Consider the following 144,179-nt stretch of genomic DNA (forward strand, 5'->3'; position numbering starts at 1 on the left):
ATAGAAAAAGTACAAGTGGAGGTGCATTTTTTCTTAGAAAGAGTTTGGTTTCTTGAACAAGAAAAAAACAAAATTGTACATCTCAATCTACATCAGAGGCAGGGTATGTTGCTATAGCAGTAAACTGTTCTAATATTGTTTGGTTTAAATAGTTGTTGGAAGGCATGAAGATGGAAATCAAAGAACCAGTTGTTATGTTTTGTGATAATACAAGTGCAATCAACATATCTAAGAATCCAGTGATGCATTCCAAAACCAGGTACATTGCATTAAAATATCATTTTGTCAGAGAATTGGTGCAAGATAAGGAGATCAAATTGGAATATGTTCATACAAAGGAACAAATTGCTGACATATTCACAAAACTATTAACTAAGGATGCATTTTTGTATCTAAGAGGTAAGTTAGGGGTCACTCCCCTATCTAAAGTTCACTAAAATGAAGTTTTAGTTATGCATCAACTCATACCAGGTTGAAGATCTATCAGTTGATGTAGCATAACCAGGAAATATTGCATATGAATTAGTACTAAAGGTACACTGAAATTCATTTGAGTTGAGTTGTCTTTGGCATGTGCTATCAAAGAGAGAGAGTTTTACTATCATATCTCTCTGAAATTTGTTTAAGATAAAGAGTTTGCAATGTAATTCCTTCATAGAGAGAGATTACTATAAGAGGGAGAGTTCTCAATCTTAGAGGGAGAACTATTATGACATGTTGTGTTGCCATCAATGCCAAAGAGGGAGATTGTTGGATACAATTGTTAATTGTGTATTGTCTTTGATGTTACACAAATGTCATATCAGCCATCAAATAGAGTCTATCAAGCTCAGACGGTCAGCAAAGCAATTTATAGTGTCTACCGAGCATTCTTGAACATTACACAAAAAGTTCGCTCTTACCGAACTCACTCAGGCATCAAATAATTTTTCTAGCAGAAAGTTAGTGTTAAGTGAGCTCCCAAAGTTAACAAAGGGAAAGTCAATAACTATCAAGTTCACTTGATCATCGAAGAGAAAGTTATCTTTTACCAAGCTCACTCGGTAAGTGAAGGAAGGTTAGTGTTTACCAAGTTAACTCGATCTTCAAAGGAAGTTGCAAGGTTTGCAGTGTTTATCGAGATTCACTTGGTTAACACTAAGGAAACCATTCTGAAGTAGTGGTCATTGAGCTGGGTCGGGTAGTGAAGAACTTTATGGTTCTAAAGAATCAAGTTTAATTATTTTAGGCAATGTTTGTAACTGACTGATTTAATGTTTCTTCAGTTGTTGTAACTTGTAATTGAGCTGACTTGACAATTTGTAAGGTATATATGAAAGGTCAAGTTGTGAATTCATGAGATGCAAGAGTTTGGATGCATAAGAGTGCGAATGTATGGATATGGAATGAGTGAATATTGAACATATGAACAAATGTTGAAGAACGATTAGATATGCTTATGGAGCTGCAAAGTTGTATTCGATCAGTGAGGATCTAGTGAAGCAGAACAAAGATCTGTATTCAGCAAAGATAAGTTGCATATATTTTAGATCACTTCATCGTTACTTTCTAATCATTGTAACAGTGATTCAAAATCTCTTAACAGAGTTGGTTTAACAACCATTTTGTAAATTCTCTAACAAGGTGACAATTTAGTTTAATTGTTCTAAAGACCTCTGACAAGGCCACTTCTAATAGGGTGATTAAATCCTCTAATAAGGTCACACCTAATAGTGCATTTTGTAACTTTTAATAGGGTTGGCTCCTAATAGTCTCACCTCAGAAGAGTGAAAATTGGTAACTAGTTACTTGGTGGTTTTTCCCAAAATTGGGTTTCCATGTTAAATCTGGTGTTTCTTGTGTTCATGTTATTTCTTTATGCATGCATGTTAATCACTTTAAATGCTTAATAAGTTAAAAGAACATCTATCAAGTTTCAACATTTTTTTGTGTGGTTACCGAGTATTAGCAGCAACTATATTTTAAGACATCTAAGAATTTGTGGATTTATTTTTTTCGTAACTGATTCACCCCTCCCCTCTCAGTTACTCCATCTCTATTTCCAACAGGTACTCCTAGTGTACTTACACATTGAATGAATATGATATTGTCATTTTTATCATACTCTTTTGGTCTACTATTGTGCTTATTTTTGACTTCCTTGGTCTTGGATGAATTTTTCCCTAAGAAAAAATCTTACACTTTTATACCATAACCAACTTTCTTCTACTTGAAAAATGAAACATAAAATTTCACTAACATCTAGGCAGAATAAGTTACATTTGTTTGGTTACCAGACTCAACTAGATTTCCTTTTCTATCTAGTAGCTTGGCCTTCCCATTCATGAATTCTACCTTGAATCCAATGATATTCAACTATGCCACACTCACTAGATTATGTTTCAATCCTTAAACCCAATAAGCATTATCACATCTAAGTTCATTGGTTAGAGAAATACAATCATTTCCTTTTATGCAACATGGTTCATTATTTCCAAATCTTACACTTCCACCATCATAGTGTTCCATATGTTCAAACTTTGTTTTATCATCAGTCATATGATGAGAACAACCACTATGAATAATCGATGTATCATTTTTTATAACATAAGAAATACATGTCATTTTATCTTCTTCATCATCAAATTCATTTTTTACAACAATATAGATAATTTCATCATTATCACTACTATCTGAATCTTTAGCTATGAAATAATATTTCTTACCTTTTTCCTTATAGTCCTTCTAGACTTTGAATTTCTTCTTTCCTTTATACTTGTTGTTCTTTTTTTCATTTTTTTCTTCTCTGTTTGACATCTTGCAATAGTGTGACCAAATTTATCACAAGAAAAGTTGATTAGAGGAATTTTACTTTTGTATTTTCCTTTGCCTTTGGGATATCTCCTTGCAAGAAGTGCTTCAATGGTTTCAAGATCAGTGTTAGAACTCTCTTCCTCTCCACTTTTGGATTTTTTTTCTTTAGAATTTGCAACTTTCTTCTTGAGTGACAACTTGGCTTCAAATGTAAACTCAAGATTGCTAGAACTATGAACATACTTATCATGGTTATCTAGCTCAAATGATGTCAATCTTTCCACTAGTGAACCTAAGATTATCTTATTATTTGGATCATATCTCATTTCTTGAGTATACTCTAATTGCATAGATAGGAAGAAGGGTTCTAAGTACCTTGCTGACCACTATCACATTATCAATTTTCCCTCTAGAGGCTTTGATTGCACTGACACTAGCTTTGATTCTCTCAACATATTTTACAATATTTTTATCCTCTCTCTTCTTCATCTAATCAATCTGACCTCTGAGTATTTTTACCTTGGCTTTTCTCACATTATCATCACCTCCATAGATATCTTTCAATTTGGTCCACATCTCATGAGTAGTAGCACATCCTTTGATCTCATCAAATTCAACATAGTTAAGAGTTAATGCAACGTCAGTCATCATAATATTATGATTTTTCATTTTAGAAATCTCTTCCATAGGCATTTTTCTAGTAGGAGCTTTATACTAAGAATTCAAATATTTTAGACCTAAGTCACTGATGGTTGCCAGATGTAGCTTCATTAGTTCCCGCCATGCCTCAAACTTATCTTTTTTTAACTTGGGAATCTTCTCCTATAAGACATCCTGATCTTTAGCTTAGGTCCTTGAAACCTTCTCTACAAGTACCAAAAGTTGTAATACCAATTGTGTAATGAAACTTGCAACAAAGAATATACTCATTTCCACATAACTCATAATAGATCTAAAACAAATATGTAATTAAAATCCACATGCAAGAGAGTAGACCACATACCCACAAAAAATTGTGACACAAAATATACCCTGGGAAACTCTCATTGAGAGAGAAAACCCCAACCTCCAAAAGCATCCATCACCATGTATTATTTAGCAAAAAATTCCATTAGAATAGAACCATGGAAGCCTTCGATGCCATAGCCACAACCACGCAATCCATATGAAGAAGCATGAATCCACACATCCCATGCCATGCTTCCAACTTTCACAACTACTCCCTTGGCTAACCTGTAAAGCCTTGTCCCACTGAAATGTTTCCTTTTTTTCTTCCTTGTTCTCATACAACAATTACCCTTGTGGTTGCTTATATAGTAGCAAGTCCCACAAAACCACCAAGTGGTCTTACATAAACCATGTCCTAAAATCATGTGCTACCTAACCCCTTGACCCCATATTCAATATTAGAATTTTAATTCTTTTTCCCAGAATTAAATAATAACACAAAATATTATCACAATATTATAGTACAACTCATCAAGTCTATCCCATGTGAATCTTTACATGTTGCATGCCCATCTAGGTGCAAAATTACATAATAAAATAAAATAATACAATATAATAGTATTATGCAATGTGTGCAACACCCATTATCTCAACAATCTTCCACTTGTTGTATACATTGCATAGGGTCAATCTATAGCCACATAATGACCAAGGGAACAATCCCTCCAAGCACATCCACCATCATGGATCAAAGTATATCATGCACTCTATCCTAGTACCTACAAAAATATCAAAGTGCCCAGCATCTCAAACATGAATGATCTCACTTCTTATTATGCCACTACCATCAGACATACATAGAAGTCATCCAAAGAGAAAGCCACCCAACTTGTGACATTAGAAGATCATAAAATCCTGTACCAACTAAAAATGCCAAGAAGAAAATCTCGATCCAAAGGTAATCAGATGTACCTATAATTGTCAAAGTATCCATAGCTGAAATAGCACCCACAACAAGTGCCAAACCCATCCAACTATCCATACCTCTTGATGAAGGTATACTCTGTTACCACTTGATGAAGAGCCACAGCATCCTTACCAACTCATAACAATAAATTTAACAATGTGGAGACAAAGAGAGATAAAATTCTTCCCAAGAAATTTTATTAAACTTTAAAATCCTTACAACAACCACAAGATGATATCATAGATATGAATTCTTCAAAAATAAGTTTACAAATTCTTCAACATAAGAGAAATCCCAAATAAGACTCTTCACACCAAGAGCTTCACCAAGAACTGCTACTTGAAGAGCTACACCTTTAGAGATTTCACACCTTGAAGCCTTCACACCTTCCAGCTTGATTATAAATGCTCATATGCATTGCTTAAATAGGCACTTACCACCTAATGCATGATTTATCCACAACCTTCTAGAATTCTACCTACACAATATCCACAACCTTCTAAGATTCCACCTATAAAATATCCACAACCTTCTAAAATTCCACCAACACACCTCGATAAATTGAATGACAACCATTTTTATTTTATTTTTCTATTACGCCACCTATGCACCTCAAAAATAGAAATTCCCTTAATTTTCTTTCTTTCTTTTCTCCTTTTTCCCTTTTTTGTTATTTTAAAAAAGATATTATTTCTCCTCTAATTTCATCACTTTCTCTCTCCTCCACATATTCTTTTTTGAAAAAATATATTTTATTTTTTCCATGCAAGATGTTCCTGCATCAGACTCCCCCAGTAGATAGAAAAGTGTGTCCCAAACTTGGATGTCAAAAAGAAAGATATACAACAATCTTCATCTTCACCAAAGGCTTCCACCTCAACAAGGATAAGAAAACCACCATGCAAATCCTCCACATCTACATTACTCTATCAAACATCAGAATCTCAACCATCCAATCAGTATGCTCACCCCCAGGAACAAACTGAACATAATGCTTTAACAAAAAACCCTCATCCAGATCAACAACTAGTAAATCCACACCAACAATAAAAAAACTCCATGTCAACAGCATTATGTAACTTCTCAAGATATGTCAAACTCACAACACCAATAGTCTCATTGCTCACAACAAGATGCTCTACAATACACAAGTCACTGCGAACAACAACTAGATCATCCATGACCAAGTGCTCTGCAATCTCCATGTTAGACTCAACCAACTAATCATGAAAACTAATCTCCATCCCAACATCAACAAGGTTAGGAATATCCTCAGCAACAACCTCTATTTTCTCTACAGGTTCTGTATCAGGCTCCACAGACTGATCAACAAAACCAACGTCTTCCACCTCAACCTTGTGATGCCATCTTCTCTCTCAAAAATCCTTAACTTGATTAGACAAGCTAGCTTCAAGACGAGTAGATATTTTAGAAAAATTCTTCTCCACTATATCATGGAGTTTTGCAATCATCTCAAGATCCAATCCTCTCAGAGCCATCTTCCAAGATCTTTGTAAACCCTTTGCAACAAATCCTTTCCACACTCCTTATGACAACCTTGAATTATTTGTAGGTTAGATCGCAAACTACCACCTCTCACGAAAAATCAAGAACCACATCACAAGTCTAGGACAACAGATCTGCAATCCATAAGTTCTCTACGATCATGCCATAACAAGTTTAGTCTTCTATCTTTGCATCCATCGATCAATCTGCATGTCCTCCTAAGGTCCTAGTGCAAATTACCTCAGCTTCAATGATCTATCTACATGCTTAGGAACTTCTACTTTGATACCTCTTGATGAAGAGCCACACCACCATTACCAACTCATAACCAAAAATGCAACAATATGGAGACAAAGAGAGATAAAATGCTTCCCAAAATTTTTTATTAAACTTGAAAATCCTTACAAAAACCACAAGATGATATCATAGATATGAATTTTTCAGAAAGAAGTTTACAAATTCTTCAACATAAGAGAAATCCCAAATAAGAGTCTTCACACCAAGAGCTTCACCAAGAACTTTTACTTGAAGAGCTACACATTTAGAGCTTTCACACCTTCTAGCTTGATTAGAAATGTTCATATGCATTGCTTAAATAGGCACTTACCACCTAATGCATGATTTATCCACAACCTTCTAGAATTCTACCTACACAATATCCACAACCTTCTAAGATTCCACCTACACAATATCCACAACCTTCTAGAATTCCACGAACACACCTTGATAAATGGAATGACAACCAATTTTGTTTTCTATTACGCCACCTATGCACCTCAAAAATAGAAATTTCCCTCCCTCTTTTTTTCTTTTTTTTTTTTTCTCATTTTTCCCTTTTTTGTTATTATTATCTTTATTATTATTTATCCTCTAATTTCATCACTTTCTCTCTCCTCGGCAATTTTTTTTTTTAATAAATATTTTAATTTTTCTATGAAAGATGCTCTTGCATCACCTATAAAGGTATAAAAAGTAAATCTTGTATTATCAACATATCCAATCTATAACCCACAATCACAAGCCTCAAGAGCTATACCTATCATATATATACTAAGAAGCTCCCACTACAAAAGATAATGTCAAATCCATAACCAATCCACACACAACATCTCAAAGAAGTGAATAGATGTAGTATCAAGGACATCCACAATACATAAACCAATAACCTACGAGAATAACTCTCACAACCAATCTGCAATGCTCTCCTAAGTTCTCCATAACCAACAAAGGGAAGAGATAAAGAAATAACCATGTCATCTCTCACATGACATACATGAACAAAAACTAGTGATCACAATATCTAACCAATCTCAAATCCAATATAAGTGAAACCAAACATCTAGGAAGATAACCAAGACCAAAGAGAAAATATACAAATCATAACGTATATCATGTCCTTGTAGACATACCTCTAGATGTAAAATGTGCAAGTATGATCTCCTCCATAAAACCTCAAGAAGAAGCCTCAAAAACACCCAAACCATACCACATAACTAATCATGGATGTAAGCCTCTAACAAGAAGATCAAAATCATAAACCATTCCTAGTCCAAGGAATATGCCCAATATAAAACCATCTTCCAAACTCAACCAACATAACAACATATACAAATGGAGATAACCAATGCTAAACCATCCCTCAAATGAACCCTCCAAAACTAGCTCATGTACTATAGCTCAAGATCTATATCCATGAAAGACAAGCATAAACATAATGCACCTGAGAGAAACAATGAGCTATACCTCTCAAGAAGAAAACCACTGAGTAGACCAAGAGTGGGTAATGAGGATGCTTATCAAGATAACCAAGTCTCAAACCAAGAGTAATCTAAGAAAAACCTCCTCTGAAGTTCATATCAAGTGAATGCTCCTCAGACTCCATGCTAAAACCAAATAACTATCCCAACAAATACTTCTCTAATCTAAAAGAAATCAACATCACTACTATCTCTAAGTATCCATGAGTACCTATAACCAATCAATCCATGCCAACTCCAAATACAACATAGCAATATCATGAAGTATCTAGCTTATGATTAATGTACTCAATACCAAGAAACTAAACCAAGATCATTATCAAAGTTCCAACCATGGCTTCAAAAACATAAACATGACAACATGATCTAACCATTTCAACCAAAGAGATAACATACTCCATATGGACATACTATAATATGTCAATTCTCTAAACATGTATCAAGAGTGTATTATTACATAATAATGAAATCATCATAACACCAAGGATAACATGCCAAATGAAAGCTCATAAACCACACATTTACCAAGAACCTCATTAGTCTGAAAGATGCAACCATCTACATATACCATGAATAAAATAATCTTCACATACTGTTGGGACTAAAAATTGCATGGTCAATTTTCAGTCACATATTGAAAATTTTGAAGAATCAATGCCCTAAAGTGCCTTATCCATGTGTACTTGGTTGTTAGCTTGAGGTCTAGATGGTGTTTGAGTGACTTTACACTTTTCATTTGATATATGCATGTGATCCACAATATTATTTTTCCATCTTGAATCATTCTGTGAAGACCCATTTTCAGTTAGTGTCGAAACTTGCAATTATGCTCAAGTGTCAAATAGTGACCAAAGGCCCAATTTGCATTTGAATATCTTTTACTCAAGAATGTGTCATGACCCACCACTTTGGGAGTTCTTAGTTTCCATACCAAAGAACCTACATTCCAAGTTTCAAGTTGTTTTGAGTCTATTTGACTAGGTTTTGAACCCCTCAAAGTTGATCATTTACTGTTCAGTGCATGTGTAGTTCACAATTTTGGGAAGCCCTATTTGACCAATCATATTTTTGACCCAGTTGACCCAAATGAAGAAATTATTTTTGCATTGTTTTCTAGGGGTCAAACACTTCATATTTTGCAATTTTGAGATCATGAAAAATCCATTTGATCAGTTTGCTAACATGATTAAAAACCTCGTTTACATTGTTTTGTTACAGCTAAGGTATCTAATTGATCCGTACCCCTATTTGGAACATTATAACTTTGATCCTGTGATTGGTGAGCCTAAATATATTGTACCATTGTGTTGTGTCCTAAAAATCCTCAAAGTATGCTAGTTCTTAAGTCATGAAAAATCCATTTGCATACTTTCATATGTCTGTCCATTTGCCAAAAATTACTTTTTGACACATTTCCCAATTAAAATTTTCAAGTACCTATTTTTGTAAATTTGCCAAATATGTCCTAGGATTCTTCATGAGCCCAAACAATAGAATTATATTCTCCTGATGGAAAAGAACCTATATCCTAGTTTCTAGAACCTCAAGTGATCAATAACTTAGTTTATAATGCCAAACCCGAGCCTAGTTTATGTTTTTTTAACATTGTTTACCTATAGGATATTTGAAGTATGGATGTTCAGAAATTAAAATATTTTGATTGGGATTTTTTCATGGGTTAAGAATTTGCAGTATGATAGAGTGTGTATGAATGAACACTCATGCCAATTTTTGTGGCCTGTTTACTTGATTGAATCAGTTTTTAAGGCCAGCTGGCAGGCCTCTTGACACAAATTTCACAGTTTGCAATAAGGGGTTAAAAAATATATTTTATTTGATTATTTAGTGATTGATTCTTATTTTAGTTAGTTTAGTATGGTTAGTGGATTGATTTGTAATAATACAAATGAGAGGGACTCAAATATTGTGGTTTGGAAATTTAGCATGAGTGCATTTAGAATAGCCAGCATTCTAAATGGATAGAGGGTTTTAATTAAAATTGATGAGCAATGGATTTGATAAAAATACCAGCATAAATGGAAGGCATGAGCAGCATGTTGGACATAAGTGTAAAGTCTCTAGCATACGTGCAGGCAAAGGAAACCTCAAGAAAATAAATCAAACTAAGTAGAAGAAGCCATCCACATGATGAGGCAAGGCATGGTGACAATAGGAAAAGCCCATATAATTTTTTTTTTCTTTCTGTTTGTCTATACTATTTCACACAAGTAAAGTCCATGCTCACTACAGTTTGAGCTTGGTTGAATGTCAAATAAAGTGGCAAAATTAAAGCAAGGGCAGAGCCTCACATGTAGAGACTTAGTGCAAAATAGAAAAGATTATGTTGAAGAGGGGTCTCTTAACCCACTCAGCCACTAAGTTTGAAGTAGAGGCAACGACATAAGAAGAATATTTGCCAGTCAAATGAAGAAGCCATAGTGAAAACAAGAGAGGGAGTTTGTGCAAACAAAATAATGTGGGAGAAGAGAAGAGATTTTTAATTCATCAATGCTTGAAGAGGTAGACATTACAATCAGTGCTAAACTCCCATGTTTGAAGAGGAAAAATGCATAAAGAAGAATAATGATGCAACTGGGAATAAAGCAAAAAATAGTCTAAAACATATATCCCACATTGGCTAGGGAGTGAAAATTTTTTATCTTTAAATACTATTCTTTAGACCATGCATTATGTATTAAAGAGAAGAGGCTTTTCAAAGCCATGTGATGTATGGCGGATTTCATGGGTCCCAGTCAACCAAAAAAAAACAATAAATTTTGAAATAAATATGCCTCAGAAAGAGGTGACATCAACACTATGAAGGAAATATACCCCCAAAAGAGGCGACATTAGCACTATGAAGACACCGAAAAGTTTGAAAATTTAGCTAGTTGCTATCTCGCTAGCTAGAAAATCTTAAGTTTTTCAGCTAGCAACATAGAAAATCACCAAAAACCTCAACAATTCGGCGAAAATCAAATACAACGTGGGTCTCTCCTAGATACATCTGGATATGGAGTAGTGAATCAGATAGTGCCAAGTGGCAGCTAGCTAGATGGCTCAGTAATGATGTGGTGATCAAATTTTTGAAGTGTACTAGATCGTGCAACATGGCAGATCTGATGATTCTAACTATGTCACTAAGGAAAAGTTGCACACCAATTAATCGAGCGACATAGCAAGTATGATCTAGCATCCAGATGGCCTGATGATGTGGTGGTGGGCAGGACCAATAATATGTTGGCACATGGAAAGATGGTCAAACTAACTTCGACCTAGATTGAAAGGGAAACAAAAACTTCAAAGGTTCTAAATAAAATTTATTTTATTCTTCTTGAGAGGTCTTTGAGAGGTTTGATGTGCAAGAAAAATTTAAATGAAATTTAATTTATCATATAGTTTAAACTATAGGATAAAATTAAATTTTTGCAATTTTAAAAATGCAAAGCCAAGAGATAGAGGTATAAACTTTAGAGGGTCATAACCTAGGCATTTTTAAACCGAAATGGGGGCTCCAATATACCACCAGAACCAAGAGAATCTAAATTTTCCAAATATGAAGTTGTTTTGCACACAAGTATTCACTAGTTTGCACTATAAGACAATTTGTAAAATCCAAGGCATTCTCAGCACAATGGGAAAAATTCATCAAGGGGCATCAGAATTGGTTATAGGGTAGTTATGAAGAGTATTTGAAGCCTGAATGTGGTAAAAATAAGCTAGAAAAGATTATTTTGCATTCTAAAGGCCATATTCAACTAATTTTTTAACTTTTACTAGGAGTTCACTTTAGCATCAAGAGTCAGTTATGATGTTGAATAAAAATATCTAAGATTCTTTGTGCCTTGTAGAGGCCAAATGATAGTTTTTGATGTGTAGTTACAGAGAGAAGGGAGAGAGAGGCTTTTTCATCTTCTTGGGAAGGAATTCTGAAGAGACACATGTCAATTGCAAATTTAATACAAGAATTGCTTCCTTTCTATTGGTGCTTTCTTCTTCTCTTTTGTGAGGGTTGGAAAATATTGGAAAGTCTTTGGAATGAAAACATTTAGTAGGGCTGGCCTTGGAATTGATGAATTTTGAATGGAAGACTTGGGATGTGCTAGTTCTAGACCATGGAGCTTTGCTTTGGCTATGATACCCCCTTCCCATCCCATCAACTTCTCATTCCTACCATTTCCTCTCTTGTATGACAACATTTGTTCATTGAATAGTCTAGTTTAATAGGTTCTTTGTGAGTTAATGTCATGCATTTTTATGTATTAATTCAATGAAATCAATATAAGGAACAACATGTGTTTAGTTTTAGTTTAAATCTTGTCTCCTTTCTCAGTTGAGCTGTGATGTTTTATGGTCTTTGACAGAGAGCTTAGATCATAGTTGCAGTCCCTTTAAGGCTGTATGTTGCTTCATTGTTGCTTGTAATTCAATGACTTATGTAAGTGCTTCAGAGATTCAATAGGGTTGCAAGTTTACCAAGGAGGATATTAGGAAAGAATGAGATTTAAATTGAACATTGATATCCAATTTACGAGGTAAATGGATAGATCTAGAGTCTTGGCATGAGAATTGTATTCTAGATATCCAAAGTGCATGAGGGAGATTCATGAATTGCCTAATGGATCTAAGGCACTGATCTGTTATAGGATCATAAGTTTTTCCTTCATACCTAGTTTTCATCCACTTTCCCCACTCACATAAAATCAAAATCAAATTCAAATCATCTTTACAATTTTATGTTGAAGAGCTAGAATAGTTTAATCCTCACTCAGCTTATGCATTTCATAGATTTCAAGAGCTATTGTAGATCTTTGTTATTGCATAAGTCATTAGGAGATATATGGGGTTCCATCTATAGTAATTAGGTTCATGTTTATGTTTAATTTGCACTGGTACCATTCATCAAAACCTCAAGGTCCACCCACCTAGGTCTTGCAGAGCTTGAAGTGAAGAAGGGTCATGCCTTATCGTTGGCCCAGTGTCTGAAATGACATGTTAAAGATGGGAGTTAGCTACCTCTAGATGTGTCATATTCTCATTGAGATAATTTAAAACCCTGTAGCATTTTCAAACACCAATACATACAATGAAGAACTCTCTACACACCATGAAGATAACCGAGAACCCCATGAGTCCTCAAGATCTAACCATCTTTACATACCATGAAGATAACAAGTGCACTATGCAAATGTCAAAGACACTTCTGTGGCAACAAGATCTAAGACAAACCTCCAACATCTGCAAACACTCAATAAGTATATCAATGCCAAAAACTCCCACTCAACTATTGCATCAAGTAACCCATGGCATCATAAAATCCATCTCCTATATGAAGATCCTTTAGGTCTACACTCACATAACCAAAGTGTCAATACCAAATGAAACCAAGATCTCTAAATCAAGAAAATACAAACCAAACTAGGAACTAATCTTGCACTATCAAAAGCTCCCACTAAACCATGTATGCAAGTTATTCATGACATCATGATGAAAAAGCCATCCTCTAACCATGAGAATCAATCAAGGCATCAAACCATCAAAGAACTCAAAGTGCACATCATGAGCTCCTCAAAAGAAACCAAATAACCATAATCCTTAATCAAGAAGATATACCACCATAACCAAATCAAGAATCCAAATGAATGAATATCAAGGATGCACCTATTTCCAATCATATCATGCCAAAATACATAGCAACATGATTACATCCCTGAAATAAGCATTTGACTATCAATATGTCCAACCTATCAGCATAAAATAGTCAACCACAATTCTCTGCCATAATTGTACCTAGTAACAACATCTCATCCCTTCTCCATGAAAAAAATTAGCAAATCATGTGACTTAGGGCATAGACAACCCAAATCCAAGTCACTAATCTAAATATGCATCAATAGTGAAAGATCAATGGGAAAAGAAAACCCATAGCCAAGCTATAAATGGAACCTATAAGTATAGACCTCTTACAACATTGCACAACTTGTAGACTAAACAAGTCATCATACAGATCCAAACCAAACATTGATAACAATATCATCATGAGACCAATCTGAAATATGAACTAAGTATACAATGACATCAAATCTTAAATCTCCAAACATACAATGTCATAAACTCACAATGCTACCATAATCAATATATATCATAAACTATTGAGATTAATATATCACCATATAAACCATGTCAAACCTATATAAAATCTAAACCAATGTGTAGAGCTCTCCAAGATCTTTCTATTGACTACTCAAAGTCCAAAATCTGACTCTGTATGGCCAAGTTATGTCCTAATATATGCTAAAAATAAATAACATCTAACTTTTAGGCTCTTAAAACCTTAAAAAATATCAAAATCATAGAAGCAAACCTATACGAAATTGTAGTGCTCTAAATTAGCTTTCAAATGTATAAGAAGTCTAAAATTCAATATCCTAAGAGAAAGTTATGACCATTTTACTAAGACAATCTTTTTACCATTTTCACTATAATTTTTTTTTGTCATGAAAATTTTTACTGGATTAAATTTGACAGCCATCATAGGCTAAAACTAAAAAAGCATTTCATTTCCTCTAAACATGGCAAACTAGGGCATATTATATATCAAAATTTATGGAAACATCAACCCAAATTCAATGGTGAGGTTTCTTTTTACCTAAGAGGTCATTTCTGCAAGCTCCCCCTAGAACCCTCATTTAAATGGAACATCCAAAAAATTATTTTGTTGAACAATTTCACATGGCCAAACTCTACCAACATCCCATCATAAAAATATGTTAGAAGTAATAGTTCACCAATATAACTGGGGGGCGGGGGGGGTGAATCAGTTGTTTACCAATCTTAAAATATTCTTACTTTATCAACCAAATTAAATAGCCATCATAAAGAAACGTGCATACACACACACACACACACTAGCTATGTTGATCAGGGAAACCTTTAATCAGAGGGAAAACCCTAGTGGGAGTGATGCCAACAAAATAATGTACTAGTCTGAATATTCCTTTCTTAAAGGATAGACCCTGTTAGGAGTCTGTTACAATGCTTAGTACAAAGAGTCTTTGTTAGGAGACTTTGAATCCTTGTTAGGAGATTCCAACCCTGTTAGGAGTTGAAGAAGTAGCTGAACTCACTATCCAAATAGCTTTAGGATCATATCAAAGAACCCATTGTCCAATTTATTTCGATACTATTCCTTTTAGAATAATAGATCTAGAACAATCTCTTTTCTCTTTCTTTGTCCACTACATCAGACTCCTTCACCTTCAAATATGCAAATAGATCTAGAACTTATTAGTAACCCTTAAGGTCACTTATACACATTAGCAAATTACTCTACTCTTCTACTTCACAATTTGCAATTCTTCTCTACTTCATAATCATAATTCATATATTTGGAACTTGGAAAACACCTTTCCTTTATACCATACTCAATTATTAATCTTTAGGGTTGGATTCATACACTTAACATTCATTTGAGTTAGCTCCATATTTTAATTAAATGAAATGCACATTTAATTAATACTATCGGCTCATAGTTGTTTCCAAACTTTCACACGTATGACTTCCATACCTATGCACTTGCTGACATCATTAGTTATCAATGTACTCCCTTTAGTTAACTGTGCAACCCTTTATTCCAAACACAATGTGTTATATTGATCATAAAATAGAAACCATTTTCCTAATACTTAGTTTTCTTGTGGTTCTCAGTAAATCATCAATATCTTTCATAAGCTATCGATTTAGGTTCTGTGCACATGATCACATGTCAAATACATGTTGTAGAATATGTTGTTGATTGCACATGGTTAGATACATAATGCAATATCCTCAATGCATAGATCTTAGTCTGCTACTCTGTCTATCTTACTATGTTGTCATTAATGACAGACAAAGTCATAATACTATTTTACGATAGCATCAACATTCATGCTAAAAATCTCCCCCTTTCGCATTGATTGCAACATAGATGAAAAAAATTTATTTCCAAGAATACCAATGAGTTTCCTTCATCAATAAAATCTTCCTTCATGTAAGTCCTTCAACACTACTCCTCCATAGTGCAAGTTCTCTTTTTTCATATTACTTTCTCTCATTTTATAATGTTTTTCATATCACTCCCTCCCTCATTAACATCAATGTCAAAGGTAAAAATTGAACACATAACAACCTATTAGCACAAACACAAGCTAGTCTTTTGATTTACAATATTTTCATATAACTGAATAACACAAGTATCTAAAGATACTATTGTATACTAATTACCAAGAGTCCTTGACTAACTTTGTTCATCACAGATACTCCCCCATTTAGGAATCATCAGCATTTAGTCCAACCTAAAAATGGTGATGTGTAACCTGGACTGATGCACTTCTACATCTTCTATTCTGAGCTAGGTAGGGCATAACCCCAAGCATACCTCTCAAGTATTCAAATGTGTCCTTTGTAAGGCTTTTTGTGAAAATATCTACAATATTTTCCTTAGTGTTGATGTATTACAATCTAATTTCTTTCTCTGCAACTTTTTCTTTTAGTACATGATATTTAATATATTATAAGACTACATTATTTATTAATACACATGTTTAAAATAAATAAATAAATGAAGTTTAATTTATTTAATATAATAATGGAATTGAATTTTAACAAATTTTCAATAAATTATATATATAGTTGTATAGAAAGTTATTCTTAAAATGTTGGTTCATATCAATTAATTAAATATTCATAATCAAATTATAAATTAGCATATATTAAAATTGGCATCATAGTTTAGATTAGATACATTTTATAAATATGAATTCAAATATTTTGTGGTTTTGGTTAGCCCTTGTCTAGAAAATTGATGTTCTTGGAATTCAATGAGGGAAATAATTTTGATCCATGGAGGAGAATACCTTGAATGCTTGATAAAAAGTCTATATCTTGAATTCTTGGATGGTTTCCTTAAAATCGTAAACTTGACTACTTGACAATTGATGTGGATGCATTTGAGCATATGTCATAGTTAAAAATAAGGAGAACTAGGGTGTTTTTATATGTTTAACACTATGTTGTAGTTTAGTCCTGGGAAGAAAAACCAGACATTTGTAAATCCAATAATATTATTAAATAAGCATTCAATTTAAAATTCAGCCCAAACCTTGGGGTATAGAGTGCCTAGAAATGTCATATATCCACCAATCATTACTTGTTTAAACCATGGATCTCAATTAACTAGGAGTTACCATATTTTTGAAGAATTTGATCAATACAAATCCACAAAGCCCTTAAACACCTACATGTAAAAAACCTATCATAGAAGAAAAAGATGAGAGGAGGCAAGGGTTTTGCTTTGAAAATTATGGAAATGTATTCTCAAAAATGAAAGAGATAAAAACAATTACAAGAGATCAATCCTTATAAAAGGATATCAAAACCCAAAAGGGTAACCTAAAAAGTTACAAAGGTTAACCTAAGAGGGAAAAGCTATTTAATAATTACTAGTTAATTATCAAATAGAGATGTAGAAGGTTCATAAAGTAAAATCTTAAGAAGGGAATAAAGTGAATTTAATAAATGAAATTAAATTTAGGCTTTACTCTAACACCCCTTAAGATGAGCAACAATGAAGCTACAAACAATGTAGAAAGAGTAAGGAAACTACAACGCAATGCTGAAAGAAAACATGGGTCCTAGAAACAAGGCTTAATGAGGGACCTAATAACAACTAAATCTCTATGAAACAAAGAAATAGACAAAAACTAGTGGGAAAAAATCTACTCCAAAAAGAGATATCAATAAAAGGAAGGAAGGAAGGATTCATCACTAGGACCCCCCAAGGACAACTTCCTTCACCCCAAGCATAGAATGTAGCCAAAGATATTGCGGGGATGCAAAAGGTTTAGTGAAGATGTTTGCAACCTACATAGCAGTAGGAATGTACTCCAAGCTCAAGGTGCCATCCTAAATGAGATGCCTAAGGAAGTTCATGTGAAGCTTAATGTGCTTGGTTTGTTGATGCTCAACTAGGTTGCGTGAAATGTGTATAACACTTTGATTGTCACAACACAGAAAGGTGAGACTAGTAGGAGAAAATCCAAATTCTATGATCAACTATCAAGAGCCACAAAACCTCCTAACTAGCCAATATAGCTTTCCTGTATGCTGACTCTCTAGATGATAATGCATGAGCATGCTGCTTCTTGCAAGACCATGTGATAGGACTAGGACCAAGACAAAATCTAAAACCAAAAGGAGACTTGTGATCATCAACATTACTAGCCCAATCTGAATCTATGAAAGAAATAATGTAAGGATCTCTTGATGTATATAGAATGCCATAATATGTTGCACCTCTAATATACATCAAGATACATTTGGATGCTTTCAAATGACTCTCACAAGGATCATGGGAGAATCAAGAGACAAGTCCAACCATAAAGGAAATATCAAGAGGTGTGTGTGTGTGTGTGTGTGTGTGTGTGTGTGTGTGTGTGTTTGTGTGTAATACAAAAAACTACTAACAAGATGGCTATATAGAGTGGAATCCACTATAGGAGTAGAGCAAGTGGTAGATAAAACAACACCTTACTAAAAAGGTATGGGGGAAGGCTTGCAGTCAAGCATGCCAAATCTCTGAAGCATATCAAAAGCATACTTCTACTGGAGAATGGCTATCTCATCGAAAGACTAAACAACCCGTAGGCCCAAAAATAGTGCAAAAGTGCAAGATCTATCATCACAAATTGCTCTCTCAATGCTTGTTGAACACCTTGTATCATGGAGATTGAGCTTCCTGTGATGATGTGGTCATTAACATAAAACACAAGTATCAATAAGTCAGCTCCATGATGTTGAATGTAAACTATAGGGTTGAAATGACACTAAATGAACTATGAAGGAAGCAAGAAGGAATCCCTCTTCTCATACTAAGCCCTAGAGGCCTATTTGAGATCATATAAAGACCTTTGAATTTGGCATATCAATGAAGAGTCCTACACAAAATAATGAGGCTACTCCATATAGATCTCCTCATGAAGGTCTCCATGCAGAAAAAAACTCTTCACATCCATCTAAAAAATTGTCCATCCTTGTAAAGATACTAGAGAGAGTACAAGGTGAATATAATTCATCTTGGAAATAGGGGAAAAGGTCTCAGTGTAATCAATACCCTCAACCTATGAAAAACTCTTTACAACAAGAAATGCCTTGTGTAGACACCTAAATTTGATTACACCACTAGGTAATCTTATTTAGTCATCTACTAGGATATTATTGACTAAATTTTTGTTCTTTAATTAATTAATCAGCATCCCCTAGTCAATTAATATATATAATTAACTACAGCCCAGGTGATAAAATCAAATGATAATCCAAAATCAATTTATCAATTAAAACCCCGTTCTTCTATTAAATTAAATAAATCTTCAAATCTATTTAATTTAAACCTACATCCCCCATTCATTAAATTATCCAAACACCTAAAACATTCCTAAACCCAACCTTTACCCCTAATCCAACCCATTCACCCATACTAACCTCACTTAGCCAGCTAATTAACCAATCCCATCAAATCTAAGCCACTTGCCCCCTAACCCCCTTTCTAAACCAAGTCTAATCTCCCTCCTAATCATGTAAACAAGTTTAAGCAAGGATTAATACTTGCTAACCCAAGCCAAAGTCAAAAAGTCTCCCTTATCCTCTTCCATCCCCATCTAAGAGCATTTGTGGCTCTTACATGTTGTTAATGCCTCTCACATGCCATTAAAGCCACTTACATCTCTTTTCCACACTCTTGCTCCCTCACTACTCCCTCTGACCAACTATTATCCCATCCTCTCATACTCATCCTCCTTGTGACAAGTGTCACACCCTGATTGGCTATAAACAAGCTTAATCCATGTGCTCTCCTTTCAAGGCATCCTATCCCTCCCTCACCATTCTTCCATCCTTGCATTCTGACTCTCCATCTCACTACCCCTTACCTTAGAAATAAAGGCCTCTCCTCTCAAAAATAGAATCCACTTTTATGAAAAATTATACTCCCCCATTAACCACTATATAATAGTCATTTTACACCATAACCATGCTAAATTCCATCCTCACCTCCATAGTTGAATCTTCCATCCACCCTCATACTTGATAAAAACCCATCCATTGGAAGCTTTAGCATACTACGAGAATACATCCTCTATCCATCAGGGACATAGCTTCATCATCATAGGTTATACCCAAGGAGCTTACCATTCTTGATTTTCTTTCCTTTTTTTGATAAGCTCATCCTATCACAAGTGTTAACTTATTTAGTTTTTTGAATGTTTTATTAGTTAGGATTCATTTTATTATACTACTAAATTAGGTGATACATTTTGGAATGCCTAGTGGGACTCTGCATTTAGGTCACTATAATCACACTTTTGCTTACTAATCTTTGAACTAACCAAATAGACATTTTGTTTTTGTTTATGTATGGAGGTGGTCTTCTAAAAAATTTTGTAGGCACCAATGTCCCTTGGCAAGAATCACACTTCTGGCCATAAAATCAAATTCTAGTTTAACCAACATTTTAGCACCCTTTGTTTGCATTCTCGCATCCACAAAATCATGATCCCATAGCTGCAAGATCATGATCCTAAACCCATGAGAACATAGACCTACAAAGGAAAGATCACTCTTTGCCCCAAACCCTGCCATTAAAAAACACTCCCACCATTCCTACTAACCATATTCCCATGGGAACACTATTTTTTACTAGCAAGATCACTGTAAAAGACTTGTGGAAATGCTTGAGCTATTTAGTCAACATTATACCCCACTTTTCCCCCCTTTGTTGAAATTACTGATAAATCTGTCAGTGGGAATGTGTCCCCATAAACCCATAGGATCACCATATTGTGGGATTTATTTGTTACTTTCTTCTTGGGGCTCATTTTTCCACAGTTTCACTAATTCTTTGCACTTCAATCATGCCATCTTTTAGTTGTGTTTCCATGTTGTAGGATCACAGTTTAAACCTGTGGATTCAGTAGATTGACCAACCTATATATATATATATATATATATATATATATATATATATATAAAATTCTGGGTATGTATTGGGAAGGAATGCTAACAATTTTTTGTAGGTTTTCTAAAATGCTTGCTAGAAAATCCATGTTTAAATGCTTAAAAATGAACAATTCTCTCTTTTTCACGGAATGCATGTCTAAACTTAGAACATGTTTTGGAATGTTTGGATAGTTTAATTAAACAATCCACTCTTGAATATAAAATACTAAAAACTAAACTAATGTGATAAACGCTTCAATAAGTTGAAATAGAACATTAAGTGAAAATATTTCCATTTTAGGGCTCAAAATAAATTCATCAAATCTTCAATGTCTAGAGGGTAAAATCATTCTTGTTCTCTTCTTTTAAAACCTTTCTTGATCAATTTACTTTTTCTGAAGTGATTTCCTTTGTTGACCATCACTGTGAACTTGGAAATGAATAAATTGAATGCTAAAACCATGTGTTTCTTCAAAAACTAGTTTGTTGGAATACACTAAGGCATCCAAAAAGAAATAAATGAAGTGCCTTGCATGTTTTGGGATTGTTCCCTCTAGCACATCTTTGTCTTCTCTATTTTTTGCAACTTAAAACATTAGTACATGATGCATGTACCAAAAAAATTTAGCAAGATCATCCACAACAACCTAGGAGTGCTTCTTGCGAGCTCATCAACCTCCTGGGAGTGCATCCCCTTTGGTGAGAAATTCAAACTAGTAAAAAATTGTCTATTATATAAATGAAGGGAAATGTAAACTTTCTTGCTCTATCACCCAAGTTTGGTTGGTGTGATTTTAGGGGTAGCCTAAGGTGGGAAAACTTTCCCATTATTTTAGCCTTAAGTGGGTTGCATATGTAACAATTGTTTGATTAGACTCCACAAACCTATTTACAACCCTATTTTAGTCATCATGATTTTATCCATGGTATGTTAATTCACAGTGCAAGGGAAATAGAATCTCCCAAGATCACTCACCATTATGCTCCCCTGGTAGAGGCATAAGGCTACTTGGGTTTCATCTTCAAGGGTCATTGTTCTCGTAGAAGGGGAACTTCTATTTGTCATGCCTTGAAGATTCTTTGATGTGTATCATTTTTCAATTGAATCTTGTATCAACTCACCTCATCGATTAGAAGGACATATTGACTAGAATCAGGAGGCATCAAGTTATGGGCCATTTAATAGCATATTGCAACCAAAATTTTACCTTAGGGATAAAGAGTGTGTTTGAATTATCTTAATTTTGTAAAAGACCCATGAAAAGCATTTGTAAAAGCTTACATAGTTTCTATGGTTACTATAAAATCCTTTTGTAAAAGAGATCATTTGTTTTTCTTTCTCAAAGTCACTTTTTCCTTTGAGAAATTGTTTTCTCATAACCCATCGCATTAGAAAAGTCCTACCATCCTTATCTCAAAAACAATTGTTAGCAAGTCAATTCACAACAACTTTAGTTTCATTGGTTCAAATTTACCTTTTTCAAAACTATCCTTGTTATCTCAAGAATAGTCATTAAAAAACTCCAGTTATAAACAAACTTCTCTCTCCTTTTGTCCAAAGTTATCTTTTTTAGAATACCATTGTTACATATCTTACTTGACCAAGAACTTTCTTTCTGAACAAAACCTTTGTCATTAAAGTAGGTCATCCTTAACCTTGTTCAAAAGAATTGTTAGCAAGTTGATTTGCAATAATCCTAAGCCTAGTTTGACCCACTTTACTACTTACCTCCTAAAGAAACACCAAAACCTCTTTTCCCCTTTCACATAAAAACACTATTATCTTAAAAACCTAGTTGTTCCTCAGACTATTTTATGTTTTCAATCCAAGGTTAAAAGGTATACTTAATGTAGTCACTGCCTATAAAATCCCAAAATTGTGAGCAAATCTCCTAGAGTTATGTCATGTCAAGCCAAAAGAAGACCAAATTTAAAAAGGCTAAACTTCCACAAATACAAGTTTACAAGGAAATAGAAGTAGAACACAAGAAGCATACCCCCAACCCAAGGATCACTAAACTAGACCAAGTTGAGATAGATGGTGTGAACATTGCACTAAAAAATAAGTAGGATTACACAATTCAAAATGTAACTCTCCAATGAGGTGTCAACCATAGCCTTATCGATAACTCTAGTGTTACTTACTCTGATTAGGTCCTTTTTCCACACACACTTATGCACTTATCTACTCATGGGCTTAGTCTTTCACATAGATCCATCATCCCATTTAAGCATTTGATAGAATCATCTCCTTCCCCTTTTGTCATCAAACCTAGATTTATAGGAATCCTCTAAATTTATCATCAATAAACCCTAGTATCTCGTATTAGTTACTCCACATTTAGAAACATTTAGCATTACTTCATTAAGCATTGTTTCCCTAAAGAAGTCTCCACCCATCTCACCATTATAGTTATTCTCAAACTAAGAATTGTTTAGGATAAACTATCATTTGTGTCCCACATCATATTAAGAAAAAGGTTGGGCTACACACTTGATCCCCATTTGTCTTCTAAAAGGTCACAAGGCTACCTTAGGTTTTGATATCACCACCACATGCTCAAGCTTACACTTAAGGGAAACACAATCTCCTTCACTTAGTACAATATCATTTAGGCTTCCTAGATATCACTAAAAAAAATTAGACACATCCTCCTTTTCATATTAGGCAATCCCTCCATTCTAGTCACACGTAGATATATCATCTTTTCACATACACTTATAATCATCCTTTGCATTCCATCCTTAAGAAAATAAAAAATTCATGCCACCTACCACACATTTTAGTATGAATAAATGGAAAGAGAAGGACATGGATCTTAGTCTTAGTAGTAGAACAACTCAAAATCAACCACACCTCATTGTTTCAACAACACTAGTAGATCGACCACCACACACTCCCAAGAAAATAGTTTCTTCAATAGATATTGATGATTTCACTAACCAATCTAGACACAAAACCATTGTTAATACCATCATAGATTGAAATAGGGATACCATCATGGAAAGCTTCTTAAGAGTTAAGGTTGGTTCTTTTAATTTTTGACAACCACCACCTCCCAACATTATAGATCCTACACATCCTTTATTTGGATGGAAACTACAATCCTTAGGGTCATTTTTTCCTCATGATCCTTTCTTTTCACCAAACAACATGTACCAACCAACATAAGCAGAACTAGTAGACCCAAATATACCCTCAACCTAGGTCACTATTCCCATTCCAAAAAATACTCAACCCTTAGTTCACAAAACATCTGAACCAACCACAAGTGTATCATATACATTTGCTTCCACCATCCCTATCCCTACTTCACAATATACTCCCTTTTCACTTAGTAACACTATATTTTCCCTTCCATCTCAAAACACATCCAATCCATTTACTAGTACCATAAACATCCTGTTGGTGTTTTATTATGATGTTAACAGTGCTAAAACTACTAGGCGACAAAAGGCTTAATACCTAGATATCAGTACATACACAACCTAAAGAATAGCCAGTTCTCATTATCACTTGCATATGCAAAGTACTAGGACCCAACTCCAACAAAACCTTAGACAGTTTTTTACTCTTTTGGCTTTGTAAAAACCAGGGCGGGTGTACCCGGGGATGGTTCAAAGATGGAACAATTGTATGAGAATTATTCTTAGTTTCATTTTGATTCTCATCTCTAAATCCTCAAACATATACGTAAATCTTACCGAATTGATAAACACATCCCTTGAACAGATATGGCCAAGAAATCTTCTATAGCTCTGCAGATGTTTCCAACAGCAATGGCTAAATGAAGCTAAAACAATCTATGCAGGCAAGTGCTGGCCAACTTTGAATATCTTACAGGAAATATAAATATAAATTAGTTTTATGATGTACTTTGAAAAAGCCAGTCATAATATACTTCTCTTTTGGTTGAAATACTTTCGATCAGTGCCTAATCCATTGGGGATTCAGAGTCAAGTAAATTCTTAGATCTAATTTGTTGCTTTGCAACAAATTTTCATCAGCAATTCTTACCAAAATTTATCATTCAAAATTCCTTATTAACACCCAAGCAACCTCATCACATTCATCAGAGCCTTTATTTAATCCATTGAATTAACAGCAATAACAAATGGATGTACAACCTTACTATATTGCAATCAATTGCATAAGCTTTTACTCACACAACATCAAGGTAGCTAAGTATTTAAAAGGAGACAAAATTCAAAAAAGAACAGATAGGGGGACAGTTCATAATTTGTATTCATTTCCTTTGAAAATGGTATATCCTTTACAATAGACCCAGAAAGACCTTCAGAGAAGAAGCACAGTTCTTTCTACATTCATCTATATCTCAGAAATTTTGACAGAAAAGTATACTATAAATTTCCTTCCCAAAATGTTTGGACCAAAAACAGAACTAAGCACAATACTTAGTAAAAACCAAATTCGGACCCTTCTTTAGCCTTGGGATCTCACTTAAATAATGTGCGATGCAACAAGCTTCAGGCTAAAGAAGGTGACAGGTGTCCTTCTTTAGAAAAACAAAAACAAGAATAATAGAAAGGTTAATTACAACAACAATTCTTGGCGGGTCCCTTTCTGTTATGCTTCTTGGTTGTTATGATCTGATCTCACAATCATTCTTCATCTTCAGAGTACATACCCATAAGGTCTGTAAGTGATGTATCATCTTCTGTTACATGCAAACTCACTTTAACCTGGGGATTTTCTATATCATCATTGCTAATTACAAAAGTAACTATTACTCTTACATCTTCTTCATCATCATCTCCTGACATCTGCTCACTAAACTGATTTTTTCATTTGTTAAAAGTATCATCATCTGGCCAATCAAAACTTAGGGTTTCTCTTTGTATCTTTATTAAAGAATTGGCATTTTCCTCTAAATGATCGAATTATTTTCTCATATCAGCGTAATATAATTGTATTTTTACCAGCTCCTCATTTGTCTTTTCCCAAAACCAATGGCCAGTATCACTGATGATGTTTGTTATTCTATTATCGAATAATTCATCCATTTCCTTTTTCCATTTTTCTTTTTCCTTTACTGTATCAACAGATTCTAAAGCACAAGGAAATAGGGTGAATTTTTCAGCAAGATATTTTGAAAAACAGAGTATCAATTTTCTCTGTAAAGAATCTCTTTTATTCTCAAAATTATCTAATTGATTCAATAAATCAAAAATCTTTTCAACCTGATGATAAGGCATTTGGACTGTAGATATACAAATAATTGTAACATCATTGTTTCTCTGTCTCCATTTCTGTGCAAGAGAATCTAGTCCATCCTTTTCTTTATTTAACTCATCCATGAGGGTTACAATCCTTGTCAACTGATCATAAAAAGTTGACCATTGTATTTTATCCCTCAAATATGTCACACCCTGCCTCCATTTCTCTTCCTGCTGATTTCTAAATTCTATCTGCCACTCATGTAATTTGGTTTTTTCTGCTTCAAATTACTCTGCAGAATAGAATTGGGGTCTTTTAGGGGTGTCAGGTATCTCAATAATAGGGGTTAATCCCACAGATGACTGTGGGGGATATGCAATTCTCAGTGTACTGGATTCTCCTACTTTCCTCTTTCCAAGTACCTTTTCTAATTGAGATACCCTATTTTCTAACTCAATTCTCCTTTTTACCTCTTGGTTATAGGCATCCACCACTATTTCATATTTATTATGCATATCAATCATTTCCCTCTCTTCTCTTTCCACAGTAGCCAAGGCAAATTTAGAATAATCCACATTCATGTGGGCTGCCTGTACATTTGAAGTATCAGCAATTCTCCTTACAATGATACTCCCTGTTAATCCTGAATCATCAGGCTGTGATGAAGTAGTTCTGGATCCTCTTCTCAGGGACCACATAACAAGGGCAGCTTGATCATTGCTGAATGTTGTACCCAAGAATTCCTCTTTATTTGGATCCTGGAGTCCTAAATTATTTGAAACAGAATTAAAAATTAATGCGTCAGCAATGTCCCAATTGGGCAATAATAAAACATTAGCATTTTTTACCATCTGTCTTCCCTCATCAAGGGTTATATTTTGGAACTCTTGCACCATTTGTTCCTTTATTAGATTTTGAATGGAGGTCTCATCCATTTCTGGATGTTCTGTTTTCATATTCTTACACCTTTGCTCAAAAATGTGCATGTTTACCCTCCACGCAAACTGATGGAAAACCCTAGATCTTACAAAATTGTTATCAGATAAAAAATGCTGACTGGCTTGTTCCAAAATAGGGTCCAATTCCCTTCCTCTGAAATCTGCTATAGTTAATTCAAAACTTGGCACAAGGGGTTCCTGGGGGTACCCTTCATCAATTTCTGCTTGTGTAACAAAAATTTCTCCTTGTGACCCCATTTGTTCGAATTTCTCATTAGTGAGTTGTTCTTCCTCAATTCTTATTGGGGTTTGAGAAGGTGAGTAACTTTCATCAGGGGATTCTTCCTCCCTTATTATTCTTCTTCTTTTGGGAGAAGGTTCAGGGGGTCTTTCTTCTAGGACAGTGCTGGTGGATTCAACTATCTGTTTTTCTTTATGTACAACGGGCACTTGCTGTCGAACAATAGTATATCCTATCTTCTTTCGTACCACCAGTGGACCTATTCCAATGTTGGGGGTGAAACCCAATTTTCTCATAATTTCTCTGGCTTTATCTGGAAAAGAATTAATAAAATGCTGCTTTTTCTCATTCATTACTTCCATTATCTCAGAGAAAGTACTCATGAGCTTATGTATTTTATCTGCATTGGTTGCAGCATTACTAAGAGGACTGAAATCTTTGTCAAAACAATTAATGAATTCCAAAACTTTTGAATAGACTCTCCATTTTTCTTTCTTTATTTCTTGCTCATGGAGAGAGTATTCATTTCTTATTATATCTTCAGGAAAATAGAATTCATGCTGAACTGGACGAAGCTTGATTCTAAATCTAAGGGCAGAGTTAAAGAAACCTTCTGTATCACAAAAATGAGAGTGAGACACTGCCATCTTATATTGATCCAAAATTTTATGGAGAAAGACCCACCCTTCTTTAGTTATCACAAATTGGTGGGCTATAGTACAAGTAGGAAAAATTGATCCTGTCCCCCTTTTGTGGAAATAGGCCTCCTCCACTCCTCCCAACTACCACAAAAATTCAGCTATCCCTACCTTTAAAGGTACCTGATAGGGTAACACATGGGGTGTTCCTTTGAATCCATAGACCCTGATGACAGTTGAGACTGAATATGGGATAATATCTCCCCAATTATGTGAAACTTTTAGATTATGGTTTTTGTCCATAGGCCTAACAAGGTGCATTAATGCCTTAGGGATTCTGGGATTATCACTCAATATGAGGCACCTTAATTTGGAGGCAAAGTGCCTATCAAATCTAACGAAGCTAGCATTTTATGCTTCCCAGGTCATGTCTGCACTCCATAATTGGACTGGCAGTGCCTCCCCTTCTTGTTCTCTATTTAAAACCATTTCTTTACCAAAATAAGTGGCCCCTTTAAAAAGAAACATATGCATCAATAAGGAATACTGACCCCAAACCTTTTCCACCTTGCCCTGTGCAATCCCCACCAATCCCTGGTGAATCTCATTTGCCAAGTAAGATGCAAAATCAAAAATTATTTCCACACCAAAAGAGGAGATTTGGGTGATCATATACATGAAGCTCACCGGAATAAAATCTTCTTCGCCCTCTCCGAAGACTCTGCACAGGGTCCTATATATCTCCACTGCCCTGGCATTAAAGCATGATTTCTTGAATGGCTCTTTAGAAGATGATGTTATGGTTGGGAGGCCTCCAATCCGGCCTATGTGGGCTTTCAGTGCACCCTGTCTAACTACATCCCTCTTGGATATATATTCTTTTTCTAAATCTATCAAATTAATGGGCACATGATACATGGTGAGGGGTCCTAGACTGAAAACCTTCCTAATCTCCTTGGGACTGATGGTAACTAAAGCCTCACCATCCATTCTTCTCACTACCTTAGTGGCTTGGTCATAGTTTTTTGCTATAGCTTCAAGCAAGTCAAAATCCATAAACACGCTGGGGACAACAAGCTTCCCAAGATCAAAATTCCATATATTGGCATGAGGGGCATATAACTTCCTTTCCGCAAACCATTTTTTGAATAAACTCAAACCAGTTTGAGAAGTTTGAGCATCCCGGACCCAATTACCCTTATCATACAATCCATCAGCTATCCTTAGCCTAGGGTTCAGTAAGGTTAACCTCTTAACTTGCACCATTTCTACAGTAGATTCAAGAAGTAACTCAAGCAAATCATCATGCACATTTCTATCCAGGTAGTTTATTGCACCTGTAAATCCTTTCTTAGGAGGCATCTTGGGCTATCTTTTTAAAACTTAAAAGCTCACGAAGATGATGGTAGTTTTACTTACTTGAATTCTGTCTCAATTCTCCTCTGTATTCCTACAAATTTTTCGCGAACAGACAACTTGACAAATTTTTTATCAAACCTTGGCACGCTTTTCTTTCAGTAATGACTTCTGCACAAGAATGGCTTCAAATCTTTTCTCGCGTGAAATGAAACTGATGACATCTCTCTGTATTATACTCTGTTTTTCCTCACGGACGAAGCTTTCTTGTCTAATTAATACAGAGAGTGGCACTACATTTTTCATTTAAAACTGCGTCGTTGATCTTCAAAGATCCTACGATCATGCGGTACAAAGAGAACAACTAGGAGTTATATTTGCCATGTAAGTTATTTTACCCAATGAGAACTTGCCACGTACAGAATTCTTTCTTTTGATGGCACTTATATTTAGACCTACTGACGATGGAGAACATGTGTTAGCATGTCGCTACTTCGTTATGCGTAAAGAACAAGCACCTTGCCATGGCAAAGCGGCGACAATCGTTGATCAGATCAAGAAATGATCGAAAGATACGCTATAGGGCTTCTTAAGAAAGAAGGCGGTGGGCCCAACTCGCTATGTCGCTATAATTATCTCCCTTGCAACTCTTCATAGCGAGGTGGCGAGCTCCGTTGATCCACTTCAAGCTGACGTTCAAGATTTCTTGTACATTCAGTCAGATAGGTATTAATGAGAATCGGATCTCTGCATAGTTTGCACATGTCAAAATTTATCATAGTCATCTGTCATTACACATCATCAAAGATCTTGCCGATCTTTTTCCATTTTACGGGGCCTTGCTAACTCACTAACGGTGAAGCACTTGAATTTTCTGATAGCGAGGTAGCGAGCTTCGACACTTAAAAGGATTCTGTCCTGAAAAATGCAAGGGTTACCCAGTAATTACTTCTGTTAATTAAAACTGATTCTGACAACGGTATTTATAACTGGTCATGCCACCTGGTGTAATTATGATACAAGCAAGATGCAATGTCATCATTTTCAGATTTTCACGTGGCCTCGCTACTTCGCTAACGGTGAAGTGTCTGAATTTTCCAATAGCGAGGTGGCAGAACGTCCGAAAAAATCAACATTCTGGCTCTAATGTCAGATACTCTAGTGGGTCCCTATCCTTTTTTTGGATGGTGAATTGGAAAGTGTACCTGCACAATAAAACATTTAACATGCAAATCTCCGATCGCCGCATCTTCACTTTATGGTCCCACCGCTTAAAAAACTCAATACTCGTTATCTTGCTATACTTAATGAGCATGCAACTCTCAATAGCGAGGTAACGCCAACGGTAGATCTAATCGAATCTGACGGTTGGTTCAAATAGGAAGAAAGGTAACCTGGGAGAAAGGAAAAGGAAAATGGCAGCATATTCGTCTCTTTTGAAAATTCAAAATTTTGCCCCTGACAATTTATGAATAGAGATGATATAGGGTTTATATGGCGATTATTTCTTATAGATGGTTTATCCAAAACCCTATGTTTCACTTAGGCATAGAACATTTGACTTTTCTATGATTTAACTGAAAATTTTTACTACAGAAAAAGTCAGACCAATACATCCAACCTACATCTCGATACACTATAGGAATGCCCTCCATTAGGGTTGAATACTTCATCTTCCATCCCACTCAACATCACTATCAATCTATTTTTTGCTAGCCAGTACTTTGGCCTTATTTCCTTTAGGACCTTGGAGTTTTGGTATGACATGAGGGCCTACCACTAGTATCCCTTTGAGCACTACATCCATGTGCATTTCTCAATCACATCCTTCCCTTCCTCCTTAAGTCTATTCATTACCACCCATTACCAAATATGCCACCCTTAGGCAATAGTCGTGCCACCCCTCCATCATAATACCCAATTGTGGACACTCTTCCTCACATCAATCATCTAGCACCTATTAAAACTTAGTTACTTTCTCAAGTATGAGCACAACAAACATATATTGGGAAAGGTATACATTCCCAAAGCATGGTCGAGGTCTTACCTACACTACCATATTTTCAACCACAATCATCACACTAGTAGTATGCCCAAGGATCCTTGCAAAATTATCTAGTAGGGAAACAACCTCACACCTATATTCCCCTAAACAATCTACCTAGTAGATGCAGCAATATGCCCAAACTACATTCCAACAACCCATAACATCCATCCCCATAGTAGTACGACATATTTTTTAGCCACCACCATATGGCATTCAAGGTTTCCCATATTAGCCTTCAACATCTACTACACACCCTACACTAGTGGGACCTGGACTAGGGGTACCTATTTCCCACTTGTAAACTCTAAATGAGAAGAGATGAAAAATGCTCTCAAAGCAATCAAAGATGGGACAATCTCAAAAAATTTCAAATTAAAAAATGATTGCCCATATCTATTTGACAAAACCATCATAATGACACATTTTCCTAAACATTTTGAGATCCCCAAGTTTGATAAATTTAGAGGGAAAAGAGACCCAGTTACACATGTTAAGGAATTCTATATGCATTTCCAAGAATTATCCTATAATGATGTGTTCCTTATGTGACTTTTTCCAAAAAGCTCAAGGGGCCCTTCCCTTGAATGGTTCTTTCATATACCCCAGGGTACCATTAAGACCTTTGGTAATCTTTCCAAGGCCTTTGTAGCTCAATATGCTCATCTAGTCAAGAATGAGTTATCTGTAGTGGACCTAGTGCATATGAAGTAAAAGGAAGGTGAAACCCTTAAAGAATACTTACAACATTGGTAAACTCTCACAACTAGAATCTCATGTATTATCCTCGAATACCGCCTTGTCAATATCTTCATTAACAACACACATCCTAGTCTTCCCCATCACATGGTTATGAATTGTTTAAAAACATATATAGACTATTAAGGAAAAAGGGATGGTACTCAAGCAAGGGCTCATCAATGATAATGTCATCAAAATTTACAAAGAAAACACCCAGGAAAGAGACCCAGGCAATGATAAACCATGCTATTGGAATAAAAATAAGAACATAGTTACTGATGGCATCACTGACACTTGAAATGTTCATGTCATTGTTGAAATAACTAACATTCCCACAATGTTTTATCAACAACAACCTTACCAGCAACAACTACCAATTTATCGGTAGCTACCTATGTAGAACAATCAACACAATATCCAAATACCTAGCCATCATAATCAAACCAATGCTATCATACTTTTGACTAGAACTAAACTATATATTTAGAGACAACCTCATGTATACATCCCATTATGGGAACCCCTTGATACAATATTTGAAAAACTAGCCAAGGATAATCTTATTCAACATCCACAAAAACAACCCTTGGATCTAAATGAGTCTATGAAATCTTATTATAAAGATAACAAGTTTTTCATATTTCACTGTGTCAAAGGATATACCACCCTCAAATGCATGCAACTCAAGGACTATGTTCAAGACCTTATTGATCAAAAATAGATCACAATATAGGCACTAGCCTCACTAAATCCAGGATTACTAATATACCAAAATGCTTTTCCTCCTCAAAACACAAACACGAGAAAAGAACCTACCAACATTCCTATCAATAAAAAACCTAAAAATGTTCAAAACAAACAAGGAGATAACCAAGATAAGTCTAGAACTAGACCTCAACATACTTGGACTATGTAAACCATATCATAAGCATCTCACAAGTTGAGCCCTCTATTAATGTTATAAATATCAAAGGCTCGAACACCTAATGTGTGATTACTACTTGATGAACTCAACTCAATATAACTAGCCCATCTATATCTACACCACCAAGACCACCTCCATTTAGATCACATTCATCTCTATTAGGACCACAATATAATATCTTGGAACACCTTGAAAATATGTTAGCTTAGATTTCCATTCTAGATCCCTTACGAACAAGCCCACCTTATTAGGAGATCCTTGATAGTACTCTCCATGAGTCATGTGTCCCCATTGACATAAATGCCATTGAGTTATGCAACTTGGTCAACCAACTTTCAACATGATATGCTCTATCCTTCAAAGCCTTTAACATCCTAGTAGTTGAACCTGGCCATATACTTCCACTTTTCATAGCTATCATGGTTTCTAACTTTTCGGTCAAGTAGGTCATAATAGATAATGGATTGGCTTTAAACATATGTACCTTAAAATTCATAAAACAAGAAGGATACACTAAGGCAGCTACCCTTAATGAGGTCATTATCATCAAAGCATTTGAGAACTTGGAGTGCACCATTGAAGGAAGAATCTTGCTACCTCTCAAAATCAGCCCAACCACTTAGGAAATAGTTTGTCACATAGTTGATCTTAATCATCCATACAATATCCTCCTTGGCCGACCATGGATTCACACCATGAAATGCATCCCATCCACATATCAACATTGCATCAAGTTTCTACATAATGGCACTAAGGTAACCATTCATGCAGATCCTAAAACCTTTACTTATTGCAATGGGGTTGAAGCTTCATATGCCAACCATTGTCCTAGAATCAAAATTAGCCAGACCATGGCTAGTTCATCTAGCACCTACCACAATCTAGATAGAATTTTAGCTTCTAGCATTTCCATGGTTAATGTCAACTACCAAGGTTGTGGAGAATATAGTCTCATAGATACCTTTACAATTGGTGCTTTACCACTTGATCCGCATACTCAAGGGTGCCTGACACATCAGGGACCAAATATTGATACAACCCCTTAACTTAGACAACTAGGCCCTACCACATTTATTACCAAAGGTATCCTTGATGGAAAGGAAACTATTCCAAACATTAGTACATGGCTATACAAAGAGCCACCTTTGAAAAGTGAAGAAATTCTCAACCACCTTAAAAAAATTTAACCTTGGTCACATTGCCTTGCTATTAAGCAATGGGATTATCAAGGAGGTGGTCTAGGCCATTTGGAGTTAGGCATTAAGTATCTTGTGGAATCATACATAGAAAAGAAAAAGAAAGGCTTAGGCTATAGAATCCTTGTCACTAGGGGCACCACAAAAGAAGGCCATGCCTTCATAGACATCTAGAAGAGTGCTATCAAGGTGAAAATCATTCCTGAGGAAGTAGAAAAGAAAGCATATGATCATATATTCCTTGATGAAATTATCCTAGGAGCTTTTTTACTCTACCAATTATACCTAAACCTTATAGACTTACCACTTTGTCACCCCAAATTCATTGATTGACAACAACCAAGTGTTGTCCATGTTGATGAATTCTCTATGAAGCACATGCTCTTTAGATTCATGGAGGCAAAAAGATCACTTAAACAACCTCCACCACCATTAGCATATGTCTACAAACTAGATCTAATAGGTTACTTTGCGGAGGAGGAAATCTCTAGTTGTAAAATTGGACTAGGAAATAAAACAAAATATAAGAAAAGCAAAGCAAAACCATCCTCTAGTGAAAAGTCCTCTGGAGCAAGATTGAATGATCCAAAAAATGAAAAGAAAATAAAGGATGCATCCAATGGTGAAAACCTCTTAGAGGCACTCAAGGATGGAGATTTCATCCTCCCCCCACAAGATCATAGGCTTGACATATCATCAGTTTTGATAGAGGAAACTAGATTGGTCAATATTAGTCTAATTGAGGTACCACATCACATATATTACAAAATCTCTACCACTTGAGCAAGTAGAGCTTCTTATCAATGTCCTCCATAAAAAAATTGGTCACTTTGCATGGTCTTATCAAGACATTCTAGGGTTGGACCCCAAGCTCGTGGTACACTATTTGGCCATGGATCCAAAGAATAAACTTGTCAATCAAAAGCTCTAAAAGATGCATCCAAAAGTTTCTTTACTGGTTAAGGTGAACTTATAAAAATTTCTACAGGAAAAGATCATTCACCCTATTGACTATTTAGAATGGATCTCCAACATGGTACCTATCACAAAGCCTTCTAGTGATATTAGGATTTGCATAGACTTAAGAGATCTCAATAAGGGTTGTTCGAAGGATGATTTCCCATTACCAAACATAGACATGATTGTTAATCTCACTACAGGCAATGAGCTCTTATCACTTATGGATGGTTTCTCTAGATATAATAAAATTCATATAGAGGAGGAAGACCAACATAAAACTAACATTTACCACTCCTTTAGAGGCATTTTGTTATAAAATGATGCCATTCAGTTTAAAGAATGCTAGGGCAACATATCAGCACACTATGATAGTCATCTTCCATGACCTAATCCATAAAAATCTAGGATTACATGGATGATATTTTAGTCAAATCTCTTGAAGCCCTTGATTACTTATCTCATCTCATGATCAATCATAAGAAATGCATCTTCGATGTTACCTCAGGCAAGCTCTTGGGATTCATTGTATCATGATGTGGTATTGAGATTGATCCTAAAAAGGTGAAGTCCATCATGGATATGGCTCCTCCTAAGACCTCAAGTAGCTTCACTCTTTTCAAGGGAAACTGCAATCAGTCAAATGATTCATCTCTCAACTCGTTGATAAGTGCCAACTATTCAAGCATCTACTAAAAAAGGATTAGGATTTTAGATGAGACCTCATTTGCCAATGTAACTTTGAACTAATCAGTAGTACTTGTCTAACCCACCTATATTGGTTCCTCTAGTTGCAGACCATCCACTCATCTTATACATGATAACTACCCCAATAACACTAAGTTCTCTTCTCACAAAAATTGATGATATAGGAAAATAAAGGACTATTTACTACATCATCAGTAATCTAATCGAGTATGAGATTAATTACACACCAATGGAAAGAGCTTTCTTAGTTGTGGTATTTTCCACTCATAATTTGCACCATTATATGTTAAGCCACAATTTTCAACTAATATCCAAAACTGATCCATTAAAGTATATGTTGTCATGCATAGTACTCACAAGGCACTTAGCTAAATGGGTCATTCTTCTTAATGAATTCAATATCCAATATGTTAACCAAAAGGCTATCAAAGACCAAGCTATAACAAATCACTTAGCTGATGACCCTTTGGTTGCAGATCACCCACTCATAATGGAATTCTTAGACAAACACCTCTACTTAATAAAAGAAAAATTGACCTTGAAGTTATACTTTGATGGACCATACACATCCCATGGTTCCGAAGCTGGCATACTCTTGGTCACATCTCAAGGAGATTACATTCCTAAATCTTTTAAACTATAGTTCTAGTGTTGCAAAAACATCTTAGAGTATGAGGCCCTCATTGTCGAGCTCAAAATATCAGTTGAGTGGAACATCGCAGAGCTGCAGGTCTTTAGAGATTCACAATTAATCATCAAATAGGTCCTAGATGAGTATCATACCAAAAATAAAAAGTCGTAGCCTTACAAGGAGTTGGTAGATTAGTTGAAGGAACATTTTACTTAGATTTAGTTCATACAAATATCTAGATTGCAAAACAAGGCTACAGATGCCATGGCCACTATTGGCTCACTTTTGGAGATCCCTTGGGAGGCTATGGAGTATGAATTCTTAATAGAGTAGCTGAATGAGCCTACATACGAGAATGATAAATCCACACTAGTATGCATCTTGGTTGGTTCTCAATCCCCATGGTACCATGAAATACAAACTTGCGTATAAAATGGTATCATATCTCCCCATCTCATGCAACCCAAATGCAAAAACCTTATTCATAGGGAATCTTGTTATACTATCATAGCTCAAACCCTATATTTTCATGGCTATCATGATCCTCTCTCTCAATGTTCAAACTTAAATGAGGCTATAATGGCCCTTAAAGAGATGCACACTAGACTTTGTGGTTCTCACACAAGTGAGAAACTTCTAGTGAGATGGATATTATTGGCCTACTCTAGAGCATTATGCATTCAAATTTGTAGAAAGGTATCTACCCTCTAAACTACATTCTAATCTAATATAAGCCCCAGCTCATGATCTTCAACCTATTGCACCACCATGGCCATTTACATGTTTGGGGTTTGACCTTGTTGGTGTTATAGTAGCTCTCTCTTTAAAAGGACACAAGTGGATAATCATTGGCACTAATTACTTGACTAAGTGGGTAGAGGCAGTCCCTCTTGTTACTACCATAGGAGTTCAAGTATTCAAATTTATCCTCTATCATATCATATGTCGCTTCATCATCCTAGCTACCTTTTTTATTAACCATAGAAGTAAATCTAAAAATCTTAATATGGAGGAATTATTCACTTCCCTTCATATCCATCACTTTTTTTCTAGCCCATGCTTCCCCAAAGGTAATGGTCAGGTGGAGGCAACTATTAAATCCCTACTCAAAATCCTAAAGAAATTTGTCAATGATTCTAGTAGTCATTAGCATTTACAAATTAAGCCTGACCTATAGGCCTACTACACCTTATTTGATACATCCATAGGCACAACCCCATACTCCTTGGTCTATGGTACTGAAGTAGTATTACTTGTTTAGGTTGAACTCCCATCCCTATGCATTTCTTTGCAAGGCTAGATATTAGATGAGGACTGCCAAATGGCTAGACTTCCCCAATTAGATTTACTTGATGAGAAAAGGCAATAGGCCTATGACCACCTAATGGTCTACCAAAATCACCTTAGGTGCAACTTCAATAGGAAGTTCCATCCACAATAATTCAAGAAGGAGACATGGTCCTCAAGGAAAACATGAAAGTCCAAATAGATTGAGGAAAGAAAGGAAAGTTTGAGCCCACATGGCATGGTCCTTATGTGGTCACAACCTCTTTGGGTTTAGGGACATATCAACTATCCACACTTGAAGGAGAAGTCTTGAATGATCCCACCAACATCATTCACCTCAAGAAATTAGATCCCTAAAAATCTTCAATGTATCTTGCTCCCTCAAAAATGCAAAAATGGAAGAGAAAAGAAATAAAAAAATAGTAAAGAAAAATAAGCGTCCAATGGTGAAAAATTGACAATTCAAGCACCTTGGATAGGTACCCTGGTGAAAACCTAGAAACTAGGCTTGAGGTGTGCTTAGCCTTTTAATTATCCATCAATGACCTAAATTTTGTCCATCAGCCCTTTACACCTCATTTCTCATATTCTCATTTTTCAAAGTGTTCTAAGAATTTCATCCTCTCACTCTACCACATCACAACATTTATTTTTAGTGTCCATTGGTTTCAAAAGCCTACATAGATTGTGTATTCTACCATGGTTAGCATATCTGTCCTATCCTTGTACCCTACCATATGTATCATCTTAGATGTATTTTATCCTTGTACCTTACCATATGTATCATATCAAATGTATTTTATCCTTGTACCCTACCACATGTATCATATTAGATATATTTTATCCTTTTACCCTACTATATGTATCATCTCAGATGTATTTTATCCTTGTACCCTATCATGTGTATTATATTAGGTTTATTTTATCCTTTGTATTGTGTTTATGTATCATATCCCTATAACAACAACAATATTCTATGTATCATATTCTTGTAACAACAGTAGTAGTCTATGTACCATACCCTTGTAACAAAAACAAACTTTATGAACCATACCCATTTAATAATAGACATAATGAATTGGTGCTATCTTCATATCCTGAGCTTTTCCCTATCATACAGACACCCACTACTATTTTCTATCATAGGTAACTGAGTCACTTATCCATTGTATAGTCCTTCTTGTACATTTTTTGAGTCTTATAGCAAAACATTATCTATAGAAAGGTATCGTTGGCAATTTTTTGTCATTATCCCCAACATATTGTCATTAGGTTCTTACAAGATGCATCCTTCCTCATACTTAACCTTGGCCTCTTAGTATCTGATCCTACTGATCTCTATGGTAAAAGGTTACTTCATCATGAATCTCTTCTTTTGATATTGGGTTTCTTGTATATTTTTATTTGAATAGGTCATTTCCAAGTGATATAGTTAATCCCTCCTCACGGTTGCCATGGTCTTCTATATCATGGTGTACTTTGACTAGGGCAACTTGAAAGCATCATTTTGACCAAAGGCTTTTTTTTTCTTGTGAGTCAGTCAGATATCACCTTTGCATATTCCAAACATATTTTCATTCATGATCACATGATGCAGTTGGGAAATATCATTTTCTTGTGGATCATCCAACATCATTTCTATGCTAATTTCTTCAAGATTCATGTGTGATCCTTGCATTCTTGTATGAGTCAATCCTATGTAATATTGTTGAAAAGGCCTTTATGCTATTAATAATATTCCCCAACTTGTAGATCTCCATCTTTAAGATCTTTAATCAAAGTTGCAAAGCTTTCCTTTCTAGAGAACCTTGGCTCTGATACCAATTGAGTGGGGGAGGGGGTGTGTGTGTGTGAGGGAGGAAGGTGAATCAATCCTTCAAAACTTTAACCATAAATTCATTCACCAAACATGCATCTCATAATTGTGCATGTAACTTGAAATGGCTAGTTAAACATATTCATCCATCATATGAAAGAAAATACCATTCAACACATGTATGCCACAAGATATTTGGTTACCCAAAAACTCTCCAATGAGAAGGTAAAACTTGGGTGGGGATGACACCCATAAATCTCCACTATTGTAGTCATAAAGTGTATCTAATAAAGGTTACAATTTTTTATCATGAAACATGATCTACCTTGTGAAAGGTCTACCCTATTAAAGGCTTACAAAATTGTTAGATCTTACACTATTAAAGGATTTAAACAGCCTATTAGAAATGTTCCTAGTAAAAGAACTTTAACTTTCAATGAAGTAAGAACCTTGTTAAGACTAATATGTTAAGTGACTTAATTGATTCACCTATTAGAATGTCTCAATAATGATCTCGTGGTTAGCACTTGACTGCTAGATAATATATCACCTCTTTCCTGATGTGTACTTGATCCTCATTAATTAGATTTATCTCTTCTATCCTCTAATTTCTTTCCTCTAGTTTTCCTCTAACTAATTATATAATGTGTCTTAGTTTGCAATACCTTAGTCACCATAACTACTTTGTTTGTGCATGCAAAAATTCTTTCTTTTCTCCTTCTACACTCATAAAATTTTTATGGTTTGTCCTCCTTAGGAAGACCTAGGTCACTTAGGGTTAGGTATGAATCAAAGATTCTAATTCACTCATAATGCCACTTAATCTTTTCCCTTTTTTAATTAGCTAAATATACTACATAGGGATCCTCAATAAAGATTCATCCTTATTATCTAGGATCACAAAAAAATCCTAAAGAAGCTCCAAAATGGTTTACATAGTAATTTGTACCATTACAAACAACTATGTCGAAACTATATTACTTGACACTTGAACTATCTGATGATCAGCATCCATTGCCTCTTCAATGTTGTAAATTTACCTTTAAATGACTTCACATCCATTGATAACTCAATATTTGAATAACTCGATACTTATTATCTTCCCCACACTTGAGTGACTTTACACTTACTAGTTACTCAGCATATACTATATATCTCTTGCTCGGCATAAACTATCTGACAACTTATGCTTGACATACATTACTTGTTTAGTAAGAACTAAGTAAATGACTTAAGTATATAGTCACTCATATGTCAAAACCAATCTAAGATAAATAATGAAGGCATACTCCTAGGATATTCCACTAAGATAAAAGCTTATATGTGTTTGAACTCTAGTACTAACAAAGTTGTACAAAGTGAAAATATGAAAGTTGACTAATATACAAAAAGGGATGAAGTTGACTACAAGAAAAAAATTGAATATTATAGCTTATTCCTACATATTAATGATAGTGCTCTAATAACTCCACCTAAAGAAGAAGAAAAAGTTGCAAATCCTTAGTAGAATGGGAATGCCAATTTGCAATAGTCAATTGCTAGGCAATAGACTCTATGTGCTAAGAAATAGGGAAATGATGCCAAGTCATAGATAGAGCAAGATGAATATTAAGAAGGTAATGTGGAACACATAGAACATGAAAAAAAACCTAAACAAGAGAGGGATAATGAGCTTGAAATAATATTTCAAGATTAACCTATTGAAGAACAAAGAATAAAATAACTTGTATTAGAAAAATATGTAATAATACATCATGTACCTAAAAAAATTATTAGAGATAAAAAAAATGGTGTTATGAGAAGAAAAAGACCTAGAAGTCGGTATACGCAAGATCACTATCAACCAAACTATGCTCTTAAGTGGCAATGAAAAACTAGCAAATCTAAGTTATGTCAACTTGACATGCAACTTGAGAGAGGATAATCTCTAGGAAATTGAATTTAGTTTCTAAACTACTAGGCCTTATCTAAAAAAAATAAAAGTTGGTTCATCAAAATTTTGAATTTTAATGCAATAGTAAAAAAAATATAGGAAAAAAATAAGAAGCAGACGTATGTCTGACCACCTTAATAAAAATAAAATGATAATATGTTTAAATAATATTCTAGATAGAAGAAGTAGACTCATGCCTAGATGTGACACAAAATTTTGTGTATTTTTAATCTAAATAAAGAATTAATTATTAGTTTTCTACTTTAGTATTTTTGAAATAAAAAAATCTCGTGTCTAACCACCTTAACTGATTCAAAACTCTTAATTTTTTCCCTTATAGTAGAAGAAGCATAAAATGTGATGCAACTTTTGGATTTCAAAAATGTTGTACCCTTTAAAAGTTATAGTATTTTTCAAGCTGCGTGTCAATCAACACTTTATATGTAACTTCATTAGAAAATAAGTAATAATTATTTATTAAACTCATAATTTGAAAAACCTTATCAAAAGCTAAGAACATTCTTAAGAAACCCTTTTCATTTTATCAAATTTTGGTGAAAAACATAGTCAGTTACACGTTTGAAGTAAAAAAATACAAGAACATGCCAAAAACACAATTTCAGGATGTTTTTAAAGTTGACCATATATGGTTGGTATCAAAAGATATAGTAGGCCTTATAAAGGTGTTAATTTTTTTCATTTAGGATTAAGATGGGTGGGGAAAAATTGGAATAGATTTTGAAATGCTTTGAGGCATTTCAGGACTATATATTCTTCCGATTGCCACTTTTTAGCATATCATGATCCTACACATACCCTACTAATACATGCTTACTTTGTGAGTTTGAGCCCAAATATGTGAAAGATTCTTTAGAAAATAAGGAATCGATACAAGAAATGAATATAGAAATTGAGTAGATAGAAAAGAATAAAACATGGACCCTAGTGCCTAGACTAAAAGACAAAAATGTTATTGGAACAAAGTGGGTATTCATCAACATGCTGAATGAAAATGGTAAAGTCACAAGGAAAAAGGCTAGATTGGTGTACAAAGGACATCCACACAAAGGTTTTTATTATGGGGAGATATTTTACCTTGTAGCAAGACTAGGAGTTAGAACATTGTTTGCATATTCTACATACAAAGGATTCAAGATATATCAAATGGATGTCAAGTCTACATTTCTAAATGGGATACTTGAGGAAGAAGTATACATCAAATAGCGTGAAGGATTTGGGAATCCTAGCATAAAAATATGGTGTGTAGGCTGTACTAAAATTAAAATTTGGTTTTAAACAAGCCCCTACAACATGGTATGAAATACTACATAGCTATTTGGTTAAAACTGGTTTTGCAATAACAAAAGGTCATAGAAATCTATACTTGAAGATGGCAAGAACAATAAGGTATTGTTATCTAAAATATTTGTTGAGTATATTATATTTGGAGGTAAGAAACTAAATTATGAAAATATTTTGCTCATGAAATGAAGAAGGGATTTGAAATGTCACTATTGGGAGAGACCAAATTATTTTTTGGATTACAAGTATATCAAATGAAGTAAGGTATCTTCATTAATCAGTCCAAATATATCAAGGACATACTAAAATTTTTTGGGATGGTAGATTCAGGACCAGTACATGCACCTATGTCTACTAGAAATAAATTATACAAGAATGATGATTCTACTGATGTAAACCAAACATGAAACAAATCAATGATTGGAAAACTCATTATATTGTTCATAGAATACTTGATATTTTACTAGCAATTGGGATAGTTGCAAGATTTTTAGCAAGTCCTAAAGAAAGCCACATGATGGTAGTGAAAAGGATATTGAGATATATGAAAGAAACATAAGACTATGGATTGTATTATAAGAACAATGATAGGTTTGAACTAAAGGTATTCATTGATTCTTATTGGGAAATAAATGCTTATGATTAAAAGAGCACAAGTGGTGGTACATTCTTTCTAGGAAATAGAAGGATTTCATGGAAAAGCAAGAAACAAAACTACATTTCTCAATCAACTGCTGAAGTTGAGTATGTGGTAGTAGTAATGAATTGTTCAAATATCATATTGATCTATTAAATTTTGAAAGGTATGAAGGAATGGATTTCATACCTAGTGGTTATCTATCATTCTAACCAAATTACTATTTTTATATCAAAGAATCCTATGATGCACACAAAAATGAAGCATTTTTCTATAAAGCATCATTGCTTGAGAGAGTTAGTTCAATAAAAAGAAATGAAATTGGAATATGTGAACACTGAAGATAAAATTTATAATATATTCACTCAATCTTTACTTAAATATTCTCATGAATATCTTAGACATAAACTAGGGGTGATGTTGAAAACACTTTGATACAAGTATAATAAATATGTTTCAATCATTGTTTTGTTATTGATGTCAAAGCTTCTATTTGTTGGTAAGACAACTACTTATATGATTTAAATACTATCACTTATTTGATTGATGAAGATGATTTGATCAAACAATGTAACAATAACACCTAAAGGAAACGTTGAGTTATGATATGAAAAGTAGTACAAGAATCAACTAAGATAGTGATATCATAGTGCATCGATAATCTACTTAAGGTTGCAAAGGCTAGTTACACTAAGAAAGTTCAAAAGAAAAAGTTATATAAAGTTTGTCTACTAATCTTGATTGAATGGATAGTAGGTGTCAAGCAAAGTTAGTTCAAGCCAAGAAGAAAATTAGTTGGAGCCGAGTATTTTAGTTGATGCTAAGTAAAGTTTAGTTGATGCTTAAAACTAGTAAACTTTAATTCATGCTGAGTGAGTTTACATAGGATGTCAAGCAATGTAGTTTATGCCAAGCATCAGAAGAGAGTTAATTTTGAGTGGCAACATTATTAGAAAAATCATGAATTCAATGGATTTAAGCTAAAAAAATTATTTTTTGAGATTGTTTGAACTAGGTGGAAGATATGATTGATGAGCTGGTAGCACATAATTCATGGTAAACCATTTGAGGTGAAATCAAAGAGGATTGAAGGAGACATTTTTAGAAATGAAATGAAATAAGAGGTAGATTCATTGAATCCTACCTAATCTGTCCTAATTCTAAATTGGACAATGGAGAATGAATGATAGATTATCTTGATTCTCTATTTATAGGGATGGCTGATTAGAAGTAAGGGTTGTTATATGTGGGAATCTAAGGAAGACAAGGAGTCAAGGGTATTGCTTCATTCAATGACCTAAGTGAAGAGTGTGTATTGGTAGGTTAAGCAAGAAGGCTTAAGGTTATGGATGTTTGAAGGGTGAACAATTTATCAAAGATGAAGTTTGTGAAAGCCAAGTAGAATGGAGGACTGAAATAGGGATTTTTAATCTCCAAATGGAGTTGTAAGTTTTTAGTAGATCAAGCCTTACTTTTACTCTCTAATAATTGTATCAATCTAGGGTAAATCCTTTATATTAGGGTTGACCTAACAATCATTTGTAAATCCTTTAACTGGCTAACATTCTAAGTGAATGGTATAAATTTTTCTAACAAGGCTCACTCCTAACATCATGATTGAAATCCAAGTGTACATTGTAACCTTCAATAGGGTTGGTCTTTCATAGGGCATCAGTTTAGAAGAGTGAGAAAGTGTAGCACGTTACTTGTGGTTTTTCTCAAATTTGATTTCCACATAAATCATTGTGTCAAATGTGTTATTGAATCCATTATGTTTCATGTTTACATTTTTGCAAATTTATTTGAGAGTAACCTACAAGTTTTAAGTGATTGCATAATCTTATGCATGCATGGATGATGATAAATATTTTATGGGTTTACTAAGCTATGAAAAGTTTTATTTGTAAATCTAGACCTTGGATAACTAATTCACCTCCCACCTCTTAGTTATTCTAAAGAATTTGAACAATTGGTATTAGAGCCATCGTCTTAAGAGGACTAGTTTGAAAGTACAAGAAGCACAAAGATCAAGATGTCAAAAAGAGAAGTACCCAAGCTTAATAGAGATAACTTTCCTACATGGAAAATTTTAACAAATCTACACCTTTGGAGGACTTGGAGATCATGCACAATCTACCAATACTGTCAAGCATGTTGACCTTACTGGAGCCCTAACTACTAACAATCTAAAAAAGACTAAAGAATACAACTAGACAATGTTGGAGATTACCTCTGCCCTAAGCTATGTTGAGTTTAATGATATCAGAAGTCTTCATAGTGCAAAGAAAATGTGGGATGCTTTACACACCATCTATGGAGGAGGCAAGAATGTTCTAAGAGCCAAATCTAAAAGTCTTAGAGGTAAGTTTGATGATATTAGAATGCAAGAAGATGCAAATATTGCTCAATGTTGTTTAAGGATAAAAGATTTTGTTAATGAAACAAGAGGATCTACTAGTACAATAGATGATGATAATGTACTAAGTAAAGTTTTAAGAAAACTACTACCTATATATGTTATTTGAGTTTTTGCAATTCAAGAACTAAGATGTATACCATGGAATGTTCTAACTCTTGAAGGTCTGGTAGGTAGAATCATTGCTTTTGAGCTATCTAACTTTGATAATTACAAAACTAAAAATATTGAATCCACTTTCAAAGCTAAGCTATCATTAAAAGAACCTAATGTGAAGAAGAAAAAGACAAAATATGTGTCTAGTGATAGTAATATAGATGAGGAGGATGTAGATCAACTTGAAGCACTACTGGTAAGGAGATTTCATAGAGGTATAGGAAAGTTTAAAGGTAAAATACGTATCACTCAAGATTGAATTGTAGTGTGTTTGGTCATGTTGTTGCTAGATGTCTAGAGAAGAAGAACTACATAGGTGGTGACAAGTACAAAAGTAGAAAAGATGAAGACAACAAAGATTAAAAACAAAAAGTAAAGAAGTCCTACTACATTGTTGAACATGAAACAAGAGATGAATCTAATGAACATGATGATGAAGCTGTGTATGTTATAATGAAGGATGAATTTGATGCAGATGAAGCACCTACACTTGTCTTGTGTCATCAAGAATCACAGATGGATTAATGATAGTGGGTGTTTACATCACATAACTAGAGATAGAAGAAAGTTCATTGCCTTGAATTGTTATGATGGAAACAATGTAAGATTTGGTAATGATGCAACATGTTTGATAAAAGGAAAAGGTTCTATCAAACTCACAGAATTTTTTTATGTGACAATGCTTACCATGTTGAAGGACTTAACTATAATTTATTGAGTGTGTCACAACTAAATAATTTAGAATGTATAGTTGAGTTTAAAAACAAGATTGCTATGACATATGATACTAATGGAAAACTGATTGGAAAGGGTAATGAACTAGGAGTAATCTATTCTACCTTGATATATAGGATGCTACTTGTCTAGTTATAAAATTTGATGATGTGTGGCTATGGAACAAGAGGTTAGGTCATGTTAATTTTGATAACTTGGTTAGTAAGTAACATGAGAAAAGTTAGAGGTTTTCCTAAGTTGAAGAAGCTTGATAATATAATGTGAAAACAATATTAGTTTGGCAAAATGATAAAGTCAAGTTTTAAGAGTGAAACTCATACCTCTAAAGGAATACTAAATATTGATCATGTTGCCTTGTATGGACCAATTGAAGTACAAAGCTAAAAAGGAGATAAGTTTTGAAAATATTATGATAGGCTAAGTTACTAAGAGGGAGAGGTGAATCAGTAACCAATAAAACTTTATCCTTGATTAGAAATTAATACTTTAATTTGAATTTTGATCTAACTGCATGCATGAGAAAGTGAAAACATGAAAGCATCCACTATCAATGCTCAACATCATCATGTACTCAGTAGATGTAGAAGCTTAGTCAATATTGACTAGTTTCAAGTAGTCTTGAACTTAGTCTACACTAGTTACATGATGAATAATATGAAACTCAACATATAAACTAAATCACTTGATTCTTACTGCATAACTCGATCAACACTATCACTATGAACTCGGTATAAACTAAGTCTCTTGGTTAACACTAAGTAGCTCAGTTAACAATAGACTTGCATCACATCAACTACAAACTTGGTAAGAACTACACAACTTGGTTTGCACTAGTAGACTTGGCATATACTAAGATGCTCAATTTGCACTACTGATCATCACCTTAGTAGTAACTACTCGGTGCAAACTAAAATCTATCCAAGGGAATTAGTAGCAACTATAGAACTCGATAGTGACTAAAATGCTCGGTTAAAACTATTAGCTATACAATATGCTCGATATGAACTTACACTCTGAGTAAGCATATGTCACTAATAAGAAAAAAGACTAGAATGTCAACAATCTCCCAGTTTGGCATTAGTGACAAAAACACTTATCAGTCAAAACTAAATTTAAGAAAGTTCAACATCTTTATCAATTACCTTATGTCTCCAACTCAATATAGTATATTGTTTTCGAGATTTTTCAAATTTGGTTTTGCAAAGGATACTTTTCAATATAGGGTAATGTTCACCCATACATAATATACAATATACTATACATACAATCTCTAATTTTCTTTCAATTTTCTCCCCCTTTCTCTTTTTACATCTTATCCAATCTCGTCTTCTTCATATCTTCTGATATCTTCTCTCCCTTCTTCACATTAATGCCAAATATTTATGCTATATGTATTTACATAGTAATGCCAAAATGCAACAAGAAATCTGAATGTACCTTTAGGATAACCGCCAAAGTCTTGTCCTAATTCTCTTGCAAGACCTTGCATGTGTGCAATGCAACCTACACTTATGCTAACAATTCAATCATGTGGTCTGCAATAGAGAAATTATTTTCATGGATGAGAATTTTTCAATGTGCAATGTGCTTCTACAGTGCATCCATGTTAGGGATAATCATATTTTGAATATCTATCAATGTAGATCTCATTCTTTCTTCTTCTCTGAGTAGTTATGCCTACATATCTATCAGAAATTTGATTTTATTGAGGTGAGTAGAGATAGAACTTGGGTCAAGCTGCAATTTTTGTATAATTGCCTTCAAATCTTCATCAATGTTTGATAACTTATCTTTTATTTCTTTTGTGAAAATTGATGTATCACACAACTTACCAAAAAGCAAAGATACATTAATGCAATAGGTTTCTAGAGAGTATAAATAGTAGATAACTCTACTTGATTCATGGTAATTTTTTGAGCAATAAGTTCTTAAAATTTATTCTCAACTTTCTACAACAATTTATCATGTCCATCCAAATCTTCATTATATTTCTAGATTGCCTTTGCCAATTGATACAAAATTGGTTGTGAAGTATCAACCTTTATGCCTAGAGCCTCTGCTAGAATGTTCTTAGCATCTTCAATAATCTTAAACTCTTTATTTCTTTCTTCTCTTATCCTTTTTTTCTTGGCTTTCTTTTGAAGATGTTCACCAAAATTTTACATCTGATCAAGATTTAGATTTAAGATGTCCCATTTAGGAATGACAATCTCCTCATCAAGATCTATATCATCCTCCTTTTCTTTTCCTTTACCCAAAAATTTTGTGCTCAGTTGAGGCTTGGTCTCAATTGTCCTTGCACTTATTTCTTGCATACTAGGAATGGAAATAATTGTTGAAATAGTAGGACTCACTACAAAAATGGATACTACACTCAATGAAATACTAGTGGTAGGAATACCTATTGTAGCCAAAATTGATGTAGAAGGTAGAAATTGTAGCTTGGTGGATGAAGTGCTTAGCACTTTAGTCAATGATGTGCCAAGCTAGACCAGTGCAAAGATTGACTGAGTACTTGTGCTTGCAGTGTTGGTCAAAATTAATCCTATTGAGGGTATCTCTAGGCTTAATTTTATCAATATTTTTCTTGGAGAATGAGGAAGTGAGGCTATGACCACTAAAACAATCTTAATTGGTTCAATCTCCTTGACATCTTGCACATCTTCCTTAGTAGCCTCCTACTCTTGTTCCTCTTCATCAGCTTTTATTTTCTAATCTTAGGTGTAAGGAAATTCAGGTGCAGAAACAACTTCCTACACTAATCTCTTAAGAGAAGTATGGTGCAAATACTATCAAAATCTTTTCACTTACAGATTCAATATCATGTAAACAATAATATTTTGGCCAAGAAAGAATAAAGAAAATAGATAGTAAAAGAAACACATAACACAAAGATTTTTTGGTGGAAAAAAACCTTTCAGTAAAACAACCCCACCCCTCTAGAACCTGCACAATGTATTATCTTCAACACAAGGTTACAATACACTTGCAATGCAAGTTCAACAGCAACAATAGAAGACTCCAGTAGCAACTCATAGTACCAACAATACACTTTCTCACATACTCCTCTTCGCAACCCTAAAAATGCTTATAACATGCACTTCACTTTTAGGGTTACTCCCAAAGGTAATTGTATTAGGGTTTTACCATTCTCCAAGAAAATAGGAACCCTAAATTTTTTTTTGAGGTGATGCACCAAACCCCACTATTTGGGTAGAGTGTACAGTACTCAAATTTATCAGTTATTTCACCTATCATTGAATCTACCTAACATAGCTCTTACGTGTCATAGGAATCTGTCATAACAGTTTTAGCTATGATCTCTTTATACACAATTCAAGATGCTGACACATCAACATTATTTGGAAGAAATACATTTTACAAAACAAATAATAAGAAAAGGAATTATCCAAGGTTGAGACACCTTATTCCTAACATTAGGTTCATGATTTTTTCATTTGCATTAGTGAGTTGATCAATGAAGTCTACTTGCTAAAGGGATAGGTGCTGAATTTCATTGTTCTTTACTTCTATCTCTTCTCTTATCTTGTTTTTCTCTTCCATGACTTCACATACTCTTACTAACTAAACTTCTTTCTCTTCTTAGTTTTTTTAACTTTCTCTTTAAGATCACTATTCTTTTCCAATAGTTCTTTGATTGCTTCATCAACTTTATTTGAATTTCTTGAATGTATGTCTTCAATTATTTCTTCAATGTAGAGTGGATCAATCATCTGGATTGCAAGATATTTTCTTCTTTTTTAGGGATTGAGAGACTTGATCTTTTGGTTTCTTGAGTTGTTCAATAGCCAATTCCAAATCTAGCTTCTCATTTTCAATAGCCTTGTCAAGTTTCCATTACCTTTGATCCTTTGCTCAAGTTGTTAAACTTTTCATTGAGAACCAAAATGCTCTGATACTAATTGTTGGAAATATTATGATAGACTAAGTTACTGAGAGGGGAGGGGTGAATAAATAACCAATAAAACTTTATCCTTGATTAGAAATTAATCCTTTATGTGAATCATGATCTAATTGCATGCATGAGAAACTAAAAACATGAAAGCATTTATAACACTTTAACACAAGATTTGGTGACCCAAAAACCTGCCAAATAGAAAGTAAAACTTACGTGGAGATTATAACCACAAGCTTTAGTACTATAGTATAAATTTCACCTATTAATGCTTACAATGATCACTTCTGATGATCTACACTATTAGGAGAAATAAGGACTACTAGGTCCACCTTGCAAAATGATTTACAAACAACAATGAAGTATGCACTCAGTAAACAAATTTACAAATTTTTTTTGGGGAGATGCCCCAAACCCCACTATTTGGGTAGAGTGTACAATACAAAAATTTATCAGTTGCCACATGTCTTCACCTGTCATTGAATCTTCCTAACATAGCTCTTATGTGTCATAGGAATCTATCATAACAGTTTCAGGTATGATCTCCTTATACACAATTCAAGATGTGACACATCAACATTGTTTGCAAGAAATACATTTTACAAAACAAATAATAAGAATAGGAATTATCCAAGGTTAAGACACCTTATTCCAAACATTCTCCAACTTGTCAAACACCTTGTAAGAGCAACAAAAACATAACAAAAACTAACCGCTATAGGCCAAAAGGCCTATAGAGTTTGAACACCATCTGAACTTCTCAGTGTCGACTGGTTTTGTTAATGCATCTGCAACATTCTTCATAATATTTTCCTTCTCCAAATTTACCTTTCCATCTTCCACCATATCTCTCAAAAAGTGAAATTGCACATCAATGTACTTCGTTTTGGCATGGAAAGTTGGATTCTTTGCAAGGCAAGTAGCACTCTGACTATGACACCAAATAGTAATCTACTCTGCATCAACACCAACATCAAATAACAATATCTTAAGCCAAATGGATTCCTTACAAGCATGAGTAACAGCCATGTACTTAGCTTCTATACTAGATAAAGAAACCATAGGTTGTCACTTTCTCATCCAACTAATGGCACCACCAAACATAGTGAACACATAAGCACTGGTGGATCTCTTGGGGTCAATATCACCTGCCCAATCTAAATCCACAAACACATGAATACAAACTGAATGCGAAGATCCAAAAGAGTTACCATGATAACATACAAAGTAATCTAATGTACCCCTCAAATATTTGAATACTCACTTCACTGCATCCCAATGTACCCATCTAGGATTAGCCATAAACTGACTCAGGTCTCCTACTACTTGGGCAATGTATGGTCTAGTATAGACCATAGCATACATAAGACTATCAAATACACTGGCATAAGGTACTCTACTCATGTCATCCATCTCACTAGGAGATTTTTGACAATCATCTATAGATAAATTTTTTCCCACAGGAATAGGAACACATATTGGTCTACAATTTGCCATGCTAAACCTATCCAACACAAACTTCACATACTTACACTAACTCAACCAAAGTTTTTTGTTAGACCTCTCTCTATTGACTTCCATACCCAAGATGTACCTAGCTACCCAAAGATCTTTCATCTCAAACTATGCTGACAACTAAGATTTAAAATCAAAAATCATACCCTTACCCTTCCCAAATAGTAGCATATCATCAACATATAATGCAACAATAAGAAGGTGATCATTTTGAACTCTAAAATAAACACAATGATCTGATTCTGATCTTAAAAAACCAATTAAGAACACAAAGGCATCAAACTTAAAGTACCACATCCAAGGAGATTGCTTCAAACCATATAGATATTTCTTTAATCTGCAAACTAAGGATTCTTTACCTTTAACAATGTAGTGCTCAAGATATGAGATATAAATCTCTTCCTCCAAATCACCATGAAGGAAAGTTTTCTTCACATCCATCTATTCTATCTCTAAATCATATGATGTAGCAAGAGATAACAAAAATCTAATGGATGTCAACTATTCAACAAGAGAGAATATTTCACCATAATCTATTCCCTCTACCTGTGAATACCCCTTTGCAACCAATCCAGCTTTGTACCTTTCAACATTGCCATCTGCACAAAATTTCTTCTGGAACACCCATTTACATCCAATAGATTTTCTCCTTTTAGGAAAAGGTACAAGGTCCCAATTATTATTTTTCTCTAATGAAGCCATCTCATCATCCATAGTCTCAATCCAGGAACTTGCATCTCCATGCCCAAAGCCTGTTTCATAGATCTAGGCTCATCAGCGTTAGTAATCAAAGAAAAAGCACAACTTGAATCTAACAAAGAATAACCAAACCTTTCTGGTTTCTTTCTTTCTCTTGTGGATCTCCTCAAGGGGTTGTGGTTGAGATTCTTCTTCCTCTTCTCCTGAACTATTAGAGCTGCTAGAGCTCCCCTCATCATTAGACCCAACATGATCTCTTTGTTTAGTCTTCTCAAGGGTAGAAGGCAACTGAACAACATCTTTTTCCTTTTCATTTTCATCTAGTTGTAGCACAGTAGGAGAAGATGTTAGCTCTATAAAAATAACATTTCTACTATACAACACCTTACTAGTCATAGGATCCCAAAGCTCGTATCCTTTCACACTAGCACTATACTCGATGAAAATACATTTAATAGCTTTATTTTCCAAATTAGGTCTTTTCTCCTTTGGAATGCATAGGCTTCACAACCAAAAACATGAAGATGTCTAATTGAAGGCTTCTTACTAGACCACACTTCCATGGGTGTCTTACCAACAAGGGCTGATGTAGAAGATCTGTTAACCAGATAGTAAGCAATGGCCACACCTTCAGCCCAAAACCTTTGTTCTAAACCAGCTCCACTAAGCATGCTCCTAGACTTCTCCATCAATTTCCTATTCATTCTCTTTGCAACTACATTTTTCTCTAGGGTATAAGGAGTTGTCTTATGCCTCTTGCTACCTTGTTCTTTACATAATTGTTCAAACACTACTGAGCAAAACTCACCACCATTGTCAGTTCTCACACACTTAATCTTCTTACTAGTTTGATTCTCTACAAGGGCTTTAAATTCCTTGAATCAACTAATGGAGTGTGTCTTACTTTTAAGGAAATAAATCCATGTCCTTCTACTGTAATCATCTATGGAAGATACCAAAAATATAGACTTGGAGATTGAAGGAAATTTTATAGGACCAAATACATCAGAATGAATAAGATCCAAAACATCAGAAGATTTGTGAGAACTAGAGTAAAACTGAACACGATTTTGTTTACCATAGACATAGTGTTCATAGATGTCAAACTCAAGATTTCAATCATTTAACCCCTCAATGAGATTTTTATTTTCCAGGATTTTGAGTCCCTTTTCACCAATGTGACCAAATCTCAAATGCCATAACATTGTCTTTTCTATAGGAAGCTTACCTTCCAAAGTGTTTGCATTGCCATCAGAATCAATAACCATAGTATTCTTCACTACTCATTTAGATGGTGAGGATGAACAAGTATTACATAGAGGAATACATGCATCTAGTTGAAATAAGGTACCTCTGCTAGTACCCCTTGCAAGCACTATCAATCCTCTCATCATCTTGCATCCTTCTTTCAAAAAAAACAACTTGCACACCTACATCATTCAGCATACTTATAGATAATAGGTTTTGTACCAAACCTGGAATGTGCATAACTCCATTGATTCCCTTTACTCATCCATCAAGAAATTTGATAGTGACCCTTCCACATCCAACTATCTTTATGTTAGAATCATCACGCAAGTACACCTTTCCACCATCGAACTCTTCATATTTTGAGAACCAATTTCGATGAAAGGTCATGTGAAAAGATGCACCTAAGTCAACCAACCACACATCATCAGATGTATGGGCTGCCAAAGCTATGATGAATGCATCACCATCTTCTTGAGATCTTTCTAAAGCTGAATTTGAACCTTTCTTCTTCTTCTTCAACTCTTTACAATCTTTACAAAAGTGCCCAAGTTTATCACAGTTTCAAAATTTATCCTTGGACTTATTGGAAGTCTTTGACTTCCCATGAGATATGGATCTACCCTTATTGTCAGACTTACTGTCATTTTTCTTCCCTCTTTTTGTGGATCTCTCACGAACAACAAGGGCTTCTTTTTTTAAAATAGAAGCCTTTCTCCACATCTCCTTTGATAGTAGCAAAGACACCACATCATTCATTTTGAAAGTGACTAACATGCTTTCGAGAGCCATCACAAGATGGTCCTATGAATCTACTAAAGAACACAGAAGTGTGTAGCAATGATCCTCCTCCTCTAACCTGACACCAATTGATGTCAACTGTGCAACCAATAGATTAAATGCATTTAAATGATCTATTAAGGATCCACCTTCCTCCATTTGTAGAGAGTACAACTTCTTCCTTAGGAACAACTTGTTCACCAAAGATTTGGCTTGATACATGGCCCCAAGTCTTTCCCACAATCTATATGCGATTTTCTCATCTAGAACATTTAGAAGAATTGCATCGGTTAAATAAAGTCTTATGAGACCCTTAGCTTTACGGTCTTTGATATCCCAATTTGCTTGAGCTATAGTTATTGGTCTTGTAGCATTTTAAGTCACTTCCCATAGGTCACAATCTTCCAACATATCTTCCATCTTGAGTTTCTACAACTCAAAATTAGTGCCATTAAATTTCTCCACCTCCATTCTTCCATATGATGAACTCGCCATCTCAATCTACAAATAAGATTCAAGATGCTCTACACAAGATTCCCACTCAACTTGAGATTATCTCAAAAAAACCTAACCAACAACTAGGATCAAAAGTTGATCAAGCTCTGATACCACTTGTAAGGAAACTCAGGTGTGGAAACAACGTCCTACACTAATTTCTTAAGAGAATTATGGTGCAAATTCTATTAAAATCTTTTCACTTACAGATTCAATATCATGTAAACAACAATATTTCAGCCAAGAAAGCATAAATAAAATAGATAGAAAAAGAAACACATAACACAAATATTTTCCAGTGGGGAAAAACCTTTTGGTAAAACAACCCCACCCTTCCAAAACTTGCACAATGTATTATCTTCAACACAAGGTTACAATATGCTTGCAATGCAAGTTCAAAAGTGACAATAGAAGACTCCATTAGCAACTCATAGTACCAGCAATACACTTTCTCACATACTCCTCTTCACAACCCTAAAAATGCTTATAACATACGCTTCACTTTTAGGGTTACTCCCAAAGGTAATTGTATTAGGGTTTTACCATTCTCTAAGAAAAAAAGATTATCTTCTTATACACAATTCAAGATGCTGAGACATCAACATTATTTACAAGAAATACATTTTACAAAACAAATAATAAGAATAGGAATTATCCAAGGTTGAGACACCTTATTCCTAACATTAGGTTCATGATTTTTTCATTTGCATTAGTGAGTTGATCAATGAAGTCTACTTGCTAAAGGGATAGGTGCTGAATTTCATTGTTCTTTACTTCTATCTCTTCTCTTATCTTGTTTTTCTCTTCCATGACTTCACATAGTCTTACTAACTAAAATTCTTTCTCTCTTCTTAGTTTTTTTACTTCCTCTTAAAGAGAACTATTCTACATCAATAGTTCTTTGATTGCTTCATCAACTTCATTTGAATTTCTCGAATGTATGTCTTCAATTATTTCATCAATGTAGAGTGGATCATTCATCTGAATTGCAACATATTGTCTTCTTTTTAGGGATTGAGAGACTTGATCTTTTGGTTTCTTGAGTTGTTCAATAGCCAATTCCAAATCTAGCTTCTCATTTTCAATAGCCTTGTTAAGTTTGCATTACCTTTGATCCTTTGCTCAAGTTGTTAAACTTTTCATTGAGAACCAAAATGCTCTGATACCAATTGTTGGAAATATTATGATAGACTAAGTTACTGAGAGGGGAGGGGTGAATCAATAAACAATAAAACTTTATCCTTGATTAGAAGTTAATCCTTTATGTGGATCATGATCTAATTCACTGCATGAGAAACTAAAAACATGAAAGCATATATAACACTTTAACTCAAGATTTGGTGACCCAAAAACCTACCAAATAGAAAGTAAAACTTAGGTGGAGATTATACCCACAAGATTTAGTAATATAGTATAAATTTCACCTATTAAGGCTTATAATGATCACTTCTGATCATCTACCCTATTAGGAGAAATAAGAACTGCTAGGTCCACCTTGACAAATGATTTACAAACAACAATGAACTATGCACTTAGTAAACAGATTTACAAAGTTTTTTTAGGGCGATGCCCCACACCCAACTATTTGGGTAGAGTTTACAATACTCAAATTTATCAGTTGCCACATGTCTTCAGCTATCATTGAATCTTCCTAACATAGGTCTTATGTGTCATAGGAATCTGTGATAACAGTTTTAGGTATGATCTTCAAATACACAATTCAAGTTGCGACACATCAACATTGTTTGCAAGAAATACATTTTACAAAACAAATAATAAGAATAGAAATTATCCAAGGTTGAGACACCTTATTCCTAACATTCTCCCACTTGTCGAACACCTTGTAAGAGCAACAACAACATAACAGGAACTAACTGCTATAGGCCAAAAGGCCTATAGACTCTGAACACCATCTGAATTTCTCAGTACCGATTGGTTTTGTTAATGCATATGCAACATTCTTCATAGTATCTGCCTTCTCCAAATTTACCTTTCCATCTTCCACCATATCTCTCACAAAGTGAAACTACACATCAATGTGCTTCATTTTGGCATGGAAAGTTGGATTCTTTGCAAGGCAAATAGCACTCTAACTATCACACCAAATAGTAATCTATTCTGCATCAACACCAATATCAAAAAACAATATCTTAAGCCAAATGGATGCCTTACAAGCATGAGTAACAGCCATGTACTTAGCTTCTATACTAGATAAAGCAACCATAGGTATTCACTTGCTCATCCAACTAATGGCACCACCAAACATAGTGAACACATAAGCACTAGTGGATCTCTTGCGGTCAATATCACCTGCCCAATCTAAATCCACAAACCAATGAATACAAACTGAATGTGGAGATCCAAAAGAGTTACCGTTATAACATATGGAGTAATCTAATGTACCCCTCAAATATTTGAATACTCACTACACTGCATCCCGATGTACCCATCTAGGATTAGCCATAAACTGACTCAAGACTCCTACTACTCGGGCAATGTATGGTCTAGTACAAACCATAGCATACATAAGACTATCAACTACACTGCCATAAGGTACTCTACTCATGTCATCCATCTCACTAGGAGATTTTGGACAATCATCTATAGATAAATTTGTTCCCACAGGAATAGGAACACATAGTGGTCTACAATTTGCCATGCTGAACCTATCCAACACAAAATTCACATACTTAAACTGACTCAACCAAAGTTTTTTGTTAGACCTATCTCTATTGATTTCCATAGCCAAGATGTACCTAGCTGCCCAAAGATCTTTCATCTCAAACTATGCTGACAACTAAGATTTAAAATCAAAAATCATACCCTTACCCTTCCCAAATAGTAACATATCATCAACATATAATGCAACAATAAGAAGGTGATCATTTTGAACTCTGAAATAAACACAATGATCTGATTTTGATCTTACAAAACCAATTGAGAACACAAAGGCATCAAACTTAAGGTACCACATCCAAGGAGATTGCTTCAAACCATATAGAGATTTCTTTAATCTACAAACTAAGGATTCTTTACCTTTAACAATGTAGTGCTCAGGCTATGAGATATAAATCTCTTCCTCCAAATCACCATGAAGGAAAGTTGTCTTCACATCCATCTATTCTATCTCTAAATCATATGATGTAGCAAGAGATAATAGAAATCTAATGGATGTAAAATGTTAAACAAGAGAGAATATTTCACCATAATCTGTTCCCTCTAACTGTGAATACCCCTTTGCAACCAATCTAGGTTTGTACCTTTCAACTTTTCAATCTACACAAAATTTCTTCTTGAACACCCATTTACAGCTAGCAAATTTTCTCCCTTTAGGAAAAGGTACAAGGTACCAAGTTTTTTTTTTCTGTAATGAATCCATGTCATCATCCATAGCCTCAATCTAGGAACTTGTATCTCCATGCCCAAAGCCTCTTTCATAGATCTAGCCTCATCAGTGTTAGTAATCAAAGCAAAAGCACAACTTGAATCTAACAAAGAATAACCAAACCTTTCTGGTTGCTTTCTTTCTCTTGTGGATCTCCTTAAGGGGTTGTGGTTGAGATTCTTCTTCCTCTTCTCCTGAACTATCAGAGCTGCTAGAGCTCCTCTCATCATTAGACCCAATATTGTCTCTCTATTCAGTCTTCTCAGGGGTAGTAGACAACTGAACAACCTCTTTTTCCTTTTACTTTTCATCTAGTTATAGAAAAGTAGGAGAAGATGTTAGCTCTCTAAAAATAACATTTCTACTATACAACACCTTACTAGTCATAATATCCCAAAGCTTGTATCCTTTCACACTAGCACTATACTCGATGAAAATATATTTAATAGCTTTGTTTTTCAAATTAGGTCTTTTCTCCTTTGGACTACATAGGCTTCACAACCAAAAACATGAAGATGTCTAATTGAAGGCTTCTTACTAGACCACACCTCCATGGGTGTCTTACCAATAAGGGCTGATGTAGAAGATCTGTTAACCAGATAGTAACCAGTGGCCATAGCTTCAGCCCAAAACCTTTCTTCTGAACTAGCTCCACTAAGCATACTCCTAGCCTTCTCCATCAATTTCCTATTCATTCTCTTTGCAACTACATTTTTCTCTAGGGTATAAAGAGTTGTCTTATGGCTCTTGATACCTTTTTCTTTACAGAATTGTTCAAACACTATTCAGCAAAACTCACCACCATTTTCAGTTCTCACACACTTAATCTTCTTACTAGTCTGATTCTCTACAAGGGCTTTAAATTCCTTGAATCAACTAAAGATTTGTCTTAATTTTAAGGAAATAAATCCATGTCCTTCTACTATAATGATATATGGAAGATACAAAAAATATAGACTTGGAGATTGAAGGAAATTTTATAGGACCAAATACATCAGAATGAATAAGATCCAAAACATTAGAAGATTTGTGAGAACTAGAGTAAAAATGAACATGATTTTGTTTACCATAGACATAATGTTCACAGAAGTCAAACTCAAGATTGCAATCATTTAACCCCTCAACATGACTTTTATTTTTTAGGGTTTTGAGACCCTTTTCACCAATGTGACCAAATCTCAAATTCCATAACAGTTTCTTTTCTATAGGAAGCTTACCTTCCAAAGTGTTTGCATTGCCATTGGATCCAATAACCATAATATTCTTCACTACTCATTTAGATGGTGAGGGTGATCAAGTATTACATAGAGGAATACATGCATCTATTTTAAATAAGGTACCTCTCCTAGTACCCCTTGCAAGTATTATCAATCCTCTCATCATCTTGCATCCTTCTTTCAAAAAAATCAACTTGCACACCTACATCATTCAGCATACTTATAGATAATAGATTTTGTGCCAAACCTGGAATGTGCATAACTCCATTGATTCCTTTTACTCGTCCATCAGGAAATTTTATAGTGACCCTTCCACATCCAACTATCTTTAGGTGAGAATCATCACCTAAGTACACCTTTCCACTATCAAACTCTTCATATTTTGAGAACCAGTTTTGATGAGAGGTCATGTGAAAAGATGTACCCGAGTCAACCAACCACACATCATCAGATGTATGGGCTGCCAAAGCTATGATGAATGCATCACCATCTTTTTGAGATCTTTCTAAAGCTGAATTTTAACCTTTCTTCTTCTTCTTCAACTCTTTACAATCTTTACGGAAGTGCACAAGTTTATCACAGTTTCAACATTTTGCCTTGGATTGATTGGAAATCTTTGACTTCCCATGAGATTTGGATCTACCCTTATTGTCATTTTTCTTCCCTCTTTCTATGGATCTCTCACGAAAAACAGGGGCTTCTTTTTAAAAAAAAGAAGCCTTGTTCCACATCTCCTCTGATAGCAGCAAAGACACCACATCATCCATTTTTAAAGTGACTAACTTGCTTTCGAGAGCCATCACAAGATGGTCCCATGAATCTGCTAAAGAACACAAAAGTGTGTAGAATTGATCCTCCTCCTCTAACTTGACACCAATTGATGTCAATTGTGCAACCAATAGATTAAATGCATTTAAATGATCCATTAAGGATCCACCTTCCTCCATTTGTAGAGAGTACAACTTCTTCCTTAGGAACAACTTGTTCACCAAAGATTTGGCTTGATACATGGCCCCAAGTCTTCCCCAATAACTATATGCGATTTTCTCATCTAGAACATTTAGAAGAATTGTATCGGTTAAATAAAGTCTTATGAGACCCTTAGCTTTATAGTCTTTGATATCCCAATTTTCTTGAGCTATAGTTGCTGGTCTTGTAGCATTTGAAGTCACTTCCCATAGGTCACAATCTTCCAACATGTCTTCCATCTTGAGTTTCTACAACTCGAAATTAGTGCCATTAAATTTCTCCACCTCCATTCTTCCATATGATGAACTCGCCATCTCAATATACAAATAAGATTTAGGATGCTCTACACAAGACTCCCACTCAACTTGAGATTATCTCAAAAAACCCTACCCAGCAACTAGGATCAAAATTTGATCAGGCTCTGATACCACTTGTAAGGAAACTCAGGTGCAGAAACAACTTCCTACACTAATCTCTTAAGAGAAGTATGGTACAAATCCTATTAAAATATTTTCACTTACAGATTCAATATCATGCAAACAACAATATTTCAGCCAAGAAAGCATAAAGAAAATAGATAGAAAAAAAAACACATAACACAAATATTTTCTAGTGGGGAAAAACCTTTCGGTAAAACAACCCCACTCCTCCAAAACCTGCACAATGTATTATCTTCAACACAAGGTTACAATACACTTGCAATCCAAGTTCAACAGTGACAATAGAAGACTCCAATAGCAACTCACAGTACCAACAATACACTTTCTCACATACTCCTCTTTGCAACTCTAAAAATGCTTATAACATACGCTTCACTTTTAAGGTTACTCCCAAAGGTAATCGTATTAGGGTTTTACCATTCTCCTAGAAAATAGGATTATCTCCTTATACACAATTCATTATGCTGACACATCAACATTATTTGCAAGAAATACATTTTACAAAACAAATAATAAAAATAGGAATTATCCAAGGTTGAGACACCTTATTCCTAACATTAGGTTCATGATTTTTTCATTTGCATTAGTGAGTTGACCAATCAAGTCTACTTGATAAAGGGATAGGTGCTGAATTTCATTGTTCTTTACTTCTATCTCTTCTCTTATCTTGTTTTTCTCTTCCATGACTTCACATAATCTTACTAACTAAACTTCTTTCTCTCCTCTTAGTTTTTTTTACTTGCTCTTAAAGAGCACTATTCTTTTCCAATAGTTCTTTGATTGCTTCATCAACTTCATTTGAATTTCTTGAATGTATGTCTTCAATTATTTATTCGATGTAGAGTGGATCATTCATCTGGATTGCAAGATATTTTCTTCTTTTTAGGGATTGAGAGACTTGATCTTTTGGTTTCTTGAGTTGTTCAATAGCTAATTCCGAATCTAGCTTCTCATTGTCAATAGCCTTGTCAAGCTTGCATTACCTTTGATCCTTTCCTCAAGTTGTTAAACTTTTCATTGAGAACCGAAATGCTTTGATACCAATTGTTGGAAATATTATGATAGAGTAAGTTACTGAGAGGGGAGGGGTAAATCAATAACCAATAAAACTTTATCCTTGATTAGAAATTAATCCTTTATGTGAATCATGATCTAACTACATGCATGAGAAACTGAAAATATGAAAGCATATAGAACACTTTAACACAAGAGTTGGTGACCCAGAAACATTTCAAATAGAATGTAAAACTTAGGTGGGGATGATACCCACAAGCTTTAGTACTATAGTATAAAGTCCACCTATTAAGGCTTACAATGATTACTTCTGATGATCTACCCTATTAGGAGCAATAAGGATTGCTAGGTCCACCTTACAAAATGATTTATGAACATACAATGAAGTAGGAACTCAATAAATAGATTTACAAAAAAATTTAAGGGCGATCTCCAAACCCCACTATTTGGGTAGAGTGTACAATACTCAAATTTATTAGTTTCCACATGTCTTCACCTATCATTGAATCTTCCTAACATAGCTCTTATGTGTCATAGGAATCTGTCATAACCGTTTTAGCTATGATCTCCTTATACACGATTCAAGATGCCGACACATCAACATTATTTGTAAGAAATACATTTTACAAAATGAATAATAAGAATAGGAATTATCCAAGGTTTAGACACCTTATTCCTAACATTCTCCCTCTTTTTGAACACCTTGTAAGAGAAACAACAACATAATAGGAACTAATCGCTATAGGCCAAAAGACCTATAGACTTTGAACACCATCTGAATTTTTCAGTGCCTTGATTAGAAATTAATCCTTTATGTGAATCATGATCTAACTACATGCATGAGAAACTAAAAACATGAAAGCATATAGAACACTTTAACACAAGATTTTGTGACCTAGAAACCTTCTAAATAGAAAGTAAAACTTGGGTGGGGATGATACCCACAATCTTTAGTAGTATACTATAAAGTTCACCTATTAAGGCTTACAATGATCACTTATGATGATCTACCCTATTAGGAGCAATAAGGACTACTAGGTCCACCTTGCAAAAGTATTTACAAACATACAATGAAGTATGTACTCAATAAATAGATTTACATAAGATTGTTAGGTCTACCTTGTTAAAGGATTTGACTGATCAACTTGATAGGATGAAGCAAGAGCTGATGTCTGATCTACAATTTAGTTTTCTAAATGAGATTCCTTTGAGTGTACAAATCACCTTGTTATGATAGATAAATCTTTGCTGCTCCTTATACTATTGTAGCCTTTGTAATTCTCTCTTCTACTCTCTTTTCTAATTACATTACTTCTCTCAATATATTGGATGTGATCAAATACATATATACCAATCCAATTACATAATTACAAAGTCAGCCACAATATAAGTTTACACAAATATTACAAAGTTAGCCAAAGTGTAGAATCTTGAGTTTTGAAGATTGACCTAGTGAAGTTCTGATACTTAGCATCTACTATCAATACTCAGCGTCATCATGCACTCGGTAGATATAGAAGCTAAATCCATACCGATCACTTCCAAGTATTCTTCAACTCAATCTACATTGGTGACTTGACAAATACTATGAAAGTCAACATATAAATTGAATCACTCAATTCTTACTAAATATCTTAGTCAACACTATCACTGTAAGCTTGATATAAACTGAGTCACTTGGTTAATGCTAAGTAGCTTTGGTAACACTGGACTCATATCACATCAACTATGAACTTTTTAAGAACTACACAACTTGATTTACATCAGTAAACTTGGCATATAGTGAAAAATGCTTAGTTTATAGTACTAATCATCACCTTAGTAGTAGCTTCTCAGTGCAAACTGAAATCTATCCATGGGACTTGGTAACAACTATAGAACTCAGTAGCAATTGAAATACTTGGTTAACAATATTAACTATACAATATGTTGAGTATGAACTTACAATCTAACTAAGTGTATGTCACTAATAAAAAAATGACTAGAATGTCAAAAATAAGTACATTATGTTTCTTGTTGATGATTATTCTACATTGATGAAAACTATGTTTTTAAAATAGAAATCTAATGCTTTTCAAATATTTAAGTGGTACTTATCAAAAGTTGAAAAGGAAACATGTAAAAGTCTAAAATGTTTGAGATCTACCACAAGAGGAGAATTTAAATCAAATGAGTTTGAGATGTTTTATATGATAGAGGAATCAAAAGATAGATATATGCTTCTAGAACCCCTCCACAAAATGGAATTACTAAAAGGAGGAATAGGTCTATATATGGACTGTGCTAGGACACTCATGATGGAGAAAAGTATTTCTTTGAAATACTAGAGCAAAGCTATAAGTACTACTATCTATACCTTGAATCATGTACAAGTCAAGAAAGTTACCCATTCAACAAATTTGGAAATATGGTATGGATACTCACCCGATGTAAAATATCTCAATGTATTTGGAATCAAATGCTTTAGTCTCAAAGATTTTAGGAATGGTAAACTAGATGCAGAAAGTGAAGAATGTATATTCCTAGGTTATTTCACAAGAATTAAAGCTTATAAGTGTTTAAATATGAACACTAAAAAAGTTGTGAAAAGTGAAAATGTGAAATTTGATGAATATATAGAACTATATAAGGCTAAACCTATGAAAGAACCCAAAGAATACAAATCATTTGTATACTTTTATGAAGGTATATTTGTTGAAGAAGATGCTACAAATTAATTTACAAACCAACAACATGTTTTAGTGACTACCTAGTCACATACTATAAATTTTGAGTTTTAGTTAGGAACCAAGCTACATTCAGATGCCAAGTTACACAATAAAGTTAAGACACTTTTTTATTTTGAGATTAGTGTACATGAAAGAAATGTTGAACTACTTGAAAAAAATGTATATAGTGACTCAAAAGTTAAAAGGCCAAATGAAGAAACTAGAGCTGAACCAAGATTGTCTAAATATGTCAAGAGACATCATCCTATTGAATAAATCATTAGAGATAAAAATGCTAGACCAATGACAAGGAACACGTTGAGAAATGATACATGTTTTTGTTAGAAATTCTTTAGAATAACTGAGAGGGGGGGTGAATAATTTATTCAAGGTCCAAATGTCCTAATAAAACTTTTTCACCAAGTAAAGTGAGCCGATTAAACTATTCATGCATCCAAGCTTGAACTTTCCTACTTAGCAAGTTATTGATTATCAATATGCAAGAATAAGACATGAAAGATCAATACATAACATAGTGATTAATGTGGAAACCCAATTTGAAAAAAACCATCAGTAACATGCTACTCAATTCTCATTCTTCTAAAGTGATTTCGTATTAAAGGCTACAACACGCTATTAAATGTGACTTGGTTAAAGGACTTAACCACCTTGTTAGAAGTGGACCTAGTTAGAGGAGTTTAGAACATTCACTTGGAATGCCACCTTGTTAAAGGATTTACAAATGGTTATTAAACCAACTTGAATCCATAGGTTTTTACCCTAATTGATATAATTGTTAGAGAGTAACAATAAGGTCTTTTGACCTAATACAACTCACAACTTAACTTGCAGATTTTAGATCTTTGTTCAAGTCATAATATTACTTGGCTTGTAATCTGTTCAGCTCTAATAGCTTGTCCTCCTTTCAATATTTTTCTCCTTGAGTCCTCATGCTCAATGTACTAGTGCAATCTCCTATATGGCCACTTATCAAACCAGAGTCTCAGTGCTTTGTTCTTCATTCTCAATGTCTTCTACTTGATACACTTCAACAAATTCACAACTTGCCACCCCCAATAACTCTTGTTTCTTGGCCTATGACTCCATAAATAGAAGTTTGGAATCCTTTTCCTACTTTTAGTCTTCTTTCTTTTAATTTTAGATCAAATGGATTAGGTAGGAGTCAATGAATCTACCCCATATTTTGTTTCTTCTAGAAACATCATGAAGAATCCTCCTAATTTTTCCAAAAATAGTTCACCTAAAAATCTATGCCTCTAGCTCATCATCCTTATCCTCCATTTGGTTCACAAAATTCAAGGTAACAAACTTGTCAACTTAGATTTGGAAAATATTAGACTTTTCAAATAATGTAGCAACTTGGCACTATTGAAATTCTGGTGCTCAACACATACTGTGTTACTTGGCACCAACTACATTTTTATTGATGCTTGACACCTACTATGGATTCACTTAGCATCCACTAATTTTTTCTAATTCTTGACACCTATTACTTACTCGGCATCTGAACTTGCTTGATTCCTTCTATATCACTTGGCACACACTAGATCTTGCATTTGCTCAACACTTATTGAGAATCTACTTGACATGAACTAGCTTTCTTGGCATCCACTAATGAACTTAGTCAAGCTTTGTAGACAACCTTGTTACAACTTATACTTCTAAAATTTCTAATTGTGGCCAACCTCTGTAGCTTCAAGTGTATTATCAATACATCATTTTACCATTGTCTTAACTGATGCTTTCACTTCATTACAAAACTATTACTCAACCTTTCCCTTAGGTATTTTTGTTACATCTTGTTGATTAAATCCTCTTCATCAATCAACTAAGTGATAGTACTTGGATCTTATAAGCAATTGTCATTCCAGCAATTAGCAGTTTGACATTAGTGACAAAACAATGATGGAAAATATTCTTTATCAACAATCTCCCTCTTTGCAAACAAACTTCCTTCTTCAATAATGATCTTTTCAATAAAATTTCCAATAGTATGTTGAGCATGAAAGAACCTAAAATAGTGAAAGATGCCTTATAAAATGTGGGCTGGAGTAAACCCATGGAAGAAGAGATTGAAGAACTTGAGAAAAACAAGACATGGATTATAGTTCCTAGACTAGAAGGCAAAAATGTGATTGGCACCAATTGGGTATACAAAAATAAGCTAGATAAAAATGGTGAAGTCACAAGGAACAAGGAAAGATTATTTTACAAAAGATATGCACAAGAAGAAGGAATTGACTACAGAGAAACATTTTCCCCTATTGATAGAGTGGAAGGACTAAGAACCCTACTTTCTTATTCTACATAGAAAGATTCCAAATTTTATCAAATGGATCTTAAGATTCATTTCTAAATGTTATATTAGAGGAAGAAGTTTACATAGAATAGCTAGAAGAATTTTTTAATATTAACAATAAAAGCATGGTATGTAGATTACAAAACAATTTATATCATTTTAAGCAAGGACCAAGAGCATTGTATTAGAGACTTCATAATTATCTTATGAAGATTTGATTTTAGAGGAATGATGATAGCAAAAATCTATACTTGAAGATAGAGAAAGGCAAAGCTACTTCGTCATCTAAATTTTTTATTGATGATATCATATTTGGGGGTCAAGATGCTTTATGTAAGGCTTTTGTAAATGAAATGATGCAAGAATTTGAGATGTCTATGTTTCGGGAGATCAAGTTCTTTGTGGATTTGCAAGTACATCAAATGAAATATGGTATATACATCACTCAGTTAAAGTATGTCAATGAGATACTAAAAAGTTTTGGATTGGAGGATTCCAAACTAGTAATTACACCTATGGTGAGAGGACATAAATTGTCAAAGAGTGATGATTCAGCTAAGGTGAATCAAACATTATATAGGTCTATGATTGGTAAATTAAAATATTTAGTACATAGTAGACCTCATATTGCATTATCTATAGGAATAGTTGCAAGATTATTTTCTAATCCTAGGAAGAAACATTTGATGAATGTAGAGAGAACAATGAGATATTTGAAAGGAACCAAGGAATATCATCTATACTACAAGAAAACTAAATTTTTTGAAATAGGACTCTATACTGATGGTGAATGGGCTAGAAATATTGAAGATAAAAAGAGCACGAGTGGAGGAACATTTTTCTTAGGTAAGAGGATGGTTACACAACTAGCAAGACAAAAAATTGCACTTCACAATCTACTAGTAAAGAAAAATATGTTGCTACTACTATAAATTGTAAAAACATTGTATGGATCAAACAACTACTCAAAGGCATGAAGGAAAAGATCATTGAACCAATAATACACTATTGTGATAATACAAGAATTATACTATAAATATATCAAAGAATCATGTGATCCACACAATGACTAAGAACATTGCAATCAAGTATCATTACTTGAGAAAATTAGTTCAAGATAAAGACTATTGAGATCTAATTGAAAAGATCATTGTTGAAAGAGATTATTAAAAGAGGGAGATTGTTAAAGAATACTATGTGTTTCAATCATTGTTTTTTCATGGATGTCAAACTTGCTATTTTTTGGTAAGACAATTGCTTATAAGATTTAAGTACTATAACTTAGTTGATTGATGAAGAGGATTTGATCAATAAGAGGTAACAAAAGCACCTAGAAGAAAGGTTGAGTTATGATTATGTAATGAAGTACAAGGATTAGATAAGAAAATGATGACATGATGTATTGATAATCTACTTAAGGTTACAAAGGCTAGATATACATATAAATTTTAGAAGAATAAGTAACACAAAGTTTGTCTACCAAGCTTGACCAAGTTGATAGCAGGTGCTGAGCAAAGCTAGTGCAAGTCAAGTAGAAAATTAGTTAGAGATGAGTAAAACTTCATTCTAGGGTATGAAAAAATAGCTAATGCCTAGTAAAGTTTAGTTGATGTCAAGTCTCAATAAACTTTAGGAGGTACTAAGTAATTTCACAATAGATGTCGAGCAACGTAGTGTGTGACTAGCATCAGAAGGTTGATAATGCCAAGCTACTGCATTATTTAAAAGATCAAATAATTGATGAGTCTAAGCCAACAAACTTGTTTTCATCGATTTTTTGAACTAGGAGGAAGATAAGGTTGATGAGCTGGTGGCGTAGAATTTGAGGTAAACCATTTTTTTAGGTGAATTCAAATGGATTCTAGGAGAAGTTTACAGAAGAGATATGAGATATAGGGTAGATATATTGTATTCTACCTAATCCATTTGAACCCTAAATTGGATAATGGAAAATCAATGGAAAAATATGTTAATTTCCTATTTATAGGAATGTTTGGTCATGAAGAAAAGTTTTCATGTTCAATAACCTAAGGTAGACAAGGAGTCAAGGGTTTTGCTTCATAAAGTGACCTAAAAGGAAAGTTTGCAATGGCATGTTAAGAAGGAAGGTGTGAGGATATGAATGCTTGAAGGGTGAATAAGCTATCTGAGCTATAAAGTATGAAGGCCAACAAAAATTGAGGACTATATAGAGATCTATAATATGTAAGAGAAATTGTAAGATTTTACAGATCAAAGCTCTACTATTACTATCTAATAATTGTATCAGTCTAGGATAAATCCTCTAGATTAAGGTTGACCTAGTAGTCATTTGTAAATCCTTTAACTGGGTGGCATTCCAAGTGAATTTTCTAAAGTCCTCTAACAAGGCTCAATCCTAATAGGGTAATTGAAATCTTTTAGTAGGGTCACATTCACTACTATGTATCATAACCTTTAATAGGGTTGGCCTTTTATAGGACATCACTTCAAAAGAGTGAAATAGAGTAGCATGTTACTGGTGGTTTTTCCGAAATTAGATTTCCATGTAAATCATTATGTCAAGTGTGTTGATGAATCTATTATATTTCATGCTTTACATTTTTGCAAGTTGATTTGATAGTAATCTACAAGTTTTAATGATTGCGTAATCTTATGGATGCATGCATGAGTATGAATGTTTTATGGGTTCACTAAGTTGTGAAAAGTTTTATTTGTACATCTAGACCTTGGATAACTGATTCATCCCAATCCCCTTAGTTATTCTAAAGTATTCCAAAATAAGAGGTGAAGATGGAATATGCTAACACAAAAGAACAAATTGTTGATATCTTCACAAAAGTATTACCTAAGGATGCTTATGAGTATCTAAGAGGTAAACTAGGGGTGACACACCTATCAAAGGCTATCTAAGAAACAAGAGGATTTCCTTGCATCAAACAAGTTGATTGACATATGTTACACATTGATACAACATATATTACTTTAGGAGCTGTCCAAAGTAATCAAAGAGCTAAAACTACAAATTAATCAAAACCAAGGTGACAAAAGGAGAAACTAAAGATGTTCATATATACATATTAAGATAACAAGTCTTTGGCATTATTTTTAAAGAGGAAGAAATACAAGAGATTCAAAATTATGTGAGAGATAGAAATTGATCAAAATAAAGATATTGACAATGGAATTTGAACAAAGAGGGAGAAATCCTAACACACAACATGAGGGGGAAATTTTGACTACTGAGAAAGAAAGTTTATTTTCTGATTACATCTAGCTAGTAAGAGGAAGACAATGTAGAGGGAGATATAAGAAGTAATTTAGAGGGAGTCATGAGGATGAGTTCATTTCCTATTGATCAAAACAAAATAGAATTTCGTAACTTATTTAGAGGATGAAATTTACTAATAGAGGGAGAGATTTCAATACAAGAAATTATTTCTTTTAGGTATTGTATTGGTTTTATTGTTTAAAGCGAGTTAGTTTCATTGATCTGTTTAGTTATCCATTAGTTCCAAAGAGGGAGATTTTTGAAAATAGATTCATATAGGTATGATAAATATGTTTCAATAATTTCTTTATTACTAATTTCAAATCTACTATTTTTTGGTAAGACAACTACTTATATAATTTAAGTACTATCACTTATTTGATTGATGAAGAGGATTTGATCAAATGATGTAACAATAACACATAGAGGAAAGCTTGACTTATGAGATGAAAAGGAGTACAAGAATTAGCTAAGATAGTGATATTATAGTGAATTGATAATCTAGTTAAGGTTGAAAAGGTTGGTTACACTAAACAAGTTTAGAAGAACAAGTTAAATAAAGTTTGTTTGCCAAGTTGGATAGAATGGATAGTAGCTATCAAGAAAAGTTAGTGCAAGACAAGAAGAAAATTAGTTGGAGCCAAGAAAAAGTCTATTTTAGTGTAAGATGAGTAAAATAGTTGATGCCAAATAAAGTGTAGTTGATGTGCTAAGTGATTTTATAGAGGATCTCGAGAAACACAGTTTGTGCCAAGAATTAAAAGAAAGTTAATGTTGAGTGTCAACATTATTAGAAAGATTGTGAATTTGATGGATCTAAGATTACAAGTTTATTTTCTTCAATTCTGTGAACCAGGTGGAAGATAAGATTGACGAGATCATGGTACAAAATTCATGGTAAACTATTTTAAGGAAAATTGAAAGAGGATTGAAGGAGACATTTCTAGAAATGAAATGGAATGAGGGGTATATTCATTGAATCCTACCTAATCTTTCCTAATCCTAAATTGGATGATGGAGAATGAATAGAGAAATATCTTAATTCTCTATTTATAGGGATGGATTGTTAGAAGAAAGGGTTTTCATATGTGAGAACCTTAGGAAAAAAAGGAGTCTAGTGTATTGCTTCATTTAGTGACCTAAGTGAAGAGTCTACATTGGCAAGTTAAGAAAGAAGACTTAAAGGGTGTGGATGCTTAAAGGGTGAACAAGCTATTAGAGCTAAAGTGTATGAAAGTCAAGATGAATGGAGGAATCAAACAAAGATCTATAATCTACAAATGGAATTGTATGTTGTTATCAAATCAAGCCTTATTTTTACTCTAATAATTCTATCCATCTAGGATAAATCCTTTGGATTAAGGTTGACCTAATGGTCATTTGTAAATCCTTTAAGTAGGTGACATTTCACGTCCTCTAACAAGGCTCTCTCCTAAGAGTGCAATTGAAATCTTTTAACTAGATCAGATTTAACAGTGTGCATTGTAACCTTTAATACAATTGGACTTTGAAAGGGCATCACTTTAGAAGAGTGAGAAACAGTAGCATGTTACTGGTGGTTTTTCCCAAATTTGGTTTCTGCATAAGTCATTATGTCAAATATGTTATTGAATCTATTATGTTTCATTTTTACATTTCGACAAATTTATTTGATAGTACCCTACAAGTTCTAAGTGATTGAATAGTCTTATGGATGCATGCATGATGATAAATGTTTTATGGGTTCACTAAGCTATTTAATAGTTTTATTTGTACATCTGGACCTTGGATAACTAATTCACCCCCTACCCCCGCTTAGTTATTGTAAAGAATTCTAATAGGTGAGTCCCCTAGACAAAGAAACTTAATAAAATGGTGCTATGCATAAGTGTGTTGATTAGACTATCTTACAAATTGATGTAGATAATTATTCTTTAAGAGTTCCCTAAGTTAGTAGTAAGGATGAAGGAAATAATGATGGATCATTCATACAAAGATGATAGATGAAGAATTAAGAATAGACATAAAGATATCTACATGATAAAGATGCAAGAGTTAAAGGTGTTTTTGGCATTGTTGTCAGAGATTGAGATATTAATTAGTCACCATGAAGGAGAAGATGTAATTTAGTTACCTATGATATGATTAGCAAAAGGGATAGATTATTTGATAGGTTATCCATCAAAGAGAAATGTTATTCAAAGAAGATCACAATGAAAGAGGGAGATAGTGAAAGCTATTAGAAGTCAAAAGAGGGAGAAATTAATAAGAGGGAGCTCATAACACTAAGACTTACTTGAGTTGTCAGAGTTACAGATGATAATCAAAATGAAACTAAGGATATTAATGAGGGTTTGATACATTGAGGGTTTTTCTTAATTTACTGTAAATTTTTTATATTATATGATAACTAGAAGTATTCTAGAAGTTTCTATAGGTGTTGTCATCAATGCCAAATAGGTAGATTGTTGGAAACTACAATTGGAACAATTTTTATGTTGTCATTGATGTCAAACATATTGGTGAGATAGTTTTCTATATGATATTAGTGTCATGTCTATTTGATTGACAAAGAGGATTTGAGAATTTTTTTATAAATAAAGAATCTAAATGATAGGTTGAGTTATGAAGAAGAAACTACAAAAGGAGATTTGATTAGTTGGACTTTGACAAGATACTTTGATTGTTTAAATTATATTACAAGTAAAGAAGATAGTAACACTAAATCCTTGAAGGTGTGATAAAAAATAGAACAAATGTGTAGGGTCGACTGAGTAATAGAGAAAAAGGCTAAGGAATTTGAAGTATATGTCAAGTGATGCTAGTGTTGACTGAGTGCCTTAACAAGCCAAGAAGAATTAGTGTTGAGAAAGCATCAGTATTGATTGAGTGATAATATATGTACTAAGAAAGAAATCCAGTAATGACTGATTAGCCCAATGATTATCGAGTGTCAAAACATAGTGTTCGATGAGGAACATCATTTTAACTATTTATAAGAAGTCATAATTTATAGTCAACTAAGTTGATTTCTTGGGATATGGAAAGTATGTTGAAGATAAGGATCAATAATTTGGATGATTTTATTCTTGGAGAGGATTAGGTAAATGACCTAAGGAATGGATTTAAAAAGAAGTTTCTAGAAAATAAGAGAAAAATGAAATGGTAATAAAATTCGTGATATGTGATGAATCAAATCATAAACCCTAAGATCTATAGTTGTGTTTAAGATACAAAAGATCTAAATTAACTATTTAAGGAGGTACACAGGTGAACTTAAAGTGTGTATGAGAGATTTTCTATAGATCTTGAATGTTGGAATAGTTTATTATGTTATTGGTTGGGTAATCTAAGTAGATGGCTAAGAATAATTGAAGAGGAGAGTGATTGCTTGAAGGGTTTATAAGTAAATCATAGATATAGATAACAATGTTGGCCAGATAGTGAATTAGTGCATAAGACCTAAAGAAAGATATGTACATGAAAGCTGAGTTGTACTTGATAGATCAAAACCATGTTGTTACTTTCTAACTATTTTGAATAGTGTTTGAAATTCTTTAATCAAGGTTGACAAAATCGTTATATGTAAATCCTTTGACACGGTGACATTCAAATGGAATTTTCTAGAGTCCTCTAACAAATCCACTCCTAAGAGGTTGATTAAATCATATAAAAAGGTCACACTTAATAGTGTGTTTTGTAACCTTTAATAGGGTTGACACCTAACAAAGCTCACTTTAGAAGAGAAAAAATTTGTGACATGTTGATGGTGGGTTTTCCCAAATTGGGTTTCCAATTTCAATCCTAGGATCAAACTTAAGTGGATGTTACTATGATATTTTATTGATTAATGTTTATATTCTGCATGTCTATTATTTTAGGATAGTGGACAACTAGTTGATGTTACTAAAAGTTAACAGTAGAGACTGAACTATGGAATGATAAGATCCAAAGTTGATTAAGTGTTTTTTTGTTCAATTAGTACATCTAGATGTTGGATAATTGATTTACCCCTCCACCCTCTTTGTTATTCTAAATATTCTAACAAAGGGCTAGTGCAAAATGAATTTAGATGGGGTGAGAAAAGGAAATCTCAGAGCTATTAGCTATGGTGTGATTATTCAAATAAGAATGGACATATAATTAAGGCTATTGGTGATTCTCTTAGATGTCAAACTAATCACTTAGCTAAATCTATTAGTCACCTTCACAATTTAAAGCTAGCTAAGTATTTTAACTATAAACAATTATGGATTGATGATGATTTTATGAATACTCTAAAATGTATGAAGAAAAAGGTTAAGGAATCATATACCATAGATAATATTAGGATAGAGTGTAAAACTAATTTTAATAATTTATATTAAGTGGTTATTATCCATATCTACAAAGAAGCTAATAACATGAAAAATGTAGTCACCAACACAGTTGCTCTCAAATTGAAGCCCATTCTTTAGGATGATAACATAGCTAGATATGAAAATTTAATTTCCAAGATCAATCATGACAAACTGTTATGTAAAGTAGGGTTTTATTTATTTTTTAATTAATGAGAAACAAGACTAGGGATATGTATAGTAATGATAGTAGTACTAATGGAAAGTTATTTTGTCAATTTTAGATATTTTATCATGCTCTAGGGGAAATTTTATTTTTTGTCATTTATCTCAGCCCTTCTTTGAGAAAGGAAAATCTCATTTAGAAAAGAAATTTAGTAGATTATGCCAAGAATTACTAATTGAGATTATGGTAGAAAAAATAGAGGGAGATCTAAAGAAGATAGAAAGATTGAAGAAGAAATTCCCCTACCTATTAAAGGAGAACTTGAAGGTAATAAAATATTTAAATGTTGGACTTGTAATGAATATGATCATTATTCTTTTAAGTTCATTAGAAGAGTAAAGAAATATAGAAGGAATTTCAAGCCTAGTTAGCCTAGAGAATTTCTTTATGAAAATGATGAAGATTTGGAAGCTAGTATGGAAATAGTTTTTAGTGAAAGTGGTGGAATATAACTAATAGCTATTAAGGAGGAAAGTCCTAAAAAAGAAGAAGATAGCAAAGAAAATGCATTATTATCACAAGTGGAAAGGTAGAAATATAATTAGTTATAGATATTGGTTGTCCTCATCATATGCCTAGAGCTATGAAAAATTTCATTGAATTCAATAGTTGTGATGGAGGAATTGTTAAAGTTGGATACAATGTGGACTATCACATAAAATGAATAGGATCTATTATTCTTGATGGGAAAGCTAACACTAATGATGTTTATTTTGTTGATAGTCTAAAACATAATCTTCTAGAGATTGGAAAGCTATTTGACAAGGGAAATCATTTTGACTTGATAGAGAAGACATGCATTATTAAGGATAAAGATGGTAAGATTATTGGTACTAGCACAAGAATAAGAGGTATTGTTTGTCAGTTGAATCCTAGCAAGATTACATGTTTTATTGCTAATGTTGATCATAGTTTGTTATGGCACAAGGGGTTTTGTCACATAGAATTTGGTATTACACTTGTGTTAGAAATAGAGAATACTGAGAGGGGGGAAGGGGGTGAATAAGTACTCTATAAGCTTTAATCAAAAACTAGATATTATTAATTACCATAAAACTTACATATGAAAGAAAACTAATTATACTAAACAATAAACACAACCACAATAAGTGAACTCATAATACCATATTTTTCTAACTAGAGAAACCTTGTCCAATGGAAAACCTTGGTGTGGATGGTACCCACAAAATGATTGACTAATCAAAAGTATTTGGTTAAAGATATTGACCCTATTATGAGTCTATTACATGCATATATTATCTGAGTCCTTCTTAGATGACTTAGGCATTCTTAGAAGCCTCAACTCTTTTAGGAATTTTTATATACAAATACACATTATATGAAAGAAGAGCCAACTATCCAAACATGCAATATTCAATGTAATTCCTTGATACAAAAACCTCTTGCTTGTTGTTGATATCTTCAATATCTAGATATAAAAATTAATTCTCTTCACAAAAATTGCAATCCTTAGATCATACATCACAATTTACATCAATAAATTTTTCATACTCTTCTACAGAAGCACACTTTTCATTTACAAACTTTCCTTTATACATTTGTAATTCTCAAAATATTGTCGAGTCGACCTTCAAGATTTCATAGGCCTTATAAAATATATTATTATAAATTTCTATATTATGGTTAACATCTATGATATCATCCCTACTTAATTAAGTAATTATTTTTAAAAATTCCTTTATCCATAATTAACCATTTATTTTCATACTCTATTCCTATCTATATACTGCCACAATAGGTAAAACTATTATATATTATTTTGTACTAAATGTACTCCATTGTACACTTGAAAACATCATCCTTACACTCTATCCTATCAATACCTAACTATGCACATGCTAATAATTCCTCTATCGACTGCACATATCTAAACTATATCTTCTCTGCTAGATAAACTAACTAATACTTAGAGAAATTTCTAAATATGAATGTCATGTCTTCATCTCTAATGTTTCCCTTCTTTATACTAATGATATATTCCCATAAATGACAGCATTCAATATATACCTTAGAAAAATTTCCATCAATCACACCCTTTAACATTGATGGCAGCATATGGGAAAATTGGCTAAGTCCCATAATGTTTAATAATCAAAACTTTGCAAAAAAAATTCCTTATCATAATTTTCAAAATTCAAAAACTTGTGGATCATTATGCGTAAGAATATTTCCTTATTTATCCTAATTTTAATTTTTAACTCCCCCTTTGACCATAGTTCTATCGGATATATTACTCCCCTTGTCTTATATCTCAATTCTTCTTTACACACATATACCTATTTACAATTTTCCGTATTTCTCCCACTTTGACATCGATGAAAAAGGTATAAAAAACATATATATAGTTCAAAATTTTGATTCTTACCTTTGCATTAGGTAGATATTCATGTCATAAAATCTTGAAAACTTGTATTTAGAATCTTAAACTTCTTCTCCCACGAGTCTTTACTTTCTTCAGATATGTTGAGAAGGATGCAAAGTCCATAGGATGAAATTTCAACTACATTCAAGTCTACATAGATAAATCTCTCAAAAGATATCTTTACATTAAGATATTCCTCTACTTGCCATTCCAAAGATTCTACTTTTAGAGATAGATTTTCTCTAAGAAGCGAAAATTATTTAGCAATTTTTTCTTTATTCATCTCAATAAGACTTATCTCATCATATGTTTTTCTAATCTTTGTGATGCAGAGATAAACTCAATCAAAGAAAAAACAAAAGGAATCAGCACCAGAAAGAGATAGATAATAATATTCCTCTAATTAATTCATCAAATGAATAGTACATACACTTTCTCTCCTATAGATTTCTTCTTCCCATAATTTTATATCCAGAAACTTGCCCTAAACCTAAACCTAATCCTTAAAACTATATTTATACTTGATAAGATAGTCTTGAAAACATTCTAGATTATTACAAAATAGGAAGAATAGCTTACAAAATACTCTAGATCAATATAGAATGAGGAAGATTGACCCACAATGATCTATACAAATCCCAAGAAAAGATCTTATCATAATGACAATATTGGGATCAATTCTTTATCTAAAAAGCATGTGCAAAATATTTTATATGGGTGCTCATGCACCATACTTCCCAAGAAATTTTATCTCAAACCCAATTGAGATGAGCACTTGTAAAGTGGTACCTTGTTGCTTGTTATCTTGTTCAGTCATCCACACAACATCTACATCTAAATAACCTTTGAGTTTTACCAAATACTACTTGGAATCCTTTCCTCTTGTCTGATTTATGACTTTGGTGTCAGGTATCCTTTCTAGCTATGGTGTCTACTTAAATGGTAGACGTTGAATGTCTTCTATTTCCACAATCTATCCTATATCAATTTATTTAATGGGTGCTTTGAACTATGTGAGGTATGCTATGTTGAAGATGGGAGAAATGCCAATCTCAAGTGGCAATTGAACCTCATAAGCATTGGTTCCAAAATTCTTCAATATTTGACAAGGACCTAGTTTCCTCAACATAAGCTTGGTAGATTTACCTTTTGGTAGCCTCTCTTTCTTGAGATTTTTCCATACTAAATCTCCCACTTCAAATTCTAAGTGTCTCCATTTCTAATCTGCATGCTTCTTATACTTGTCAGAGGTTTTTTGGAATTGTGTTTTGACTTGATCATGGATTTATTTTATGGATATAGAAAATTTTTCTCTTTGGGCACTAACTTGTTGTGAACTCATATCTCTAAATTTAAAAATCCCTCTAGGATGAATTCCATACACCACTTAAAATGGTGACTTTCCTATACTTCTATTGATGGAATCATTATATGCAAATTTAGCTTGGGGTAGGATTAAATCCCATTTTGCTACATGTTGTCTTGTGAGTGTTCTTCACAAATATCCCAAAGTTCTATTAACTACCTCTATTTCGCCATCAATTAGAGGGTGGTAGGTTGATAAGAATGATAAATTGGTTCCAATTTTCCTCCATAAAGTTCTCCAAAAATGTCCTACAAACTTCACATCCCTGTCTAAAACTATGTTGAGAGGTAGCCTATGAATCTGTAGTGCCTGCCCCTAGTTTACATTTTTCGAGCTACATTATGATATGATTGCCAAACTCTTTTAGGCCAATTTATGTTTGATGGGTGGTATTATTATTTTAGAGATTATCAGATGATGTTTACACTCAGTTTATTATATGATGAGATTACTTGGTACTCTATATTTCATGCATGTATGATGATTATTCAATGGTTTCAGTTATCAATGATGATTAGTTAGATGGTTCATTATTCCATGTGTTTCTTATGGATACTTACCCCATACTGCATGTGTATGGTGTGCGTGTTGTTTTATTTATGTATGGTGTTTCTGATATGGTTAAGGAAGGGAGTCGTAGTCACCTGCTAGTCGGGATCTACACGATGCACCACTTCCTGCCATTGCCTGTTTAGCTTAGAATATTGTGTTTGTACATGCGCGGATTTTATGCAGGTTGCAGGTACCGGGTATCGACTTCCCTGAATTGTCAGGATGAGCGTACCCTATCGCACTGTCTCAATGGTAAGAGAGGGGAGATAAACTCTTAAGTCCAAATCCTAAACCCTTTAGTCAATTGTCCTAATTGATAATTAGGACAAGTATCTGAGTTAAGTGCCCTCCGAATGCATCAAATGATGTAATTTGGTGATTATAACCCTTCTGTTTGATTTGGTATGTATTTTTCTATGATGGGTTTTCGTATGTTGCTTTATGAGTCCTTGGTGTATTTTCTATTAATTAAGTCTAATTAAAAAGACTAATTAATGATTTAATTTAATAAGGAATTATTATGATATCTTTATATTTAATTAATTAATTAATTAATTAAATAAAAGAATTAAAATTGGAAATTAAAGTTTAAGATATATTTAGAACAGGATAATATTTATTTAATTTAATAATAATATATTTGGAGTTCATTTTTAAATAAATGCTAAATGTTATTGTTATTTAAATTAATTAAATATGTTATCAATTAAGTTCTAAAATAAATTAAAAAGTTGAAAGATATAAATTTATTAAGAATTCTAGATCGCATGATCTAATCATGAGTTAAATATAAGAATTAAATTAAAAGATTAAATTATAAAAATTAATAATGTTATTTTAATTTCTTAAAAGTGCACATAAGATTTAAAGTAATAAATTAATTAAGAATTGAAGTTAAGTGAAATTTTAAATAAAGTTATTTAATCATTCAACTTATTGTGCATGAAAGTTGAATGCAAAAGAATTAGAAAAGATAATAAAAGTTAATTTGAGTTAACTGAGTTGTGCAAAGAGTCTTCTCGGGTAAACGCACAATTAGTGCCCCGAATTGAGGAGAATTTGCTTATCACAACTTTGGGGGTTCATTTTTTTGGGGATACAAATTTGGACGAGAATTTTTGGGAGGAAGACAATTTTTGGAAGCAAATTTCAGAAGGCTGATACGAAGAAAGTCTTGAAGGGGAAGGTTATTGAGAGGAGCGAATTCGCATATAGTTTTCTGGAGGTTGCATAATAGCATCAGGATCAGGTAGGGTCTTGTGTTTTTATCCATTAAATATGCAATTATCCCTTCCTGTCTTCTTCGTGTCTGGGGTTTGTAGATATGAATTCTCTGTGATAAAAGTTTTAAGCTTTCAAATCTTGTGAAGTTATTAATTATTCGTCAATAATTTTTGTATCCATGGAGACTGGATGAATTAATTAGAACCATTGTTTTCTTGATTTAGAAATTAAGATCTAATTTAATAAGGGTTTTGTTTTAATGAATTGAAAAGTTCTGGATAAAAAAAATATAAGAAAAAAAAAAAAAAAATATATATATATATATATATATATATATATATATATATATATATATATATATATATATATATATATATATATATATATATATATATATATATATATATATATATATATATATATATATATATATATATTTATATATTACATATTTACCCCTTTGGAAGAAATTGTTTTTATTAAAAAAAAAAAAAAAAAAAAAAAAAAAATTAATTAAACAAAATTAATTTTTAAAATAAAAACTAATTTTATTTGTATTAGAATAAATTTAATTCAAAAAAAAAAAAATATATTTAAATTTAATAAAGTGGCAGGGGAGGGAATTACCCCGTACCCGCCCCCACTGTCTGCGCAGGCCGACAATACCTGCGTCGCAGGTACTGCGATGGCAGGTACAGAGTACCTGCCACCGCAGGCCCTGCGACCGCAGGCCTGCGGCCAAAGCCGACGGGCTATAAACGTTGGGAATTCGGTTTTTAAAAATTTTTTTTTATATTTTTTTTTAATTATTAAAAAAAATGAATTTTATTTAATTAAAAATTTTAAATAATAAAAATTATAATATATTTAATTTTTATAATATATTAAATTTTTTTAATATTTAATAAATAAATATTAATTGCATTGTTATAGTTGTAAATTGTAATTTATTAATAATTTTGTTTAAATATTAATAAATTAACAATTATTGGTTGGATTAAAATAATTAATTAGATCTAATAAATATTAATTAATTTAATTAAAATTAGTTTAATTAAGTTAATTAATAAGGAATGTTATTTGACTAAATTATAAAATTGGATACTGATTTAATGTAAATTATTATAGAACTGGGTTATTCGAAAAAGGGTAGTTGTGAGAACTTTGTTACTTGAATTCGACATTGAACTAAAACACAAACCTTACCTTAATTTAAATAATATACTTTCAGATCCAATCTCTGAGACTTTGATGTTGACTTTGTACTTTGAATGTTTTGGGGTTGGTTTAGCGTTGACCAGTTCAGGTTGTTACCAGAGGCTCGGGGTTTGTGAATGTGATGTCTTGATGATTTGGTCTCGATCTTTCTTAACCTGACCATGGTAATGTGATGAAGTGCTCTATGACATGATTGTGTTTACTGTTTGTGATTGCTTTCCAGTTCCTTGTGTGAAGCTGAGATGTATGTATTTGAGAATACCTAACTTAACCATTTTTGGGTCTCGATCAATTATATTTGATAACCATTTCTGAGTCTCGATCAGTTATACTTGTATTACTTTCTGGTTGCTCATTAGAGAACCATTGGATTTTGTGACTTATCATTGATGCCTTCAGTTGCTGATAGAGAACTGTCGTGATTACTTGATTACTATTTGATGTTATCTGTTGCTCATGAAGAACTGATGTATTTTGTGGATTATCTTTTTATGATATTTTTAGTTGCTCGCATAGGACTGAGATGGTTTTATTATGATTCTTTGATTTATGAGTTCATGAGCTAGGGTAGGTTATCTATGTGTAGAGTCGGGAAGTGGCTTGCAATGGGGGTCGGAGCCCTAAGAGGCTGCCTTGAGAAACCCATTGTAAGTCGTTTTTAATAAGTGAAAACATTTACACTAAATGAGAGAAAATGAACCTAACAAGATAATTGTATGTTCTCTCCCATGCCATGAGTGCTAGTACAGACTAGGATGGGGTAGAGAGGACGCTTGGTTACGACCTTGCATACCATAGTATGCCTCGTCAGTACGAGAGGATACTAGTGGCCGCAGGATCAGTAGGGACCTGGGATTCCTAAGGGATTGCTCGGGTAACTTCTACATGACTTTTGCGATGACACTTTCCCGCTTGCATATTAGGTTTCCTACGTGTCTTGTGGTACCTCTGGGATTTAGATGTCGGTCTTTTTAGGAACCCTTGAGTTAGCATACTTATAGGATTTCCTGGACTTGGAGAGTATTTATGATTGTAGGTTTTGTTATCCTATTTGGGACTTGAGATTATCTCCTCAGCGCGGTGGGAGTGGACCATTTAGGTTCCACGCGGTCGGGTGGTAGTGCTTTTACTCTTACCATTGAGATCCGTTCCATGGTCACCGTGGCTAGAGATTTCGTGATTGACATTTACTTACACTATGTTCTTGGATTAGTATGATGGATGGTTAGATGTTATGATAGATGTTTTATCATTATGGATGTATGGATGTATCATGTATGGTGAATAGTTTCATATATTTTTACTGTACTTTGTATCATGGATTTGAGGATGTTGTATCTTGATCTTTACATATGTATATTCTTTTAAGCCTTTCATACCCTGTGACATGTACAGTGGATGAATGAGCATTCCGAATTAATTTGCCAAGGAGCATTCGGAACAAATGTATATTATGGACATTGGAGTTTCTGATTATTCTTTTCTATGTATGTGATAGTTGTTAGACTTAGAATTAATTAAATTTAAACGTGACTCAACGTCATGGGATCTTTAAGAAATGTAACTTGCAATGTATGTTTGTCGATGATTACATGTTATTGCTTCCGCTACTATTTGTTTGATGTGTATGTCATACTTTCTTACTTTAAAAAAAAAAAAAAAAATGTTTAGCAAACTTAGTGAAACTTTAGGTTAATTCTTTTGGATCCCTTGGCGGGGCGTTACATCTGGTATCAGAGCCCAAGTTTCTACATTGGGAGCTCTGGGTATATTGGAACGCCACTAGTGTTAACTAGTTGAATAAAAATGCAAACTTTAAACTAAAACTTGAAGCTAGTTGAACTGAAACAGTATATAAACTATTAGTTACCTATTTTATTCATACTTCAACACTCAAAACTTCAAAACTGAAATTATACTTAAACTGAAATTATAGGTAAACTGAAAATTGAAAATATCTTGTTTGCAAAACATGTGTCTTTTATCTATGTATTTCAGTAGTATGTTTCATGGTTATTTTAGCATCTTGTGTCTTGGATATTATTGTAGGATGGTATCTGGGACGAGATCTTCCATTAGGGGCCGTAGCCTTGGTCGTGGCAGAGGTCGTGGACGAGGCAGAGATGTTAGTGTTCATGAGTCTATCCATGAGAGTCCCATTCAGGAAGAGAATAGCGAAGAGCATGTCAGTGAGCATCAGGAAGAGAACCACGATGAGGGACATGCCGACTCTGAGGAGGTTGATCTGAGGCAAATGATGCGAACCCTTATTGATCGCTTACCTCCTGTTCTTGAGCAGGATAGAGCACACCAGGTTGGACATGAGCATAGACGCAAATCTAGGAGTCCTCAAAAGGACCGACATAGATTCATAGTATCTTCTCAGATGAAGGATCTTCAGAGGTCCAAGATCAAACCCTTTAATGGGCAAGGTTCTGGGTATGTAGCTGAGCAGTGGCTTATTGCCCTTGACAGGATTTTTGCTATGCAGGACTTTGACAGTAATGTCAAAGCGAGGTTTTCCATTACCAATCTAGAGTTATTTGGAGCCACCTGGTGGACTATTGAGGAGAAGAAGTTGGGCATTGACATGGGTAGTGTCACTTGGGAGATTTTCTTGGAGAGTTTTCATGAGCGATTCCTACCAGAGGAATGGAAGCAGCATAGAGCAGATGAGTTCCATAACCTGAGACAGTTCACTATGACCGTTGTAGAGTATGAGCGCAAGTTCTATGAGCTCATGCCTTTTTCGGGATTCAGTGACAACCCAGCACAGTTGGCACAACATTTCATTCGAGGCTTGAACAACCGTTTTATTGGGGGTGTTAAGGTATTTGAACCTAAGACCCTCAAGGATGCGGTACATCGAGCTATCCTGGTAGAGCAGAGTGTCAACTTTGGGCAAGGAGGATTTGTGGGAGCACCTACTATAGCAGGACCTAAGGGCAACCACAATTCTGGTGGAATCAGGAAGCCTCCCTTCCCTAGGAGGAATCAGTATTCTCAGCCGCATTCTCATCAGCATTCTCAGCAGCAGCCTCAGCAGCATAAGGGATTTTACCCTCAGGCACAGAATGGTGGCGGTGGATCCAACCCTAGGATCAATCGCAATGCTCAACGTAATAGGCAGAATCAGCAATCTCGGCCTGCACAGAGCAACCAGTCTTTTGCTAGCAGGGGTAGCCACCAGCGGTCGAATGCACCACCTATAGGGAGAGGATCTGGCAGAGGCACGGGATGTTATTCGTGTGGATAGATTGGTCATATTGCAGCATACTGCCCACAGCGAGCATCTCAGTATTTAGGACCCAGGCCAGCAGCATCTGAGCCTACAGTCGGAAATACAGGCGGATCTCATAGAGTATTTGCAGCGGTGGATCACCGTCAGGCAGACCATCAGGGGACAGTAGTTGAGACTACAGGAGCTATCCGAGGTACACCTCTCTCTGTATTATTTGATTCAGTTGCTACAGATTCTTTCATTTCTCCATCTCTAGTTGATAAGTGTAAGCTGGAGTCGGTTAAGCAAGACCATGGTTGGCAAGTGGAACTAGCCTCAGGTGCTAAAGTTTCCACAGATTCAGTAGTTCACAAGTGTGGACTTAGCATAGGAGGGTTTGAGACTTCAGTCGATTTTCGAGTTATTCCTCTTGGCTCCTACGATGTGGTCTTAGGTATGGATTGGCTTGGCTCTCATAGGGCTAGTATTGACTGTAGAAAGAAGACCATTATGTGTCAGGATGACCAAGGGAAGGATGTTGAGATTGTGGGGATACCGAGACCTATATCCCTACGAATGATCTCTGCTATGCAACTTAAGCGAAGCTTTCGTAAGGGGTGTCAGGTATTTTCCGTTTCGGTAAATGAGCTTGATGAGGAAGAATCTACGAGGAAGACCCTAGATCACCCTATTTTACAGGAGTATGTTGATGTCTTTCCAAGTGAGATTCCAGGCATGCCTCCGAAGAGAGACATTGATTTTAGCATTGAGCTCACTCCAGGAGCGGAACCTATTTCTAGAGCTCCTTACCGTATGACCACTCAGGAGCTAAGTGAGTTGCGTTTGCAGTTAGAGGAACTTTTGGCCAAGGGTAGTATTCGACCTAGTGTATCACCATGGGGAGCTCCAGTGCTCTTTGTGAAGAAGAAGGATGGTTCTTTGCGCCTTTGCATTGATTACAGACAGCTGAATAAGGTGACAATAAAGAACAGGTATCCTTTACCAAGGATTGATGATTTATTTGATCAGATCAAGGGAGCTACAGTGTTCTCTAAGATTGATCTTAAGTCAGGATACCACCAACTTCGCATCAAGGAGGCTGATATTCATAAGACCGCCTTCCGAACTTGCTACGGGCATTATGAGTTCACAGTGGTACCCTTTGGGCTGACGAACGCTCCATCAGTTTTCATGTGCTTAATGAATGGGGTGTTCCGTTCCTATCTTGATAGATTTGTTCTTGTGTTCCTCGATGATATTCTGATATATTCTAAGTCCCAAAAGGAACATGAGGAACATTTGAGTTTAGTTTTGCAGTGCTTGAGAGATAATCAACTTTATGCCAATGCGGCAAAGTGTGATTTCTTTCAATTAGAGATACAGTATTTGGGACACGTTATTTTAGGCAAAGGTATCTCTGTAGACCCTGCGAAGATCCAGGAAATAGTAGATTGGCCTGCACCCACTACTGTGTCAGAGATTCGTAGTTTCATGGGTCTAGCTGGGTATTATCGCAGATTTGTTCAAAACTTCTCCAGAATAGCACACCCTATTACCTCCCTTCAGAGGAAAGGAAAGAAGTTTCTTTGGACAGAAAAGTGTGTAGAAGCATTTTAGAAACTCAAAGAACTTCTGACTAGTGCACCGATCTTAGTTGTACCTGATCCAGAAGGTGAGTTCATGGTGTGTACAGATGCTTCCCTCGAGGGTATTGGAGCAGTTCTAATGCAGAATGGTCGAGTGATTGCATATGAGTCACGCAAACTCAAGGATCATGAGTTGAATTATCCTACACATGACCTTGAGTTAGCAGCAGTAGTTCATGCCTTAGTGAGATGGAGACATTTCTTGTTGGGACACAGATTTGAACTACATAGCGATCATCGTAGTCTTCAGTACATATTCACGCAGCCTAATCTGAATGCTAGGCAAAGGCGTTGGATGGAGTTTTTGTGCGAGTATGACTTTGAGGTGAAGTATATCCAGGGGAAGGAGAATGTTGTAGCTGATGCTTTGAGTCGTAGGAAACATGTGATATCATCTATGACTCTTAGTGTCGATTTGAGATGTCAGATACTTCAGGCACTCCCCACTGATTCATGGTATCTGGAGGTGTGCAGTGAGATCAATTCAGGGAGATCCTTGGAGGGTAAGTTTTCAGGCTATGTCCTAGAGTCAGATGGCCTTTTGAGACTTTCAGGAAGGATCTATATGCTGCTACTGGATGAGCTTCGCATATTGATCCTATCAAAGGCCCATCGTGCACCTTACTCGGCACATCCAGGTGTCAAGAAGATGCATGCAGATTTGCGACGTTTATTCTATTGGTCCGGGATGAAGCACGACATTGCTGATTTTGTGGCTAGATGTCTTGAGTGTCAGAGAGTCAAGGCAGAACACCAGCATCCGGCATGACTTTTGCAACCGAATCTCGTTCCTTCATGGAAGTGGGACATCATCTCTATGGATTTCATAGTAGGATTACCTATGACTCTTCGTCGTCATGATGCTATCATGGTCACCGTTGATCGGTTGACCAAGGTGGCACATTTTGCACCAATCAGGTCTTCCTACACTGCAGCTTCAGTGGCTAATGTCTTCATGCGTGACATTGTGAGACTACATGGTATTCCCCGAAAGATCATTTCGGATAGGGATCATGTTTTCACTTCCGCATTTTGGACATCACTACAGCATGATCTTGGAGCGCAGTTGAACTTCAGTTCAGCATATCACCCAGAGACAGATGGGCAGACAGAGAGAGTGAATCAGGTTCTCGAGGATATGTTGAGGATGTACGTGATGGATAGGCAGACCCATTGGGAGGACTATCTCTACCTAGTGGAGTTTGCTTACAACAACGGGTATCACAGTTCTATTGGCATGGCACCTTTCCAAGCCTTATATGGACGCCCTTGTCGTACACCTTTGAGTTGGGATAGCCTTGAGGATCGCATCCTGTTGGGCCCCGAGATGCTTCGTGACATGGAGCAACAGGTGGTGCGTATCCGAGAGCACTTGACAACGGCACAGGATAGGCAGAAGAAGTATGCTGATGCTCATAGGTCAGATAAGCAGTTTGCTATGGGAGAGAAGGTTTTCTTGAGAGTGCGTCCACAGAAGAGTCCGATCCGTTATGGAAAGGGCTCGAAGCTAGCACCTCGCTTTGTGGGACCATTCGATATTCTTGAGAGGATTGGTCCAGTTGCCTATCGTCTTGCTTTACCGCCCAGCCTTGCTCGCATTCACGATGTTTTTCATGTTTCAGTACTTAGACAGTATATTCTTGATGTTGTACATATTCTTGATTGGAATGCTTTACAGGTAGAGGACGGGCAGCTGGCTTTGGAGCCAATACGTATTCTGGAGCAGCGGGAGTTGACCCTCAGGGGTCGAACCATAGAGCAGGTAAGGGTCCAATGGGACCCTACTGATGACTCTTCAGCTACATGGGAGGATGCATCTAGATTACGGGATTTATATCCCTATTTGTTTATAGGCTTCCAGGAGTAAGCCTAAGTCTAGGGGGGGTGGATGTAGTGCCTGCCCCTAGTTTACATTTTTCGAGCTACATTATGATATGATTGCCAAACTCTTTTAGGGCAATTTATGTTTGATGGGTAGTATTATTATTTTAGAGATTATCAGATGATGTTTACACTCATTTTATTATATGATGAGATTACTTGGTACTCTATATTTCATGCATGTATGATGATTATTCAATGGTTTCAGTTATCAATGATGATTAGTTAGATGGTTCATTATTCCATGTGTTTCTTATGGATACTTACCCCATACTGCATGTGTATGGTGTGCGTGTTGTTTTATTTATGTATGGTGTTTCTGATATGGTTAAGGAAGGGAGTCGTAGTCACCTGCTAGTCGGGATCTACACGATGCACCACTTCCTGCCATTGCCTGTTTAGCTTAGAATATTGTGTTTGTACATGCGTAGATTTTATGCAGGTTGCAGGTACCGGGTATCGACTTCCCTGAATTGTCAGGATGAGCGTACCCTATCGCACTATCTCAATGGTAAGAGAGGGGAGATAAACTCTTAAGTCCAAATCCTAAACCCTTTAGTCAATTGTCCTAATTGATAATTAGGACAAGTATCTGAGTTAAGTGCCCTCCGAATGCATCAAATGATGTAATTTGGTGATTATAATCCTTCTGTTTGATTTGGTATGTATTTTTCTATGATGGGTTTTCGTATGTTGCTTTATGAGTCCTTGGTGTATTTTCTATTAATTAAGTCTAATTAAAAAGACTAATTAATGATTTAATTTAGTAAGGAATTATTATGATATCTTTATATTTAATTAATTAATTAATTAAATAAATAAAAGAATTAAAATTGGAAATTAAAGTTTAAGATATATTTAGAACAGGATAATATTTATTTAATTTAATAATAATATATTTGGAGTTCATTTTTAAATAAATGCTAAATATTATTGTTATTTAAATTAATTAAATATGTTATCAATTAAGTTCTAAAATAAATTAAAAAGTTGAAAGATATAAATTTATTAAGAATTCTAGATCGCATGATCTAATCATGAGTTAAATATAAGAATTAAATTAAAAGATTAAATTATAAAAATTAATAATGTTATTTTAATTTCTTAAAAGTGCACATAAGATTTAAAGTAATAAATTAATTAAGAATTGAAGTTAAGTGAAATTTTAAATAAAGTTATTTAATCATTCAACTTATTGTGCATGAAAGTTGAATGCAAAAGAATTAGAAAAGATAATAAAAGTTAATTTGAGTTAACTGAGTTGTGCAAAGAGTCTTCTCGGGTAAACGCACAATTAGTGCCCCGAATTGAGGAGAATTTGCTTATCACAACTTTGGGGGTTCATTTTTTTGGGGATACAAATTTGGACGAGAATTTTTGGGAGGAAGACAATTTTTGGAAGCAAATTTCAGAAGGCTGATACGAAGAAAGTCTTGAAGGGGAAGGTTATTGAGAGGAGCGAATTCGCATACAGTTTTCTGGAGGTTGCATAATAGCATCAGGATCAGGTAGGGTCTTGTGTTTTTATCCATTAAATATGCAATTATCCCTTCCTGTCTTCTTCGTGTCTGGGGTTTGTAGATATGAATTCTCTGTGATAAAAGTTTTAAGCTTTCAAATCTTGTGAAGTTATTAATTATTCGTCAATAATTTTTGTATCCATGGAGACTGGATGAATTAATTAGAACCATTGTTTTCTTGATTTAGAAATTAAGATCTAATTTAATAAGGGTTTTGTTTTAATGAATTGAAAAGTTCTGGATAAAAAAAATATAAGAAAAAAATATATATATATATATATATATATATATATATATATATATTTATATATTACATATTTACCCCTTTGGAAGAAATTGTTTTTATTAAAAAAAAAAAAAAAAAAAAAAAATTAATTAAACAAAATTAATTTTTAAAATAAAAACTAATTTTATTTGTATTAGAATAAATTTAATTCAAAAAAAAAACTATATATTTAAATTTAATAAAGTGTGGGGGAGGGAATTACCCCGTACCCGCCCCCACTGTCGGCGCAGGCCGACAGTACCTGCGTCGCAGGTACTGCGACGGCAGGTACAGAGTACCTACCGCCGCAGGCCCTGCGGCCAAAGCCGACGGGCTATAAACGTTGGGAATTCGGTTTTTAAAAATTTTTTTTTATATATTTTTTTAATTATTAAAAAAAATGAATTTTATTTAATTAAAAATTTTAAATAATAAAAATTATAATATATTTAATTTTTATAATATATTAAATTTTTTTAATATTTAATAAATAAATATTAATTGCATTGTTATAGTTGTAAATTGTAATTTATTAATAATTTTGTTTAAATATTAATAAATTAACAATTATTGGTTGGATTAAAATAATTAATTAGATCTAATAAATATTAATTAATTTAATTAAAATTAGTTTAATTAAGTTAATTAATAAGGAATGTTATTTGACTAAATTATAAAATTGGATACTGATTTAATGTAAATTATTATAGAAATGGGTTATTCGAAAAAGGGTAGTTGTGAAAACTTTGTTACTTGAATTCGACATTGAACTAAAACACAAACCTTACCTTAATTTAAATAATATACTTTCAGATCCAATCTCTGAGACTTTGATGTTGACTTTGTACTTTGAATGTTTTGGGGTTGGTTTAGCGTTGACCAGTTCAGGTTGTTACCAGAGGCTCGGGGTTTGTGAATGTGATGTCTTGATGATTTGGTCTCGATCTTTCTTAACCTGACCATGGTAATGTGATGAAGTGCTCTATGACATGATTGTGTTTACTGTTTGTGATTGCTTTCCAGTTCCTTGTGTGAAGCTGAGATGTATGTATTTGAGAATACCTAACTTAACCATTTTTGGGTCTCGATCAATTATATTTGATAACCATTTCTGAGTCTCGATCAGTTATACTTGTATTACTTTCTGGTTGCTCATTAGAGAACCATTGGATTTTGTGACTTATCATTGATGCCTTCAGTTGCTGATAGAGAACTGTCGTGATTACTTGATTACTATTTGATGTTATCTGTTGCTCATGAAGAACTGATATATTTTGTGGATTATCTTTTTATGATATTTTCAGTTGCTCGCATAGGACTGAGATGGTTTTATTATGATTCTTTGATTTATGAGTTCATGAGCTAGGGTAGGTTATCTATGTGTAGAGTCGGGAAGTGGCTTGCAATGGGGGTCGGAGCCCTAAGAGGCTGCCTTGAGAAACCCATTGTAAGTCATTTTTAATAAGTGAAAACATTTACACTAAATGAGAGAAAATGAACCTAACAAGATAATTGTATGTTCTCTCCCATGCCATGAGTGCTAGTATAGACTAGGATGGGGTAGAGAGGACGCTAAGGTTACGACCTTGCATACCATAGTATGCCTCGTCAGTACAAGAGGATACTAGTGGCCGCAGGATCAGTAGGGACCTGGGATTCCTAAGGGATTGCTCGGGTAACTTCTACATGACTTTTGCGATGACACTTTCCCGCTTGCATATTAGGTTTCCTACGTGTCTTGTGGTACCTCTGGGATTTAGATGTCGGTCTTTTTAGGAACCCTTGAGTTAGCATACTTATAGGATTTCCTGGACTTGGAGAGTATTTATGATTGTAGGTTTTGTTATCCTATTTGGGACTTGAGATTATCTCCTCAGCGCGGTGGGAGTGGACCATTTAGGTTCCACGCGGTCGGGTGGTAGTGCTTTTACTCTTACCATTGAGATCCGTTCCGTGGTCACCGTGGCTAGAGATTTCGTGATTGACATTTACCTACACTATGTTCTTGGATTAGTATGATGGATGGTTAGATGTTATGATAGATGTTTTATCATTATGGATGTATGGATGTATCATGTATGGTGAATAGTTTCATATATTTTTACTGTACTTTGTATCATGGATTTGAGGATGTTGTATCTTGATCTTTACATATGTATATTCTTTTAAGCCTTTCATACCCTGTGACATGTACAGTGGATGAATGAGCATTCCGAATTAATTTGCCAAGGAGCATTCGGAACAAATGTATATTATGGACATTGGAGTTTCTGATTATTCTTTTCTATGTATGTGATAGTTGTTAGACTTAGAATTAATTAAATTTAAACGTGACTCAACGTCATGGGATCTTTAAGAAATGTAACTTGCAATGTATGTTTGTCGATGATTACATGTTATTGCTTCCGCTACTATTTGTTTGATGTGTATGTCATACTTTCTTACTTAAAAAAAAAAAAAAAAAATGTTTAGCAAACTTAGTAAAACTTTAGGTTAATTCTTTTGGATCCCTTGGCGGGGCGTTACAGAATCCTTATGACTTCCTTGAAAAAGAGATCTGCTATATGAGAGGCATCATAGATCAACCTACATGGTAAGAAGTGAGACATTTTGATGAACCTATCTACTACAAAAAAACACTATCATGACCCTTTTGTGTCCATGGCAGCCCCATTACAAATCGATTTTATGCTTTCCCAGGGTTTAGATGGTATTGGCAAAGGTTGATAAAGCCTTGCATTTGTAGTCCTTCCTTTGGCCCTTTGACAAATCATACATGTTTTCAAAAAGTTTCTAATATCAATTTAAAGTTTAGGCCAATAGTAGTATCTTCTAACCAATTCTAAGGTTTTATCCAAACCAAAATGTCCACCCATTGTTCCACTATGGTTCTCTTTGATAATGTTTGTCCTCATAGAGCACCTAGGTACACATAGTTGTCCTCCTTTGAAAAAAAGTCTATCTTGTACCAAAAAATTAGGAAAATAAGCATGGTATCTTTCACCAAACTTCATACATACCTTGTAGATGTCACCAAAATCTGGATCTACTACATACATATCCTTGAGTGCTTCAATTCCCACACTTTCTAGTTGTATCTGGTAGACAATTAGATTCCTTCTACTAAGAGCATCAATAACCTTGTTTTATATGCCCTTCTTATGCTTGATAGTGAAGGTATAGGTTTGTAAATACTCCACCCACTTCATGTGCCTATGACTTAATTTGTCTTGGCTATTCAAAAAACTAAGTGCTTAGTTATTGGTATACATAACAAACTCCTTTGGCAACAAGTAGTGTCTCCACCTTTTGAGAGCTTGAACCAATGCATACATTTCTAGGTCATATGAAGAGTAGCTCTACTTTGCTTCATTAAATTTTTCACTTGAGAAAGCCACTAGTTTTCCTTCTTGACTAAGAATTGCCCCTATAGCAACCTTGCTAGTATCACATTCTACTTGGAAAACTTTGTTAAAATTAGGCAAAGAAAGAGTTGTCTTAGCACTAACCTTTTTCTTAAGAAATTCAAAAGCTACATTTGTTGATTGAATCCATGCAAACTTACATTTTCTTCCTCCTTTAATAGTTTCTAACATTGGGGCACATATACAACTGAAATTTCTTATGAATTTCCTATAAAATGTAGCAAGACCATGAAAGCTCCTAACATCTCCAATTGTTCTTGGGGGTAGTCAGGATAGTATAGCACTTACCTTATCTTTATCCATCTTCAAGCTACCTTGGGAGATCACAAAACCAAGTTATGTCAGCTCCTCTTGTATAAAGAAACACTTTTCCAAATTTATTGCCAATATCTCTTCATGAAGTCTTCTCAAAACCATGCCAATGTGCTCTAGGTGTTCTTCCTTTGTCTTTCTGAAAATTAATATGTCATCTAAATATACTATGATGAACTTACCATTGAAGTCTTTGAGTATTTCATTCATAAGTCTCATGAAGGTACTAGGAGCATTAGATATTCCAAATGGCATTACCTTCCATTCATATAGTCCATCATTGGTTTTGAATGCTATCTTCCACTCATCTCTAGCTCTTATCCTTATTTGATGGCACCCACTTTTTAAGTTAATTTTGGAGAAATACTTTGCACCTCCCAAACAATCAAGTAAATTTTCAATTCTTGGCATTGGAAACCTATATCTAATTGTAATCTTATTAATGGCTATAGAATCAATATACAACCTCTATGTTCCTTCCTTCTTGGGTGCCAAAATAGTAGGTATAGCACATGGGCTTAAGATTTTCATAATCAAGCAAGAATCAAGTAACTCCTTTTCTTTTCTAGAAATCTCCTCATTTTGTTGAGGTGTCATCTTGTATGTAGCCTTATTTGGTAAAGTAGCTCCAGGAATGAAATCAATACAATGACTAATGTCTCATATAGGTGGTAAAGACTTTGGCATATCTTCTAAAATCAAACATTCATACTTATCCAAAAGTTCTTTCACTTCATTAGGAATTGCCTTCTTTGTTTTAGCCTCTTTTCTATCATTTATAATGGGTTCTTGTGGTTGTGAGTTAGGCATCAAAAGAAAACAAGGCTTAGGTTCATCCTTCATGTCTTGTAAGAATTCCTTTTTATCAACCATCATAATTTTTGCTTCCCTCTCTTTATTTTCTTCCACTTCTTCATGATTAGAAAATGGAATCAATCTAATCACTTTTCCATCCTTCTTTATGGTTTGTATATTGAGTTTTCCATCATATTGTGCATGTAAATCATATTACCAGGGCTTACCAAATAATAGGTGGCATGAATGCATGTCAACTATATCACACAAAATTATATCCTTATACTTTCCAATTTGAAAATCAACCCATGCTTGCTCATTTACAAGAGTTTGTTGACCCTTTGTTAGCCATGAAACCTTATAAGGAAAAGGAAGAGGTATCCGTCTAAGTTTTAACTTCTAAACTATTTCAAGAGAAACTAAATTCTCAGTAGATCTTGATTCAATAATCACTTTACATACCTTACCTCTAGATTTGCAAATAGTCCTAAAGATACTTTTCCTTTGTGGTGGTTCCATGGTAGTAGGCACTTTCAAAAGTGTACTTTTCATCATTAAAATTTCTCCTCTTTCAAGTACACTATCTAAGTCAACCATCTCCTTCTCTTAGTATTCATTGTACCAAATGTTTTCTTCTTTCGCCTTGTGAACTTGAACTTTTTATATTCTAACACTTGGATGCATAATGTTCCTCCTTATTGCAATTGAAACAAATAATTGGACTTGCCCTTCTACCACCAAATCCACCTCTTGAACTGCCTCTTCTACCTCTAAAGTTACCTTTGAAATTTCCTTCACTTTGACTATTTTCTTTCCTTATCTCCTTATGATCTTCATGGTTTTTTCCTCTTCCTTGGAAACTTGATCTTCCCCTTTGCTTTCTTCCTCTTCCTCTACTATTTTGTTCTAGCCTTCTTTTCAATTTGTCTTCCACCTTCAATGCTAGTTGATAAAACTTCTATACTATATCAAGACATAATAAATCAAGTTCTTCTTGAATATTCAACCTCAATCCATTGAGATATCTAGCAACTTTTACACTTTCACATTCATTGTGCTTTGCCCTTAGGCTTAATTTTTGGAATTCTTTTTTACAGGCAATGACATCTAGCTCCTTTTATCTTAAACTTTGTCTCTTTTGATGAAGTTGGACTTCATAATCCTCAGGTAAGTACATTTCTCTCCCCTTGGCACACATCCTTTCCTATGAAGTTATCATGTTTTTACCTACTTTGGCCCTTTCTCCTTGAGTGAAATTCCATCAAGTGAGGACTGGTCCCTTCAACTTTGACTTGGCAATTTTTACTTTGTCCTTTTCTGATATATTTTCACATTCCAAATGGCTATTCAAGGATTCTATCCAATCCAAAATAGCATCAACATCTATCTTTCCTAATAAGATTGGTAGGTTACCTTTAGCATCCTTCTTACCAACTCTTTTAAGGGCTTCTATGAAGTATCTTTGGTCTATAGGTAAGTTAACCATCTCTTGCTTAGTGGTATTCTCTTCTTCCCCTTCTTGCTCTTTCCCTAAGGAAATCTTTGCTATCTTTTCCATTTAGTCATTCATCTTCACAAATTCATCTAATAACCACTTATTGATTTTCTCATGTTCTTACATCTCCTTTGCTAGTTTAGCATTGGTGACCATGTTTGATGTTTTAGCTTCTAACTCTAATCTAGACATAAAATCTAATTGCTTTAAGAGCTTTCCCCAAGCTCTAATACCAAAAATGATGTAGAGATAAACTCAACAGAAGCAAAAACAAAAGGAACCAACACTAGAAAGAGATAGATAATAATATTCCTCTAATTAATTCATCAAATGAATAGTACATACACTTTCTTTCTTACAAATTTGTTCTTCCTATAATTTCATATCCAAAAACTTGGCCTAAACCTAAATCTAAACCTAAAAACTCTATTTATACTTGCTAAGATGGTCTACAAAATATTCTAGATTATTACAAAATAGGAAGAATGACTTATAGAATACTCTAGATCAATATAGAATGGGGCAGAATGACCCCACAATGATCTATATGAATCCTAAGAAAATATCTTATTGTAATGAAAAAATCAAGATTAATTCTTCATCCAAAAATTGCATCTAAAATATTTCATGTGTGTGCTCCTACACCACTTTGTCTCAATATCTTAAATTTTAAGATTTGGCTAAAAATCATTTCTAATTTTCTAATAGCCAATATCAAAAATTTGTGCATCATGTTTGGTATGTGCTTGAATAGTTGGAATACTTGATATGTTGGTGAATTTTGCATCAAAAGATTGTACTACATCTTTTCCTTTGTCCTATAGATCTGACCAAATAATCTTTATTGGTAAGGTTCTCTAAAATCTCTTTATTACCTCCTTTAGTGAACTTTGTAGACTCTTTACCTTTCTATCTTTCTTCATGATCTTTCTGAGTCATGAGATAATTTAAGTATGATCATCAACATACGATCTTGTTAACACCACTAAGGTAGGGGGTGTCCTAGAAGAACTAGGTACACTAGGCTTTTTCTCATCTTCCTCCTTTTTCTTCTTCTCCTCTTCTTCTTTTATTTTCTCCTCTTCTTCTTCCCTTTCCTTCTTCTCTTATTCTTCTTTTATTTTCTTCACTTCTTCCAATTTATTCCTTTCCTCCTCAATTTTCTTCTTTTCTTCTTTCATTGACTTGTGTTCTTCCTCTTTTTTCTTTCTATCTTCCTCATCTTTCTCAAGTTATCTTTTGCTTTGTTTTCTTTTCTTTTCTTCCTCCTCTTTTGTCATATCTTCTTCTTATATATTCTTCTTTTCATCACCCTCTTCTTATGAGCTAGTATATTTGGTCAACATTAGTTCCAAAATCCTTGAATGGATCTTTTGATATATCGATTGTGACATTTGCACTATCAATCTTCATTGTGTTAGTGCCAATGGTAATTTTTGGTGCTATTGTTGATGCCTTATTTATATATACCATCATTTTTATTATGAATTTCTCTATTTATTTATTTAATTCTTTATAATTACCTCCCATAATCAATTTAATTCTAGTCTATTCCAAAGATAGGCCTTAAGACTCTTCAATAGACTTGTAAGGTGCTCATCATTGGAAATCTTGCACAATTTTTTGAACTAGTTTTCTCTATTTCCTTTTCTCTTATCCACTACTTCCTTTGTTCTATTTATCATCTTCTCATAAATATGGTTAGGAATATCATCCTTCACATATTCAAATCTTTTATTATACAATATAAAGTTTCTAAAAATTTCATTCTCAACTCCAATCTATCAATTGTAGTGTACGGATGATAAAACTTGTTTAGTTGTAGAAAATTACATTCATCAATGATTGTGGTATTTAACTCTCAATTTTAGGCTTCCATGTCTTTCTTTCTATGCTGGCAACTACATGTTTCTTCTTTGCTAGTTTTCAAGATCTCTTTGTCCTCTCATCTTCTTCTTGGATATATTTGGCATTATCTCCTTGTGTCTCTTTCCATGTCTTGCTACCATATCCTTCATTATTTTCTTCCATGGGGAATGAGAATATTCTTGTTTAACCTCAACCAATATGAATAATTTTCTCTTGACCATGACTACTTCCACTTCTTCCTCTTATTCAAATGGCTTAGATAGTGGAATAAGAGGTGTGAAAGGTGGTTGATCCCAAGATACTAATATATAGGGTGTTATGGGTGTAGTTTTAGGTGGACATACATCATCCCTGTTGATGTCAAGGGTGCACATACATCATCCCTTTCTAGTCTAGCTTCTTTAACCTTGTTTTCCTTTTCTTTACAATACTTTTTTCTTATTAAGTCATGCTTGCTTCCAACAATGACTTCTTTAACATTGAACTAACTTTCTTTAGAGATGACTTCTCTAATGATGCTCGACTTGCTAATTGCATTAATTCATCATATGTTCCAAGTCTATCAAAATCTTCATCTTTATCAGATTTAAGGAATATCTCTACATATCCCTTAATTTCTTCTTTTGTAACCTCATATCCAAGTGGCTCAACATACAACATTCTAGGCTTAAATACCTCAATATATGTGAAATCAATATCAATCATGAAGAAAATATCATTTTTGAATTTCTCTACCATAGGGGGTGGTACTCTGTATCCTTCATTCAATTCATTCTAAAAGATCTTGATGAGAAGATTTGTGATGTGATTGATCTTATAAATAGGATGCTCATTATAAATCTCTAATTTATTCTCCATGGTACACTCATCACTACTAATTAGTTCAACCAGTAACATAAAATGAAATATTTTGATAAAATGGAAAAATATTTGCATTATCAATGATTGTAATTTGAATTTATTTTTCTTAACCTTCTTGATCCTTTCAAAATTCTCAAACAACTACACTCTTATAATTTCCCTCAAGTTAAATTCTTAATTCTTGATGCAAACTTTATATGTGACATGTATGAATCTAGCTATCATGTCATCACTTCTTGACCTAAAACATATCTTAGTTGTAATGATTTTGATCAGAAATCCTACATAATCTTGTTTGATTTTTCTTATCACCATTCCTCTTCCACTATAGAATGATGTGTGCTTTAAAGTACTATCTTCTTAATGTTCTTCTCATTAATAGGTATATTGTCCTCATTGCATAAACTAGTAACTTCATGAACTAGGCTAGCTGGAATTTCTATTACATTATCCCCTAACCAAAACCTCTCATCATGAATTTGGCTAAGTATAACCTTAGTCTATTCTTCATTTTCAAACTCATAATTAAAAAAAAAACTTCACTAGGTCATTAGTCTTCAGACATTCAAACTCTTGCTTAAAACTTATATCCTAGTTATAGATTAGGTTGAATTCCTTGGAAACATGTTCTTGTCCTATAGTTTCAAATTTTCTTCTTTTTTAGCTACTTACATCTTTCAAGTGAATGAATATTTCTAGAACTTTAGAAAGTGTGGCACTGGGGTAATCTTCTAAAGGTTTCATTGGATTGATTTTCAATTTAGGTCTTTACCTTCCTCAAAATTATGAATCATAGACTTGTCGATTTTGACAATTAAATTTTGAACTCAATTCATAGCTCAAATCTTGCATAAAATATAAAATACCTTGATTCTTAATGTAAATATGGTTCTCTAAACTCCACTTCAATTCACCTTCAATTTTTTTTCAACACACATTAAATTCTCTTTCAATTCATTCTTTATTGCTCCTCAATTCTTTAGACACTCAAATGATACACAAGATCTCACTATCATCCTTTAAATCTTACCAAATCAATCTCAACATTAATTGTGAAAGTTCAAAATTCATAAAATAATGTTTCTAATTAATAATAAACTTATTTTGTTTGGCACACACACATATGATCTCCAAATCATACACACTATTAGCCATAGCTTCAACTGATCATGAAGTATGTCATATTAACTATGCAAGTCATAATCTTCGATCTCCTACCTTTTGTGTCTCTTTGATGGTAATTTAGTTATAAAATATGTTGAATTCAAATAGGATGAACTGTATTAAATTGATGGCTTCAATATTCCTTCAGGCATATCAAATGACTATTCTTCTGATACTACATGTGAGCTTGATGGATATTTTTCTTTGACAAATACTTCTTTGAATTACTCCACACGCTCTCTCAACTCATCTTTCTAATTGTTATTGTTGCTATCATTTCTTTTGATGATTTAGTTATTGTTCCTTCTAAAATTTGCATTCCTATAAATGTCCTATTGGTCTAAGTAGATATTTACTATTTACACTTTACTTAAGTTCACTTAGGTTAATGCATTATTTTATTATTTATTTTTTGAGGCACTTAGGAAATCATGTACCTTTATGAGTTGTCATGTTGACAACACAAAAATCCACAACTCTAATTTAGAACATGGTGTGTACAATACTAGACTTTGCATCAATCACTAAGTTGTCATGTAGACAACACAGTTATTCACACTCCTAATTTAGCATATGGTGTCTACAATAAATTTTCATGCTACACCATTATACACTTATCCTCTCATCATCACACTTACTTCCATGATTAATAGAGGATAACCCATATCTAGTGGACATGTGCCTAGTTATATGACTTATCATGATGTTGATTCCTATACATTCTAGATGCATCTCAGAGGCCATTATATACAAACACTCCTAGTGTACTTGTACATTGAATTGGATACTATATAGTTATTCTGATCATAATTTGGTCTATTTTGTGCTTGTGTTTGAGTTCCTTGGTTTTGAGTGAATTTTTTTGTAAGGAAAATTATTACATGGCATCAAAACTAAGGAAGATTCTCATCACAAAGCCATTGGAGACCTTGTTGCTTCATCTCGTGAAGGGACCCAATTTAGATTTGGAGCATTTACAATAATTGGGAACATCTAGAGCTGAAGTTTATAGAATTAGCTTCAACATTAGCTAGATCCAAAGGGAAGTTGTGAGCATTACATTTGTGCATAACTTCCATACCAAGGTTAGCACGGTTAATGATATAAGCCCAAGTGTTAATTACATGACCTTGACTATCAACAATAGATTGGTTGAAATTGAATCCATTTAAGTTGAAAGCCATAGTGTTGATACCCAAAGTAATAAACCAAATACCTACTACGAGCCAAGTAGCTAAAAAGAAATGTAAAGAACATAAGTTGTTGAAACTAGCATATTCAAAGATCAATCGGCTGAAATAACTTGTCATTGCATCCAAAGTGATGATTTAGTGAAAATAAACTATGAATTTGCTTACCCTAAGTCAATTTTGAGGAATTTTTTTTTTTGCAAATCAGAACCTGAAGACCCAATTTTCAAGATGGGTATGGTCTTTTATCAATCTATTTAATTAATTTTTAGGTCAGTGATTTTTCTTTATATTTTTAAAGAATGTTTTTGATATTTTTAGCCTAGTTGCACATGCAAAGAAATTTTTTTGGCACAAGCACCAAGCAGTCACACCCTGGCCCTGTGTAAAGAATATTCTATAGAATATTCTTTATTATATCGATGGCATCAATATCTAAATCCTATAGGATAAGCCACCATATCATACCCCAACCCTACATAGAGAATATTCTATAAAATATTCTATATTATATCTGTGGCATCAATATCTAAATTTGACAGGATAAGCCACCAAATTTGGCAAGGCCAACAATCCAACTAATAGCTAATAAATTTCCAATAGTCGACCACCTCAGAATTTTGGTGTGCCGAATCCCATCGACTAGCTTCATTATTGGACATCCGAGCTCAAAGTCTTTTATACACCACTATAGCCACTCAACCCACAAATGTGGGCTTTTTACTAAAAAGTCTAGCAACCCACAAACCTTTTTCAGGCACCTAAAGACCTTTCTGGCACTCGTATAACATATTCTAGCATCATCCAATGTTTTGTAGACTTGTTGTCTACCACATGACACATCACAAGGGTCACACATCCACAATCATGAATAGGAGGGACAGACATCCTGCAACATATAGAGTACCTAACTTGTCCATGTGGAAATCCTCCTACACACTGACCCACAACATGTTAGAAACTAGCAATCATTCCATTGATACATCATTAGGTATAATCAGTGCCACATAGGATCCCATGTTAGCAAGCATATGCAGACAACAGTACTGACATGTCATCTACCACCTATATTTTTCATCCCTATTCATACAATTCCATACAAGCTGGCATTACCATGACATCATGTTGACATCATCATAGGGCTCAGGGTTGCTAATGTCATCAATCTACTGGCCTAAAATTGATAGTTGTTTGACCATTATTCTAGGGAAATTTTGAACTACTACAAAAGTTGTTTGATCATCAAATTTAACATAGTGTTTTCCTCTCCAGATTGCTCTTTAGATGTAGTTTTGATTTGGCAGCCTGACTTTGAGAGGCCATAACTCGGTCATCCAAACTCCAAATTAGGTGATTTTTTTAATATTTTTGGTAAAATTTCATGAACTTTTTAATGGTGCAACTTTTTTCTAGCTTTGCTGCATGGATTTGTTAGAACAAGATTTTTTTGGTCATTGTACCTATCTAATCCTATATTTTGCAACTTAAAATGCATCATATGTGCTCATCTGGATTCCTTTTTAGGTTTTCTTTTTTTATGAAAGTGCATTTTTTTTGTCTACTTTTTAGATTTGTAGTCAGATTTAGGCTTGTAGGGTCAAGAATACCACTTTCAGGAATAGGTCCTATTTTGCATTATATTACTTCACAATTATTGTATTTTTGAGCTACATTGTAAAATTCTAGATTTGTACTCTATACTAAGGTTGTAATCTGTTAAAAAAAAAAGTCCACTTTGTCCATTTTGACAAGTGGCCTATTGTAAAAGCACTATATATAACGTGCAAAAATCATTCATTTGGGGGGGGGGGGGGGGGATTTTTTGATTGAGTGAAAAGGAGGGTGTGTACTATGTATTGTGTCTCCTTGGTATTGTGATCCTTCATTATGGGTTCTTTTTCAAAGTTAACTCCACGTAATTATGCTACTTGGAAAGAATATATTAAAGAAACATTGGTAGAAAAAGGTTTACTACATTAACTAGTACAACAAATAAACCTTCTATTGATGCTAATGAAGCTCAAAAAGAAAACTAGGAATCCAAACAAGAGATGGCTCTAGGAATCTTGTTGAAAAATATTTTTCATCCTATCAAATTTTACATTAGGAAGCTTACCAATCCAATAGAGGTTTGGGCTAAACTTGAAGCTTTGTATGGGACAATAGATAAGGATATGGCTTATACCATAGACGAAAAACTTCTCAAGTTGGATCCTAGGAATTTTAACACCATCAAAGACTATATTACCCAAGTAGACATGTATAGGGCACAACTTAAGGATTGTGGCAAACCCATCAAGGATGGAAAGATGATCAAACACATCATGACTCATCTTCCACCTAAATATGCTCCTTTTGTTTCTAGTTTTAATACATGGAAATTAACAATGGGTAGTGCCTATGTTAAGCCTTCATTCGAGAAATTTTTGGAAATGTTGATCTTAGAACATGATAATCTAGTAGAAATGGGAATTTTGAAGTCTTCCAAGACCAAAGCCTTGGTAGAAAATGAAGTAATTTAAGTAGTAAAATCTCCTACAAGAAGCAGAAGCAGTGGAAGGCTAAGTCACAAGATGACAAACAACAATCCTCCTTAAAATAACAATCATCCTCAAGTCAATCTTCTTCCACTCAACAATCTTCTTCACAAAAGGAAAGTTCTCTTCCAAAAATAATCAAAAGGGGAACAATTCCAACAAAAAGGAGAAGAAAACACGTTCCTATTGTAAGGGGAATGGTCATGATGAACATGAATGCAAGGATAAGTAGATTGATGAATTAGTCAAGATAATGAGGAAAAAAAAAACTGATCTAACAAATTCATAGAAGGATAAGGGATCTTCATCCACTTCAAAGGGTAATGGACGAGCTTTGGTAGCAAGTACAAACAATGCTGAGGAATGGATTCTTGATTCAAGAGCCACACATCATATGAATTCTTCAATAGAGCAATTTTTCTCTTTAAAAAAATCAAATGTACCTTACATTTGTGTGGAAAATAATACTCAAGTGGACATAGAAGGTGAAGGAAATGTTGAGTCATAAAATGGCATCTTCAATGATGTTCTTCATGTTCCTAACCTTAGCACCAACCTTCTCTCCATCTATCAAATAACTCACTATCGATGTGGCCAAAAAGTAGAATTTCTCCTTGATACAGTTGTGGTGAAAAATCTCTACAATGATTCTATGGTGGCTATTGGAAAGGCTAATCATGAGAAAATACTTCATTCTTTCTCAAATTTTGTGCCTAAGTCCACTTCTCTTGCCTTGTTGACTCATTCAAATACATAAAGTAAACTATGGCATGAAAGATTTGGACATCTTAATTATTGCTACCTATAACAACTCAGTATCAAGGATATGATCATTGGTCTACCTCAAGTAAAGTATATAGAGGGTGTATGTCTAGGTTGTGAAGTAGGCAAGCATCTCAAAGAGAAATATGACAAGGGGAAGTCTTGGAAGGAAACTACTATTCTAGAATTGCTTCATAGTGATGTAGGTGGCCCATTTCTAGTAAAATCTTTGCATAAGGCCCACTATGTTTTCACATTTATTAATGACTTTTCATACTACACTTGGGTCTTTTTTCTTACTCATAAGAGTGAGGTATTTGATAACTTCATCACCTTGAAAGCTCAAGCTGAGAAAAAATCAAGGAAAGTCATCAAGATCCTATGAACACATAATGGTAGGGAATACGTCAACTCTAGTCTTATAGAGTTTTGTACACATGAGGGTATAGATCTTCAACATTCAGTTGCATACATGCTACAAAAAAATGGTATTGCTAAAAGAAAGAATATAACCCTTAAGAAAATTACCACTTGTATGCTTCAACATAAGTCTCTCAATCAAATGTTTTGGGTAGAAGCCATGTGTTGTGCTAGCCACATCCAAAATAGAAGTCCACAAAATGCCTTAGATGGAATTACACATTTTGAGGCATGGTGTTAAAGAAAACCAAGTTTAAAGCACTTCAAAGTTTTTGGTTGTCCAGCATGGGCGAGGTGTAATGACCCCTTTTTGAATGTTTATCTTGATATTCAAAATTTGGTATAAGTTAGGAAGTCATTCAAATTAAACACGCCATGGATCCTTTTTCATATTCAAAATGGAGGGATTGAAAAATATTATTTGATTAGTTTAATTGATTTATATAAAGTTTCACTCTATAGCACTAGGTAAACTGCTCTCCTTGACTATGACTATCTAGAGACGGTAGATTGATGGTGCAAAAGGTGCATGAAACAAGCTCCAAGTAGCTCCTTGGAGGATACCGTCAAGTGCTCGAATTTACTCCGCCTCTCCCTCCACCCACTCCCTATCTGAAGACATCATAGTTGAGAAGAGAACAAGGTTTCCTGGGCTATAGTTTGAAATACATTTCAATGCTAATGCTTAAGATTGCTATTAAGTATAATGTAAAAATATCTCGTTATTGTCATGATCATTTATACATTAATACTATTTGAAATATTTATTAATATATATATCACATGTTAATATCTTTTCTAATGGATATATCATATATTATATACATATTCAATAGCATATGTTGAACTCTATATAGATATATATATATTATACATGTTTCTACATCTTTATATCTTTCATACATATATATATATATATATGTGTGTGTGTGTGTGTGTGTATTTTTTACTATTCTAATTATTTGTCATCTAGCCATTCATATAGGATTACTCATTTCTCGCCTTGGCACTAACGCCATTCATACGAGGAATGCTACTCCTATACTAACACTATAGAATTTTGATTAACTAATTAGATCTATTAAAAATACATAACTTGAGGCCTAAACAAATAATAATGTTAATTCATTGAGTCTCATACTTGTTGAATACTAGTCTTATTATTTAACATGACCACTTTATATATATATATATATATATATATATATGAACCATGATGCATGATGTTGTAGAAACATATAAAATGAAACTTAAAACTATATTGTTACCTTTAATGGGCTTAGTACTCACATGTCTTGATCACTGCTCGGTGTATGTTGGAGCCTAAACTAACGTCTTCTTCCAAAGTCTCTTCTTGTAACATTAGACTCTTAATATTATATTTCAATTTCTTTAATAGCCTACCACTCTTTATTTTGGACGCATGCTTATCTACATACTCCCCTTTTATTGCCCAATGTGTGGTCTGCGTAGCTGCTCGTACCTTAGCAGCAGTGTCTTTCCGATAATATATATACTCCTGTGCTTGAGTAGAACTACCTACCTTGTCCATCTCTAATGGAATCACACAATCTTTGCACTCCAATCTTCCCTTCGTATTATTTGTTTTATACTTTTTCCTAATACTTTCGCTGCCAAGTCCATTATCCCTGATTGTATTCATTAATCATGCCATCATTTATCATCTTTGTTCAATTGTAGTGGTTATATAACTCTGACCAAATTGGAAACCCATAGGGACTTGGCAAATATATTGTGGTGAACGTGTGACTGGGCTGAAGACTCCAAATGGCACTTTGATATTTAATGATAATGATATCTACACATCCTTATATTATATTTGAGTTTTATCAAATTAACCAAGTGGTAGGCCTGATGTCACATTTAATTCAATCTGAAAGGTTTATGCATAACATTATCAGTGTTTTGATAAAACATTGAAAATTACCAACAATGCTAGTCATTTTTCCTTCTCGTTGACGCTTTTCATATTTTGGCTAACTCTCACAAATCATTCATGAAGACTTCATAGTGGGAAAGCACCTCTGTTTTAACAAAGTTGAGTAACATCTGAGTCTACCAAAAGTTGATTTGAAATGCTTAAGCGTGTCAGAGCACGAGCTGCTTATTTTGACTGATTATTAGCACACATAACTTGTATTTACTTCTTTCTTCTTCTATGAAACTTGTCTTTTTTTTCTCCATTACTGTGCAGTGTGAGTAGACACAGGTTGAGCCTCATTCCTAACCCTAAGCTATAAGCTGGTGAAGTTCTTAGTGGAATATCTAGATTTTTTCTCAAACTCAAGGCCAACTTTCCTGAGTTACTCACAAGTAATACAATAATTAGCTTGATAATATTCACTTCAATAGTTTCTGATGATGCAAATTAGATTATTGCATCAATACCATTTATAATCTTCACCATTTTTCATGATTATGAAATTTAACATCTTCTTGTATTTTCCCGTGAATATAGAATAATCAAGGCTCACCAAACAACTACCGTTCCATATTGATGTCGATTCCCTGGCGGTAATCATAGGTAGTTGAATCATCCAACAATTGCTGTTGCTTGTCTATTTCTAGATGCCTTTGTTAGTGATATGATTTCTCTATTTATATTCTCACATGTGAAAGGGCGTGTCTTTATTATTAATCTCAATACTATATGTTTATATTATCAAATATAATACTATTATATTTGCAAATTATATTATTATATTTTAATATCAATTAATGAAAAACTATCATTATATTATATTTTACCATAATATTATTATTCTTAATTAGTATTCTTAATTATTATTATTATATTATTATTATATTATTATTATAATAATATATTATTTGAATAATAATATATTATTTTAATATTTATATATCTTATTAATTTGGGCTCATGACATGAGGATACCTCCAGAAAAGAGAACGACATTGGAACCACAAAGCAAACCATGTATATTTGATCAATATCTTAACCATCTCAAGGCATAGAAACTAAAGGATCTAGAGACTCATGAAATATTTTATGAGAGGAGTGTTCACTTTGAAGAAAATTGTCCAAGTTTGGCTTCTTCAATTCCTTCTTCCTCCTTCATAGAAAGTGATCATAGTGATGACAGTGACTTAGAAGATGAGATTCCTTCAACTTTGACTTGTAGGACACCACCTACATAGGGTCAACAAATACTTGAGGGCATTCCTTCTTCTTCTACTAAAACTTGTTGGGCATAGCAAATTCTTGATGCAGTAGGTTCATTCGTAGGATATCCTTTAGACACTTGAAGAACAAGATCACAACACAAGTCATTTCCACATCCATATATAGCCATTTCTTTAGATCTATAGTCATTTAAGGAAGCATCAGATATTCTAGAATGGGACAAGGCTATCAAGGAAGAATATAACTACTTGATGAAAATGATATGTGGAACTTAGTTCCCTTCCTAAGGGAAAAAAGGTGGTTCGATGTAAGTGGATCTATCAAACCAAATTTGTGGCGGATGGAAGTGTGGATAAGCATAAGGCTAGACTAGTTGCCAAAGGTTTCTCATAGGTTCTAGGTATTGACTATACAAATACTTTTGCACTAGTCACCAAGATGAACTCCATTCACCTGACACTATCTATTGATGTACCTCATGGTTGGGTTGTATATCAAATGGATGTTAAGAGTTCTTTTTTGAATGGTGATCCTCATTAAAAAACCTATATGGAGCAGCCACAAGGCTTCATATAGGATTCTACTATGGTTTGTAGAATGAAGAAGTCTATTTATGCTCTTAAGTAGGCTCGTTAGGCTTGCTATGCCAAGATGGATTCCTTCCTACTCTTAGTAGGATTCACTAGGTGTCATTCTAATTTGAATATCAACATTCTTCAAAAGGATGACTCACACTTTATACTAGTGCTTTATGTAGGTGACTTGATCATTATAGGGAGCACTTCATCCATCATTGCTAGTGTTAAGACCTCTCTATAGGACAAATTTTCTATGAAAAACTTGGGTTTGCTACATTATTTTCTTGGTATTAAGATCATACAGTCTTCCGTAGGGATTACACTTTCTCAACCCAAGTGTGTGCTCTTGACTTGCTTTCTCTATTTCAAATGATCAATAGCAAGCCTAATCATACTCCATTTCTATCACATGTCAAGTTAGAGGCTAAGTGTACCACTCCACTTGTTGATGCCACATTGTACAAATAGTTAGTTGGGAGTCTCATCTACTTGACACATACACACCTTGATATAGCTTTTACAGTTGGCATGGTTTCTTGCTTCATGCAAGAACCACATGAGCTTCATTGGAAGGCTACCAAGTGCATTTTACACTAGATAAAGGGTACACATACACATGGAATACATTAGGCAATAGGTACAAGAATTTAGCTAGTTGGATATACAGACTCAGACTATGTAGGGGACCTAGATTCTAGCAAGTCTACTTCAAGTTACATATTTCACCTTGGTTTCGGCCCTATTTGTTTGAAGAGTAAGAAGGAAAATGATGTTGCTCTTTCTTCCATAGAGGTTGAGTATCAAGGAGTTGTCAATGCAACTATAGAGGCTTTTTGGTTATAGCACATCCTGAAGGACTTTGGATTTGATCTATCTAAACCTACAGTCATTCATTGTGATAATCAAAGTGCTATTGAGATCTCTAAGCATCTTGTTTAGCATCACTAGACAAAGAACATATTGGTTCATATGCACTACATCAGAGAGTTGATACATGAGTAGATCATTGCACTATAATATTGTCCTACAGCAAAGAAAGTTGCCAATATCTTCACCAAAACCTTCACTAAGGTCAAGTATACTCATTTGTGAGATCTCTTGCGGGTGTGAGATGTTGTAGAAAGGGGAGTCCCTTGACTTCTCTCTTTTCCTTCTACTAGGAGGGATCTTTTCCTCATCTAAGGTCTTCTTCTCTCTCATCTTCTTTATTGTACTTATCCCTGTTTTTGGAGGATGGTTTTTCCCATGAGGTTTTCCCTCTTTCTCCACTTTATGAGAGATTTCATTGCATCATTGTATGTAGATTATTACTATTGTACATGAGTGCCTAACATGGCCTCATAGCCAGGATCCATCATGCATTTGTGAGCTTAAGTGCATTCCCCTAAGTTGCACTTAAGGGGGGGTGTTGGTTGAAATATATATTTAATGTTTACACTTTACTTAATTTTACATAGGTTAATGCATTATTTTATTATATTGCATTATTATATTATTTATTTCATGAGATGCTTAGGAGTTTGTGTACCCTTATGAGTTGTAATGTTGATAACATAATTATTTGCACTCCTAATTTATCACATGGTGTCTACAACATAAATTTTCATGCTACATTATTTTAGGCTTATCCTCTCATCATTGCACTTACTACTATGCTTAATGGGGGATAACCCATATCTAGTGGACATGTGCCTGGTTGTATGACTTATCATGATGTTGATTCTTAGACATTCTAGATACATCATAGAGGCCTTTATATACAATCACTCCTAGTGTAATTGTACATTGAATTGAATACTATGCAATTATTTTGATCATACTCTTGTCTACTTTATGCTTGTCTTTGAATTCCTTAGTCTTGGGTGAATTTTTCCCTAAGGAAAATTCTTATATTTCCTCATATCCATTCTACAAAATCTTCCTATATGACCAATTTTATTGCATAGCTAACATACTAGTACATTATTTCTATAAGTAGGTTTAGGTTGGTTAAAAGGTACCCTTGAATTTCTTGTAATGTGTCCAAAGTTGTTTCATTTATAACACACAATGTTTCTCCTTTCTCCATTAGCTCTTTCATTAGATCTCTTTCTTTATCTTGCATGGTTAGTACCTCTAAACATTGTACAGTTTCTATTATTACTATCAAATTTAGGTTTCTTATAATCAAGTTCAATATGACCAAAATCATGACAATTTCATCAATCAAAATCAGTGACATGATTAAATGGATTACCTATGCATTCTATTGTCATATGACAAATTGCATTACATGAAAAACATCTACCTTTAAATTCATATCTTACCTCCTTGGGTAATTCAACTTGCCAAATTTTCTTATGTTGATTTGCTTTCTCAACTTCTTTTGATGCATCTTTAGATTGACTTGATTCAATACTATTCAAGCCATCTTTCTTATGTTTAGAATGCTCAACAACTAGATCTAGTTCCTTTCTTACTTTACATAACTTGGCTAACTTTTCTCCAATAAAATATCCAAAACTAGTCTTGTGATATGAATGTCTCTAAAAATATAATTCCTCATCAATTTTCTCACTACTAGAATATATCTTCTCTAATTGTTGCTTAGTCTAGGTTCAATCCGCTTACACAACAGTGTTGTATTTCTCAAGTTTGGATGTAACTTTTGTAAGATGGGATCCTAGATATATATTCTCATATTTTAGATTTGACTCAAGTTTTCTATCATCTTTCTATAAACTTAACTTTAGGTCAATGATCTTCAATTCATGTTTCAGGATTTTGTTTTCTTTATTCAATCTTCAAACTTCATCACTATCCTTAATTTGATCTTTGGAGCCCCTCTTGGATTTTAGATGATCAATCTTGTCATTTATCTTTCCAATGTAGTCTTTTACATTTTTAGATCTTTCTTTTAGGTTGTCAGTTTCTTTAGTGAGGATATTGATATGTTGAAGAGATACCTCTAAGTACTTCTATAATTGTTCCATATCGATAGGGATCTTACCCAATAGTTTAAGCCTCTTCTTAGTAATTGAGCTCTGGCACCAATTGTTAGAAATCAAGAGTATAGAGAAGGGGGTTGGGGGGTTACATAACCATACAATATGAAAACTCATAACACCATATTTTGTTAACTAGGGAAACCATGGCCAAGGGAAAAATCTAATGGGGATAATACCTACAAAATGATCCTCTAAAAAAAAGTATCTGACTAAATATATTGACCTTGTTAGGGTTCTATTATATTCATATAGTGTATTGGTCCTTGTAAGAGGGCTTAAGCCTTGTCAAAAGCCTCAATGATGTTGTGATTTTTTATATACACATAAATAATGTATGCAAGAATATCCCACTACACAAACATGAAATATACAATGTAATTCCTTAATACAATAAATATAGATACAAAAATATCTTGTTGTCCATATCTTTAATATATGATATAACACTTGCTCCTCTTGACAAAGAACACAATCCTTAGATCATACATCATAATTTTCCTCACATGATGTTTGCATAATCTTCTTTAGAAGAACACTTAACTTCACATATACAAACTTTCATTTATACCTTTGTAATTCTCAACATATTATTGAGTAGGCCTTCAAGCATTCACATGCTTGGTAGAATATATTATTACAACTTTTTGTCTTAGGGTTAACATCTAGAATAATGTTTTGAATATATTCTATAGAGAAGTAGTTAATAAAATAGTAGATACCATGAATAAAGAATATAGTAGACAAGGTACTTGTAAGATGCCTTATAATCTTTAGTTTGTTCATGCACCCTCAGTTAAGTATTTCATAATCTGTGGAAGTGTTGCATTAAGACAAAAGATGATATTGCTAAGTTTGATGCAAGAAGTGATGAAGATATGTTTCTCAGTTATTCATTCAAAAGAAAATCTTATAGGTGTTTTAAGTAGATAACTAAGACTATTGTTGAGAGAACAAATGCTAAAGTTGATGAAAAATTTGAAATTCAAGAAAGAATGCTTGATTATAATTTTAATGAAGATATTAATCCAAAGGCTAGCCAAAAAAGGTTGACATTTTTATAAGTGTAACATGGATTTGTAGAAAGACATACCTATTGTGGAACATAGAGGAGTGAGTCTAGAGTTGATATCAAAGTTGAGTTAGTGACACCTAATAAACATATGATAAAGAGTCATCCTATTAATTAGATTATTGGTAGTAAAGAAAAAGAGCGATGACAAGGAAAAAGGTCCAAAGAGAAGAAATAAGGTTGATTTCACAAGTAGAACCTAAAAGTGGTGATGAAGTTAGTAAATATAATTTCTGGATTAAAGCTATGAGAGAAGAATTAGACTAGATTGAAAAGAATGACATAGGTAAATAATTCCTAGACCCAATGACAAGACTATTATTGCAAATAAGTGGGTTTTTAGAAATAAGATGAATGAGCAAGTTGAGTTTTTGAGAAACAAAAAAAGACTAGTATGTAAAGGTTATTCACAAAAACGTATAGATTATGAGAAAAAAAATTGCACATATTACTAGAATAGAGGTAGTTAGAATGTTTTTGGCATATGAGGCTGACAAAAAATTCAAATTGTTTCAAATGGATGTCAAGACAATATTTTTGAATGGAGAACTTGAAGAAGAACCTTACATTGAGGATTCTAAAGTATTACCTTTGATAGAAGAAGAATATATGTTTTCCAAGTTGTAGAAAGAATTGTATGAATTGAAACACAAACCTAGAGCATGGTAAGAGAAATCGGACAAGTATTTGGAAAAAAATGGATTTGCTAGAGGTACTATAAAAAATAATTTGTATTTGAAGGAGATTAAAAATTACTTACTAATAGTTGAATTATTTGTGGGTGATATAATCTTTGGAGGTGATGACGAAGAAAGTGAAGCATTTTCTAATAAAATAAAGGAGTTTTAGATGAACATGATTGGTGATATGAAGTATTTGTTAGGATTGCAAATTGTGTAGAATAATGATGGTTTTTTGTTATCACAGACTAATTCTTTGAAAGGTTTGTTGAAAATATTTACTTTGGAAAGTTATAAACTAGTTGGTACACCTATGACAACTAGTCACAAGTTATCTAGAAAACATGGGACACCTACTATTAAACAAAAGAATTATAGATATATGATTGGAGGTTTGCAATATTTGACTCAAACAAGACTAGATCTAGCTAATGTAGTTTGTGTTGTTGTAATATATGAAGAGATCCTATAGAATCATAGTCTGTAGTAGTAGAAATGATTTTTAAACATGTCAAGGGTCCATATACTGATATGGTATGAAAGATCAAATGAGTTTACCTTGTAGGCATATACTAATGTGGATTGGGTAAGAAATATAAATAATAGAAAGACTACAAGTGGTGGAGCATTTTTCTTAGGTGGAAGATTGGTTTCTTGTCTAAGAAAGAACAAGATTTCACTTCATAGAGCATGGAAGAAGAAGAGTATATATCAGTTGCAAATAATTGTAATAAACTCATGTGAAAAAAGAGAATGTTAAAGGAAATTTGAGCTGATTTTATAGAGCTTGTTATCATACATTGTGATAACACAAGTACAATGAGTATGAGTAATAATCCCATGTTACATTAAAAACAAAGAAAATATTTATTAAGTATCACATTTTGAGAGAGAAAGTTCTAGGGAAAGAGATTAGATAACATTATATTAGTATAAAGGAGTAGATAACATATAAATATTTACAAAGCCTTTGTCTAATGATATGTTTTACTACTTGAGAGACATTCTTGGGGTTATGTCCTTACCTATATCTATGTACTTAATGTAGAGATTGCATTAGCCCTGTGGCATATATCACTATTCATTTTCTAGACTTGATGATTTTTTCTTCTTCTATGTGTGTGTATCTTTGATTGAGATGAGTCATGAAGGAATCTTGGTAACTTTTATTTAACAATGTTTTTGGATACTTGAGCTTATTGAAGATCTTATGTAACAGAATTGACTTAATGATTCCTTTGTATTAATTTTAATTGCAGAGATGTACATGAAAAACATCTCATGGTATATTGGGACAAGCGTACATGAAATGAGGAAATATAATCAGTAGGGGAGTAGAACATAGATGGAGAGATTGAGATTTAGATTTGATTAATGAAGAGGATTTGAAAAGGAAGAGTATGGTTACAATACAATGCAATAGTTGCACTAGAGCATTTGATATTCATGAAACCTAGTTATTTTTCATCTATGTTGCCAGTAATGCCAAAGGGGGAGATTGCTAGCATCAATATTGATGGTATTCCTATGGGGGACTATCTTAGAATTGTTGAAGTATTATGGTGATTATGAGAAGAATTATTTGTTACATTCATGACTGTGTTTTTTCTTGATGTCAAAAAACTAATGATTCTATGAAGACTAACAGATCAATAGACAAAGATTGAGGTCACATAGTTTTGGGAGTTAAGATGATGATATGCATAGTTGAGGATGTGTTGTATAGAGTGTTCTAATTATGTGGTTAAATTATGTGGTTAAGTGTGCAATGCAAAAATATAAAGATAGTTGACACTTGTTCAAGATTTATTAAAAAAAAATTAGAAAGAGTTCCTAAGAAGTTAGTGTTATTTTTATTATATCTACTAACAGACATATAATCTTATCAAACACAATTATACTAATGTAGAATGTACATGATGATGATGCAGTGGTCAAATGTACACATCCCAATGTTACACATGTAAAGAGTTGTAAAGACCGTGAGAAGACAATATTATGGAATTGTAAAGATGTAATGTAATACATGTACTATATTATCTTAATTTGGTCCTACATTAATTGTTATTGGAAGCATGAATGCTCATGATATTCCCATGGGGGATTATTATAGATATGGTACTAATATGATATGTTACATTCATGACTAAGTTTGTCATTGATGTCAACATAGTAGTATTCTATGGTATCTAACAGAAGAATAGTAGAAAAATCAAGTCAGTATGAATGGCTAGTTGAGTATTCTCATTATTTGAGGTTATGGGAGATACTTCTAAGTATCTAGTGTATGTAGTTAATTTCGGATGAAGAAATGATAAGTTTAATAGAAGTTATGTAAGTTTTGGTAATGTTTGTTGTGAGCTAGAGTTTACAAAGGCATGTTTTGGTAAACTTGTTATATCTCTTAGAAAAGTTATTATTTTTAGAATCAAGGTTGAGGTTATGAAGAAGACATGTTGATGATGACATGGATAAGTTTTCTTGCTGTAATATTGCATGTATAAAAACTTATTCAAGTTGCAAGGCAGAAAATTAATGTTATCACTAAGTGTAATGTGTTTTGAAGGTGGTCCTATAATGATTAATTGAGAAGGTCTAATAGTTAACTCAGGGAATTTTTTTATGGGACTTGGTACAAAGGAATGGCATTTTAATTTATCATAGGAGAAGGTATTATGATATAGAGAAGTAATTTTAAGTAGTAGAGAGAGCAGAATGTGATATTGAGTAGAGCAAAGTAGAAGTGAACGAAACTTCATTGTTGAGTGATCTAAGGTTTGATACTTATATATGAGGTTTGTGAGCTAGGCTACAAGGTTTGAAAGTGATTGATTTGGTTGTTAGAACAAAGGAAAGAAGAAAATAATAGTAAATTGTATGTTTGAATATTGAGCTCTTCTTGTAGTTGAAATTACATGTTTGGGTAGTGGGCTCATCTCATATACATTGTAATACAACTCCTAATAGGGTTGAATCTTCTATCAGGGATTCAAAGTCTCCAAGTAGGGAATTATATGTACCAAATTTTTTAATAGACTCGTAATATGGTCTATCCTCTAATAAGGAATATATATATTAGTACATTATCTTGTGGTCATCATTCCCACTGGGGATTTCCCTTTGATCAAGGGTTTCCCTAGTTAACATATATAGTGTAATTGTCTATGTCCATCTTATTATGGTTTCCTTTTACTTTGGTTGAATGGTTAAATTTTTTTAAGGAAGATAAAAAAAAATTGCATGGGCACCGAGCAGTCACACCCCAGCCCTACATAGAGAATATTCTGTAGAATATTCTTTATTATATCGGCAACATCAATATCTAAATTTGATGGGATAAGCCACCAAATCATACCCCAACCCTATGTAGAGAATATTCTATAGAATATTCTTTATGATATCAGTAGCATCAATGTCGAAATTTGGTAGGATAAGCCTCTAAATCTAACAGGGCCAACAATCAAACTAATAGCTAATAAATTTCCAATAGCCGAGCACCTTTGAATTCTGGTGTGCCCAATCCCACCAGAAGGCTTCGTTATTGGACATCCAAGTACAAAGTATTTTATACACCATTGTAACCACTCAACCCACAAAGGTGGGATTTTTATTTAAAACTCTAGCAGTTTGTAAACTTTTTTTAGACATGTGCAGGCCTTTCCAACACTCGCATAGCATTTTCTGACATCATCCAACATTTTTTAGACCTGTCATTGTCTACCACATGACACATCACAAGGGTCACACATCCACCATCATGAATAGGAAGGACACACATCCTGCCACATATAGAGTACCTGAAATTTCCATGTGGAAACCCTCCTGCACACCAACACACAACATGTTGGCAACTAGTTATCATTCCATTGATGCATCATTAGGTACAGTTAGTGCCACATAGGATCCCATGTTAGCAATTATACACAAACAATAGTAATTACATGTCACCAACCACCTGTATTTTGTCATACCTATTCATATAATTTTGTATGAGTTGATGCCATCATGACATCATGCTAACATCATCACAGGGCTTGGGGTTGCTGATGTCATCAATCTACTAGCCTAAAATTGATAGTCATTTGACCATTATACTAAGGAAATCTTGAAATACTGTTAAATTCATTTGACTGCCAAATTTAACATAGTGATTTCCCCTACAGACCCCTCTTTGGTTGTAGTTTTGATTTGGTAGCCCAACTTTGAGAGGCCATAACTCAGTCATCCAAACTCCAAATTAGGTGATTTTTTATTATTTTGTTAAAATTTCCTAAACTTTTCAGTGCTATAGCTTTTTTCTTGCTTTGGTGCACAAATTTGTCAGAATAAGCATTTTTTTGGTGACTATACCTATCTAATCCTATATTTTGTAACTTCAAATGCATCATATAGGCTCATGTAGACTCCATTTCAAGTTCTATTTTTTTATGAAAGTGCATTTTTTTGTCTACTTTTTAGATCTATAGTTAGATTGTAGGCTTGTATTGACAAAATACCAATTTTAGGAATAGGTCCTATTTCGCATTATATCACTTCAGAATTATTGTATTTTTGAGCTACATTTTAAAATTCTAGATTTTTGCTCTATACTGAGGTTGTAATCAGCAAAATTAGAAGCGCACTTTGTCCATTTTGATAAGTAGCCTATTGTAAAAGCACTATATATAAAGTGCCAAAATCATTCATTGGGGGAGATTTTTTGATTGAGTGAAAAGGGAGGGGTGTGTACTATGTATTGTGTCTCCTTGATTGTGTGCTCTTGCATTATGAGTTCTTTTTCAAAGTTAACTCCAAATAATTATGCTACTTGGAAAGAAAATATTAAGGAACCATTGGTAGAAAAAGGTTTACTACATTATGTAATTGGTGCAATAAAGAAACCTCTTGTTGATGTTGATGAAGCTCAAAAAGAAGACTAGGAATCCAAACAAGAGATGGCCCTAGGAACCTTGTTGAAAAATATATTTGATCCTATAATATTTCACATTAGGAAGCTTACCAATCCAATAGAGGTTTGGGCTAAACTTGAAGCTTTGTATGGGACAGTAGATAAAGACATGGCTTACACCATAGATTAAAAACTTCTGAAGTTGGATCCTAGGAATTTTGACACCATCAAAGACTATCTTACCCAAGTAGACATGTATATGGAACAACTTAAGGTTTTTCATGAACCCATCAAGGATGGAAAGATGATCAAACACATCATGACTCATCTTCCACCTAAATATGCTCCTTTTGTTTCTAGTTTTAATACATAGGAATTAACAATGTGTAGTGCCTATGTTAAGCCTTCATTTGAGAAATTTTTAGAAATGTTGATATTAGAACATTATAATCTAGTAGGAATGGAAATTTTTAAGTCTTCCAAGACCAAAGCCTTGGTATAAAATGAAGTAATTCAAGTGGTAAAAACTCCTACAAGAAGCAAAAGCAGTGGAAGGCTAAGACACAAGATGACACACAACAATCTTCCTTAAAACAAAAAAGGCTAAGTCACAAGATGACACACAACAATCTTCCTTAAAACAACAATCTTCCTCAAATAAATATTCTTCCACTCAACAATATTCTTCACAAAAAGGAAAGTCCTCTTCCAAAAATAATCAAAAGGGGAACAATTCCAACAAAAAGGAGAAGAAAACTTGTTCCTATCGTAAGAGGCATGGTCATGATGAGCATGTGTGCAAGGATAAGAAGATTGATGAATTAGTCAAGATAATGAGGAAACTAAAAATTGATGTACCAAATGCATACAAGGATAAGGGATCTTCATCCACTTCAAATGGTAAGAGACAATATTTGTTAGCAAGTTCAAACAATGTTGAGGAATGGGTTCTTGATTCAGGAGCAACACATCATATGAGTACTTTAAGGGAGCAATTTTACTATTTAAAACCATCAAATGTACCTTACATCTATGTGGGCAATGATACTCAAGTGGATATAGAAGGTAAAAGAAATGTTGAGTTGGAAAATGACATCTTCAAGAATGTTCTTCATGTTCCTAACCTTAGCACCAACCTTCTCTCCATCTATCAAATAACTCACTATGGATGTGGCCAAAAAGTAGAATTTCTCCCTCATACAGTTGTGGTGAAAAATCTCTAAGATGATTCTATGGTGGCTATTGGAAAGGCTAATTATGTGACAAGACTATTAGATTGTGGTGATTGATCAGGAAAGTACTATACATACTTCATAATTTTTTTTGGCAATATTTATCTAGATTTTGGGCCAACATGTAATTATTAATTATATCCCTAAAGAGATTAAAATACTTTTATAAAAGGGCTTAGGGTTGGGGATTATTTCATAAGGTATGATGTGAAATGAGTTCTTGCAGTAGTATTGAGCTATAAGGGATTATAGATTGTAATCAGGTTGTAATCACTAGATCATAAGAATACTAGATTTGTTGTTTGGTGGACGTAGCCTAGGGATTGGGTGAACCACATTAAGTCTTGGTGCCTTGTGTTCTTTTCTATGTGATCTATTATGTTTTTTTATTGGTTATATTTCCATGTAATTGTTATTTCTATTTGTGGTTTAATTCTAACAAGTGTTATTAGAGCCTAGTTGTTTTTTAGTTATTCTCTGTAGAAAAGTTTCACAGTTGAGTGGGAGTCTCATGGTTGAGTGGGAGCAATGGTAGATGATGGTTGAAAGGTTTAATGGGAAGAACTTCTAGTTATGGAAGATGCAAATGGAAGACTATCTATATCAGAAGGATTTATGGAAGCTGTTGGAAGGAAAAGCTAAGAATTAGGGATCTATGTCAAATTATGAATGGGATCTTTTGGATAGAAAGGCGCTTGGAAGCATTTGATTATGCCTGGTACCTTCAATGTCATTTATTATTACAAAAGAAAGATGACAAAAGAATTGATGAAAACCCTAGTGACACTATATGAAAATCCCTCTGCTTCAAACAATGTATTTCTCATGAAGCATTTATTTAATATGAAAATGGTAGAAGGTGGATCTATTACAAATTATTTATATGAGTTTAATACTATTACTAGTCAATTATCTTCTATGGGTATCAAATTTGAAGAAGAAATTAGTGTTCCCTGAAAGCTGGAATGGTTGTGAATAATTTTGTTCCTAGATCTAGTACCGTAAAATATGATAATGTGATTGGTGTTATTTTGAGTGAGAAAATTCATAGGAAAACCTCAGGTGGATCTACATCAAGAAGTGCTTTGAATGCATAAAGCAGGGGCAAAACAACTGAGAGAGGAAGTAATTTTAGAAATCATGGGAAATCAAGAAGAAAGTCAAAGGGGAGGAGGTCTCGATCAAGAGGGCCAAATGACTACTGGTACTATGGGAAACTAGGGCACAAAATGAAAGATTGTTGGAATTGAAATAAAAATGCAGGAGATAAATCAAATGGAGACAAGGAGGCAAATGTGGTAAGTAACAAATTTGAATTCTGGTGCTTCATTTCATGCTACACCTCATAGAGGTTATTTCATTGATTATGTCCAAGGGGATTTTGGGCTTGTTTATTTAGGGGATAATGAACCATATCAGATTGTTGGAAAGGGAAAAATTAAGATTAAGTTGTAGAATGGGAATCATTGGCTACTACATGAGGTAAGGCATGTTCCAAGGTTGAGTAGGAATTTAATTTCAGTAGGGCAACTCGATGATGAGGGTTGTCTAGTTACTTTTAATGATAAAAATTGGAAGGTTTCCAAAGGTTCCCTTGTAGTAGCAAAAGGTGTGAAAGTAGGCAACTTATATCTTTGTACAGGTCATATTTTTCCTTCTACTTTAATTATTTTAGACAACAATGATTGTTCAGAAACAATTGTTGTAATTGAGCAGGGAGAACAAATAGTTGCTATAGATTCTGATACAACACTATGACACAATAGACTTGGGCACATGAGTGATAAAGGTATGAAAACACTTCATTCCAATAAAGTTTTACCAAGTTTGAAATGTGTTAATATGGATTTTTGTGAAAGTTATGTGTATGGAAAACAAAAGAGAGTGAGTTTTGAAAAATTAGGAAGGAAAATAAAGGGAGAAATTAAAGCTTATGCATACAGATGTATGGAACCAGCTCAAGTATCTTCCCTTGGTGGCTCTCATTACTATGTTACATTTATTAATGATGCATCTAGAAAAGTTTGGGTTTATTTTTTTAGACAGAAATCTGATGTATTTCAAACTTTTAATAATTGGAAATGCTTGGTTGAAATGAGACTCGTAAAAAATTCAAATGTCTTAGATCAGATAATGGTGGTGATTATTGTAGTCATGAATTTGAAGATTAATGCTCCACTAATGGTATTTTTACATAGAAAATTGTTCCAAGGACTCCACAAGAAAATGGAGTGGCTAAACACATGTACAAGACTATACTGGAATGTACAAGGAGCATGAGGTTGAATGCTAGGTTGCCCTTACACATGTGGGTAGAGGTTATCAGTAGTGTTTTATATTTGATTAATAGAGGTCCCTCTACTCCTTTGGGCTATGGTATTCCAGAGGAGGCATGGATAGAAGGCGAGTTATTCTTTTCTCAAAACCTTCGGTTGTAAAGTATTTGCTCACATAGATTCTAAAAATAGAACAAAGCTAGAAACTAAGTCAAAGAAATGTGTATTTTCTGGATATGGCATTAATTATTTTGGTTATAGGCTTTGGAATTTGGAAAATCATAAAATTGTAAGAAGCAGGGATGTCATATTCAATGAGAAAGTGTTGTACAAAGATCTACTGCAGCAACATGAGAAGAAAGAAGATGATTATGTAGTGTTGGATGATACTCCAAAATCTGATGTTCCAGCCATTCCTCATGATGTGCAACAACTACAACAAAAAATACCACACACACTAGTGAATGTTAGATGGTCAACAAGGAAAATTAGACCTCAACAAAGATTTTCTCCCTCTTTGTATTCTATTTTACTTACTGATGCTAGTGAACCTAAAAGTTATGATGAAGCTATGTAGGTAGATACTGAGATTCAATGGGAGTCTACAATGAAATATGAAATGGACTCTTTGTTGAAGAATAAGACATGGGATTTGTGAAAGTTGCTTATAGGTAAAAAGGCTTTATAGAATAAGTGGTTTTATAGGTTAAAAGAAGTGGATGGAGGTAAGAAAAGATTTAAAGCTAGGATAGTTGTAAAAGGATCTGCAAAGAAAAAGGGAAGTGATTTTGATAAGATATTTTCTTCTATTATTAAAATGACTTCTATCCATACTATTTTAAGTCTAGTGGCTACTGAAGATTTGAATTTAGAGTAGTTGGATGTTAAAAAACCTTCCTTCATGGTGATTTGGATGAAGATATATATATATATATATATATATATATATATATATATATATATATATATATATATATATATATATATATATATATATATATATATGGCTCAACAATAGGGATTTGTAGTCAAAGGTAAGGAGAACTTAGTGTGCAAATTGAAAAAAAGTTTGTATGGCTTGAAGCAGGAACCTCGACAATGGTATCTAAAATTTGACAATTTTATGCATGAGCATGGTTATAGTAGGTGTCATTTAGATCATTGTGTCTAATTTAAGAGGTTGGATGATGATAGCTACATTATTTTATGGTTATATGTTGATGATATGCTCATAGATGGGTCTAACATGGATCACATTAAAGGGGTAAAAAGCCAATTAGTGCATGCATTTTCTATGAAGGATTTGGGTGCAACAAAACAACTCTTTGGTATGAAGATTTGTAGAGATAAGAAAAATAGAACATTGACACTATCTCAGGCTAATTATGTTGAGAAGGTGTTGCAACGTTTCTCTATGGAGAATGCTAAAACTATTAGCACACCTTTACTTGGTCACTTGAAATTGACTAAGGAGATGTGTCCCAAGACACAAGAAGAGGAGGATAAGATGTCCAAGGTACTCTATGCTTCAGTTGTAAGAAGCTTGATGTATGCTATGGTATGTACTAGGCCAGATATTGCAAATGTAGTGGGAGTTGTTAGCTAGTATATGAGTCATCCAAGCATTGAGCATTGGAATGAAGTCAAATGGATTATCAGATATTTGAGAGGAACATCCAATAAGTGTCTACACTTTGGGGGCTCTACTACTAATTTATAGGGCTATGTTGACTTAGATTTGAAAAGGGATATTTATACTAGGAAAAGTACTATAGGTTATGTCTTTACTATTGGTGGGGCAACCGTGACCTAGGTTTCTAGGTTACAAAAGGTTAATGCTTTATCCACTATAGAGGTAGTGTATGTAGCTTCTATAGAGGTAGCCAAGGAGATGATATGGCTTCAGTTCTACTTGAAAGAATTGGGACATCCTTAGAAGGATAATTATTTGTTCACAAATAGTTATAGTGCCATTCATTTTGAAAAGAATTCAGCTTTGCATTCAAATACCAAACACATACAGTTATGGTACCATTTCATTTGTTTAGTTTTGGAGGATGGACATTAAAGCTAGAGAAGCTACATACCCATGACAATCTAGCAAATATGTTGACAAAGGTAGTAACAAGGGACAAGCTAAACTCCTTTTCAGCTTCGGTTGGTCTTCTAGACTAAATATGAATAAAGAAATTGTAGAGTCTAGGGTGGTTTGATCCAATGGAAGCCCCATGTGTCATTGTATTGCTATAGGATTAGTCTCCAAGTGGGAGATTGATGTTTAGTGTAGAGCCTAATCAATCCCCAAGTGGGAGATTATTAGATTGTGGTGATTGATCAGGAAAGTACTATACATACTTCATAAATAATTTTTTTGGGCCCTATTTTATTGAGATTTTGGGCCGACATGTAAGTATTAATTATAACCCTGTCATGCCCAAAAATTAGTGCAAAAACACAATAACAATTTTTTAAATTTTTTTTTAAAGATTAATAACACCACTACATTTGATATATTAAACTTGCACATGTTAAAGTATAGGTATAAAGAGAACATGTACATGATCTCCTAATGATGTCTTGCCATTTCTATAAAAATTTATAATCAATGAGTAAGAAGAGATCGCTAAATTTGAACATTCGTTATTAAATTGATTTCAACATTTGTTATGTTATTACTTTAATTGTTGTTTCATACTGACCCTAATATTATTCCTTTAATCATTTCACTAACTCCTATAGTCACTCAATAATCCTTACTATCACTTACCCCCAAAACACACCATATCATCCAACTAATCCTATGTATACTCTAGGCCAATCCACTTCTTAGTAATTAACTCTAAGGGACTTATTAATTGGGAAAACATTCCTAAGGAAACCACCATCATCTAATTAATGAAACCCATATTTTCCTACTTTGATCTCCTATAGTTGGTTACACATCCAAATTCTATCACCCAATTTTCTAACCATTCAAATCCATTACTAACCCTTAATATTTTCTTCTCCTTCAAATTTCTAAACAACCCTTAACTCCTAATATTAAGACCTCTTCATTTCTTCCTAAGCTGATTACTAACCATAATAATCCAATAGCTCTATACATTAGCATTTATTTTACCACTTCTATTATTTTTTTCTTCCCTAATTATTATAATTATTTAATTTACATTAAAGTTAACATTACTTTTAAAATGATTATTATTTATTGATATTAATATTAATATTATTACTATTTTCATTATTAATACTTACCCTTAAAGAACTACTGTATTTATTCTACCATACATCATATCTACTTACCCATCCATACACAAATTACTTAACACCACTTTACCTCTTTTTTTGTCCTATCCAAATCACACAATTTAATTTTCACATATTAAATTTAAAAATATATATATAATGCTCATGAATTCCTACAATCATAATTATCCTATACTACCCCATCCCATCCTACCCCTCTTCCTAACCCAAGGCACCTAGGTGGCAAGACATTTGATTTGCCTTTTTCCAAATAAAACGTGTTGGTGCAGATTTCAAACTACAATATCCCATCTTCTAGGCATGTGTTTTCTTTTTAATGCGTAGTTTATTATTTCCTTTAAACACGTGGTAGCTAGTTCAATTAATAAGGGGCATCTTTAATCAATTTAATCATTTTCAGCAAGGTGAGCATTAAAGGGAGAGCTTCTTGACTTATGTCCAATCATGTTATGGCTCTCCATCTCATGCACCAAGAAATGGAGGTCGGTGCAGATGTATAGTCTACTCTAAATTTATGTTTATATGTTTTGTTTGGTTGTTTTTTTTTTTAAACCAACTTAACTCTCTCCTTGCCTAAAATGATGGTGCCTAATCTAGTATTCTCTGACTTTTGTCAGAGCATGGCATTCTTGTTATTTCTATGGCGTGCCCAAGGAGAATGTGAGAGGAATGGTCGCCCACTTGGCCCTTGTGTCCAAGTTTATTAATATTTTTTTAAAAAAAATATTTTCTTTTGTGATTGTTCTAGTTTATATTGTTTTTTTTTTCTTTTAATATAATGATTCAACTTGGTGGGGCCCTCAAGTTTTCATTTGTGACTCCTTTTGAAATATTATTATATGAATAATTTGATGTGAAAAGTCTTCTATGGAATAGATGTTATGTTTTCCTTTTATATAATATTTAGTGTACTTCCTTGGGTATCTTCTGCACATTATTTTAATGCTCTATATTTTTTTTCTTTTTGTAAGGCTTATTTGTTACCACATACATTTTCTAGAAAAGATTTGTGCATCTACATCTTGTGTTTATTTTCTTCACACAATATGTTTCTTTGTTCTTTATTGATTTCCTACCTCCTAGTCCATACTATAAAGGTTATCAGTATGCTAATTTGGAGGTACTCTTCATACTTGTATAATCTAGGTTGATGATTTTCATTTAACATTTAAAAATTAATTTAGTGCAATGATTACAAATTTCATGACAAGATTTTATATGAAACTATCTGAATTGTTCCTATCTATGCATTCTGAAGTTTAGAAAACCATATGCTCAAGGATAATGATTAACATTATGTTTTCTTCCAGATTTCAATTTGAATGTACATTCACAACTATTATGCAATAGATCTAAAATGATAATAACATGCAAAAAAGATAATCCTTTCTATCAATACTATCTCTTGAGAGGATCAATTTGAATACTATGCATATCTATTAAATGATGGAGTTGAATAGTACGATAATACCAAAGTGATAATATCCCAATTATTACAACCCTTCTATGATATCCTCATGATGCACAAAGGTGGTGGAAACAAAGTATCATAGATATACACAAGGGATACCTTCCACAATACATAGATACTCTTAACCCTTCCATACAACATTTGAAATAAAACAATAACACTACTCTTTCAACACATTCTATCTATTTAATCCAAAACAAATGAATACGATTACAAGACATACAAATGCCATAGGAAGAGTGAACATCATCACAACTAATTTTTAAATAACATAAGCAAAACTGAAGAAAAAGCTACAAAACTCAAATGCAAGAATATTACTCAATCTTTTTCTCTTCTATTAATCAACCTAGTTCAAGGCTCTATCGAGAAAGAGCCAATGAGAAAACTCGACATCCTTGCCACTTCCACAAAGTTTTAACTACATTTTTAGATAAAATTACAACATAATTTGAATTCTCTTCTTGGCCCTTAATAAGGGGCCCTTTTCAATATCTTCAATACATTGTGGTAAAATGGAGAAGATGAAAACTGACTCGGAGACAAATCAAGCATGTCATGAAGAACAAAACAAGCATTCATTCCCATCCCAATTTGCACAATAGGTTCAACATTGAGCTAGACTAGGGAGAAGGTGGATTTTTCCAATAGGAGACATCAACCACAATACCACAACATAGCCCTTTTGAGGCTAAAACTTAAGAACTTTCGTTCTTCCACAAATGTCCTTCTGAGGTCAATATTTCAAAGATTTTCATTCCTCCATTTCTTCAATTTTTAGAATTTCAAAACCATGGTATGTGATAACAAGTAGGGCCCCATAACACCCTACCCTCTTTCCCTCTTCTCATCATGAAAAGAGACTCTACACTATTGGGGTCAAACTAAAGCCCTTCCCCTATACATGGCCACTTCTTCCCTATCCAAAGGTGAGTAATGCCAAAACAACCCACAAAAATCCCTTCAAAAATCAAGCAAAACATGAAGGAAAAGCCTTCAAGAAACATGTTTCAATCCCTCCCAAGCATACCCAACAAACATATAAGAATACCAATGAAACACAATAACATATGCATGAACAAAGCATGGACAACATGAACAACATAAAAAAAATGAGCCAAGGAATCCTACCTTCACAACAAGGTTATGGCAACATGAACCAGTTTGAGATGAGCTCTTCCTTCCTTCCATCTTCAAAATTTATCTCTAAAACTAGAGATTGGGTAACAACCAAAACTTCTCAAAGATACCTCTAAATATGATCCTAACTCAACTAGACATTAGGTAAACCTCAAGGTGGAGTCAAGGTTACCAACTCAAGAAGGAAGCAATCAATTTTTGCACTAAAGTAAAAATGGACTTTTTGAGTGACCATAAAAATCAACCAAAGGGGCTAAGGGGGTGGAAAATATCCCCAACCTATACCCATACCCCTTAGGTACTTAGATTTAATGATTTTAAGCTTTTAGGATTAATTAGAGACCTATCAGAAGCTGGGAATATTTTAGGATTTACTAACAACCCTCAAAATGGAGACAACCCACTAATCCTAATTAGGGATAATTAATCTCAATACTAACTAATTAATGAAAAGTTAACTAACTAGATCTAGCTTAAATCTTTAGGTTACTTGATTCTCTCTAACTATCATGCTAGAATACATACACAATTCACAAGTGTCAAGCGACACTATAAAAACACTATTACAAACCATTAACATTTACTGATTATAGAATGATACATTCACCCAATCCATGAGACAAATAAAATACGAATAAAAGGGTTTGCATCTTTCATCAGATTTAACCCTAGTTTCCACAATTGATACATAGGGTTCGGTTTTGTTACTCTATTAATTTTTTTGGCTAAAACATCCTACACACTCATTGCACACATTAGTAGCTCAAGAAAATCACATGCATATATATTAAAAATCTATCTCGATAGTTACATAAATTAGAAGACGAATGTTTCATAAAATTAACTATTTAATTCATTTCTACCCACATTTAATCATCTAAATCACATAATCCATATAACATAACTTATTTGTTAATTCAGATTGACGTACCAAAATAATCACTGTTAGGCATCCATACAACTCTGCAGCAAGGCTATGGTATTGGTCTACCTCAAATCAAGTATTGAGAGGGTGTATGTCCAAGTTCTGAGGTAGGTAAGCATCTCAAAGAGAAATATGACAAGGGAAAATCTTAGAAGGAAATTGTTGTTCTAGAATTGGTTCATAGTGATGTAGCTAGCCCATTTCTAGTAACATCTTTTGGCAAGGCCCGCTATGTTTTCACATTTATTAATGAATTTTCACAATACACTTGGGTCTTTTTTCTTGCTCATAAGAGTGAAGTATTTGATAACTTCATCACCTTCAAAGCTCTCGTAGAGAAAAAATTAAGGAAAACCATCAAGATCCTATTAATAGATAATGGTAGGGAATATGTCAACTCTAGGCTTATAGACTTTTGCACACATGAGGGTATAGATCTTCAATATTCAATTGCATACATGCTACAAAAAAATATTGTTGCTGAAAGAAAGAATAGAACCCTTAAGAAAATTACCACCTGTATCCTTTAAAATAAGTCTCTTGATCAAGTGTTTTGGGTAGAAGCCATGTGTTGTGCTAGCTACATCCAAAAAAAAGTCCACATAAGGCCTTAAATGAAATTACATTTTTTGAGGTGTGGTGTGGAAGAAAACAAAGTGTAAAGAACTTCAAAGTTTTTAGTTGTCTAGCATGAGTGAGGATACCTCCACAAAAGAGAAAGGCATTATAACCACAAAGCAAGCCATGTATATCTGTTCGATATCTTGACCATCTCAAGGCATACAAACTAATGGATCTAGAGACTCATGAAATCTTTTACAAGAGGAGTGTTCACTTTGAAGAAAATTGTCCAAGTTTGGCTTCTTCAACACCTCCTTCTTCCTCCTTCATGGATAGTGATCATAGTGATGGTAGTGACTCAAAATATGAGATTCCTTCAACTTTGACTTGTAGGACACCACGTACATAGGGCTAAAAAATAGTTGATGACATTCCTTCTTCTTCTACTAAACCTTTTTGGGCATAAAAAACTCTTCATGCAACAAGTTCATTGGTGGGAAATCCTTCAGACACTTGGAGGATAAGGTCACAACTCAAGTAATTTCCATAGCCATATATAGCCATTGCTTTAGATCCATAGTCATTTAAAGAAGCATCAGCAACTCTAGAATGGGACAAGGCTATGGAGGAAGAATATAACTCCTTGATAAATAAAAACACTTGGGACTTAGTTCCCCTTCCTAGGGGAAGAAAGGTGGTTTGATGTAAGTGGATCTATTGAGCCAAATTTGTAGTGGATGGAAGTGTGGATAAGCATAAGGCTAGACTAGTTGCCAAAGGTTTCTTGTAGGTTCTAGGTATTGACTATACAGAGACTTTTGCACCAATCACCAAGATGAACTCCATTTGCCTAACACTAGCTATTGATGTACCTCATGGTTGGCTTGTATATCAAATGGATGTTAAGAGTTCTTCTTTGAATGATGATCTTCATGAGAAAATTTATATGAAGCAACCACAGGGGTTCGTATAGGATTCTACTATGGTTTACAAATTGAAGAAGTCTATTTATGGTCTTAAGGAGGCTCCCTGAGCTTTGTATGCCAAGGTGGATTCCTTCATACTCTCAATAGGATTCACTAGGTGTCATTCTGATTTCAATGTCTACATTCTTCAAAAGGATGACTCACACTTTATACTTTGGGAGATCCATGAAGAGTATGTTCAGGAAAGATAGTCTAAAGTTTGATTGAATAAATTATGATAGCTGGAAGAAAAAGATGAAGGCACATCTATTGTGTAGTGGTACAAGATATTGGATCTTGACATAATAATTGAAGACAATTATTGCTAAAAAGGATTTGGAAAATTGTATCAAGGATGAAAGAGATCTTTTTATGTGTGACATGAGAGCTAGAGAAGCACTATTGACTATACTTCCTAAAATTGAATACAATTAGGTAAAATAACTTCTTACTTCATATTTGATTTGAAAAGATTTGGAAACTAGTTTTGAAGGTGATGCGCATTCTAAGAAGTTGAGGCTACAAATTGTAGGGCCCATTTGCCGTTGCACCAAAAGCCATGACTGTTAGTGAACATGAAACACCACATAATTAACCACTTGTGGGCAGGGGAGCGCATCACATGACCCAACAATCTCCCCCTCGATGCGCATACCAGGTGCTTACACGGGTCAGGAAGGCACCAGAGAGATTTGAACCCATGACCAAGCCAAAACCAGGCTCTGATACCAATTGTAGGGCCCATTTGCCGTTGCACCAAAAGCCATGACTGTTAGTGAACATGGAACACCACATAATTAACCACCTATGGGGTATTATTCAGCAAAAATACCATTGCCATACAACCATGGAAGCCTTCATGGCCATAGCCACAACCGAGCAAACTGTGTGAACAAGCATGAATCCACACATCCCATGCCATGCTTTCAACCTTCACAAATGCTCCCTTGGCTAACCTGTCAAGCCTTGTCCCACTCGACTCTTGCCTTTTGTCTTCTCCTTGTCACTCTTACTCTCACTCTATACAACAACTACCCTTGTGGCTGCTTATATAGTAGCAAGTCCCACAAAACCACCAAGTGGTATTACATAAACCATGTGCTACCTAACCCATTGACCCCACATTTAATATTGGGCATTTAATTCTTTTCCCCAATATTAAATAATTACATAAAATATTTTTACAATGTTACAATACAACTCATCAAGAATATTCCATGGGAATCTTTACATGTTGCACGTCCATCTAGGCACAACATTACATAATAAAATAAAATAATAAAATAACAATATTATGCAATGTGTGCAACACCCATTATCTCAACACAAATTTGGATTTGTGCATTTCAAAATTCTAAAATGATGGAAGATGAATATATAAGAACATATGTAGGCAGGATATCAAAAATTACTATAGGTATTAAATCTTAAGGAGGAACCAAATAAGATGATGACATTATATGGAAGATACTGAATACTCAAACACCACCATTTAAGTCAAAAATTCAAATGATATAGTTGTTGATATCTTGTAAAAAAGATTTCACAAAGGAGAAATTTCTTGGAAGACTTGAAGTAGTTGAGAATGAGCTTAGAAAATCTAGAGAATTTACTAGAATAGAAACAACTTTCAATAAATTGAGTATTCTACCTATTCTACCAAGGAGTACAAGTGTTAGAGGACATTTTTCTTGTAGCAACAGATCTAAGGAGGATAGAAAGATTGAAGGAGTAGCCGTTGTAATGTCCCATTTGAGGACATTCTCTTATTTGTCTTTTATTTGTATCCAGTTTGTAATATATTTTTATCTCATCCTTTTCATTATTTGGTAACCTATATTTATATGTGTATTTCCAAGAGTCATGCCCTTTCATTAATATTAATTATATTAAATATATATCATTATATATTAGAATAATATATAAAAAAGATATAATATCATATAATATTGTCATACATGTATGTATTAATTATCTATCACATATAAATATCTAATTATATATAATTATATAATAATATTCATATATATTAATATATATAATTATATAATATATAAAAATTTATATTTATATCTTAGTATAATTATAATATTTTATATAAATTATTGATTATTAATATTATACTCTATATATTATTAGTTAATTTATATGCCTAAATGGGGATATCATAGTCCTCCCCTCTCAAATTTTCTTGTCCTCAAGAAAAATCATTCATACACAAACTCCTCCATAGATACAAAATATATTTGAAAAAGTCCTAAAATATTTATGAAATATACATCCTAATGAATGAAAACACAAAGCAACATGGTGTAGATAGATGAAGACATGAAGCAAACACGATGTAGACAATTGAAGACATATGTTATGCAATTTCGTAATTGTGAACCTGCAACCATAAAATATTATTTAGTACACATTTATATATAAATTATCCTTTTAAGAATTTCCTTATATCAATCCCCTAACAAGGTATTTATAGTCTCAATTTAGAGAAATTTGATCTTACAGCGACTTGTCAATCAAAGTATAGTTCATTATAATATTATCTCATCATTTCTTGAGTATGGGAGAAGATACTCTAATAGGGTGCCTTGTTACTGAATCATAGGCCTCACCATTCTCTCTCATTATTGTTATCTCTCTTTGATTATGATTTCCAAGAATGTGTCTTTCTATGATGCACCCTAGGGTATTTTCTCCATCGTAGGCATTACCTAGTACCCTTGGATGATGTAGCCCAATGCCCATATCATGACCTAATTTTACCAAGCAAAACACCACTAATTTTTCAATTTTTTTAAAGACTAATTATTATAGTACTTCTTCTTCATCATCTTCTTTTATTTAAGTATACCCAAATTGATGCTCATCTTGCACATGATCAAGCTTCTTTAACCCCTAACTTATTAGTCTTACCCTATACCATTACTTTGACTAAAAAGAGATATACATATGTACTATTCAGTTTAACTCCTCTAGCACTGAGATACGATTATTAATAACACTATTAAGTATTGATTAACATCTAACTAAGATTTTGAAAATAAGATCATTAAGTTCATAACTATATCCTTTACCAATAGTTCAGTTATTATTCACATATTTATATACATACTATTTAATTAATAATATTATCATCCTGAATAAATATTTTTGACCTATTATTGACTATTGACATTTAATGATGATTAGTACGAAGGTTGACACTTCAAGTTTACATCTTGACTTGGGATCATACCATTTTTTACTAGAGGGTTAAATACTTTAAGACAATATAAGGGCTCCAAGTAGACATTACACATCTTTCAAAATTTACTTCCTGGTCTTACTTTACTATTCTACTATTATAGAGTGATGGTTATTTAAAAATAAATAAAATAGATGATTACCTCAAAATACTAATTCCCTATATTAAATTGAATTCTTCTTACCACCCACTAATTCTTAATTGCATGACCTAATAAGATAGATATGATTCAAAACTTAAATATGAATCAATACTTTAACATAATTGATAAATTAAATGTGATTGAATTCTCAATTCTTTAATAAAAAATTATTAACTAAATACTACCCTATAATATCCTATCTAATGCAACATGATTACTAATAAATACTTCAATACAATCCCTTTAGCTGCCTTTCTATTCGCTAACACAACACATTCAGTTGTTCTAAAAGTTATCTATCTAGCTACCCCTTCCTAACTATTTCATCTATTCACTTACTAACTATTTTACCTATCCACTTATTAACTCTCTAATTTAACATTTAACTCCCATGTGCCAAGTTTCCCACAATCCTTCAAAATTCCTAACAACTACCACCATTCCTCCCATAGGAAACTTCACCAAATCCAAGGTGATCCCCTATAAGTTGGGCATTTTCACATATTCTCCTACTTTCTTAGGCATGAAGTAGAGGTTTAAAAAGATGGGCTATCTTGGTGATCCCCTCTAAGTTGGGCATTTTTCTATAACTTAAGGTCTCTCCCAATTATGGTACTTTCATTTTATACATTGCATAGTTTTACTTATTTATTAATTGGTACCTCTTCAAACTTAGGCAACTAGGATTCATGGAGGGCACACTTCCCTTAGTCGAAGGAGAAGGTGCTCTGGATTGGGGCTTGGCATTATGTTAGATTTGCTCCCTTTCCCATCCCTTGTTACATGCACCCAATATGCTTAAGAAAAGGGTAGAAGCTTGGGTGGGTTATGTTTACATTAATTTTTTTTTAATATTTATTTGAAAATTAATCTATTATTTGGTGGGACTTCTTATTAGATATGTCCTAGTTTTAAAAACCTAGATTCATAGACTTTATTATAATCATAGTCTTTTGTTTATGTTGTGATTATCTAAGCTAGTCTATGATGCTAACCCCCATTTTCTTTTTAAAAAGGATTCTAAAGAATATTCTTTGAAATATTTTATTCACTTGTAATCTTGGGGAAGGGATTATTTCCTTTCCCATACATTTTCCACAGAGTTGAATGGACATCTACAGTTAGTTATTTCTTATGCTCTCATACATTCTATATCATCTATTTGATTTTCTACTTCAATAGTGTGGGGTACTCATGATAGGCTATTGCAATGATACATTAGGGGTTACTAAAAATGTTATGATAGTCTAAATTAATGAACTTATTGATTCGTTTGGGCAATAAACTCAATACATAACAAATATAAAAAACATGACATATTTATCTTATATGAAACAAACTGATTATTCTTATCTATGAATTTAGGAGATTGGAAACCATTGCTCAAGCTCTATGATGCATTCTCCTGAGAGGATTAAATTGAATATGCATGCATATCTATTATGCAATGGAGTTGAATAGTATGATAATGCAAATGAGATAGTCTCCCTATAATTACAAACTCTTCTATGATATCAATTTTAACTTGGAAAAACTTATGCATACAACTCAAGAACCTTCAAGTGTATTAAATTCCTGATTGATATTCATATCATGACTATAATCTAATTAAAATTCAATTATCTTTAAAAACATTTTCTACAATGATTCTTAAATCTTCTCACAATACACTCATATCCAAGACAATGAAACATCAATATCATTAAAATGAATTTCTCTTCCATGACACTCTCATAATACACAAAGGTAGTGGAATCAATGTATCAAAAACATACACAATGGAAATACCTTCCACTATACATAGATACTCACAACCTTTCCAATTGACAATTGACAAGAGACAATAACATTAGTCTTACAATACATTTAGATTCACATAACAAGATAAAGTGTGTTCTCTATGTCAACTCAAACACAATAATGTTTTTCTTCTCCTATGCATATGGAAAGACATCAAGAACTCCAAGATTTTAAGATCATCCATTAAGAACTTGCATATTAGAGATAAAAATAGTAAACCATGGAGGCTCACCTCCCAACGTAGGCCTCAAGTAGGCCACCCACCAAGCTATAGGAAATGACACTGAAATGGAAGACATTCGAACATCATCACAAGACAAGAACCAACATGAAAATAAGATTTTAACAACACATTTACAACCCCAACAAAGGTTTTCACAATGATTCACAAATGGAATCATAAACATTGGATTAAGGTGAGCTCTCCAAGGAGGTGAATGCCATATCCTTATACATTAACAAATCTTACAATTGCAATACGCCCAACAATGCTTTCGTGAAACACATGCCATCCAAGGCTATCAATATTTACATCCCTTAGAAAGGCTATCAACACTTACTCCTCTTCAAAAATCCTCAATTATACCTCCCACAAAACAATATAAAGGCATATGGCTTTTCAATGGAGCCCATACTCCATAAAAACTATCCCCTCTCCAAGAGAAGGATTTCTCATCTTCAATGTTGAGCACAACTAAACCCTTCACCTGAAGGCTTCTCTTCCCTCCTAAGGGTGAGTGAAGTCTTCACACCCAAAACAACATTCAATCCACAACCACAAACCAATAAAACAAGACCAAATGCAAATAGATTCAACATGCTCACTCACATACACAAACATTTACAACATGCACCATATGCAAACACATAAATCCTACAAGAACACTCTTAGAATTTCAATCTTAAACTTTCATGAGATGAGATAAAACATGGCATGAAGCACTAAGCTCTTTCTAAGCTAATGGTTAAGAATGGTGATGAAGAGCTTCCCTTCCTTAGCTTCCAAGTTTTTTCCCTCCAAACCCTAAGTGTCTCTACAATTAGAGAGTGGGTGAACAACCACTAAGTTTGGTACAAGCTCCCTAAAAAGACCTCCACTTCCAACCCCACCTACCCCTCTGACACCCTTTCACCTTTCTACCAATATGAACTCAACCAAGTGGAGGGTGAGGAAAGAAGTCATGTGACAGTCTAATTTTTGAATTGGCTTGAAAATGACTAGTTTAGAGGGTCTCCTAAGTATCCTAGTCTAAGTTATGCTTATATTTAGACCCCCAACTTATACTACTAACATGTGGGTGACTTATTTTCCCAAAAATAACATTTGGGAACCACTTTTAGGCTTTGTAAAGTTCCTATCAAATTTAATTTGAATTCCATCATGAAGATGACTCATCATAACACTCTCCAAGGTGGTTTAACTTAATTTCATAATGGGACTAAGTTTATGTTAAGTGACTTCATGCCCAAAAATTCTATATGACATATCATTTACACATAAGCAACACAAATATCAATTGAAACACACACATTAAATACTTTAGACATCATGATCTTTAAACTTGTTACACCCATGCAAAAATACATTACAAAATAAGAAGAATACAATGAGGTTTTGAATCATCCAAAGATTCACCTTGGCTTTACCACGTTTACATAGGTTTGAAACTTTTTTCCCTGAATAATTTCCATGGTTCAAGTTTCCTACACACTCAGCTTGAATGTTAGTAGTCCAACAGAATATTATAGAAATAAATGTAGATAAATGAAAAAAATTCATTATCACATTAACACACACAATTGATTCCCCTTTGTAATCATTTCCATAAAATATTCAAAACATTGCAATATCAACATTTATCTTTCTTATCATAATGAAATTACCATTCTAAACACTATCACCATATGTATAATCATGAAACACTGAAGTGATATCTACTAAACCATTAAAAGATATAAACTAGATCTCAGTATATATGTCCTAAGTGAAAATCACTAATACGCAAACTTTTTAACTAGTATATGTTCAATTAAGTTAAGCATAGTGAAATTCCTAGCAATATCCCTTTATCATATTATGAGGGGTTTGTGTGTGAGTTTCTAGGGTAAATTCCTTAGACTATTATAATGTTTCCATAATTATGTCATCATAATTTAAAACCAATTTCCAAATTTAACTATATGTCTTATTGTCATTATATCCTACATTCATTGTTGTTCTCACTAGAGTGAATGTTAATTTATCTTTCCTAATTGCCTTGTAGATCATATCTTGAATCTCATGACCAGGTTCTTAGCTTGAATATATTGAGTCTCATTTTCATGTGGTCTTAACATATCGACCTAATTTTATTGGATAGGGTATCAACATTATAATAATCAAAATCTACATCGGTCTCTAATAGGATCTCATAAATAATTGTTAATGACAAAAAATGTTGATGATGACCTAATTAACTCTTAATCATATTATTCCTTATAGTTTATAATAGGGTATAAATGTGGGTCTTACATCCTCCCCCCTAGCCATCAACTTCCTCTTGGAAGTCTCCTATGATCCATGACACAATTGTAATAAATAGGGTTTACCTTGATTTAGTATAAATGTTCCACTTAGGAGCTTTACCTTGAGATCACCTCACATTCCTAATAGTTTTACATATATTCAAGATATAGACTATAAAACATTGTCCGATAGCTCATAGAGGGATGATTCTTCTTAAAATTGATTAACTCACCATTTGATTTATTTGTCTCTCATCCCAAGTTAGGGTACATACCAATAACTGATATGTTCTTATAACTTCTTCCTAGATAGGTAGGGTGGTTGTTGTTTATATCTAGAATGTTCAGGCTCATTGTAGCATTCCAAATTTGTTAGCAATTATGAATGGTTTATCACAAATAAGGTATTCAATATCTATTTATGTAATTATACCTCCTTGCTTGTTAGGTTCGTCCTTTTCATGGTGTAGTCTCATTACCCTTGTCAACTTGTTTAATTAGTACCATTTCCATTTACAAGTTAGTGTTAATTGTCTACCTATATGCTCCTATGATGTACCTTAGCTAGCATAGTCACTCAATTTCTTTCCTCTTGCTTGGTTACTCTTATTTTAGGGTTTACTTTCCATGTTGATAGCTTTTGGTCAAATATACTTTGTCTTGTTTGGGTAACTATTCATTTACCAATGTTATCATATGCTTTGTTAGTTCTTATCAGTTAATTTTTGCTCCTTACTAGTTTCGAGGCATTCACTCACCTTAGCACTGACAAATTCTATGATTATAGTCCAAGAATGAATTACTAGTGTAGGGTTGATATCTTGAATAAAACTCCAAGAGTTCATCTGTTTAAGCTTAATATCAAGTTCTACTTACATGTTCTCAATTGTAGACATTCGATGGTTACTGTGTTCTTTTGGTTACATCTTAATTAAGAAATTTGGCCATTACAACTATTGGTTAGGTATACTTAGTAGATATTAGGTCAAAATAACATATCATATCCTTTCACTTCTATTCCTTATAGGCTTATCACATTCAACAGCTGTACCTAAATTCCTTAGCATGGTGTGAAATTGAGGTATATTCATTTGAGGGTTAAGGTATTTACATGTATATAGGGTTGGATGAAATCATATGTCATGGTGAATGAAATGGTGGTATTCTAATTTTCTCATGATGTTTGTCAAGAATACTATCTGATATGACTGACTTATAAATTATAACAAAACACACTTAAAGAAAAATGCCTCATAAAATAACTTAAAATAAAATAAAATCATCAATTAAACATAAGCATGGCCACAATGGTAAATCTTTTGTTAAAACAAGTCTTGTCCCAAGGCAAAAGGGGACCATACCAAGAAATTATCATAAATGAACATTCCACAAAATTATGAAAATGTGCAAAAATTGAAAACAACAACAAAAATTTATAACAATTCAAATTCTCAAACCAAGGTATTGTGGTCATACCAAGGTCTTCTTGATGGAAAGAAAAGGAAGGGTTGTCCTATAATTACATGTTAAATCAATGGTATGCAAAAATGATTCCCTTGCATATTTGGTCCTTCCCGAGAATAAGTCAAGAGAGTGATCCATACCCTTGTTTCTTATGGGATTTTCGAGTCTTATGAATTTCATTCCTTAATTACATATGTTTCCTTACCTACCTACCCATTAATGTCAAGAATTGTTAGATGTAGTACAGGGCTAGGTTTTCTAATGAAATTACACTGGTGATCCATTATATAAGAGTAAGATTATGATTAGTGTCACTTACCTAAAAGTATAATGTAACTATTTGCTATTAGGAAGATCGATGGGGTTATCTCAAATATACCTATCACACATTCTTAACAAGCATCGCTTGGGTGTTTCGATAACCTTCAAGATTGGTTCTACCATCTAATCTTGTGATAGACTAGGATTCCTTAAGGTATTGTTGATATTGTGGAAAATTGTTTAGTCTTTTTGATCTTTCGTATCTTGTGAGCTATAGTGTAGATCAAGTAGAATGTCGATGATTGAGTGATAGTTGTCTCTGAGTTGCAAGATGTTATTGAATAATGACAATGTTTTGAGTGGAAACTTGTCTTGTAAGTTCCATTGATCAATATTGAAAAGCCTCAATATTTTACAGGTTACTCCAGTTGGTAAGTGTGTATGGTCATGTTGCCCATCATGATATAATGTTGTCACAGGTGGTGGAGGGTCCTCTTTTACTATGGAAGGCATATATTGTAAATGTAATGGTGAATCATGTTATATCTGACATTATCTATTCTAGTGTGTCTTGTATTTTTTGTTTTCTTCATATTGTCTCTAATTGTTCCCCTATCTATCAAGTAGGAGTCTTATCTTATTGGTATCACTTCCAATGGGGTTTTTTACATGTGGTTTCTACCATGTAACTATAGAGTTATTATCTAGATAGTCAAGATATAAATTATTGCACCATTGTACTACATAGTTGGGGGGTGGGGGGGCAAGGGGTTCCTATCCCAATCCTACAATCTACCATCCTCATCATTCTTGCTTACCCTAATCAAGATCATTCCTTTTTGATGAACCTAGGTCTATTTTTCACAAAGGGGGTTTTTGTGTTCTCACCAATACCTAAAAATCATTGAGATCAGCTACCATCCATTTAGTCCTTTATGTTGGTATGGTTTTAAAATAAATATCCTCACACATGATGAGGTTTGGATTTGTTAAGTCTCAAATCCATTGAGAGTGGGTTACATAGAGATTCTTAAAAAATTGAATTTCCACAAGATCAAGGTCAATATCTCACCATATCATAATCCATAGTAGTTCTAAATTGTTACTATGGCCAATTACTATTATCAATTTAGGGTGTTCAATTTAGTTGCCAAATAGTAATGGTACTTATTATGAATCAATTTTTGAGGAGGCCTATTTCCTATTTACAATAAGATATTATGATCACTCACAATAGTACATTCATTTGTGGACTCATTAATGCCTAGTGTTGTATAACCTAGGGCTTTGATATCAAAATTTTGTGCCCTAATTTTACTAGGCAAAAAACCACTAATTTTTTTTTAAAAGATGAATAATTATAGTACTTCATCTTCATCATATTCTTCTATTTAAGTATACCCAAATTGATGCTCATCTTGCACATGACCAAATTTATTTAACCCAACTTATTAGTACTACCTAATACCATTACTTTGACTAAAAATAGACATACATATGTACTATTCATTTTAACTAGTAACTTATTAGTCTCACCCTAATTTTACTAGGAAAAACACCACCTTTTTTTTTAAGACTAATTATCATAGTACTTCTTCTTCTTCTTCTTCTTCATCTTCTTTTATTTAAGTATACCCAAATTGATGCTAATCTTGCACATGATCAGATTTCTTTAACCCCTAACTTAATAGTCTTACCCTATACCATTACTTTGACTAAAAAGAGACATACATATGTGCTACACATTTTAACTCTACCACTGAAATGTGATTATTAATAACATTGTTAAGCATCAATTAATATCTAACTCAAATTCTAAAAATAAGATCATTAAGCTCATAATTATATCCTATACCAATGATTTGGCTATTATCCACGCATTTATATACATACTATTTAATTTTTAACATCGTTATCCTCAATAAAAAAATTTCTCCTAATTATTGATTATTGATATTTAATGATGATTAATATGAAGGTTGACACATCAAGTGTACATCTTGACTTGTGATCATACCATTATTGACTAGAGGGTTAAATAATTTAAGACAATATAAGGGCTCCAAGTAGACATTACACATCTCCTATCGAAACTTACTTCTTGGTCTTACTTTACTATTCTACTATTATAGAGTGATGGTAATTAAAAAATATATAAAATAGATTATTACCTTAAAATACTAATTCCTATATTAAATTGAATTCTTCTTACCACACACTAAATCTTAATTGCATGACCTGATAACATAGATATGATTCAAAACTTAAATATGAATTAATACCTTAACATAATTGATAAATTAAATATGATTATATTCTAAATTATTTAATAAATAATTTTTAACTAAATACTACCTTATAATATCCTATATAATGCAACATGATTACTAATAAACACCTCAATACAATCCCTCTAGGCGCCTTTCTATTTGCTAACATAACACAACTACTTGTTCTAAAAGTTATCTATCTAGCTACCACTTACCAACTATTTTATCCATCCACTTATTAACTCTCTAATTTGACATCCAACTCCCATGTACCAAGCTTTCCAAAATCCTTCAAAATTCCTAACAACTACCACCATTCTTCCCATAGGCGATTTCACCAAATCCAAGGCGATTGCCTCAAAGTTGGGAGTTTCCCCATATTATCCTATTTTCTTAGGCACCAAGTAAAGGTATAAAAGATGGGCTCTCTTGGGAAGGGTCCCTGACATGTGGCAAGGACATGAAATTTCCAATAACTTAAGATCTCTCCCAATTATGCTACTTTCCCTTTATACATTGCATAGTTTCATTGATTTATTAATTGGTGCCCCTTCAAACTTATCCAACCAGGATTCTTCTAAGGCGCGCTTCCCTTGGCCCAAGGATAAGGCACTTGGGATTGGGGCCTGACATTATGTCAAATTTTCTCCCTTTCCAATCCCTTGTTACATGCACCAAGTATTCTTAAGAAAAGGGTAAAAGCTTGGGTGGGTTGTGTTTATATTTCTATTTTATTTTTTGTATTTATTTGAAAATTCATCTATTATTTGGTGGGGCATCTTATTAGGTACATCCTAGTTTTAAAAACCTAAATGCCTAAACTTTATTATAATCATAGTCTTTTGTTTATGTTGCTATTATCTATGCTAGTCTATGTCTTTAGCCCCCCCCTTTTTAAAAAAGGATTTTAAAGAATATTCTTTGAAATATTTTATTGACCTATAATATTGGGGACGAGATTATTTCCTTTCCCATACATTTTCTAGAGAGCTGAATAGGCACCTACAACAAGTTATTTCTTATCCTCTCATATATTCTATATCATCTATCAATTTTCTACTTGTATAGTTTGGGGTACTCATGATAGGTTATTGCAATGATACATTGGTGGTTACTAAATATGTTATGATAGTCTAAATTAATGAACTTATTGATTTATGTGAGCAATCAACTTAATAAAAAAATCATATAGAAAACATGACAGAAATCTTATATGAAATAAACTGATTATTCTTATCTATAGATTTAGGAGATTTGAAACTATTGCTCAAGCTCTATAATGCCTTCTCTTGAGAGGATTAAATTGAATATGTATGCATATCTATTATATAATGGAGCTGAATAGTAGGATAATACAAATGAGATAATCTCCCGATCATTAAAAACTATTCTATGATATCAATTTAACTTGGAAAAACTTATGCATATAGCTCAAAAACCTTCAAGTATATTAAATTCCTAATCGATATTCATAGCAAGACTATAAGCTAGTTACAATTCCATTATCTTCAAATGCATATTCTACAATGATGCTTAACTCTTCTCATCAATACACTCATATCCAAGACAATGAAACAACAATATCATTACAATGAATTTCTCTTCCATGATACTCTCATAATACACAAAGGTGTTGGAATCAATGTATCAAAAAATAAAACAATTGAAATACCTTCCACAATACATGGATACTCACAACCTTTCTGATTGATAATTGAAATGAGATAATAAGATTAGTCTTACAATACATTTAGATTCACATGAAAAGATGAATTTTTTTCTCTATCTCAACTCAAACACAATAATATCTTCTTCTCCTATGCATATGGAAGGACATCAAGAA

Source organism: Cupressus sempervirens, chromosome 1, assembly GCF_028749045.1.
Source record: "Cupressus sempervirens isolate cs-2001-9-10 chromosome 1, ASM2874904v1, whole genome shotgun sequence".
In the NCBI taxonomy this organism is placed as follows: Eukaryota; Viridiplantae; Streptophyta; class Pinopsida; order Cupressales; family Cupressaceae; genus Cupressus; species Cupressus sempervirens.